Raw genomic sequence first — 104,715 nt, 5'->3', positions numbered from 1 at the left:
CTAAGCCAAGTTGTGCCTGCCGCAGGGCCTTTGCACGGCACGCTTGCTTTTCAGAAGGCTGCTTCCTTGCAGACAATCTGTCTGCCTTCTCATTCTGGTTCAGCTTGAGTTGCTGAGCAAGCTTAGCCCAGGAAGAGCGGCCCTGGCCTGCGCATGCATTCTTCCTAGATGCTGTTTTCTCATTCTAGAGGGCTGGTCTATCCTGGCCACTGCTGTGTCCCCAGCATCTAAACCATTGCCTGGCACATGCTGAAGGAGAGGGAAGGAGGGAGGGAAGGCGGAAGGGAGACAGGGAGCTTTTTAACTCCTATGGGCATTCTGTGAAACAGAGATAGATATCGGGAGAAGATCACCAGTCAAGAAGGGGACAGGAAGGGAGGGAGGAACCCAGGTTTTTTGTTTCTACACTTCCCTTGCCCCTGTATACCCACAGGTAGCAGCAGAGTAGAGAAGGCTGCCAGCCCACAGGCCACCCAGAAAGGGTCAACTTCAGAGGGTCACAAAATGAGCTAGGCAGGCAGTCAGGAAGACTGTTTACAGGGGCTGCTGGCCATTGCCATGACAACCGGTCAGCCCACAGCTTCCTGCGTCACCAAGGACGCAGGTTTGCTGCAAGACTGGGATGTGAGGAACTGGGAGGGGTGCTGGCAGAGGGGGGGACCCCAAGCACCCATTGTGATATAGGATATTCTCATTTTTCAGTTTTTCTAGAGCTGGAAGAACCTAGTGTTGCCACGTGTGTGTGTGTGTGTGTGTGCGCGCGCGCGTGTGCGTGTGTGTGTTGAGGGCAGGTCTGTGTGGAGCCAGGGTACCTTGATGTCAGCTTGACTACTCCTTGAGTGACTTAACCTCTCTGTCCCTTAGTTCCCTCTCACATAAGGCACGGATGGCCAGTAGTGGCACCCTGGGGCTCATGTGGGAACACCATGGCACTGGAATGTAGTTTGCATTGTGTCTCCTGTGTTTATTTTATTTTTATTTTTGGAGACAGAATTTCACTAAGCAACTCAGGCTGACCTTAAACTCTCCATCCTCCTGCCTCAACCTCTGGAGTACTCGATGTTACAGGTCTGTATTGCCATGCCTGACTCAATTGTTCAGTTCTTTATGTAGGGGTGGACATGCGTGTGTATATGTAATTAGGTTTATCTATTTTATGTATATGAATGTTTTTGCCTACATGTATGTGTGCACCACATGCCTGGTACCCACAGAGGCCAGAAGCAGGCATCATTCCCTGGAACCGGAGTTGCAGATGGTGGTGAGCCACCATGTGGGTGCTGGGAGTCAAACCCAGGTCATCTGCAAGAGCAGCCAGTGCTCCTAACCACAGAGCCGCTGTCCTCGGCCTCACCTTTGTGAGGCAGAGCTGCTCACTGGGCTCACTGATCGTCTGGCGTTCAAGCTTCCTTGGGATCGTCTTGTCTGTTTCCCTAGCACTGGACTTACACACAGCTTTCTTATGTAGGTGCTGGAGATTCGAACTCGGGTCCTCATGCTTGTACAGCAGGTACTTTCTAGCTTAGACACCTCCTCTGGTCTTGTTCTTTACTTCTTGAGATGGATTTGCGTTTGCTTTGAGGCTATCTTCCTACTAGGAGTCGAGGGGTGCTCTCACTCCAGTTTCTCTTATTCCTTCAACAACTATCAACTAAACGCCTACAGTGTGCCTGGCAGGGTCCCAGAGCCTGGCATACAATGAGTAAAATAGGCCAGAAGCCCTGTCTAGGTAGGTAGACATTAAAAGTGACCGAAGGAAGAGTCCATATCATACCGTGTTGGACCGCATTCAGTGCTAGTGAGGAAAGGGGCTGGGGTGTTAGCTATGCTTAGGAGTGCTGATGAGTGCGAAGATTTTAGACCGTGGTAGGGATGCCAGTGTGTGAGGGGAGACTCCCCTGGGCAAGTGGGTGTTGAGCCTAGTTTGTAGGAGGTGAAGGAGAAGGTTATTAGTTATTTGGGGCAAGAAATTCCCACCTCCTTCCAGGCAGAGGGAATGGTAAGTGTGAAGGGCTGGAGGCAGGAACATGAGCTTAAAACTGCATTGTTTTTCCCTTAAAGATGAAGATTTTTGGCCCCGCAGTGGTGGCGTACGCCTTTAATTCCAGCCTGGTCTACAAGAGCTAGTTCCAGGACAGGCTTCAAAGCTACAGACTACAGAGAAACCCTGTCTCGAAAAACAAAAACAAACAAACAAAAAAAAGATGAATATTTTTCTTTTTTCTTTCCTTTCCTTTTCTTTCTTTCTTTCTTTCTTTTTTTTTTTTGAGGCAGGGTCTCTCTATGTAGTGCTGACTGTCCTGGAACTGGCTCTGCAGATCAGGCTGGCCTTGAACTCACAGAGATTCACCCGCCTCTACTTCCCAAGTTCTGGGATTAAAGGCAGACAGTGCCACACCCAGTTTAAAGAAGATTTCTTTTATTTTTAATTGTATGTTAGTTAGTGTGTCTCTGTGTGGTTTTGTGCACATGAGTGCAGTGCCCACAGGGACCAGAAGAGGACACCAGATCCCTGGGAACTGTAGTTACAGGTGATTGTGATTCATTCAATAATGTGGCTCCTCTACAAAAGAATGTACTGTTAACTGTGGAAGCATCTCTCAGCTGTTCTATTTCTGTATCTGCATGTGTGACATCATACAACACATGGTGGCTACGGGTTGACACATGGGTAGTAAAATACATATGTCTATACTTGTGACTCAGGGGTGTCACGTAGCTTGCAATGCAGGGGGACTTCCTGAATCCAGACCACACAGTGTCCTGAGTGCATCTGCAAGTGAGCAGTCAGACACGCCTGCGACCCCCACACCTGTGTGTATCCGGGATCTTTTGGATGTTGCTGGTATGCAAATGCATATATATGGATATTTAAACTGTTGGGCACGGAGGAGCATGTCTAATCCTAGTACTCGGATGGCAGAGACAGGGGGATTAGGAACTCAAGGTCATTTTTAACTACATTTTGAGTTTGAAGCCAGCCTGGGCAACTTGAGACCCTGCCACAAACCAACAAATAAAGCACAAATAACAGAACTGGAGAAATTAAGAGCACTGGCTGTTCTTCCAGAGGACCCAGCACTCAACATGGCAGCTCATCTGTAACTCCAGTTCCAGGGGATCTGATGCCCTTCCACAGGCATGCGCAGATATTTATGCAGACAAGCTACCCACGCACCTGAAAATACATAAAATTAAAAACAATATAAAATGATTTTTAATGCTAATGAACTCATTTATTGCAGGCTAGGCAAGCTTCAAATGGTAGCATTTCTATTGGTCCTCTAGGTCCTTCAGTCTTTAATGGCCGACTTCACGGGACAGCGGAAGTGGTGTTGTAGGTCCAGGCCCTGCCAGGCACTGTTTTCATGCAGGGACTGTCATACCGGATGCCAATGGCTCATCTCCATTATCGATTTTTATTTATTTATTTATGTGTGTGTGTGTGTGTTTGTGTGAGTTTATGTGCTCCACATGTGTGCAGGTACCCTCTCAAGCCAGAGAGCACCAGCTGCCCTGGAGCTGGAGTTAGAAGCAGGTGTGAGCCACTTGATGTGGGTACTGAGAATCAAACCCTGATCCTCTAGAGGAGCACTCAGTGTTTCTGATCCATCTCTCCAGCTCCTGAAGACAGGGTCTTCTGAAGCCCTGGCTGGCCTTGAACTTGCTATGTAACTGAGGATGACCCTGAATGTCTGATCGTCCTGTTTCCACCTTCCCCGTGCTGGGATTCCAGACATGCAGGGGATACAAGCCAGAGCTTCATGCATGCTAAATGTTGCTCTCTCCGCTGGTGTTGGTGCCTCACTGCCCAAAGGTTTGCGTGTTAGCACTGATGATTCTGAAAGTGGCATTGACGTCAGTGATCTGGATTCGCTGGGTCTTCGCTGCATTTGTTCGTGGATCTGAGGCAGAAACGCCACTCTCGTTACACTGGCTGAGTACTGGGAGGGAGGGGGGCTGCTTCCAGTGCCTGAGTGCACCAGCATGTGACCACAATCCACACGTCTGAGCATATTCTGGTCCCTTAGACAAGATTTAGCCCAGCCGTGGTGGTGCACGCCTTTAATCCCAGCACTCAGGAGGCAGAGGCAGGAGGATCTCTGTGAGTTCGAGGCCAGCCGGATCTACAAAACTAGTTCTACTATATAGCCAGGGATACACAGAGAAACCCTGTCTCAAAACAAACAAACCTAAAAAGACCAGAAGTAGCGATATTTCATTTGTAGTTTAGTAGATAAAGCTTGCCTGAAGGTCAGTGCAAAGCAGCCACACTAGTCAGCCATACAGGCCAGGCAGTGGTGGCACACACCTTCAATCCCAGCAGCTACTGTTAGCCATAGAGTCCCGGCTGTGGTGACGCACGCCTTCAATCCCAGCACTAGAGAGGAACATAAGGCGGGAAGAGACAGCAACTTTCTGTTTCATTCTGAAGGTTTCAAAGAGGTAAGAGCTCTCTAGAGGCTTGGCTGCTTTACTTTTCTGATTTTCAGATTGAACCCGAATATGTGTCTCTGGATTTTTATTACTCATGCTACAACCAAAACCAAACCAAACCAAACAAAAGACAAGACTTTGGGGAACGTGTTGTTGCTCCTGCCTGGAATCATCACCCTTGGAAGTGGAGGCAGGAGGATCAAGAATTCAAGCTATATGATGAGTTTGAGGTCTGCCTGGCCTACATGGGACCCTGCTTCAAAACAAAACCAGAAATAGGAACCCAAACTAAACCAAACTGAACCCCCAAACCAAACCAATACAACCCAGGGACTGGAATGTGACTTAGGGGCAGAGCATTGCCAACACACATGAAGCCCTGGGTTCCATCTCCAGCACCATGAGCAATAAAGAAACAGACAAGGGTCAGGCTGACCACATGCCAGGACTCTGCCTCCCTCTCTGGTTTCATGTTTTCCTTAAAACCATTCCAGCGGGAGATATCTGCTGTTTCAATCAATGACGTGTGTGTGTGTGTGTGTGTGTGTGTGTGTGTGTGTGTGTGTCTCCATGGTCTTGCTGTGTGACCTCAGCAGGCTCTCCTCCAATACAAGCCTCAGTTTCCCCACCTACAAATGGTGGACATGGTGCTGCCTGCCCACCGGGTGAAATGAGGTAATGGGTAGAAGTGGGGTTCTCAGAACAGGCCTGGTAAGGGGTGATGAATGGGAGCTGTTATCATGGCTCTGTTTCTGAGGGAAGGAGGGGGTCTAGGGCTCCCAGCAGCCCTTGGCAACACCTTCATCCGTCTTCCGCCAGACGCCAGGCCCTGGCGCTCCCATCCAGGCAGCACTTAAGGAGTCGCTCCCAAGTTTCTCTTTTAATTTTCATTATGTAAATTCCACATTTCCTGGAATAGGGATCTTGACTGTCTGCACTCATTCGGAAATTGAGTCAGCAAAGGCCCTCATTTATATTAATGGGGCCTAGAGTCTGCCTCGAGGGGAGCCCAGTCAAGGATGGATGGTGGCGGTTGCCCTCCGAGCCACCCAGGCGGTACTCGTGCGCTGGCAGGGGAGCAGCTGCCTCTGGCTTGAGGCTGCAAGTCAGGATGAAGGGACTCCTCGCCTGGCCTAGTTCCAGCCGTTGCTGCTCACCGTGAGGACAGAGCGGTAGGCAGTTCACCTTGTCAAGAGGTGGCATCACGGGTTCCCCGGCCCCTCCCATCTTCTACCCCCACCCTTTCCTTCATCCATCCCTCCAGTTATCTTGAATCACAGAGTTGAACTGAGATTGGGAATCTCCCCAAAGCCCACCTCTCCCCTTCAACAGCCCCTGGCTGCCTGGCATGGGGGTCATTGCCTGAGAGTCAGACAATGGGATTTGGTCATTTGTTCCTTAACCTCATATCTATATAGTCCAAGTCTTTCCCCACCAGTCTTGGGAGACTTTTCCCATTCCGGGGTTTCTCTCCCAGCGTGTCAGCAGCTGGGCCTGAATGAGAGAACGGCATGCAGGTGCACACAGAAAGAGCATAGGCATGCCTGCCAGGCCCTGCTTCTTCTGGTGTTTCATGGCAGCAGGGGAGCGGGGGACGGGAGGACACTTTCAATCAGCCCCAGGCAGCTCCAGGCTCAGCAAGCTGACTCTGCACAAATGCTCTCCAGATAGCTGCTGGAGGCCACGTCGCTGACAGGAGAACCCGGTCTCTAAACAGGCCCTGAGCTCATGCCCTGGGTATGGGCGTACCCACTCCTGAACTGAGTAGGGAGGTTAGGCAGTTGTGACAATGGGCCCTTTATTATGGAGGACTTAAGTGTGTTCTTGGAAAAATGCAGGAGGAGGGACAGGGGTCACACCCTGGTGGGTCAGAGAGGGGCAAGCTGCTTCCAGATATCTATGGGCTGGCTAGGACTAAATTGGGCCCTTTACCCTCACGCTGTCATTTCTTAGATTTTGCTCTGTTCTGTTTTTGAGACAGGGTTTCCTTGTGTAACCCTGGCTGTCCTGGAACTCTCTCTGTAGACCAGGCTGGCCTCAGACTCAGAGATCCACCTGCCTCTGCTTCCCGAGTGCTGGGACTGAAGGTGTGTGCCGCCATGCCAGACTACATTTCTCAGATACTTTTAACCTTGAGTTGCAGGAAGAGGGATGGTTTCCACCCATTGCCACACACACACACACACACACACACACACACACACACACACACACCCCAATGAGAATTTCATGAGTCTCGCTCCCTAATTCTGAGTGATGTAATGCTGACGTCAATGCCACTCTCTAGTCTGTCTGTTTTATTCCTTATGCTATACTGGACTTTATTCCTAAGAAGGAAGCAGCCAGGGACTGAGCTTAACAGCGAATACTGCTCTCAACAAGGACCTGATTTGATCCCCAGACTCCACATGCATCATAGGGTAGTTTACCAATGTCTGCAAACGTCAGCTCCAGGGGATCTGATTCATGTGCCCATACCCATGCACAGATACACACATCTACATGCAATTAAAAAGTAAAATAAATCCTTGGAAAAAACTGAACGTGTTGGGAGGTGATGGATGTTATACTGAGAAGGCACGGTGTGTGTGCATGTGTGTGTGTGCATGTATGTGTATGCACGTGTTGTCAGATCAAAGGGTTATTGACAAGTTGACACCTGAAAGAAGCCAGGCTTATTGGGGGCGATAAGCCAGTCACATTTTCAGGCCCCCACTCTTCCAAGCAACGTGAAGCTACCAGCATGGACCTTCCAGGTCCAAAGAATCTGAGATTCACATGGCTCGCCTGGAAACATTCTTCCATGCAGAAGGAACAGTCAGAGCAAAGGCCCTGAGGTAGACATGTCCTTCATGTACCAGAAAACTGACAGAGGGCTAGTGTGTTTGGCGATGAAGGAGGGAGAAGACAGGAGACACAGAAGTACCTTCTGGGTGGGAACAGGGTGGCAGCATTTGGTGAGTGAGGTGGGCATGTCTGAGAAGCAGGAAGGAGATGATGACAGAACAGGAGGCTCTTGGTGAGTGCAGGGGCAGGGGATGAGTGCCTGGAAGGACTTACCAAGGACTTCGGCTTTGTGCCACATGTGACTGGGGGCCTTGGGAGCTTTCCGAGGACACGGTGACCTGCCCAGATTGACAGCTTGACAGGAAACCCTCTGGCCACTGTGTTAAGGAGAGCCTGGAAGAGATGCAGGGCAGAACTGAGGAGCCTGGCTGGAGGCGCTGTAGTCAGCAAGCCATGGGCGGTGGGGAGGTGGCGTTGAAGTGGAAAGGCAGATCCCAGCTCGAGGAAAGCTGAGCCCAGAGGAAGTGCCCACCAGCCATTTACTTCAGCATTGCTTGTTACAGGGGAAGGTCAGGGCAACTACAATGCCTGGCCATAGGAGACCAGCCATTACACAGCCTCATGGGAGGACTCGTGAGTCTCTTATGGAATGAGGCCCACGATGCACCCAGTGAGAATGTGAGGGGCAGGGAGGGCTGGTCACAGGTAACTGAGCTGAAACACAGGAAGGCAAAATGAAACACCCCGTATGTTTGTGTATGTGCAAGCACACGTATGTGTGAAGATCCTCTCCACGAAGAACTAGAGCTGTAGACAAGGATTGCATCCGGAAATGGAGGCCTGAGGCAGGAGGGAGATTTTGACTTTGATGTTTGACCCCTTTCTAGTGGGCCTCAGCTGGAGGTAATTTTGCCTTCCCTCCCATTCTTCCCCTCACCCCCACCAAATCCTCAGCTGGACATGTAACTGCAGGAGGGTGCTCTTGGCATCTAGGGTTGGAGCTCCGGCCAAGAGGGAGCCTGAGGCTGCCATGCTCTCTCTGAACTACGTGTAAGTTGAAACTGAAAATGAAATTTATGCTCTGGCAGTGTTGAAGTATGCATATGCACGGGCAGCCCATATATGGTGGTGCTGTTGAACTTGTCCATATTGGGGTTTATGGACTAAGCTGATGAGGATGACTGACCAGGTCTCTTCCTCAAGAGGGTACCAGATCTCATTACAGATGGTTGTGAGTCACCAAGTGGTTGCTGGGAATTGAACTCAGGACCTTTGGAAGAGCAGGCAGCGCTCTTAACCGCTGAGCCATCTCTCCAGCCTAACCTGATGTAAAGTTAGTTGAGTTTTTTTTTTTAAAATATTTATTATGTACACATGGTTCAGCCTCCATGCCTGCAGGCCAGAAGAGGGCACCAGAGCTCATTACAGATGGTTGTGAGCCACCATGTGGTTGCTGGGAATTGAACTCAGGACCTTTGGAAGAGCAGGCAATGCTCTTAACTTCTGAGCCATCTCTCCAGCCCAGGTTAGTTGAGTCTTATTTCTAAAAGATGGCCTCTGTGTTGAGTGTTGAAGCATCCGCTGTCCTACAGGCACCGGTGATGGTATATGGTGCTCACTTCTTTAATATCTTGACTTAGGAAATAAACCACGAGCCAGGTTTATACACTTTTTCAAACCAAACGGAAAACAGTCTGGCCTGTGATATTCAGCCCAGGCTGGCCTCGGGGTTACTGTGTAGCAGAGGGTGACCTTCAACTCCTGACCTTCCTGCCTCCCCATCCTGGATGCTGGGAATGCAGTGTATGTGCCGTCATGCCTAGACTATGTAACGCTGGGGATAGAATCTGCATGCTAGGCAAGCACTCTACCGTTGGAGCTGGATCGCCAGCTAGGAGGAGAGGCTTCCGAGCTCAGCTTCCAGTCCAGGGGAGAAGATGTCTACAGTCGAGGCACTGTGACCTTTGTCACCCCATATAGCTGCTCCTGACTTTCAGTACCATAAAAACCACAGGAAAGCAGGTTCTCCAAGTTGCTAGGCACTGGGGTAATCTGGTTCGTCGTGGCTGGAAACAAATGGATAGTCTCCATCTTGGTACTCAGGGCAGAGAGCCCAACCCTGGTGGCTGTTTCTGGTCCATAGTTCTGTTCAACCTATAAGCTGTGTCTGGACAAAGACTGTGGTCAGTCTGTGGCGGTCTGTGGCTGTGGTCAGCTGTGGTTAGCTTGTGGTTGTGGTCAGCCAGTGGTGTGGCTGGCCTGCACACGTACCTCCACTGGCCAGTACATGTAAAGGGACTAGAATTCATCATCAACACTAAAAGCCGACATCTCTTGTAAAATATACAGCTTTCTGATTCCTTTTCATCATTATTACTTACTTATCTATGTGTGTGTATGTGAGAGAGAGGGGGAAGAAGGGAGAGATGGGGGTCATGCCACAGCATGCCTGTGCAGAGAAGTCAGAAGACAACTTGAGGAGCCGTTTCTCTCCTTCCACCATGTGGGCCTAGTGGTCAAACCCCGGCCACCAGGCTTGGCAGCGTTTTGCCAGCTCCCTATTTCTGGTTCTTGTAAGATGTGGCTTGGCTATCCTACGTCCCTAGGAGATAAGAACCAGCTGGAGATGATAGCACCTGGATGTATCCTCCAGATGACCACGCCCACCGGTTTCCCTTATTCCTGGAATCCAGGTGGCTTTGCACATCTGTCACCCTCTTGGCCCTGGGGGTTAAAGCTGCTACCATCTTTGGCTTTTGCTTTGTTTTGGGTCTGTCTCCTGGGGCGCAGTTGCCTGGAGCTCTGAAACTCTGGCTTCCACTCCCAGGAGTACTGGGTGACAGACACGCACCACCTTGCCTGATCTATGGGAAAGCATTTTTATGGGAAAAAGGTACCTAGGTAGAGCAGATGTGTGAGCCACGTGGCTCTGGGTTTTGATTCACGGGTACAGTCCAAGAGCTTGTGTACTGCGGGTGATAAGCCGGATGCATTTTCGTGCACTTTCTCCCAGGGGAAGTGAAGCTCCCAGCATGGACCTTCCAGGTCCTCAAACCCTCAGTCTTTCTTACACCCAAACCTCCTCCCTCTCCCACGAATAAGCCAAAACACCACCAGGCTTGTTTTCTCCGGATCTTTTATTGAACGCTGCAGACTTCATTAAGGGACCATTTGCTTGGAAATTCTTAAACATGTGAACGTTTTTTTTTTACAAGACAGGACAGCAGCTGGCGGTCACACAAGGGTCACAAGTCCATCTCACCACATGCAGAAGACAACACTGGGGTTTGGTTGGTTTTCTTGTGTGCACACTCATGTGCATGTATGAGCACATGCACACCAATGCGCATTGTCACATGTACAGGAAGGACTAGAGCCTTCCACTGGTGAAGGTTCAACAGGACCCATGAACACAACAGGAAGAAAGGTGGCTGAGGACCCTGGTGGAATATGGCTAATATGATTGGCTTGGCCCCCTTGGAGGGTGGGGCAATCAGAATGGCTTTGCTGGCAGAAGAACCCCAGCCTTACGCTATAGGGTCCTGGGAGGGGCAGAGGGTCTGAGCTGATGGGATTGGCATGCTTGTCAATGTAAGCGAGCCTTTGGGGCTCAGTTAAAAGGAGAGACCATTGGTTCTTGGTTCTTACAACTCAGGAAATGAGATCCGGTTACAGACACTGGCTCCCATCTTCCTGCCCTCGCCAAGTCCCAGACCACCTCTACCTTGGACCCTTGGCTTGAACTACTGGATGTCCACTGTGGTCTCTGTGGGACCTCCCTGTGAACTGAAGTAGAACAAGCAGGAAGGCAGCAGGTGCTGGCCGGCCTCAGGGCAAGAGGCTCTGAGTAGACCAGGTCCCTATCAGTTCGAGGCTACCAACATCAAATGTAAGCATTACTGTGACTCCAGACAGTCATAGAAGACACGGGATCAGCAGGGGCAGTGCAGAGAGAAAGGGACTCCCATTCTTTCCTCCCCAGTTAGCAACCCCCAAGCCAGGTGAGGCTCCTTTTTACTACGCCCCCATCCACTTCCCGCTCCCACGGTCCCCAAAACACAAGCCAGATGATCATTGTGTGCCACAAGCTTCTGGTGTAGAAAGGTGGGCTCCCTGACCTTTAGCTTAGACCCAAACCGAGTGGACCTAGAAAAAGGATAGCTGCCCTGTACTCCCTGAAGTTAAATCTGGCTCGTGAATGCCCGCTGGTCACAGAAGTCTCAAACCCCGGGGAAGCCCAGAGGCTGGGAGCTGTGCAGTTGGGTCTAGCTCTGTCTACCCAGAGCTTTGCTTAGGGAGGCAGGAAGTGTGTGAGCTGTGTGTGGCTTGGAGCACATCTAAGTGGGACAGAATTGGGGATTCCCTACGTTCCCCCCAACTGCACTGTAACTGCAGCTGAGTGTCTTGGGCAACATCTCTGTGGGTTGAGATTTTGGAAACTGGTTTCTGTTCAATTCAGTTTTAGGAGAAAGTGATTCAGCCAACCTCGGTCTACTGGTCTACCTTGCCTTTCAAAACCACTGAGACCAACTGGACTTGGACTCCCTCGGAAGTTCACATGCCACCTCCTCCATACCCATCATGCCCAGCGAGGAAGAGCTCATCAGCTCTGTACTGAGTGAAGGTGAATGGCAGGAGGCAAGTCCTTTGGGGATGGATGTGGGGAGCAGCCTCTCTTCTTGGAAGCAGCTGGAGCTTTGTTTCTTGAAAGCGGAAATTACGGCTACCTCAGTCTTTTTTATTTTTTTCTGAATTTATTTTGTGAGTAGAGATCTTTGAAAATCTTGACTAGGTTCAACATTTTATTTAACAGGGAAACAAAAAGCCCTTTTTGGAATGGCGTCTTTTGGGATTGTCTGGGCAGTGGGTGGCTGGCTTGTGGGGTGATCACTGCGTCTTTTTGGTGGGCACAGGATCTAGGGGAAGAGGCTGAAGCACCATGCGGTGACCAACCGCAGGTAGGACTTTGTGGACTGACGCTCTGCTGGCCAGGGAAAGGGCAGCATGCATCTCATCTCCAAGTGGTCCTTGTTAGGCCACCGGGAAAGGGTTGGGTGAATGATTGACAGGTCAGGCTTGTGAGTTGAGTCCCCTGCTGCAACCTTCTTGTTTTGGTGCCTCCTAGGATGGCCCTGATCCTATAACCTTAGGTCCCACTAGCTGTGCTCCAAGACCTTGTCTATGTGGCCTGAACCTGGGCCCAGAATGTTCAAGACACCTATCAGATACCGATATGTGCATATAAGGCCATGGACAGCAACACACACAACAACCAAGAAAGAATTGCTTTGAGTTTCCAGTTCAATTTTGTGATTATGCCAGGGCCCATTTGTGTATTACCAGACTCCCTGTGAACACCTGCAATACAGTGGGTAGTCAGGAGCTCCTTACCCACCATGCACTGCATTCCATGAGCAGATTAGCTAACTAATGAGAAAGGGTTTACTGGCTTTGAGTGGAAACTGACCAACTCACATTAGGTGGCTACTCTCTTGGGCCAGCTCCCTGCCCAAGCTCTCCTGCTAGCTTTTAGATTTCTTCAGGACCTTGGCTGAGGGGGCAGAGGTAGGGCTAGATGTGGAGAGGAGGGATCACTTGACTAACAGTCCCTTCCAAATTCCATTCAAATTGCCGTTTGGAAATTTCTAGAGAAATTCTACAGCAAGGAAAGAAGATCAGAGCATACCCCCTCTTTCTTGAGAAGACAGCCAATGTTTACTTATCCAGGTAGGAAACCTGGGAAATAACAGGACAGTACTTTTTAATTTTGTTCTTATGCAAAAGTTACACACATACACACACACATGCACACACACACACACACACACACATGCACAAACACAAAATCTTGTCTGTTTTATTTGACTCTGGAACAAATCAGACTACCAGGAATTTTAGGGATGGGGAAACTGATTAGAATCACATTCCAAAATAATACATTCAGGAACTGGATATAGCTCAGGGGTCAGGCGCTTGTGCGACACAGCCCAGGCCCTAGTTAGATTCCAAACACCACAAAACAGAACAAAACCAAAGGGAAGAAAAGAAAATCCAACCACCAGGATAATGAATTGTGTTTGGGTTAGCATCCTCTTGGGGTTCTTTCAGTTGGGGACATCATCACTGTTTGAGATGGAGAAGGTCCTGGCTCGACCCAAATCTCTGATGCTTGTGAAGCTAAGGCAGGCAGGTGACCTGTTGAGCATGGGAGGCAGTCTGGTTGGCTTTCTTTGCTGTCCCATGTAGGTGACTGATGGAAGAACCCCTTGATTCCACGTGGTGTCTGCCCATCACCTGCCCCCAGGCTCAAAATCTCCTCGCATATGAATGTTTGGAACTGACCAAGGACTAGAGGCCTGGAAAAGCGGAAGCTGGAAAAACACTGAGGCCCTTGCCCCAAATTTCACCCTTGGTGCTGCTGAGAAGGACTGGGCAGGACGATCGCAGCGTTGGGCTGTCACGCCTCAGTTTTTGGCTAAAAGGCTGTCTGGTCACTGGTTTTTGGTGAGACTGTGAGAAATGGATCGGAGATGCAGCACATTCCTCTGAGGTTTGCCAGAGCCTGCACAATGCTCTGGTCCCTGGATCCAGCTGGTGGCCCTGGGAAGCAGAATGCTGGACAGGGGGGCAGTCTGGCCAAGAGGGACTCAGGTGTGTTCCTGAGCTCAGCGATTGCTCGGAAGCAAGTTTGCTTGCAGGAGGGTTTTGGTTCCAGTATTTTGGGGAACCAGAAAGCTCGGTCCTTTTAAGATCCTGGGAGGGTAGGGCCTGAGCTCCCGGCAACCCAGGTCCCAACTACACCTCTGCTTCACCTGGCTTGCTCCTGAACACCTGGATTCTTAAGAGTGACAGCCAGGGGGACACAGACCTGATGAAGAAAGACAAAATGGCCACCCCTGGGGGGCCAGGAACTCAGGGGGACACAGACCTGATGAGGAAAAACACAGATTCCCCCCACCCCTCAGGGCCAGGAACTCAGTCTTCTAGGATGTCAAACCCAAGTCTTTCCTCACCTCCAGACAATGAGAATCCAACAGAAGAAAAGAAAAAAACAGCCCAAAGGACAGTGGGAAGGAATAATGGGGAGCAGAAAAGACCAGCTATGCAAATGAGCAACGATAAAACCCCCAAGATATTACTGTTACAAAAGAAATTAGACTAAATTGTCCTATTATAAATATACTAAAAATACATATTATATATATATTTTTTATCTGAACAAAAAAATAGACTATTCTGAGATGTGTGGACGTCCTAGGATATAGATGCGTCTAGAGCCAGAAAAAATGGCAACAGAAAATGCAGAGGTAACTCTTATTTCCAGGTGTGCCCGGGGCTGGTTTGGGTGGCCCTGGCCTGGTGACATGAAAGCATTGGAGTATTGTCATATAAACAATAATAGGTTAGGAAATGCCTGGGGCTGGAGGGTTCTAATGTCCTTCTGGGGACCTGGGAGTCCCCTTCTTTCTTCTGCCAACTTCTCAGCTACACAAGCACAAAGCACATCTCCGAAGGAACATGTTCTAGAAGCTCTCCTGTGCAATCTTTGATTTAGCGTAACCTGCGGTTTCTTTACTTGAGAAAAGTTGGCAGAGAAATAGGGAAAGGAGAGATATTTCTTTATCTATATCTATCTTTCTATCAAGCTATATAGAGAAACCTGGCTTTAGGGACCCTTGTCTGGGATGAATTTTAAATATGCCCTTGCTCATGGACTAGACATTCCAGCCATGACCAGAGTCAGACAAACGCATAATAATTACAAAAGTCGCCAGTACGTTACAGTTGTATAGACGAGGATGCTATTGTGTCTTGTGTGGTTTTTTTCCTTCCTTCTCAGGAGAAGGGGCCGAGATGAGGCTGCAGCTATGGAATACAGAGGAGGTGGACCAGAAGACAAGGCTCAACTGTTGGGGGCGAGCAGAGTGGGTCAAGGATGGCTTCCTCATGATTTGGGTAGTTCCTCTTTCTTCGATGACCAACATCTCCTCTTTCTCTCTTTCTCCTCTCAATGTGCTTAAGATGGAGGAGAGATTTCCGCAGCCTGAGACCTGTTGTTTTGGGGGCATCCAATGATGGAAGGGTGAGAGCACTGATCTGTCCTCCCCTCTCCCATGGGTCAGGCTTTCCCGGCATGATGGATGGGTGCACACAGATGCCCGATGCCTTTTCTGATGATGGAATGGATGCTGGAGCTCGAGTTCGACTGGGTTCTTGACAGTCCTGTTGGTTTCATAACTGAACCATAACTGAATCTCCACCTCCAGCCCTCGATGTTATTCAGGGTATCTCACTTCCTTCTGTTCCGGTTGACTCAGGACAGGCAGAAATGGACCACCAAGCTCAGGGGCCTCGCCTCTGTCTCCACACCTTGGCTTCCCTTTTCATGACTGAGAACCATCTGTCAGATTCAGCTTCATCTTGGTGACCCTTCTCCAGCTTCCCCAGTGCATGTAAACGCAGGTACCCATGTTGGGTGTGTGTGGAATGAAACTCTGTTCCTTTTTAGAAGGTGGAGGGCTGGTAGGAAAATTTACAGTACTAACTCGAGTCACATGTGGAGGAAAAGCTGTATTCCCACGGCACACGCACATATAAGTGGGGAAGAACAGAAACAAAAACAACAACAAAACAAACCAGCAAAACCCAAAACAAAGCAGAAAACGTTTACGCATAGTTTACTCTGAGTTGATGAATTTCTATACGAACTCGGTCGGACTCTGTTTATTCAGCTGGGAAAGGGTACTCTGAATTCGTCCTTCATTGACTCTGTAAAATGCTACTTTAAGGTCAGACAAAAGGCAGGAGGAAGGGACAGCCAGGTCCTGCATGACACAAGGCAGAAGGGGCCTTTGGTTACAAGGAGAAGTCGCACCAAGTATTTCTTAAAAAGAAAGAAGTCATTTCTCTTCTGTACACCTGCCTTCGGCTTAACCAACAAATGAAATGCCTTGATTTGAAGAAGGGGGCGGTAACTTCCTTCTGGCTATATATGGCTATGTTAAGACATGTTTACTTCCTGATATGTAAAATAGACTCTATCATCAGTAGGAGTTTTTACAGATAGCTCTAAAAATATCTGAATCGGAAATCACAACTATTTACTTTTTATCAAAAAGCATTTGTTTTGTTTTCCCTGAATTTTCACATTTGTGCTGCTGGGTGACATCTAGGGCGGTGAAAAAACAAAGGCGTGGGAGATGGTGAGCAGAAAGGACCGTGGTCACAGCAACAGCCCCCCAGCACCAGGCCGAGCTCAGCAGGGGGCTCTGGAGTCCCCCCTGCTTCCTGCCTCCAGGGCACTGCTGGACAGGGTGACCTTCACTGGCTACCCCTTCACAACCATTTTGAGAAAGCTCCGAGGCCTGCGAGACAGCAGATGTCTCAGTCTTCTCCAACCACAGCAAATGCACCCTCCGGAGGGAGAACACCCTGGTCCCCGGAGATGCTGAGAACTGTCACAAACTGTAGAAGACACTTTGTTTAAGGTTGATGTAATAACCCTGGAGCGTTCTACCTGGGACAGGTGGCCTGACCTCAGCCATGGGAACAGGAGGCTGAACATTGGGATGGAAGTGTGCTGATGGGTGGATCATGCCATTGAACTGTTGGGCAGACCAGCCATAAATTATACTGAGGACAGGTGATCAATATCATGTCATTGCTCCATCAGGAAGACACACGCCTGTCACTGCTCTGAGGACAGAAAGGAGGACACTACAGCCTTTGGGACATTATCCACTACCACCATAGTAAGAAAATCACATTGCCCCATGTACTGCCAACAGGCTGGCCAATAACACCACCTTTACTGATAGACAGGCCATAGCTACAGCATCGTGCAGACTGGTGTCACCAAGGAAGGGCCAACAACACCGTGCCACTGGGTTAGAAGCAGGCAGGACAACGCCAGGCCAACACGCTAGGACAGGAAGACTGACACCAGGAAGTACGTCAGAACCTCTAGGGATACACACGGGTACTTATTGCTTTTGGCTGTGCCGTCTGCCTAGATGGCTGCGGGAAGGAGCATCGGGCTTCCAGGACAGACAGGGACACAGAACACACAATGGCTGGTTGACAAGAAAGAACAGTACAATACCCAACCCCCAGTTGCTGCGCCCTTCTGAGACACGTGTGTCTCTTTCACACGGGATTTTAAGAGAGCCCTGCCCTGAGGGCTGAGGACCCCTTCTGACCCATGAGGGATGAGGGGTGATCCTGAGGGGCCATGGAGGAGCCCCGGACTCTAATGCGGTGACAGTGAGACCCAGTGTGGCCAGAAAGGGGCACGAGTAACACCCCAAGTGCAGGGCCACCATGCGGCCCATGGGAAATAGTGCTTGGTTTAAAGTGCAAGATCTTGACACTGTCCCTGGTAGAACCTAGATTAGAAAAACATAAAGTGCTTTTTATTAACTTATTATTATTTTTTTAGTTTGAATACCACAGGAAACAAACAAAAGAACAAAAACAAAACAAAACAAAAAAAGAACTTCTCTCATGGTATGTATGTTCCTATGTTTCCCGCCACAACGAAAAGTCGTCAGAAGCCTGCACAGGGCAGTTCAGGGAGGGCTTTGTTTTTTCTTTTCTTTTTTTCATGTAGAAAATGAAATTTATTATATTTTAATGCGGTTCTTCAGCCACACAGTCTCTTTGAATAATCTATCTTGTTTGCATATTTGACGCTCACCTATCTTTTGAGTTCAGGCTAGTGCTGTCTGGAACGCTCGTTGCTGTGACGGCCCTAAAAGCGGTGGTCTGGTTTATCCCCCTGGCTGCATGCCAACTGTCTGAACCCTTCCTCGGTCGCCAGGTGGGCAGAAAGAATGGCGTCCGGACTGTCAGCTCACCCTGACAGCGTCCTAGAATAAAGCCCTGGGCACCACAGAATACTGACTCATTCAAGCCGCTTGCCTGGTTACGGGTTATGCGCCGGGACCATGGCCGATGGAGCAGAGAATTCCTCATGATCAAAGTGTCCCCTGGACCCTTCTAACAGCACGATCTTGCCACGGAGGGCAGATGTTCTTGGAGGTGGCTGGGCAACACCCAGTACTACTTGGTCAACCCTCTCTTCCGCTAGCAGTCCCTTGCTCCGATGTCCTCATTCAGAGATGGCAATGGCGCACTCAGAGGTTGGGAGAGCCTCAAGAGGGAACTAGGAAGTGGATGGCCCAGGCTAGGTCTTAGTGGCTGTGAGCTCTGCTCATTCCATCTCGGGAAGGTGCTGTTAGGAGGTATGGTCCCCATGGCTTGGCTGGTTATGTGTCCCATAGACCTGTCATGGCTCTCAGGGTCTCTCCTGTTGTTGGAGCTCTGCGGGGGGAGGGGGGGCTTGTGTCTCCGAGGTTATGTAGAACTCAGCGGCAGCAAGCCAAGCATCCCCCTTCCTTGATTTCTCCTGCAAACTCCCCTCTGTGGTGGGCAGCTCAGATGCTCTGATCCCGAGTGCTCCCATGTGCTCCTCCCCCAGGCAGCATGTGCACGTCGGGGGAGGTGTGGTTCTCCAGCTTGCACTTCTCTTGAGCTCCGGGGCCTTTCCCAGTCAACCCTTCTGAGGAGTAGACACAGTTTGGCCTTAGGAACTTAGGGGAGGTGGGCAAGGGGGAGCTTTCAAAATGATTCTTCTCCGTTCTAGCTCCGATGCTGAACTTGGGGCTGGTGCTCCCGTGGATACTCTTGGGAGGACTGGAGTCCACGCTGTAGAGCGGCTGCCCCTCATCATCTGTGTCCGTGTCTATGTACTGGTGGACGCCCGCCTCAAAGTTGAATGCTATTGCTGTGTGTTTCTCGGGGGAGAGAGGGGGTGTCCTGGCACTTGCTGTGGTGTAGATGGAGGACTCTGGGCTCAGCACAGGCTTGTCTAAGAGTGAGGCGCACTCCAGTCCTGCGACCGCAGCCGCTGCACCCCCTCTGTTCCTAAGAGGATCGTGGTACATCCCCAGAGAGGGCAGCAGCGGGCTGGGATCGCCCTCCATGAAGTTGACCTTGAGCGCTCGGAGCTTCATGGGGTTGTTGGTCTTCATAGAACTCCTGGGGCTCTCCACGAAGAAGCCAGAGCGGCCGGCCTCAGGAGTGGGGTTGGCCTCCATGAGTCTCCCACCACTGGCACCCAGAGCCCCCCGCCAGCCTCCCTCTGGAACTGTGCTGCCCCCAGCCTTGCTGGGGAGGGACGCCAGAGGACTGTGGGAGAATCTGGTGGCTTCAGGGAAGTCCGTAGCGCAGCTGATGAAGCTGTCTATGCTGGACATGCTCCGCATGTCGATGACGCCTTCTGTGCGTGTGGGCAGAGGGGCCACGGGGCTGGGCATGCTTTCCATCTCCAGCTCTTCCTTTGGCATACTCTGCGGTGCCATCTCCTTGGTATTGAGGATGGGTTGGGACTGCGTCTTGGCCATCTTATTGTACATGTCTTCCAACTGCTGAACATTGAGGTGCTGAGGACTAGAAGACGACCTGGCCTTCTCAGGGGACCCCTGCTCCTTGGCTTCAAAGGACCTGCTTGAGCTGGTCTCAGACAGTGCCCGCTTGGTCCATTTCCACTTGTTGGGAGACAGATGGTTATCCTGCACTTTATCCTTCTTAGCCATGCTCTCTCCGTTTTTCTCGACCACGATGTCCATCATCTCGATGCTCCGGGCGAAGGCATCCTTCATGTTCATGGACACGATGCTGCCATTCCTCTTGGCCCTCTCCAGAGCCTCTCTCCGCTTGATGGCTTTCTCCTGCCGCTTCTGCTCCTTGTAGAATTCCGAGAAGTTATTGACGATAATGGGAATGGGAAGGGCGATCACCAGGACCCCAGCAATGCAGCAGAGGCCGCCCACGATTTTCCCCAGGAGAGTCTTAGGGTAGATGTCTCCATACCCAACGGTTGTCATGGTGATAGTGGCCCACCAGAAAGAGGCAGGGATGCTTTTGAACTTGGTGTCATCCTCATCCTTCTCGGCAAAAAAGACCAGGCTGGAGAAGATCATGATGCCCATGGCGAGAAAGAGGATGAGCAAGCCCAGCTCGTTGTAGCTCCTGCGCAGTGTGAAACCCAGGGACTGGAGGCCGGTGGAGTGGCGGGCCAGCTTCAGGATGCGAAGGATGCGCATGATGCGGAAGATCTGGACCACACGGCGCACATTCTGGAACTGCAGCACGCTCTTGTTGGATTCCGTGAGGAAGATGGTGACATAGTAGGGCAGGATGGCCAGTAAGTCAATGGCATTGAGAGGGCCCTTAAAAAACTTCCATTTCTTGGGCGAGGACAGGAACCTCAGCAAGTACTCCATGGTGAACCACGCAATGCACACCGCTTCCACGTGCGCCAGCTGTGGGTTATCTGTGCTCTGGCCAAACTCGTCCAGGCTCTGTAGCTCGGGCAGTGTGTTGAGAGACAGGGCAATGGTGGAGAGGACGATGAACATGATGGAGATGATGGCCAGGATCTGCAGGGAGAAGAGAGGGCTTGGTCAGCACCCAGCAACTCCCTGAGAGGAGAGGAGGGGAGGGGAGGGGAGGAGAGGGGAGGGGAAGAGAGAGGAGGGGAGGAGGGGGCTCGGTCAGCACCCAGCAACTCCCAGTAAGGAGAGGGGAGGGCTCAGTCAGTGCCCAGCAAAGCATGACCTTCATACATGGTCACTGCAGCATTCGAGGGCATCTCCATGTCTCGCCAGTTACTTCGTGGTTGACCGACTTTAAAAAGACAAGTTCTGCAAACCCATTTATGACATAGATGTGAAAACTGAGGCTAGAAGATGAAAACAATTTCAAGGTAAAAACTCGGAGAGTCAAAGTGTTGGCTGGCGCACCGTGTTGCAAACCATGCAGCTTTGCAGTGGGAGCAGCCTGGACATGTACGGCTGCCTCTCAATGCCGTGCGATTTACAAGAATGTCAGGGGGCTGAGGGTGACTGTGGGCATAGTTCTGGGGTACAGTGCCGGTGCCCAGGGCTGAGTACTGAGCCAAGCACTTTCTATGTCTTACCTCATTGTTGTTTGTTTTTGCAGACAGGGTCCCACTTGTTACCTTGTTACTGGGGCTTCTCCCTTCCGGCATTCCCGTCTCTGCCTCCCAAGTCCTGGGATGATGGGAATACCAGCAAGCACAGCCCTATCTCACTGCACTAACGTCAGCCCATTAAGTGTTATTCACTCCACTGAACCCAGACATGGAGGCACGCTCTTGTAAGCCCAGCACTTGTGAGGGTCAGGAATTCAGGGCCAGCCTGGGCTTTATGAGACCCCATCCAGCTCTGCTGAACAGTGAGACTTGACACATGAAGGGCTGGAGAGAGATCTCAGTGGTTAAGAGCACTGGCTGCTCTTCTAGAGGATCGGGTTCCATTCCCAGTGTTTCTGTCTGTAACTCCTTTTTTTAATGGGAACCAGTGCCCTCTTCTGGGCTCTGTGAGTACTGAACACATGTGGTGCACAGACACACACGTAGGCAAAACACCCAAACACATAAAATAAATGAATAAAATTACAAAATATAGGATATGGCAGAGCCAGGATTTGGACCCAGGTCCCTTTGATTCCTCAGCACGAGAGTATGTTAAAAGTCACATGGCCGGGGGTGGGTGGATGCCGGGACAGCTCAGTGGTTTAGCATACTTGTTTGTTTTAGAAGATCTGAGTTTGAGTCTTATTATCCTAACCATTTGTAACTCTAGTTCCAGGGGATCTGATGCCCATGGCCTCTGATGGCAATGCCCTCATGCAGATATACCTACCACACACACACACACACACCTGATAGCAATGGCCTCATGCAGATATACCCACCACGCACACAGACACAGACACACACACAGAGACACACACACACACACCTGATAGCAATGCCCTCATGTACATATACCCAACACACACACACACACACACACACACACACAGACACACACACACCTGATAGCAATACCCTCATGTACAAATACCCACAGACTCAGATACACCTACACATAACTAAAAATAAGAAATATAAATGTCAGAAGAATGCTAAGGATCATTTGATAACAACAGAAAACCCAAGATCTTGCAGCTCATTTTCCTATGGGCACAGATGTCCTAGATGTGTCTAAGGATTGGAGGGGAATATGAACTTTGGGGCCGCGGTCCTCTGCTTTACCATACAGTCCCTGGGTCAGGGAGAGAGCTCAAGGACTGTTGACAGGGAAGTGGGTAAAAGTCGCACAAGTCTGGGGACCTGAGTTTGATTCCTGGCGCCCACAGCAAGGTGGAAAGAGAACAGACTCCATAAAGCTGTCCTCTGACCTCCACACACATGCTGTGGCACGCGAGCTCTCTCTCTCTCTCTCTCTCTCTCTCTCTCTCTCTCTCTCACACACACACACACACACACAGTAGAAGAGGGATTGCCCAAGAGAAGAGGCTTGATGAATAATGAATCCATCTGCGAGTAGATATAATGAATGACTTAAGGAGTCTTTCTATAAAAATATAAATCTAGAGACATTAATTTCCACTTAATACATTTCCCAGACTTCTCAGTGCAAAACTGAAACCCTCAGTCTGTCTGTCACAATGCCTGCATCTTCTCATTGGCCACCTGTCCCTCTGCCTGAGGATGGGGTGGCTCACGGGTTTATATTCTTGCCTGTTGCTGACTGGATTTGTGGTGGACAGAAAATGCAGGCTCAGTCAGCTCACCCTGGAGAATCTGTGCTCAGGGATCCAGGAAGAGAATGGCTTGGGGGAGGGGAGAACTAAATGGTCACAGGTACCTCCACTAAGCTGTAGTTGAGAGGCCAGAAAAGATCAGAGAGGAGGTCAGGGTGGGGACTTCGTTGTCAGAGTGTTGGTCTAGCATGAGGGAGGCTGTGGGTTCCAGCCCCAGGACTGCATGAACCAGATGTGGTGGTGAACACCTGGAATCCCAGCATCCCGGAGCTGGGGCAGGAGGAGCAAGAGGGGCAGGAGTTCAAGGTCATTCCTGGCCACATAGTGAATTTGAGGCCAGCCTGGGTTATGTGAGACCCTGCTCTCTCTCTCTCCCCCTCTCTCTCGCACACACGCACGCACGCACACATATCAATACATAAAATAAAACCAACCAACCTCACTCTCCTGAAGCAAAACAGCAAATGGAAACCAGGCCTGTGTGGCCCCCTTCCCTTCTCTGACATCATCTCTGCTTTCCCTAAATACAAGGGCCGCTCCATCTTCAGATCTCTGCACTGTACTGTTGTTCCTTGGGGATACTGACATCTTGTTCCAGTCATGTGTAGGTGTGTGTATGTATGTGTAAGTGTATGTTTATGCATGTGTATGTGTGTCTGAGTGTGTGTGTTTGTGTGCATGTGCCTGTGTGTGCATGTGCGCATGTGCAGATGTGCCCATTGCTGCCCATAATCTGTAAGTGCCGGGGAAGAGGACTGACCCTCAGTCTTCTCTGCGTACCCTGCTGCAGCTCAGGGAGTGGCGTCAACACACGACAAGCTGAGTGCCTGCGACTGGCAGAGGCTCAGCACACACTGGCCAAGTGAGGAGCGAGAGCTCACCCTGCCCCCCTTTGCTGCGCTGTGAACCTGAACAACAGGCCACAGACGGGTGTCACCCTCTTCCCGTGACTTGGCTTTTCTGCAGCTGTCGGCACATCAGGACTCCCAAACAAAGCCTGTTTCTCTCAGCTTGACGCCAAACTCTGCGTATTCCCATTACCTACACTCCTCTGTGAGAAACACACACGGACCTTCTTAATTCCAGCCACATTCTACAAAATGGCATGCAAACCTTCCCGTTTTGTCTGCCTAACGACAGATGTATTAAACAGCCAAGATAAATATGTCACCACTCTCCAAGAGCAGCTGTGCCCAGCTCTGCCACCCTTGGCCTGGAGCGTTGGCAGTGTCCTTGTTTGTACAATATGGCTACTTCCTAGGGGGTCTTTCCCTAGGGGACACTTAGCAATTTTTCGGAAGTATCTGGTTGCTATGGCCCATGAGAGGGGTGTGACTGGCACCAGAGAGGCAGAAGCCAAGACCATTAGTCCACAATGACCCCTAGGAACAGAACATCATCCAGGTCAATAGTACTGAGGGTGTGAAGCTCCGGGACAGGTTCATGGTAGCCCCAGAGTAGGAACCTGTGACATTGCTCGTCCAGGCTACGAACACAGTGGTCTTGAGATTGGGCAGTATAGGCACAGGCCTTAGGCTGAATCCTTCTGGCACCTGCTCCCATCTCTGGAACGGACGTTGGGGGCCTGTCCCTTTAAGAGCTGGGAGATTCTCTTTGCTCAGTGGCTGGCAGGGGAAGCCTGTTCCCATTTCCAACCCCAGAGAGCTCTGGACAGACTCGGTGTAGAGAAGGCCTTTGACAGGGGTGGCTATTGACCTGGCTATTGTGTGTCCACAGTTTGTTGCTCCAAGGCTGAGTCCCTGTGCATCACAGGCAAGGCCTCCGAGCCCTAGTTCCAGATCTTATGGACGAGAGAGGGGCATTTACTCCTGGGGGTTTCTGCTGCTGTGGTGGGAGGAGGAGCATTCACCCCTGGGGGGGTCTGCTGTGGTGGGAGTGGGGAGCCCAGGTCCCAGCCTCCATGTGCCTACACTGATGCCATCAGCACAAGTGTGTCCAGGCAACCCAAGTGTCCCTAATCTCACTGACAAGGTTGGTTTCTTCCACCAAAGCCCTTAGAGTTGGAGCCACTCTCATGCCTGGGGAACTTCCTAATGTTAGTTAAGTCCTCTGTGCCTGGTTTCCTACCTTGGCAGGATGGCCATCACTACAAGGCTGAGGTAGAACCCACCGAAGGCCCCTAGATCAGCGGGTGGCACAGTCGCTCTTAACTGTTACTGCTTTGATTTCTCCACAGCTCTGTATTCATTTATAAGTGGCTGGGGACTTGGGTTCAAGCCTCGGTGATTTTATTCTTCAGCTGTGTGTCCTCGGACAAGTTACTTTCCTTCTCTGAGCCTCCAGTTCCTTGTTTAATGGGGTGGCAGTAACTGAGCCCTCGCCCACGGCAGTCACTAAATCCATCTTGCCATTAGATCATCATCCAGACAACCTCTTACCAACCCCTGCAAGCGACATAGGAACACAGTGTACAGGTCCTGGAGTGCAGGGCCAGCCACCACACAAAGTCCTCCTGGTCCTGGGAACTGAGACCTCACTGGGTCAGAGCCGGACTCCAGGTTCCAGATTTGGAGGAAGGGGCCAACCTGGCGGGGGGGAGGGCTGTGCTCACATTCTTCTCCCACGAGGAAGTCCCGGGCCTTGGGGTGCCCTGGGTGAGCAAGCAGGGATGTAGGGGGACTCAGGGCTGCTTGGATCAGGTTTTCGTCAACTGTTCCAGCCTGGTGACTGCTCCCACTGTTGTTGCCATCTCCCCGCCCTTCCTCTGCCCTTTCAGTATGGTAGATGAGATGGCGTCGAGTGTCCAAACAGCCTAGGGCTCAACCCTTCTCTACGGGGAGACTCAGGAGAGAAAGGAGAGGCCGCATTCACAGTCATTCGGCCACCATGATCAGCAGAGACACAAGTGTCCCCGGCAAATTACTTAGGGCATTTGGGGATCATCAGTTGCTTCCTCTATATGTGTGTGTGCATGCATGTGTATGTGTGTGTGTGTGTGTGTGTGTGTGTGTGTGTGTGTGTGTATCTAATAACTGCTTCTAAGGGCAGTGTCTACAAACTCATGACCACACCAACCAAAGATGTAGTATCCAGCTATTGGAATGGCCCTGAGCAAGCTCCTTAGATCACACCCTCAAAAGGCTCTGGAAACTAAGAAAGAGACACAAGACAGCAGAGGTGCCACACTCAGTACTTCACCCGTCTATGCCTGCCCAAGGCCACACAGGACCAGCCCTAACCAGTCAAAGAAGCAAAAGGGACTCGTGGGGCCCAGCCTTTACCTCTGAACTACTGGACAAGGATAGGTCCTGGGAGAAGGGGAGTCACGGGGAATTGTCTTCAGTTGTGAGCCTGCTGCTGAGCCCAGCCGGCTCCAAGAGACAACTCCAAGCCCACAGTCACACAGACAGCCTTGCTTAATCTTAGTGGGTCCCAGAACTAAATAGACATGAATGTGAGAGAGATGTGTATGGGGGGGAGTGGGGGGTGAGAGGGAGGTGGGGAAGGACAGTGGCCAGTGTTTAAGGTGAGCGTATGTGGAGATATTAACAAGTGATAATTTAAAAAGTTAAAAGCAGGGCTGGAGAGATGGCTCAGAGGTTAAGAGCATTGCCTGCTCTTCCAAAGGTCCTGAGTTCAATTCCCAGCAACCACACGGTGGCTCACAACCATCTGAAATGAGATCTGGTGCCCTCTTCTGGTCTGCAGGCATACACACAGACAGAATATTGTATACATAATAAATAAATAAATATTCAAAAAAAGTTAAAAACAATCATTGAATTGCACACGAGAAGTGGATAAATTGTGATATGTAAAACAAGCTTCAATAAAATAAGACAGTGTCATTTTCTGGCTGGGAGATGGTTGGCGCATGCCTTTAATCCCAGCACTCAGGAGGCAGAAGTAGGCAGATCTCGCTCTGTGAGTTCGAGGCCAGCCTGGTCTACGGAGTGAGTTCCAGGGCGACACAGAGAAACCCTGTCTCAGAAAAACAAAAAGTCATTTTCTGCAAAGGCTATTGCTTTTAGTCCCCATGACCCCAGGAGTGTTAGGGAAGCAGGGCCTCTGTAGTTGTGGTCTCAGGCTGTGGGGTTCCCCAAGAAGTGCTCAAGGACACAGGAAGTGGCTCCTTTTATGGCCCTTCCGCTTCCCTGGCTTTAAGCAGGGGCGAGGGCTGTAGAGGGGGATTACATCAGGGAGTTTTAATTGGAAGGGTCACTGGAGCAAATCCGATTAAAGGGATTGGGAGCAGCCTGAGGGGCTGTCCCCTCCCTGCCTGCTGCCAGGACTGGGGAGGGCTGGAGCAGCAGCAGATGTTGGAGGGCAGGCATGTGGGCCTTGGCAAGAGGAGCAGCCGCAAGGAGACGGGTGCAGGACACTGCCCAGGGCCACCCGTCCAGCCAGAGCTCTAGGGCATGGACATTCATTTTCCTTAGTTGCCAGTGTTTTAAAATTGGGAAGTTGTGTGTGTGTGTGTGTGTGTGTGTGTCTGTCTGTCTGTCTGTCTGTCTGAGGCAGGGTCTTACTGTGTAGCTTTGGCTAGCCTGGAACTCACTACCAGGCTGGCCTTGAACTTGAGATCCTCCCGAGTTCTGGGATCACAGGCATGCACCACCACATCTGGTTAAAAGTGGGAGATTTCACATAAAAATCCAGATAAATATCACATAAAATTCCCTCAGCAAATCAGAGGCACTCCACTGACCCGCACTTCCAGTCACAGGCACCAGGTGGTGCTAAGGAGCAGCCACCCCCTTCTGAGGGGCAGGCTCCCACCCAGTGCCTCAGAACCTTTGCACCTACCTCACTGTAGACCTCTGCAGTCACGAGCTCTTGCATTCCTAGGCCTACCTCGTGCCATGACAATGAGAATAGCTATTAGCAGACCTGCTACTGTGTGCAAAGAATGTTCCAGAGATCTGCATGGATTTACGGACGTAGAAACAGAGCAGTGTGTGTGTGTGTGTGTGTGTGTGTGTGTGTGTGTGTGGTGCGGTGTGTGCTGGTGTCCTACCACCCTGCCTCAGTTTGCCCCATATTCACATCTGATCAATTCCTGTTCACAGACATCTCCAGACTCGAACTCTCCTGGCCACCAGGACCACCCTGCCCCAAACCACCATCCACCCCCATGGGTACCACTGCAGACAGATGATGTCTCTCCTGCCCCCTCAAAGCCACTGTAAAGCTCACACACTCGTGTCTATTCCTTCCTTTTTCCACTGCTGGGCAAGGACCATCTAAGATAAAGACTGCATTTCCCAGCTTCCCTTGCAGACCACGCTTGGGCAGCAAAAGACACTTGGAATTGGTGTGGACCCTTCTCCTTTCTCTCTTGCTGACTGGGAGACAGATGATATTCCGAGAGCAACTGTCCTGGATATGAACTCCAGCACTAGGCTAACCTTTTACAGAGAAGCTTGTCAGCGCTTGGTCTGTGTGGGTTAAGGCACAGTGTCTGGGATCTCACCGTCATAGCAGCGTGGTCTGTAGACCCAGCCGCATCTGTCTGAGATGCCCTCTGCTCTTTCACCTCAGGCCTTCCCGGGCCCCTCATTTTCTCTGTGATCCTCCCTGCCTCAGGGCCTTTGCCCACGCCATTGTTTGTGTCTGGGATATTTTTCTTTCTGTTCCGCTAGCTAATTGCTTCTCATCTGTGATTCAGCTGGAGGTCACCTCCTCAGGGAAGTCACCCTGACTGTCCCCAGAGACACAGGCTTCCCTTCTCTCAGAAGTGTCCACAGGGTATTCCAGCAATGAGATCTTCCATAGACACTTCCCAGTCTTCAGAATCCACGGTAGAGCTCAGCAAGGTCGCAGAGTTCCAGGGCAGCCTGGGCTACACAACATGACCCTGTCTCAATGAATGAACGAATGAATGAGTGAATGAATGAATGAACGAATGGCTTGGGTGTGGCTCAGTGGCGGCATGCACAAATACCAGGTGTGGCAGGCTACTATGTCACCCTAGTACTTGGGAAGTGATAAATCAGAATCAGAAGTTGAAAGTCAGCTGGGTGGTGGTGGTGCACACCTTTAATCCCAACATTCAAGAGGCATCCATGTATAGGTACGCTGCGACACACACATACCCACAATGCACCCTGGCTCGCACACAGGCACATGAACGCACACAATCAAATATAATTTAAAATCTGTAGCATAGATGTACGGAAGGCAGAGGCTGCCCTGTGGAGGTCAGGGCTGGGGACCATCACCCCTCCTGTCTCCTGGGTCACCTTCTGAGAGGACAACAGAGGTCGACTCTGGTCTGCATGGGGTGGGGTGGGGAGGAGGTGTTCCAAAGGTTCCTTTCTGAAAGGGACAGCCAGAGACTCTGCCCTTCCGGTTGGGTGACTGCCAGTCCCCTAGACCTGCTGAGGACATGAGCAGTCAGAGGGAACTATCAGGCAGCATTGACTAATGGCTTGGGCTGTCCCTGCTGGAGAGAGTCGCACTGAGAATAAAATTAAGAGGTATGTGGCTGGCTAGGCAGATATGGCACCCACAGGTTCTAGAGAGCCTCAAACTGGTGCCTTTGTCTCCTGATATGGAGGGACAGGAGACAGAGCATTGTCCCTGAGAGTCCAACCACGGTGACTCACGGCTGGAAGTGAACCCCATGTGTCAGGAGAGATGGTGGAGCGGGGGACTATGTGGCTAGCGAATAAAGCTGCAACCAGGGCTTCAGGAGAGCCAGTCTTCACGGCCATATTGGCTGCAGGAGCAATAGCACTTTCTCACGCTACTGTCCTGTCTCACTACAGAGTCACTGACACAAAACCGAACAGGCAAGCCTTGCATTCTAATCCAATTGGACCACCTCGGTCCAGTGTCTTCATGTCTCTGGCCTAGCTTAGGCAATATCCACCAAGAGCCTTGTGGGCCTCCTGCTCTGCTCCCTTCTCTGGTGACTCTCACACTAGTGTGCAGCTTGTGTACCAATGTCACAGGACGTGACAGGTGACAGGAGATGTCGGTAGACTAAGATGTCCAGGCTGGCCTTGAACTTATGATCCTCCTGCCTCAGTCTCCAGACTGGCTGGGAGACAGGCCTGAGCCTGCCTGACCGTTGTCTTTCTTCAGGCATTGAAAACATGAAGGTGGAGCGAATGGGAACCACTCCCAGTGTTGCTGGGGACCGAATCCAGGGCCTTGTGCTTAGAATGACGACAACATGTGGAATGGATGGTGAGCCACGCCCAGCAGGAGGGAGGCAGTGAGCAGGTTGGTTAAGAACCTGAACTGGGCTGGGATGTGGCTCAGCTGGTGGTACTTGCCTGGCGGTAATCATGATGATGACGTCACCTCAAAGAGTGGCTCAGGTGTCTCTATGATGACCCATTCAGTCTTTCACTCATCACTCACGTCCTCACTCACTCATTCACAGCTCGCTCGCTCACTCACTCATTCACATGCCAGGTCTCTGGGTCCTAGAGACCCACCTATGAGCAGCGGGGAAACTTGAGTGTCAGCGACCAATAAGAAAACAGATTGATGTGGCCTGATAGCTTCTATGGAGGGTAACATATGCCTGTGGGAGAGAGGTGACTACCAGGTGGTTGGCTTTGGCTGGGGTGGCCCAGCGGGGGCAGGGAGGAGGCTGTTCAGGCCTGGGATGAAGAGAAGCTGGGATGAGGAGAAGCTGGCCTGAGGGAAGCATTCCAGGTGAAGGGATGGCAGATGCAAAGGCCCTGGGCTCGGTAGTGGCTGGGCAAGTGTGTCTGAGGTAGGGGGAGGGGAGGAGAGAGAAAGAGGTAAGGAGCAGACAGGAGAGGGTCTCCCCCACACTAAGTGCAGCGCAGGCCCCATAACAAGCAGTCTAAGGAGACATTCCAGAAAGTGCCTCCATATTTGTCCTCTGAGAGATGCTGGCCAGGAGACACTGTGGGCAGCAGAGTGCAAACCTGAACCTTGAAGGAGGGGCGAAGGGCGGGGCTTAGTCAGGAGCCTGGAGTGGCTGCTTTGCTGATCAGGGAAAGGGGAAGAAGCTGTGGGGAATCTGGCCATCGGGCTTTGAGCTTGGGCCTCTGTCCTGGGAACCCTCTTAGGGTCTCCTCTAGTCTCTGATTCACCGAGTCCCAGTGGTGAGCGCCCAGGGCCACTCAAGGAAAGGAGAGTGCTCCCAGGTCCTATTCCTTCATACCAACAGAATCCCGGTTTTCAAGCGCCTAACACATATTCTTGGCTTAAAGATTCCATTTCCCAGCCTTCCTTGCTGCTAGATGGGTGAAGTGTTGTGTGGGCATGCAGACATCTCTTTTAAGCAGAGGATACTGCCTCCTCTTTCTAGATCTTTCCTCATCCTGCTGCCAGGGATGATGATGTGATGGCTGGAACTACAGCAGCCACGTGGAGCCACCATGCTGAAAGCTATACTCTTTCGGAAAGGGTGAGCAGAAAGATGTGGCGAGCTGGGGCCGTGACAACCTTCTAGAGTCACCACCCTACCCCTTGGCTGTTGACGTCCAGATGAGTGAGAAAAATATGCCTTTCTCCCTTGATGTCCCTCAGAAGAATCAACACAGCGACGGTCAGCCCAGCAACACCCCAGTAAATGAAGACTTTGGAGTGCTACTCACGCAGGGGACTGCCCGCCTCTCTGACTGGTGGTACCACTGAGGCAGTAGGTACCCAGTTGTTCAGAGACCTCAGGCAAAGGACTTGGAGCCCGCTGCTGTGAGCACACCCCAGTCCATAGGGTCAAGCAGCGCTGTGGCTTTCACCTGCTCCTCCCTTCCTTTCCCGGGTCCCACTGTCTTTGCTTTTTCCTGTAGCAAAGGGGAAGTAAGGAGGCTTTGGCCCCTCCCTGTCTGCTGTCCCCTGACCTGGCCCTGAAGTTCCTTCCACTGCAGTTCACCCTGGAGGAAATGCCTTTTCTGGAAAGTCTGAAGTGGAATCACAGACTCTTCCTGCAGGAGTCCAGCGCTTACTATCCCACCACGATGGTCCTAGCACGTACAAACCAGGTCTTGGCACTCCTTAGAAGTCTGTGGTGGCTTCCTGCTGCACTCAGATACAGTGCAAAGCCACCGGGGCTCATGTAGCCTGCATGCTGGCTGGCTGGCCTGGCCGGCCTCTCAGATTCCCCACTCACCCACAGCGCCACCTCCTCTGGCCGTACCAGCCATCTTCTCCCCCTCTATACACCAAGCTCACACACACAGGGAACACGAAACAAATAAAATGTCAGGATCCGGGCTCACCTGGCCTGCAATGCTGCTCTGAGGAGACAATTCATGAAAAAGCAAAGGGGTCAGAATATTTCCAGCACTGGGATGGAAGGTGAGGCTGTCAGAGAATGAGGCCTCACACACCTGATGAGGTGCATTTTGAGAACCCAGGAGCCACAGAGGACCCCTTGTTAAGCTAGCAGTGGAGCCTAGCTGACCTTTAGGACCCAACACATACATGCACACACACACACACACACGCTCACACACACGTGCGCACACACATACATGCTCTCTCTCACACACACACACACGCACACTCACACACACACAGGTGCATATGCTCACACACACACATATGCGCGTACACGCACATGTACATACGCTTAAAAACAGCCTGTAGGAAAGCTGGTTTGAAGCAGCAATCTGAGCAAGGAGGCCACGGTGGTGTTTGGGCGGGAGATAGCTGCTGAGAACTCAGAGTCAAACTCAAGGCATAGGATAGAGCCGAGGCCAAGCAGATCACTGATGGGGCAGAACTGTGGGGCGCAGGAGAGAAGAGCCAATCAGTGGCTCCCCAGGCTTTTTCCTGCGCTCGCTCCGTGGGAGAGTAGCAGCATTCCCTGTGACAGGGATGGTGATAAGGAACTTGGGCTGGGTTGAGGACACTGGCTGACCCTGTAGGCCACAGGGAGCTGAGGGGCTTTTGGGCAAAAGTGAAGTTAACTCCATCTCTTGACAGACACTTACGGGGAGGATAGCTCATCTCTCTCTTTCTTCCAGACAGCTAAGCTCCCTGCAAGCAGCGTAAGTCACAGGGCACACACCTGCCACCCATCACCAGGGTGCTCACAGGAAAGGGGCTGCTCCCAGAGGCCCCCCTTCTCCTCCTCAGTGGCTTCACTCACAGAACAGCATTTAAGACGCATTCTTTCTCTCATTTCCGACCTTCCTCTTTACAAGCCTTCTTTGTTCCCATGCGCCCATCACACAGTAGGTGCTTTGTAACTATCAAGGAACCAAAATTTCAAAATAAGTAAATGAGCACCATAGGGTCAGAGCGAAGGACTGAGGGACATGGTAACAAGTCCAGTACACAGCAGGCGTTCAGTAACTACAGACAAAGAATTCAGGACTATGCTCACAGCCCTGGTCCAGTGTCTTGAGGGTGCGAAGGCCACTCCAGGAGAGGAAGAGCCTGGAGTCAGAGTGGGCCTGTCACACATGCTCTGGTCCCTTTTGGGCACGGTGTCTGCATTAATCCCACTAAGGACTCGATGTGTCAGGGAGCATTATCCAGACTGAGCAGACGTCCTGCTGGCTTTAGCCTCACCTTGACTGGAGGTCCTTACCACAGTCGAGACCCTCTCCACCCCTGCACCTCTGCCCACCACAGCCGAGGCCCTCTCCACCCCTGCACCTCTGCCCACCACAACTGAGACCCTCTCCACCCCTGCACCTCTGCCCCAGGGTCCTCCCTGCTGGGCGTCAAGCTGTGCACAGTTTCAGGTCACCCACCCATTCACTCACCCACTCAGTGACCCCTTCAGCAAATAATTATGGAACCCATACCATGTTCGAGGTGCCATCCCACAGACGGACACAACAGTGACCAGAAGCAGACCTGACCTGTCTTTGTGTGTGCGTGTGACATCTTGGACAGAAGCAGGCATGCCACACGGGAGCAACCATTCACATATCACTTCAGGAGCTACAAACGCAAGATGATGGGTGACGGGGGAGAGGGGGAGTTATGACTGAGTGAGCGGGCTGTCCACTGTGTTGGCCAGGGGCTTCTCTGAGGAGCTGGTATGGACTGGGTGCCCTCCACAGACTTCACACGATGAAGACATGGCTCTCAGTGTGGCAGTGTTGAGGGGAAGGTATCTTCAAGTGGGGTGTCTGGTGGAGTCTTAGGTCTTGGGTCTCTTGAATTAGCCCTTGTGAGAGGATTATTTTAGCCCTTGGGTCCCTCCCCAGCCTCCACCTCCCTCTCCCCCACCCTCTGGCCCCCCTAACTTCTAGACCTCAGAGGGCCATTGATCTCCCCTCTTATTCAGACGCCAGTCACCACAGTGGCACCTGCCAGGAAGCCTTGCAGCCAAGAGGCCCCTCACCGGAGCCCGCTCTATGCTGTTCCAACTTCCAACCTGTTTCACGGTGAGCTAAATAAAGCTCCTTGCTTCAGGGATTTCATTACAGTCTTGAAAAACAGACTAATAGCGGAGCAGCTGTCTGAAGTAGGAGCGCAGCGCTGTCTGAAGCCGGGAGAGGAACATCCAGGCAAGGCGGCGGGGTGGGGGGTTCCCAGCACCCGCCACACGTCACATGAGTTGGTGCTGTGACTTCCATTCTGTAGACAGCAGAAATAATAATGTTTACCGAGCGCCCACTCATGTGCGCCACGCTCTGTTCTGAGCATTTTACACACAACAAACTACGTCACATTCTGGTGCCAGGAAAGAGGCTCAGCAGCTCCAGTTCCAAGGGATCCGGTGCCCTCTTCTGCCCTCCCTGCATCACCTTCGATTCTTTCTAGCAATTTCTTACTGATCCTTCGAGCTCTGAGGCCCCGTGTCAGCTGCTGTGAGTAAGATGGTTACCAGTTCCTCTGAGACAGCACATCTGGACCAGTGGAGTGGTCCCCATTTCCTGTCCTCAACCTCTCCGGAACCCTTCAGAGGACCCCAGTCTCATCTGGACATACGTGGTCCAGCTCTGGCTTCAGCAAAGCTCTCTTATATTTTTGGTTGTGAGCCGAGCCTTTAGCGGCTGCGCCATCTTTTTGGCCCCATTAGGACTCTCATATGGGCAACGCCGTTTCTCTCAGCAATCCTTAGCTGGCCCTGGCCTCTGCCTTCAGAAGACACAGTGCTGGGCCGTCCAGGTTAGAGAGAAGGTACACGTCTTGCCTTAAGGATGAAAATGCTGCCCGGCTCTGTGATAGCCAATGGCACAGATCAAGTGCTTATTGTGTGCTGGCCTAAAGGGAGGATGAAAAGAACGATGTTAGGTTTCCGGCCGCAAGGCTCCTTCTCAGTCCACACTTTCTCTATGGCTTTTGCAGCTTGAGGCTGGGAGTCGGCCGAGGGGAAGAACCGTCAAGGAGTTCAAGGGGTCAGGCCCGGAGCTGGGGTCTGAGGACACACATCCTGTCCGGTTCTGGCCTTCTTGGGCAACAGAGAGTTAGGCTGGCCCCTGATTCCTGCAGCCTTCTTCCCAGGCATGTGCGTACTTCCCGGCTCTCACGAGGCTAGGGCTTGCCACACAGGGGTGAGGACCCTGGGTTCCATCCCTAGCCGGATCTCACTGCCAGGGTGGAGACCTCCTGAATCTTCAAGTCCCTTTGCCCTGGACAGGACAGACCCCAGCAGTTTCCTGTCATATTTCTTTCCAGAAGTCAGAGTGGGGACTGTCCTTACTCTTCTTCTGCCAGAGGGCCTGACCTCTCTGCTCTGCTGGGACCAAGAGGGAACTGCACAGGGCTGGGCTACGTTGGGTGTGGAACACCAACAAGGGTGGGCGGCCCTCAGTGGCTCCACAAGGGTGTGGAGGTGTCTCCAGGCTGGCCTGATTTCCATGCTTCTCAATAGAAGTCAACAAAGAAGGCTATTATAAATATAAATAATATAAATATAAGCATATAAAAGTATACATACACATATATATGGTGTGTGTGTGTGTGTGTGTGTGTGTGTGTGTGTGTGTGTGTGTGAGCACTTCAGTAAATTAAATTACATGAACGAAGTCAGGACTGAGGAAGTGACCCCAGCACTGAGGAAGATGAGGCAGGAGGATTGTAAGACGGAGGACAGTTTGAGCAAATGGCATTCAGCGGAAGTCCACATATTTAGGCGTGAAGTCTTTCTCCTTCTCTCACAACACCCTCCAGTTTGCAAGCTGGGTGTCTGTCCCTCCCCCGAATGATGACAAGCAAACTGAAGTCCCCCAAGGGCTCATTGTTTCTGAGCATATAACAATGACGATACCAGCAGTCACCAGAAGCGAGGAGTGGGAGGAGGGTGCCACAGGATGGAAGACGATACTAAAATCACTCCTGCAGATAGATATTAGAAGGAAAACATAGGGCTCAGAGAGGTTAATCAGCTTGCCCAAGGTCACACAGCTAAGTGACAGATTGGTTTTGTGCCCAGGCTGTGTGACTCAAAAAGACTATGGTCCAACTTAGTGATGGTGGCACTGTCTCTGGGAGGCATTTTAGAAACATGGGGAGGGCAGGTTTCTGGTTGCCATGGTACTGATGTTGGGGGGCGGTCATAGTGACTTTCAGAGGTTACAAACCAGAAATAAGACCCATCCTGGGATATACAAGTAGCCCTGAGTCACGAAGTCACATCCTGGTCCCTATGCCAACAGCGCACCAGGTTTCTCCCTTTCCCACAGTGGTATCCACAACTGAGTACTGGCTGAATCCTAGTGAGGTGGGTGCCACCAGCACCCAATCTTACAGATGGGGACACTGCAGATCAAAGAGAGGAGGGGGCACGGCAAGCTGGCAAGTGGCAGCTGGGCTGAGACTGGAGTTAAGGGCACAGATTCTGGGGGAATGTCCCCACCCTCAGTTCAGGATGGAGTGATGCCCTGAGAGGCTGTAATGTCGGAAGTCACAACTCCGTTGATACAACTACCAGACTTCCCAGCAGAGCCCAGCTGCTCGTGCACCCATGGTGATGTGGAGCATCCCGCCAGAGCATCCTCATCTTCTCTCACCCCTTCCTTCCTTGGGATTCAATAACCCAGATCCTCGCACACGCCAGGCAAGCTTGCTACCAGTGACAGGCACCTCCAGTTCTCGAGAAAAGGCTTCTTTAACGGCCTCACTAAACCACGTCTGTCTCCCACCTCCAAACAGCTGGGGTCATGGGCCTCTGTCACTAGGACCGGCCCAGTCCAGATCATTGACTGCCAAGCCACATCACACATCAGTAGCCCGGAGTGCGGGGCAGGGATGGGAAATAATCAAGATTCAAAACTCTAAGTGCGGTGTCTGCTGAATGAGTCACGGTCACCCACCGTCAACCATCACACCAATTCAAAATGTCTTAAGTCAAGTCATTCCCAACCGAGAAATGCTCGAAATAGTTTAATGGCGATTTATTTGTTTTGGAGATAAGGTCTCAGTTCTTAGCTCAGGTTGACTTAAACTTTCAAGTTTCCTGATTCAGCCTCCCAAGTGCTGGGATTTCAGGCGTATTCCATGGTGCTTGATGCAATATTAAAAGAGAAAAAAGTAAAGGTTCTTGGGTCACACAGCTCAGATGTTGGACTATGTTAAGTCCTGGGCTCAGTTTCCAGTGCCACATACATTGGGTGTGGCATCCTGTGCCTGAAATCCCAGCACTTGGGAGATGGAGGCAAAAGAACCAGCCTTGGCTGCATAGCAAATTCCAGGCCAGCTTAGGTTACATGAGGCCCTGTCTTCAAATAAGACTTAACACTGAATACAGGGGGTTTGGATCAGTTGTACAAGGCCCACCTAGCATGTGAGAGGCCTTGGGTTTGGTCTCCACACATTACACACACACACACACACACACACACACACACACACACACACACGTGTGTGTGTGTCATTAGAACAATCTACAATGAATAAAATACCCTAATTAAAAACCAGAGTCTGAGAAAAGTGGGAAATGAACACTGATCTTGTGTACAGGGTGAGTCCCTCCGTCTATGCATGAGCAGCAGGCTCTCTCTCTCTCTTTTATTTTTTTTTTCATTTATTTATATGGTATTTTGTATTTTATTTTATTTATTTATTTTTTTAGTAAATTTTATTAAATTATAAAAGTTTCCATTTCCGCCCTCCCTCCCAACACCCTCCCACTCCCCCCACTCCCCCCCTCCTTCCCCTCCGTCCCCCAGGGCAGTCAGGGTTTCCTGCCCTGTGGGAAGCTCCAGCTCCCTCCCCCTCCCTCCAGGTCCAGGAAGGCGAGTGTCCAAACAGACTGGATCCCCAAAATCCAGCATATGCAGAGGAAACAGGTCCCAGTGTCATAGTCAATGGCTTTTCAGAAAGACCCCGGGCCAGCCACAGTCAGAGAATCCGGCCAAATTCCGAGAATCTGGCTAGATCACGTCCTCGTTCAGTCCCAGTCCGACTGGCCCTGGTAAATTCTCATCAGATCCGTTCCCTTGTATCAGTGGGTGATAGCATCCCTCGCAGTACTGATTTCGTCTTTCATGTTCCTCCTCCTTCCGCTCCCCCTCCGGACCTCGGGGGGCTCAATCCGTTGCTCCAATGTGGGCCTCCGACTGCATAGCCGTCCTTCGCCAGACGAAGGATCACTCCGAAGGCCCTCTGGATCTCTCTCTCTCTTTTAATAGAAAGTTTTTTATTTTTTAAAAAAGATTCTGTTTCCTACTGGAATCTGTGTGGGTACATTGTCCCTGCATTTTATTGAAACTAGGGATGGAATAGGTAACAGATATAGTTTGTTTAGTCCTTAGACGGTAATAATGACGCTTCTTTGGGGAGAATGTGTATTGTTTTATAGGTTGTCATAAAACAGACTGCTGAATGTGATGGATAAATAGAAAATCTGAAACAGATATTAAAGAATTATGCAGCTGAGTTCTCCCCTGACCATGTGTCACCAGAGCAAGCTGCCGGCCTGCCTTCATTACAGGTATGTCTCGTTCATTCCCAGACTCTTGCTTTACCCCTGGGGCCGAGAATCTTTTGTAGTATGTCAGTGTTGTGCCTGACACCCACTTTCCAACTGAAGCTATTTCCTTTCCATTTTTATTTCATGAAATAGTGTTCCGTGGAGACATCAATATATCATTAAGACCCTGGCCAGTACTCTCTTCTGGACCAGCACCTGCTCCCTTCCCCAGGCCTGGTAAGACGTGGGGAGTCCAGTCCCCTTTCAGATCTTGGTTAAATACAGGTTGCTGCCAGCATTGGTCTGTAAGACTGAGGCAGACAGGTCTGGTGTCAGTGTGGGGCAGCCGGGTGGCTGGCTGATATGAAGCTCCACACCCCGAGTTTCAAACAAACGCTGCTGTTTCCACTGTGCTGGCTCTATGCCTTGCTTTCCAGAAGCCTTTTTTGAAAAGTCCCTGGTAGAAAATGGCAGAGACAGCTATTTCTCTTGCCCCAAGAGCGAGAAAATGAGTTTGTGACAGGGTGCCAAACCCCAGCCCTGGCCCTCACTGCTGTGTGGCCTTCGGCAGTCATAGCCCTCTCTGAGCCTGCTTTCATATCCCAGTGGCAGAGGAGGTTAGAAACAGTACATAGCCACATCGTCATCGGTTTAGTTTCATAAACAAATAATACAAGGAAAAAAATTAAGAATATCTCTCTCAGTGTGCCCTGTGAGGCCAGAAGGAGGCCGGGGTAGATCCCTAGTACCTGGATACAGTTATGAGCTGCCATATGGGTACTGGGAACCAAACCTGGGTCCTCTGGAAGAGCAGGCAGAGCTCGTAACCACTGAGCCATCTCTCCAGCCCCAGAAGGAAGGTCTGTTACTCAGTTTTGAAAGTGAAATCCTGAGGACACAGGACCCAGATGAAAATTGTCAAAAGCCAATAATTCTGTTTCTTTTTTTTTCTTCTTCTTGACACATGGTCTTACCATTTAGCCCATGCTGACCCTGAACTAATTATGTAGCCCAGACTGACCTTGAACTAATAATGTGACCCAAGCTGGTCTTGAATTATTTTGTAGCCCAGGCTTTCCATCCTTTTGCATTAGCTGCCCAGGTGCTGAGCACACCCTATTTCAAAGCCAGTAATAATGAGCTTCCTTTGCCATGTGGCCTCCCTCCCTGAGGCAGGAGAGCAAAAGGCTCCTCCAGGGGCAGAGGGTGGATCACGGAGGAAGGAAGAAAGAGAAGGGGTTTTAGTGTCTTTTCCTTTTCCAGCGTGAGGAAATCGGTTCTCAGAAGCTAGATGCTCGATGACACAGTGCTCCCAAGAACGGCCCTTGTCACCTGCCGCTGCCGTCACCACACACACCTGGGAGCAGCCATGTCCCCTACCTGGCTAGTGCACACAGTGCTGCTGAGACATCCACAGTGGGTTGTGACAGGGCTGCTGATCTCTCTGGAGTCTTCTCTGGTGCCTTCGAGACCTCTGGACTTCTGGGACTAATTAACCGAGGATATTCGGGGATGGAAAAGGGACCCTGACAGTGGTTCTATAGAAAAACTATCAGTCAGCTACCAGCTGCTAACAGCCAAGAGATCCTCACAGGGCTGGCTGTCACTCGGGTTGGGGAAGTCTGCGAGGATGTTCCATGATGGCAGAGGATGTCATGGGCAGGAGGGAGCAAGCAGATGCTGGGGCTCCAGGTGATCTGGGAGATACCAGATGGACCTGATCCTCAGAGAAAGCCTATTCCCTTGTATTGATGGTGACAGGTCCTCTAGGCGGTGACAATTTAGGTCACATTTATCAAGTCTAGATTCTGAAATTTTACGTTAGTGAAATTTCTCTTTTTGAGACAGGGTCTCACGTAGCCCAGGCTGTCTTTGAATTCCCTCTATAGCTGAGGATAGTCCTAAATTTCTGACCCTCTTGCCTCCCCGGTGCTGGGATTACAAGTGTGCCGGTGTGAGACCCAGGTGCTCTATCCATTGAGCCATACCTCCAGCCCCGCTGGGGTTTTAATCTACGTTGAACTTCCCAGAAAAGGCATTGACCAGAGGAAGAAGGGGATCAGAACTGCTTTTCCCTCGGTTCAGACTTCACACGTTGGAACTGTGGTGTCTCTGTGTTTCTGTCCCTGTCACACTCTCTCTGTGGAGTGTGAGCACCTGGCAGCTCAGCGGCCTTTCCTGGTGTCACACACACACACACACACACACACACACACACACACACATGGTTACACGTGTAGAAAATACATTTTGCTTTTTTTGTTTTTTTTTTAGACAGTCTCCTTATCCGTGATCATCCTCCCTCTGCCTCTGGAGTACCAGGATTACAGGTATAGTAGATTACAAGTATTACAAGATTATAGGTATAGCAGACCTATTATATATAGCTTCATTGTCTGATGACCACTGAGCCACAGATGGAGGGACCTGGGACTGGGTGTGGGGAGCCACTGGATCTCTGTGTCCTGGTCCCTCCAGGCTTCAACCCCACCCGTGGCTAGGTGACACCTCGTCTGAATTTTCACAGTATCTGTCCTTGCTCTTTGCGGTGCACCAGATACTATAGGCTGCTTCCGCCTCTCTTCCAGCCTGCAGCCCAGTGACTTCTGAAATCAGCAAACTTGCGTGCACACACACATGCACACAAAAGAATATGCACATACAAGAACACATGCACACACACAGACACAAGAACACACATACATGTACACATGCACATGCACATAAGAGCATGCGTGTGCACACACGTGCATACACAAGAACACACATACACACATACAAATAAATGCTCTTTTCTGTCTTGCTCAGGGTTGAGACTTCACAGCATCATTTTGACATAACATTCCAGAAAACACATTCTGCTAAAGCACATTTTTCTGTGAGAGACATGTCACCTTCCCAGCATTGCAGCATGTTCGATGACAACCAATGTTGTCACTCAGAGATGAACTGAGAGTGAGCGAGCAAGAGAGAGAGAGAGAGAGAGAGAGAGAGAGAGAGAGAGAGAGAGAGAGAGAATTAGCAGGAAAGAAAGCAGTGCTCAAATTGCCTATGATCCCTTGTTGATTTTCATTCCCTTACATTGCTGAGTGGATGGCCGTGGACAGCTGTCCTCAGCAATATCAACAAATAAAGTAACTTCACTGAGAGAAAAGCCAGTGCTGGAGGGGGGCAGCAAATGGGGCAGGGCATGGCCCCTGTGATTCGCCCACTCCTTTAATCAACATTTAGGGAGACAATGGCTTCCCAGAGTAAGGATGCTTCCTGCCTCTCTTGCAGCTAGAAACAGCACGTGGCTCTGTTCTGCCTGTAGAACAGGAGTAGAAGTGACTAGATGGGTGGGGTTGCAGTTTGTTCTTAATATTGTGCTGTCCAGTTTCCTATCTTCCTCCCAGCAGGAGATTCTCTTTAAGACTTCTGCATATTTTGTTTGTTTGGTTTTAGTCTTTGAGACAGGGCTCATATCGCCCAGGCTAGCCTCAAACTTGCTACAGAGCCAAGGGTGACCTTGAACTTCGGATCTTCCTGCTTCTACTTCCCAGGTGCTGTGATTATAGGTGTGTACCACTATGCTCAGTTCAATGGGGTCCTGGGGATTGACCTCAGGGCTTTTCGTATGCTATGTAAGCATTCTACGAACTGAGTTATTCCTCAGTTCTTCTTATCCCTCTTTTCTTGATTGATCCATTTATCTGTTTATCCACTCACCCACCTATTCACCAGTCCCATCCACCAGGCAAGCATTTACAGTGAGCCTGTGCCAGGTTCTGAGAATGCAGAAATTGAACAAACTCTACCTATCCCTCAAGGAGTCCTGAGTCTTTTATGGAGAGAGAGAGAGAGAGAAAAAGAAGAAGAAGAAGAAGAAGAAGAAGAAGGAGGAGGAGGAGGGAGGGAGGGAGGGAGGGAGAGAGGGAGGGAGGGAGAGAGAGAGAGAGAGAGAGAGAGAGAGAGAGAGAGAGAGAACCCAAGTGGCTTTATACAACAGCACAGGAGACAAAGTCTGAAACTGTCACTTTTCTTAAATGACTTCGAGGCGGTGACTTTATGATTATATTAATAAGAAATAAATAAAGGCATGTGCCACCAAAACAAAACAAAACAGAAACCTAAAAAAAAAGACAAAGATAACAAAAATCAAAAGCCAGGAAGAAAAAGCACTCTTGGGAGTGCAGGGGCAGCTGAGACTCGCAATCCACTTGCAGCTATTCTAAGTGGACACTGGGAAGTTGCTCAGAGGGTCCAAGGCCTGATACAGGAGCTGAGGAAGCTAGGTTTGTGTGAGCAGAAGTGTGGACAGCAGGGAGAGCATGGGTGAGTGCACACATGGACACAGCTGTCACTGTAGGGCCAAGGCTGAGGTGTGGGGAAGCAGGGCTCCACCGCCTCCTCAGAGCACCTGCCCAGAGCCTCCCAGACAGCCACAGCAGAAAGAACTGCTCCATGAGAGTTAATATTGGTTTCAGGTGCAGTCTTGGGAATTCTCTTGAGCCAAATGGAGCCCCTGACTCCTGTCCCCAGCACACCACGCTGGCTGCTCTCATGGACCTCTGTTCTTTGGTCGTCCAGGCATACTGCACAAATCCTGCCTCAGAGCACCAATGTCCTGACTACTTTCCCACAACTAAGCCACCCATGTGTCCCACAGAGACTGTCTCTCACTGGTGTCCCTGTATCCACTTCCTCTCCATAGGCCACACTCTCTTCAGACCCATGTTAGATACATGTTATATAACTAACATAAACCCTAACCTGTTCAAAAGTCCCCAGTGCTGCCTTCCACTCCCATTTTCCTGGGACAAAAGCCCCTGGCCTCTTCACAGCCTTCAAGACCTTGGCACTGAGACCTCTGCCCACCCTCATGCTATTTTACCCACCTGGACTCTTCCTCAGCCTCCCATGCTCTACCTGGCCCCTGCCCCAGGGCCTTTGCACTGGAATTCTATCCATCAAGGCTCAGTCTCACCTCAGAAGTCTCTTTTCCTCCCTAGCCTCAGGTTTCAGCTCAATGACACCCTTGTGGAGGACTCCGCAGTGCCACTCCTAGAGAGGACTCCTGGCTACATCCTGGGTGCTGGGGATGTGATCCAGTTGGCAGAGTGCTGCTTAGATGCAGGACATTCCGGGTTTCATCCCAAGCATTGCATAAACACTCCCCACCCATTCCGGCACCCAGGAGATGGAGACGGGTGCATCAGATGTTTAGGGTCAAGCTTGGCTACATGGAGAATTCAAAGACAGCCTGGGTTATGAAACCCTGTCTCAATAATAAATAAACAATAAAGCCACGTAACCCTCATATATCCTGGGAGTCTCTAAGGTTGTCAAAGCCCTTGCTCAATTCTTCGACGACAAACTCACTGCCTCTCATACTTGCATGTGGGGTTCCTGAGAGATAGGGGTGCTCTACAAACCCACCAAGCAGTCCCAGCACACTGGTAGTGAGCACATGCTCACTGGGTGAGTGAATACACAAGACTTGCCCCCGTGGTAAAGGTGAAATGCCTCAGACTTGACTTGGGGACATTTTCAGGATGTGTGAATGGAGCAATTGACTGCTAAGGATACTCAGAGGGGCTACACCCATTGCACAGCGGTGAAGCTGAGACCCAGAAGGGGAGGAATAGATACAGCCATGGAACCCAGTCAGCAGCCAAAGCCCTGCCACGGTGGCCCTGCCATAGCAGTCCCCAGGTGGGACCTAGGCCTCCCACCTCTCCTATGGACACTTGTCCTTCTTCAGAAATGACACTCCCAGTCTTCCAACAGTCCCTCTCAGGGCCCTGCTCAGTCTCTGACCCTCCCCCCGCCACTGATACACTTCTAGAGGAAGGGGAGGAAAATCCTCCATCTTCCCCTCTGGGCTTCAGGAGTGTCATGTCAAGAGCTGAGTCTCCTGCTGTTCCAGGTCAGGGTGACTCAGTCCAGAGGTCCCTCTGTCCCAGCTTCCCCCAGGTGACCCCTGGTAGCTGGATGAGTCCCAAGGGATAGGCTCCCTATGAGAATGGCTCCCTGGTTAAAATGGGATTGTCTTAGGGTTTTTATTGCTGTGAACAGACACCATGACCACGGCAACTCTTATAAGGGAAAAACATTTCATTGAGGCAGCCTGCTTACAGTTTCAGAAGTTCAGTTCCTTATCATCATGGTGGTGTGCAAGCAAACATGGTAACTGAGAGTCCTACATCCTGCAGGAAGTCGACTGAGACCCCGGGCAGTATCCTGAGCATAGGAAACCTCAAAGCCCGCCCCCACAGTGACACACTTCCTCCAACAAGGCCATACCCACTCCAATATCTCCTAATAGTTCCAGTCCTTATGAGATCATGGGGGCCAGTTACATTCAAACTACCCCAGGGATGGGAGCCGCGGCACCACCATAGGGATGGGATGCCACCACAGATGGCACCCCCAGGAAACAGGAAATCTCTTCCTTGCTGCTGCTAACTGCAGTCACAGCTTAAGCACCTACTGTATGCATTTTCCAAAGTGCTTCTGTGTTTTCTGAACCAGAGAGCAGGGTGTGAAATACATGTTCTGTCCAGCAGAATCTGTTCTTGCCAATGGCTGGGACCCACTGAATCGATTTATGACCTTCATTGTTAGCTCACTCCGTCTCTGCAAACCCTACCAGAGAAACTCTCCACAAAGCGGGTGGAGGTCACAGGCTAGCCAGCTTCGAGGGGAGGCGGTGGCACCTGTGCGTTTGTGCATACGGAGGAGAGGTTCTTCTTGGGGCACAGTGATGGAATCTCTCTATCACTGTGCCCCTCCGGCTGCTTCCTGTTCTAGGCCCTGGCAGCTCCTCTTCTGGTTTCTCTAAGCAAGATGTCAGGTTAAGGAAACAGACTCTGGCCTCTAATGGAAATCACGAGCTGTGTCAGAGCAAGGGCGCCGGCGCCAGCACGGCAGAGGATGAATTATGGCTGGGCCTGGGGTCGGGGGAGACAGCAGGGTGGACACGGGTGACAGAGGCTGTGGGAGGCAACCCAGGGCAAGAGAGAAAGGCAAAGCCAGACAGAGAAGAAAGATGGAGGGAAGGAGAAGGGGAAAGGGAAAAAAAGAAGTGAGGAGGGGGAAGAAGAAGGAGGAGGAAAGAGAAGAAAGATAAAAAGGAGAAAGGGGGGGGGAGACGAAGGGGAGGAAGAGGTGGGTAGAAGAGATGGGCCAGTCAGTACTGTTTCCACTAGGCCTTGTTCTGGCCTCCTCTGACCTCTCTTTCCAGAGAGCCCTAGCAATCTTTCTCCAACATTTAACCCTGCCAGGGTCTGTCTGCTATGGAGCCTTCGAAGGCTCCGGAGCTTCAGGATAAATGAAATGCACCTCCTTCTTGTGACAGGGTCAGGGAGAATCTGACTCCTGTGAGCCCCTCCTCTTTCCCATCCTCCTCCACCTCTTCCCTGAGCTGTGCCCAGCCAGCTCTTCCTGCTGAGTGAACCTCACCCCTGCCTGCCTCCAGTATCTGGAGTAGGGGGCAGGACACTGGCTAGTAAGACCCAGAGGCTAGGATGGGAAAGTAGGGAGACCATCTCAGGTGATTCCCCAGCTAATGTAGAAAAGCAAGATAAAGACACCAACCCCTGGGTCTCTGGAGTCCCCAGTGCTGGGAAGCACTGAGCACTGGCCCAGGGCTTCTAGGGAACAGCTACTGCCCCTACGCTCAGGCTAGAAACCACCAGGACTAGAGATGGGGTGGGGTTGGGGGTGGGCGGCAGAAGAGAAGACAACTCAATAGTTGGCCATCTAAAGCGATCCTCCAGCATCCGCGTAAAGATAAACAGAAAGAGGCAGCATCCTTGGGAGAAAAGAACAGGGACAGAGCAGCATGAGAGGATTCTGGGTCCCATGAGTCTCTACTCTTCCTGGTTCAGGTTAACAGGGTAGGCCAGAGCCAAGAGCACTGAAACCTGGGGGACCGGGCTGGGGGAATGAGGGTGCATCTGAGGTCTGTAGCGGGGCAGAGTCGCTTCCTCTTTGGGCAGGCACTGAATAAAGATCTAGAAAAGCGGCAGGAGAAGGCCTCCAGTGTTCCTAGCAACAAGAAGCGAGGCACGGACTGCAAGTGCCTCTAGAAATACCACAGCATCATGCATCATACGGGTGGCTTCTGTGCCCCCCCCCCCGGTCTCCAGCCGGCTACCAGAGCCCCTCCCCCGCTGTTGGCCCACTCCCTGTTCCATGGCAGCCTTGGTGGCCTTTGGCATTGGAGTTCCCTCTACCGAGAATTATCCCCCTCCATTCTTTGATGGCATCAAGCAAGCCTCTGTTTCCAGAAAGGAGCAGAGATACATGGAAGGGTACACCACACTTTCCAGCCAGACCAGAATCCATGAGGGTATTAAACAAGGGTTTTCCTGACAGGTTGTTCACTTCAGCATTATATATCTGGTCAAAGAGTTTGGAAATAGGCTCTCTGATCACTCATGATGGGTGAAGTTCAAGCTCACAATGGAATACGATGAAGCTGGAAAAGAGAAGGGTCTCTTGCATGAACAGGGGGCACGTTCCCAGCTGGCTGGCTAGCACACACAATCAGGTGAGCATTATACAAACACAGGCTCCTATCTCAGCAAAAACAGAAGAAAAATAAGCGTGTATGTGTGCTTGCTAACACATGAATGTCCTATTTCTGAAAGGATTCCTAAACTGGTGCCAGTGTCTGCGTCTAAGGAGGACTGGGTGCCCGGAGTTGGGGTGAAAGAGCATTTCCCCATGAGCTCTTAAAACACCCTGACTTTCCGACATGGAACTATATTCGCCATTCAAAACCCAACACTGTAATATTTTTAGAATTTTGACCTTATCTCTAAATGGGCCGCGGCTGTGTATACAAACAGTGGCAGAGCGATGGCGCGTAAAAAAATGCTCCTGTATCCATCACCGAGTCACTCCCAGAGACCAGTGCGGGGCAGAGGGAGCAGAGGCCTTCAGACCCAGAATCCTCACAGTCTGTCTTGTGATCTCCTCTCCCACGGCCTGACGTTTGTGCAGATGGGTTCGACCTGGCATTTCAAATGCACCAACCTGAGGGGTGTTTTCTTGTTTCTACGTTGGCCAATATTCCAGGGGCTACAGAAAATAGAAGCGTCCCAGGCCTCTGTCCCGAGGGACCCCGTCTCTGTGTTCCTCAGGGAGGTGGAAGGCCTAGTTCTCAGGAGGCATGGCAACGACATGCCCACATTTAGCCTCCCCCAGGGGGACAGTGATAAATTTGTCAAGGGCACAGGGCTGCGGCGCCTGCCCCTGGGAATGCGGTTCTGACTGAACGTGGGGGAAAGGGCATGCTGGGGGCATCTGTGGCGCCTGCTACCTCTTCTGGAAAAGGTCCCCATCTCCAGCACTCAGCCAGGGGCTCCATCTGGCCCTGAGTCCAGAGTCCAGGTATTTCATCCTCCGTGTCAAAGTGAGAGACACTGACCTGACGGTGACTTTGGGCTGACTGAGCCAAGGTGAAACTTTCCGCTAGCCAGAATGATGGCAGAGGTGTCAGAATGACACGTTGAAAACAAATGTGTTGCACACTTGACAGCATTGCCAACCCCTCTGTCTGTCTCCACTAAACCTACCTAAACCTAAACTTGACCTTCAACGCTCCCAACCCACCAGGGGAAGCGGTGGCGGCAGGCTGGCTTCTTAATGTCCAGACACCCTGCTTAGGGACGGGACTCATTTGGGCTCCCTGAGCTGAAGAATGGCTTCTGCAGTGTTTCCAAAGAGCCTTTCCTAGGCAAGCGGTGGGCCCTGGCAGAAGCTGCTGGTCCAGGCCATGGAGGCAGAAGCCAGACACAGGCTGCAGCATGAAACTGCAGACATGAGGAGTCTAGAGCCTCAGGGTATCCAGCAGGCCACGAAGACCCACCAGCCTGGCTTCCAGAAGCATCCAGAGGTGCCCACCTCTTACTATTTTCTGACACAGTGGGGCCACAGCCCTGCACATCACAGCTGCTTCCTCTCTAGTCCCTCTGGCAGCTGGCTCCTTCTCCACAGCCACCCAGAGGGACCCATGGGAACCCCCAGAAGATCTGATGCCCTTCTCTGCTCAAATGCTCACCCGTCTCCCACTCCTGTGGAGCCTTAGGACCTTTGCCCTTGCTGGCCTCTCTCCTACGACCTTTGCCCTTAGACGTGCCTGTCTCCTCTCCTCGCTTTCAGTTCTCTGCCAAAGAGTCATCGTCTCAGGACAGCTTCCCCAGGGAGCTGTTATTCATCCTACTGTTCCCTTACTCCCCAATGTCACATCTTCCGGCAGGAATTATATATCAAGCTGGAACTTACTACCTGTCTTCCAGTTGTCTCTTCATTTTAGGATGGACCTTCAAGAGCCTGGGTCTCCCTCAAAAGCCCAGCAGCAGTTCAGTGAAGAGCAGCCTGGTGAAGAGCAATTGTTGAAAGGTTTCTAGGAAGAGCTGCAGATATGGCTTGGATGGTAAAGGGCTCACCGTGCAAGTGTGAGGACCTGAGTTCAAATCCCAGAACCCACAGAGGCTTGTGCCTGGAATCCCAGCACCAAGGAGGCAGAAATGTAATTCTTCAGGGCTCTCTCGCCCAGCAGCCTAGCTGAATGGCTGAGTTCTGGGCTCAGAGACAGACTGTCTCAAAAACTAAGTTGGCATGTGCCTGGGAAAGTTATCTGACATGGACCTCTGGCCTTCACACACACATGTCCATGCATGTGCACAAGCACACACACACATCTGTATGTAAACAGACTCTGGGCTCAATGTCTTGTGGCTCTGTGGTTTCTCTCTCTCCCTCTGTCCCTTTCCCCTCCACCCTCCCTCTCTGGGTGGACCCCACGGATCTGTTATCCACGTGTCTGGGTTACTTCAGGGTGACACTCCTTAATTAGAGTATTTCATGGCTGGAGATAAAGTCCACCATTTTCTCAAGGATGTCAATCAAAGTGAGAGCTTCTGGGACACAGGGCTTTCAGGGAAGCAGGAGAAAGGCACAGGCTATGTCTCTGTAAATCACAAGGGAGGCTTCCCTGAGGCTGGATCCCCCTTCCAGGAAAATCTCAACATTCCATCACATGGAAAACAACCATCCACAGCAATAATGGTGGTGATCAGCAGGGCAGTTATGACAGGCATGGTGCTGGGTGGAGGACACTATGTACCTTCTTACTTAAACCTCAAATATCTCCAAATACTATCCCTGCATGCCAGGAAAGGACACTGAGGCTCAGAGAGGGAAGTGCCTTCTCCAATGTTCCACAGACTCAAAAGGAGACCTCAGTTTGGAAACATCCTCACCTTCACGATTTGGTTAAAGCCAGAGCCCTGGGGCAGCCGCGTGCATAGTGTCCCAGGATTCATGTGGTCCTCACTAAGTAGACACAGTTGAGGATGGCAAGAAGGGTTTGGATTCTACATGTTCAGCCTCCTGGGGGACATGGCAAGGAAGATGACCAGTGGCCGAGAGCAGACAACCTTGAGTTGCATTCTCCTCGGCCCACCAGGCAAAGTGGACTTAGTTCTAGCCATCTTTAGCCACCATAGAGTGTTGAGGCTTGTCCAGTTCCTGGACAGCCTGTGGTTTCTCTCAGTTCTATGCAGGGTGGTCCTTCCAAACCTGAATCCTTCCTTGACATGAACTTGGAATCACAAGAGTCTCAGAATGTCACCCCTACTGTCTCTGAGGTGATGTTCTCTCTTCCCTTTGATTCTGGCTCAGAAACTGAGGCTTACACAGGCAGCGACCATAGGATGCTGCTAACATGAACTTTCCAGGAATATCGCTGTAAAGATCCAGGATAGACCAGTGGTCACTTGTCCAGGGGCAGGGAAGCAGGACAGAAGGCATACGGACATGAGGTTCCTTCAGGAATGTTCTCAAGTTAGATTGTGGCAGTGGCTGCTCAGATCTATAAACTTACCAAAATTCACTGATGTATAGACTAAAAATGAATGAATCGTGCACATATGAGTTATACTCTAGCTGGGCGTGGTGGTGCACACCTGTAATCCCAGCTGCTTGGCCTGGATGACTGCAAGTTCAAAGCCCATTTGGGCTAGAATGGGTTCAAGGTTTTAGTGAGACCCTGTCTCAAAATAAAAGGTAAAGAGAGATGCTCGGTGGAAGAACACTTGCCTAGCACACACAAAGTCCTAAGTTCAACATTCAGTAGTAACCTTCTGAAAGAACCAAGGGATGCAAAAAGGAAGGATGAAGGATGGAGACTGGGGCTATGCATGCCTCGTTGGGACATGTTAGGCTGACAGGTGTATGCTGGCTGGAAAGGATTAGGGCTATGACATACAAGCCATCCAAGAGGGGAGGAATAAGGATGATGGTGATGGCTAGTAAAGGGTTGATCCAGCCCCCAGCATCCTGCAGAAGTGGCTTATATCCAAGATGCATGTGCCTGCCCAGAGCCCTTGTCCAGGAGGTGATGGGGGACAGCCTTTGTGGATTTCCCAAAGTCTGTGTGTCTACTGAGCCTCCGCTGGGATGTCTGGTTACCAAGCAGCCAGAGAAGACAGTGCCAGCATTTCCTCTGGGACCACAGACAGGGCATCGTTGCTCCTGCCAGCAGCATGAAGGTAACGTCTACCAAGGCAAAGGCTAGCCAAGTTTGCAAGAGACATCCTGAAAGGGGTGTTCTTAAGCCTGGGGATCCACAGCTGTGTGTGCTGTGGCGATGTGGCCCACTTTGACTGGAATGCAAGGACAAAGAAAATCAATACGAAGATCCTGCGCCTTGCAGACTGTGCTCAGAGAAGTCCTTTATCTCTCACCCAGAAGGCTCCGGTCTTCCACCAGTCAGCGGAAGCCTGCCACAGGTCAACTCAGCAGCTCTGTGTAAGCTGAGTTCTCAAGGTCTGTGCCTGTCAGTCCACACCAAAGGCCCACCCTGCAGATGATTGCTCCGAAACCCAGGAAGTTCAAGCTTCTTATCCAAGATCACATCTTACCTATGTGGCTGGAGGAAACTCTCAGTTGGTAAAGTGTTTGCTTTGGGAACATGAGGACCCTAGTTTGGATCCCCAGAGCCACTGTGAAAAGCTGAGGGTGGTGGCATATGTCTATAATCCCAGTACTGGGGAGGCAGAGACACATAGATCATTAGAGCTCTCTGACCAGCTAGTGACTCCAACTTGTGAGCTCTGGGTTTGGCTAGAAACCCTGTATCAAAATATAAAGTGAAGGGCCTGGTAAGAAGGCTTACTGGGTAAAGTGGCTTGCTGCCAGGGCGGTGACTTGAGTTCAATTATCAGGACCCACGTGGTAGACAGAGTGGACTCCTGCAAGTTGGCCTTTGTCTCCCACACTCGTGCCACGGCACACGTGACCCTCTGCCCACACAATAAATAAATATGAAATAAAACATCTGTTAAAAACAAGGTGGAGAGTGACTGAGGAATACACTCGACATCCATGTCTGGTCTTCACTCAAACATGCACACATGAGCTCGTTCACTTGATGTATTTGAACACACACACACACACACACACACACACACACACACACACACACAATCACAGAAAGCAGTAGCAGATTTGGGGCCAAGCCTCAGGCAGACTGGGAGAGGCAAGAACTCCAAGCAGGGATGGGAGCAGCTAAGAACAGCAGCATCTTAAAGGCCTTAGTGGTACCCAGAAGGTCTCACCTCAGCCTCCCAACTCCTGCCCCCATCCCAGAGGCCACCTGTCCCCACATCCGGCTGCTGGGTTTGAGCAGCCAATTTGGGATGACCGTGATATATTTAACGGTGAGTCATGCTCTCCCCCGGCAATCAGCAGTGGTTGGGGAGGATGCAAGAGCATCTCTGGGAATCCGTGCCCGAGGGTCGCCATGGCAACCCCACCCGAGTTGCTTGCCAGCAGCTGGGATGCCAGTACCTAACGAAGGCAGAAATAGTCTCCGAGGCTGAGTGCGGCCAAGGATAGGCGCCACCCGCTGCAGCATCCTATGGGGGGCACAGGAGTTGACTGGGAGTGGAGGGACTGGGTGGTTAGAAGTCTCATAGACACCCTGTCCAGTCCAGTCCAGGGTCTTGATGGTACCTTGGAGTGCCTGGTTTGCTGGGATGGACACAGGGCTGTGAGGGCTATTGAGTGAGCACCATTGCTTCTGCCCTTGGTACCCAGAGTATTGGCTTGCTCATCACCGCCTGACTAGCACAGAGACCCCTCTCCACATGTGGGCTCAAAACAAGTACCACCCCCCCCCCCTAAAGACTGGCAGTCATCTTCTAGAAGCCTTCAGAACCTAGGAGGCATCAGGCACACCCACATACCCCACTGCATATGAATGTTCCTGTAAAAGCAGTTTGGAGTCCATCCACCCTTCGTCCATCCGTCCGTCTGTCCGTCCGTCCATCCGTCCATCCACCCACCCACCCACCCACCCATCCACTCACTAACCATTACAGTTGTCCATTCTAAATTCAAAGCAGGCTCTACGGGTCTGTAACTTTACCCTCATTTCCATCCACTCTCCCTGCACTAGAACCCGACAGCCTAATTAATTGCTGGTCCTCAGACAGACAGGTACCGGACTGCCTCGGGTCCTTGGCATAGTCTCAACTATCTGGAAAGCTCTCTCTTCGGATAATCACAACCCGACTCTCTTACTTTAGGTCCACATTCCACTTCCACCCTCTAGAGATACCACCAAGACTACCATAGAAAGCAGTTACCCATCCAGCCTCAGGGGGAATAGCCAATATACATACAAAACACAATACATACGTGTGCCACAGTTTCCCCATCTGTAGCATGGTGGCCTGGGATCTGAGTCTGTTCCCACAGGTTCGCTCTGCTTTATCTAAGCAGTGTCTCAAAAACCTCAGACTAGCACTCGCTGCTACCATAACTAAGATTCTTACGTTAACGTAATTAACACAACGAACATCCATAGCTGCTAACATTCACATATTTAGGAGATTACATTTTTATATTCCTAGTTTTTCTACTTTAAATTCTGAAAGAGTGAGCTATGGGTAGATTTCCTGCCGGTGTGCCAAAGGCCCCATGTGGTCTTCCTCCTTCATTCATAGGACCCGTCCAGCCTCCAGGAGAGACTATTTGCCACCCGATTCTTGGGTCTGAGTGGGTGGAGTGTCCTGGCTGGAGATGATGGAGAATACGGTGGCTCAGGACTGAGGGATGGGGGCGCGACCTTGCCCACTTGCAGCACACAGCCTGTGGCTTCCAATCCCAAGGACTAACTTTCAAATTGAGTGCCATCTGAATGGTAAGGTATGCTGCAGGAGTCTAGCGAGCGGGGCATAGCAGTCACAAACTAGGAAAGTGGTGAACTTTCTGGCCTCGAGGATGGTGCGTCACTTGGCTTGGCTCACCAAGGAGGAAGGAAGGGCTCTTTACTGAGGCAGGAAAGACTTCGCACCAACCTTGCAGTTCACATTTCTGAATCTCAGGAAAGACAACTGATCCTGAAGACAGGCTCCACCCAAGGGAGGATCTCCACCCTTCCCTAAGACCTCCACCCCAATGACGCATCTCAGTGCAGCCCCAGCTACAGGCACTGTGTGGACTCCTAGTGTTTTCAAGCATTTCTTCACCCTTTGCGGTTGGTGTCTCCAGGAAACGGCTCCAGATTATGAGGACTCCACCTTCCCGGTCAGAACCTTCATGGGGTTGACTTAGAGGTTCATGCTGCCTCCAGTCCCAGGTAGTGCTGTGGCAGAGTCACTGGCACCCACTGAGGCCGCCACAGTAGTTGGACACTAGCCTAGGACTGCAGAGAGCTGTCTCATTGGCCTTTGACGGTGAAGCCAGTGCAAAGGAGACAAGAGACAAAAGTCGGGGACATGGAAACACCACAGTGGAATTGGAAAGCCTGAACTTCAACCATGTTCATGGGCTTTTAGTTCTTTAAGCCAACCATTCTTCTTGCCCCTCCCCCTTTCCTTCAATGTGTTAGAAGTAATTTTATAGATAAAGGTAGATTTTTAGGTGGCGGTCTTGGATGACAGTGGTCCAGAGGCATGAGCAGGAGGGAAGCATTCTAAGAGTGTTAATGAGCAGTTAAGTGGAAAGGTGCTGGTTACGTCACATGACATTAGGACCCACAGGGGCTTGAGTGGCTTGCTGGATCGTCTCAACTCGATCCAGGGGTATTCCACAGAAGATTCTGGAAGTGAGGGGACAGAACCAGAATTGGAAGTGGTGTGAAATCTGGCTCAGGGTTCTCTCAGGGTCACCCTCTCCCGTCCCCACCCCGGCAGGGGTGCACATAGTGTGGGGGGTGCTGTCTTCCACCAGCACTCAGCTCCCAGAGCCCCACCCTAGTTGGTTCATAATAACAGTGTTTGCAGTAGAGACGTCCTAGGTCCCCTGCCGTGGAGCACTCAGCTACCCTCCCAGGGAGAAAACAGAAAGCCGTGGGTTTCATGCACTATTTTGGGATCTGCCCACGTCTTTGTTCTTTGTGAGTACACTCCCAGGGTGCCCTGCTCAGCTGCGGCCCAACCCAGGTGTAGATCACCAGCCTAGTTTCATTGTAGACCGACTAGCAGACGTCAGATGGCTGCCACGAACCCCACAAGGGTGAGGATGCTGTCAGAAGTTGCCAAAGCAGGCGGTGGGGACTGGGTATAACCAGGTATCTTATCCTAGGTCGCGGGCCCACCTGTCCCCCATCTGCCTGATCCATCCGCTCTGGAAGCACCACCTACATCCGAGGATGCCACATGGAAGGGGGTGGCCTGCCCTGTGTTTGACCCCTCTGCCCTGTCAACCAGCAGGCTGGGAGAAGGGAGGATTCCCCTGTGTCTTCATGGGTCTAGCCCAGACTTACAGGTGGTACAGCTGAGGCAGGAAGAGAACACCAGTTTGCTCAGGATAACAGAGCACTGGTCACAGCTATATCTGAAAAGACCAGAGCGTAAGTCAGACCTCAGACGTATTTCTTCATCTGCATTGGCTGCCTCATCCCGGCAAATAAACATGGCTGTGTTGAATGCATAGGAGACAAATGAACAAGATCTCCACTGCTCTGTCTGGCTTCTGTCTTCATGGAAACACTCAGAGAGGGCTAGTAGCCCACTTAGGATCACACTGCCTGACAAAGTTAGAGAGAAACAGGATTTGACGCTATGCTGAAGGCTTGGGTCATTTCTTAGAGGCTTTGGCTAGAAGAGGAGAGTCTGGAAATGCCTACCTGTGAGGCAGGAGTCCCGATTCACAAGGATCACTCAGAACTCAATCATACTGCAAAGTTTGAGGACTGAGGAGACCCAAACCAGCAGGTTTATAAAATGGCACAGAGTTTCCGTACAGTCCAGTGATCCACTGCTAAGTATAGATGCAGGAGAATGGAGACACCAAGAGACGTATCACTGAATCAGGAGGTCCATCCACACACCCACCCACTCACCTATTCACCACCCATCAGTCTATCCACCGATCCACCCACTTATCTAACCTATCCCCTCTTCTATCTACCCACCCACCCATTCATCTACCTATCATCCACACATTCGAGCATCCATTCAACCACCAATCTATCCACACACATCCATCCATCATCTACCCACCCACCCACACATCCACCCACGCGTCCACCCATCCACCTATTTACCATCATCCAGTCATATATTCACTTACTCTTCCATCCACCCATACCATCCATTCATTCATGCATTTCTCATTTGATCCATGTACTGAACGACAATCATTAATGAAAGCCTGCTCTGCACCGGTGTTCATTGCCTCTGGGAAGAAAGGATAAAGAAGGTCTTCGTCACCAGATGCTCACAACCTACATACAGGTATATCTGTGAACTGAGACAGATGTCACCAGAGAAAAGTATAGAATAACATGAGGACCAAACGTCCTGTGAGTATGGGGAGGGCTTGGTGAGGAAGGTGACACAAGATAAAATTGGAAATATGACTTATGACATATCAGGAAAGATTATGACCTACAGGTCAGACAACAGTGAGGGAAAGGCTGGTCTACAGGGGATCTGTTAGCCCACACATCAGAGTCCTGTTTCTGAGTTCTCTGCTCTGACTCTGCTCCAGGCTGCCTTACCTCATAGACCCAGCATGGCCACCACTGACATCATGGGAAAAGATGCTTTGCTTGAGGGAATGAAACAAGGAGTCTCTTCTTCTCCCTCCCCAGAACCCCTCAACAGCCCTGACTGTGGTATCACAGGGTCACACACAGATCACAGCCGGCTGTCACACACCCTCTGGTAGTTCTCACTCATAGTGGATGTACCCTTCAGGCACATTTGAAGGGATTTTTTTTTTAACCCATGTGTTTGTGTGTGTATATATGTGTATGTGTGTGTATATGTATACGTATGTGTTTCTGTGTGTCTGTGTGTGTATATATGTGTATGTGTGTTTACATGTGTGTGTATGCATGTCTGTGTGTTTATATGTGTATGTGTGTGTATATGTGTCTGTGTGAGTATGTGTATCTTTGCGTGTGTTGCTGTTGGCATCTGGTGGGAGGAGTTAGGCTGTGACGACACATCCTTTAACACAGAGCTATTCTCCGCAGAGAATGTCCAGCCGTAGACAATAGGAAGATTGAGATTTTTGCTTTACATTGGTTACAGTTAGATCCTGGGTGTGAGGTGCCAGGAGAGGCATGGGGGAGGCGACCGTAGTTACGCCCCCCCCAGCCCATGAGGCATGAGTCATGACTGAAGATATGGACAAGCCTACCACCTTCTCTGTCTCTTCTAGGGCAATGAGCCCCAACAGAGGCAGGAACCTTCCAAGATATTCTTCTATCCCCATTCCCACCTGGTGATAGTCACCAAAGTTCCTCAACACATTGTCAAAGGGATCGAGATGGGACCCACTCTTGATGAGGTACCAACTCCAAAGCTTCACAGGGAATGCTGGGGACAAAGATGCTGAACAAACTGACAAGAATGACAGTTGCTGGGTAGTGGTGGTGAATGCTTCTAATCCCAGCATTCAGGAGGCAGAGGCAGACAGATCTCTGAGTTCGAGGCCAGCCTGGTCTACAGAGTGAGTTACAGGACGGCCAAAGCTACACAGAGAAACCCTGTCTCAAAAAACAAACAAACAAAAACCAAGAGATAGACACACACACACACGGGGTGGGGAAGAGAGACTATGACAGTTATGAGAAAGATCCCACCCAGAAATCACTGTACAGATGGGGAAACTGAGGCACAGAGGGGATTCTAACTCAGGGTCACTCAACAAGCAGAGGCAGGTACAGGTTGGATCCAAGTAGTCCCTTCCTAACCTATGGTCAGGATTTGCTGTTACATCTGTTTGTGTGCATGCACGTGGTGTGTGTGTGTGTGTGTGTGTGTGTGTGTGTGTGTGTGTGCATGCAGACGCCAGAAGACAAACCTCCTTGGGTGTCATTTCTCAGGTACCAGGTGCCATCCATCTTGGTGAGGCTGTTTTTGTTTTTGTTTTTGAGACAGGACCTCCCCGCACAGTGATCTGGGGTTCACTGATTAGCTTGGCTGCCAGCAAACCCCAGGGATCCTCCTGTCTCTGCCTCTCCAGTGTTAGAATTACAGGGGTGCCCTACAACACACCGCTTTTCACCTGGGTTCTGGAGATGAAATTCAGATCCTTGTACTTGCAACGGAAGCACCTCACTGGCTGAAGCTTTCTGCTTTATCTTGTTTTTCCTTCAGACACTGTCTCATACTGTAGCCCAGGCTGGCTAGAACCCACCGAGGAACCTGGGCGGGCTGTAAATGCCACCCGTGGGTGGGGCTCCAGGCATGTGCCACCACACCTGCTCCAATGGCAGATCCCCAGGGATCTCCGAGACCCTGGATGCAGTGGGCCAGGTTCTTTTCTGATCCCAAGTCTTTTGGGGAACGGGGCCACTTCCCACCTCCCCTCCCCGCACAAAGTCATCTTCTCATTCATTTACTCTGAGACCCCTGGGATGCAGGGGTGGCCATCTGTGAATGCCACACCCTGATGAACTTACAGAATGGTGACTGAACTGACCAGCCCCAAGTGCCAACCCACAGCCACACTCTGTGTGGCCACATGGCTCTTAGAACAATTCTTGTCTGGGTTCTTTGGAAGCAGTGTTGTGCCCATAACCACACTGCCCATCTCTTTGAGGCAGTCAGGGGTTGGCAGCACGGAGTCCAATTTTCTTCATGTCACTAGCTGACTGGAGCCAGACAGCAGTCAGACGCAAGCACCTAGCCGCCCCCGGCTCATCTCTCATGTCCGGCTCTTCCGGGACCCAGGAGGCCCCACAGCTGACAGGAATGGCATGGGTGGGTGAGGCCACTCCAGGACCCCAGGCAGGACATTCTCTTCTCTAGGGAGGAAGGAAGCACCGCAGTTGCTGTGGCAACCGATGCTGTTTATACAACATCTACCTGAAGCCCATTCCTCAGTCAGGCAGTGGCTGTTCCTGGCACCCCAAACCCAGAGAGCACGAAGGAGGAGTGTGATATGTATTCTCCAATCTGGGCCTCCAAAGCAGACACCCCACACACCTCCGTTTGTTCGGTAGACCCAGGGCTGGGGTGTTGGGGTGGCTGGCTTAGATTCCACCTTATATAAAAACACTAGAACATTTTTGACTAGAGATGGAGGAAGGCGTGGGTGTCTGAGATGGGGCTCTGTTTTTGGGGCACATACGCACTCCTGACGCCTCCCTTCCCTCCTCTTCCCCAGACAGACCCTAGGGCACCCCAGTAGTTTCACTTCTCTCCGCAGGTTTCCAGCCTGCCTGACACTATGGACCCCCTCAGTTCAGGGGGTGGGGGACGCTTTTAGGTTGCCGTCAGAAGGGGATGGAAGTGAAAGAAGGATGGGTAGGTGCAACGCTTTCCTTTGAAGCTCAGAGGCAGAAGCAGAGGCAGCAGCCACCAGCAGCCTCATTGAGAAAGGAGGCACAAGAAAAGGATGCCAATTAACACCCAGGTCCCCTCCGGAGTGCCAGCCATAAATATTAATGACCCTAATCACCCAGCATTAGAACTAATGCCTTGTAAATTAAGGGCATTTTCTTAGGAGTAAATAGTCACATTAGTGGCAGAAAAGGGTGACAGCAGGTGACAGCATCCTTACCAACAGCGGACTGGGCAGAGTCTGCCCAGGATGGATGAGTCATCAGGGCAGGACCAAGGTGAGGTGAGGCGTGGCTAATGGATGCAGGGGTAGGGATGGTGGGATGCATGGCTGTAATAGCATCCCCTTTGAGGAGTCTGGGGAGGAGGAAGTGCAGGTTGCAGGGGAAGGACAGGCCATAGTAGGGACAGATTTTGGGGGCAGCAACAAAAAGCTCAAGCACTGGGGCACAACCTATGGGGCGCTGCTTTGAGAGAGGGTCTCATTCTGTATCCAAGGTTAATCTCAAGCTTATTCGTAGCCAGACCTGTGGTAAGCCTCCTGCCTCAGCCTCCCAAGAGCTGTGAATTCATAGGTACACCACCAGGTCTGGTATCATCATCATTTTGTCTTTTTTATATAAGTGTGTTGCATACGTTCATGTGTGAGAGGGTGGTGTATGTGTGTTTGTCCTCGGTTTCCAGCCTTATTTGAGACAGGGTCTCTTGTTCATTGCTTTGTACCCCAGACTACCTGACCTTAGAGTTTCTAGAGATTCTCCTGCCTTTGCCTCCAGTGTCAGCATTGGGATGCTGGGATTATGGACACATGCTACTGAGTCTGACTTTAAATTAGTTCTGGGGATTTGAACTCAGGTTCTTAAGTTTGCATGACAAGTGCTTTACCCACTAAGTTGTCTCCTGGTCCCTGTTTTTTGTTTGTTTGTTTGTTTGTTCATTTGTTTGTTTGAGACAAGGTCTCTCATTATGTACTTCAGGATGGCCTCAAATCGCCATCTTCCTGACTCAGCTCCCCAGTGCTGGCATGTATCACCCTGCCTGGCTCCTCCCATTGTCACGACGGGACCAGCCTCTCCCTCCTCTTCTCCTGCCTCCTCCAAGGCTGACTTCACCATGGTGCACAGCACTAACGCTGGGGCTCAAACGACTTCCTGGTTTTAACTACAAATTTTAGGCTGAAGAAAATGCTGCCATCTGTCACATGGTTTGATCCTGACACCTAAGCAGCCACAGGCAGCAGGGTTGATCATTGTTATGAAAGAAGTCAAGAGTGCAGAGTGCTCACACATTCACCTCCGGCCCTTCTGCCCATCCCCTCTTCAATCTTTCCCTTCCCTCCTCACCCATGGAAGCTTCAGCAATTAGCTTTGCTACCATTCCCAGCAAAGACATTTTATTTCTTGCGACATGTGTTGACCAGGGGACACCACTGAGCATTTGCAAATGACCTCGGGGACCCTAAGCAGGGAGCCGCTGGGTGGCTCACACCCTCCCCTTCCAGGATGCAGGCCTAGCAACCTCTCTAAATGAACCACCTGGCCCCATCCCTTCACCAGGCTCTCCTGGGAAGGATGACCTTCGAGGTGGCACTCCAGAACTGCCTGGATTAAATCAGACAGTCCCTCTAAATTTCCTCTGAAAGACAGCGGCTATAGGACCTACTAGTGGGGCCGCCTGCGCCCTGTCGGCCAGGGTAGACTGTACACAAGAAGATGGGTCCTTGTTCAAGCTGAGGACTTCAGGATGACAGCAGAGATTCAAACAAAATGCAGGGCTTTCCCCAGAGTGAGGCCAGTGTCAGCTTAAGGTGAGGGTGAGCGTTCCCCTCCCTGCTCTTTCTCCCTCTCTCCCTCCCTCCAAGTTCAACCAGAAAGAAGACCCCACCTCAAATTTATGCTGGGCAAGAGCACACTCACCCAACTTCAAAAAGCAGACCAAAGGTAAAAATAAAATAAAAAAGAGTTAACAGGCACTTGGGGGTGCTGACCTCCACCTTAACTCTCAGGTGAGTGCTAACATTGTCTTCATAGGGAAGATGGGGAAACAGAGGCACAGAGCCTGGCCAACGATGAGGAAGTAGGTAGAGTTGGGACTCTGTGGGGCTGGAGTGGGGCCACAACAGGAAAAGGTTTGGGGGCGTCAAGCCACCTTGGTAGTTCAAGTTTCCAGGGAGGAGCTTCTGGACCAACAAGAGCCATTTCTCCTGGGGCAGGACAGGTTGATCAGAACATACAGGGACATGGATATAACCTGAGACTCCAGGGGTTGGCCTAAACTCTGGGCTCTGCCTCCACCTGCTCCCATTACCCCAGCACCATCTCCTGCAGCCCCCATGAGCACCGTGGTCCTAGACCCTTCCCTGGGCATTCCCACCCCAGGGCCTTATACTGTTGCGCTCACCTCTACTCGCAAGGGAAGCGGAAACTTCTCAATTGCATTTACATGTTGGGGCAGGGGCACGTGTGTGCTACTGCATGTGTAGAGGTCAGATGACAACTTGCAGAGGTCAGTACTCTCTTTCCACCATGTGGGTTCTGCCATCAAGCTCAGGTTGCCAGGCTTGCAGGAGCCGTATTTACCGGCGGAGCCATCTTGTCCTCCTGATTCGGATTTATCTGTATCATTTTCCTTTAGATTCAAAGAGCAAGATAAGGAGGGAGGGAGGGCGAGATCCTGGAGGGAGGCCTCAGACAATCCTGCCTACCGGGGTACACCAAGTTCAAGAACTGACTGCCACTCAGATGCGTGTCCTCAGCTGTCACTCTGAACCCCTCCTCTTCCTGAGACTTTAGGGAGCCTTAGGCTGTGGCCAGTGTCCGCCCTGCAGGCACAGCTCTGACAGGAAAGACATTGAGTCTCAGACTGGTGTCGCAGGGTAAACACTGGGTCTCTGCAAGGAGATGTCACTGATGGGTGCTTGGGACCAGGGAGCAACTCTGACATCCCTTTTCCTCTTGTGCCCAAAGGAGGTACGGGCAGCCCCTGCAATGGCTGAAGGGCAATTGGGAGAGGGGCATGGAGCAAACCTCTGCCAGGCTGGGAGTGAGGGCAAAGCCTGGGCCACAAAGCCGGCAGCAGCTGCAGATCAACTACCAGGCTTGGCTGAGGGTGGTGTGGTGTAGAGGCCACGGCGGCTTTCCACACACATCCTGAGCAGAGAGGGCTTACCATGTGGCCTGACCCAGGACACTGACCAGCCTCAGAGGCCTCCTAAGACTTCCAAAGCTTCAGTCACACTGACCCTGAGTGGGCCTTCCAGTCAGCACAGCGTTCACCCCACTCTTGCAGGGCATAGTCATGACTAGCCAGCAGGAGAACATGCAAATCAAAACTACAGTGAACAGTGCTGGGTGGTGGCGCATACCTTTAATCCCAGCACTCAGGAGGCAGAGGCAGGCGGATCTCTGTGAGTTCGAGGCCAGCCTGGTCTATACAATGAGTTCCAGGACAACCAGAAATACATAGTCAATCCTGTCTCAAAACAAACAGACAGACAAACAAACAACAAAAACAATGAACAGCCGCAGTGAACGAGCTTCCGAAGGAGGGAAGCAACCAAGAGTCCTACCAAGCTGTGACTTCTGGGAGCCACAACAGTGAGCAGCGTGGTACTGTAACCCCAAGGGTGCAGCAGTGCCATACATGGTTTAGTATCAACAGCCTTCTAATCGGACTGAAGACTCACTTAACAAGAGGGAAAATCACATCCGGTCCTGGAAACCTAAGCAGCTACCTAGGACTACTGAAGTCATGAATCTTGGAGGAAAACCCAGAGCCACCACTTTACCAAACCAGCATAGGCACTAACTATATTCTAAGTCTTTGTCCTGTACCCACGGATAAGAATAGTTCTCACACCTCATCAAATAAACAGACAGAGAACGTTACAGAAAACCACAACCAATCAAAATGAAGAGAACAAGGGACCGTATGGTTCCTAGTCCCTGCTGAAGCATCTACAACACAACTCCTGCACCTAAGGCTGAGGGATCATAGCAAATGAGGGGGTGGAAAGATTGTCAGAGCCAGGGGAACAGGAAGTTTGCTGGGAGATTGTGTCTCTTAGAAATGTCAGAGAAGATCCACCCATTAGGTCTCATCAACATGGCTGCCTAAACATGGACTGAACAAGGATCACACCAATGGGAATGCTAACATAGAAGCCAAATGAACCCTTTCCTCCTCAAGTTGCTTTTAGTTAGTGTTTTCCACAGCAATAGAGAAGCAAATGAGGAAAAGAGATGGCTGCTAAGGGGGATACAGACATGAATGGGGGAGGGGACTGCTTTAGACGGTGGGTAGAGGCCCTGGGGTCTAAGGAGGTCACTCTGAAGATGTGACATTTGGAGAGGGACGTCAGAATGGAAAGAGGGAGCTACAGGTACCCAGAAGAACGTGTGTGTGTGTGTGTGTGTGTGTGTGTGTGTGTGTGTGTGTGTGCATGCAATAGCCCTGTGGTAGCAGTGATGGGTTGACCAGGATGAAACATGAAGAGTCAGAAGGAGTTGAGGCTGGGGAATAATGGGGCTGTAGACCCTAGTGAGAACAGTAGTCATTCTGAGTGAAGTGGGAGCCACGGGAGGGTTTTGGCTCTGACTTATGTTTTCAGAGTCTTGCTGGGAGGTGGAGCTGGGCAGATGGAAACCAGACACCATTAAGAAGCCTCTTGAAGTAGACCAGGGGAGAGATGCTAGGGCTCACAGCAGATGGGGTACCCAGGTCTGAGGTGCTCACGGCTGGGCCCGATGGAGCCATTTGTACATGTTCGCACCCAGACTCCCACACCCCTGAGGATGACAGCGATTTTTGTCATCATTGAACTTGAACCAGATGTCAGCTGGGGTTCCCCAGGCAGCAGACGGTCTGTGAGCCCCCCCTCTCATCCCACAGATCATTTCTGGGTCCACAGTCCCTCCACGGAGCTCCAGAAGCACCCGTAGGGTCGCAGATTCATGATTCCTGCTGCTATTGTCTCCCGTGTCGCGTCTTGACCGCAGCTAGGTGGTGTCTTAGTCTCTACCCACCCACAGTGACATCCTGATGGCTCCTTCCTCCAGATGGAGGACACACACTGAGGATCACTCATGAAAGCATCGTCAGGAGTAGAGAGAGAACCAAGGCAGAAACATCCCAGCTCTTGTCACAGCGCAGCCATGCTTAGTGCCCAGGGATACGTGGGAGGCCACACCCTTTCTGGAAAGCTTCAGCTCACCCACCCCATCCCACAGACGTTCTCATTTTATGAGCCATGGAGAAGCCATCTTCCCAGCACCACTGGGGCTGGGGAAGAATTCTGCAGTTGGGAAGAGAGCCTGCTCCCATTTCATCCTCTCCCAGGGAATCTGAAAACCCTGGAAGATAAAAGATCCAGCCCAGGTCATGAGATCCAAATGTAGTCTGGAGCACTGTGTCCACATCTTGGCAAGAAGCCCCGTGCCAACTTAAGGAGAGCCCATGTCATTGGGCGTCTGCTGTGCTTTAGACAGAGTCTGCACCACCTCTTTAAAGGCTGCATTTATATATGAATAAATAGTGCTTTTAAAAAATTCTTTGGATGCTTTTTAAATGGAATTTATTTATTTTATACATGACTGTTTGTCTGTACATATGTACCACGTGCATGCAACACCCACAGAGGTCAGAAAAGGACACTGGATCCCTTGAAACTGGAGTTACAAATGGTTGTGAGGCAACATGTGGGTGCTAGGAACCGAACCCAGGTTCTCTTCAGGAGCAGATGCTGCTCTTAACCACTGAGCCATCTCTCTGGCCTTTGTTATGTTTTGAAGGGGAATACACACATAGGCTTGACACGAATAAAACCAGGTGTAGAGCTAGAAGGGCTGTCCTTCCTCACCCCACCCAATCTGAAGCTGCCACTGTCCCTCCTCTGCTCTGCAGAACTCTGAAGCAAAGGGCTATGAATACCAAACTCTTTCTTACTGAATCCCACTTTTATTCAGATGGCGAGATGTCCAGATAGAAAATGTTCGTGCTCCCAGACTCCCTTGCAGCTAGAGCAGTCATGTGACTCGGGGAGAACATTCCCTCCCACTATCTGCCAAAGCCAAAGTGCTTAGGAAAAAGGTAATCTGTGTTTTCCTTTCGCCTTTGCCTTGCCCCACACGTCCCCTTTCTTTACGAATGTGGTCTTGGGCCACTGAGAACAGAGCAGCAGGAAGGCCTGGAGCTAGGTTCCCCGATCTGTACAGCCACCCATCTTCCTGAGAGATAGGTTGTGGTCGAGCATACATGTGCATTTTCCCCACAGACACTGCATGCAGTGTGTCCCTCACTGGCCCTTGAGGATCGTTCATCTTTGCTTAATGAAAGATGCTGAAGGTTTTCAGGCATCAGCACACATAGCTCTCCCAGCTGTGTGTGTGTGTGTGTGTGTGTGTGTGTGTGTGTGTGTGTGCCTGCATGTCTGAGTGCGCATGTGTACTTGCAGGCGTGTGTGCATATGGAGGCCAGAGACCCAAGGGTGGCCTCCTCTTTCTCCACCTTCTTCTTTGAGGCAGAGTCTCTCTTTCTTAGCCAAGAGCTAAGATTCAGCCAGGCCAACTAGTCAGTGAGCCCCAGGGGTCTTCCTGTCTCCTCCTCCCCAGCTGGGGCCACACCAGCTGACTACCTCAAGTTTTAATGATTGTGTCACAGGCCTGAGCTGATGTCTCACTGAGTCTTCAGCTGGTTCCTCCTGGGAAGTTGTTCCCAACCCCACACTATCTCAAACACCGCCACTAGCCAGATATATAATCTTCCATCTGCCCCAAAGCGCATGTGGCCAGAAGAGCAGCTGTGTCAAAGGGCAGGTACCCCTTTAACGTTCTAAGGTTCTGTACCCGCTCCCAGGCCAGAGATGTGTGACCTGTTTGCATTGTACCAGCTATGTGCAGGTGTCACCACACAGTGTCTCTGACCCCTTTACTTTGCTGAGACCCAGGAACTTGGATGTGAACTGTCCAAGGCTATTGAGTGGGGAGGGTGGCATGGGTTTTGATCTGGGGCTAAGGTGATGTCCAGATGAGCCTGCAAAGGCTCAGTTTTCCAGCAGGCTAGGATGTGAGGCTCTCATATTCCAGACAAGTCTGACCTGAGGGAAGCAGATGGGGTAGCCTCTGAGGACTGGGTTTATTCAGGGCAGGATGGTGATCCTGCTCCATTTGGAGGGGGCTTGTGCTCAGCTTCCCCTTCTGTCAAGTGTAGGGCTTGGAGCTCTTAATCTCTAACTTCCCTAAATGCTCAGCATCTTCATAACCCACGTCCCAGGGTCTCCTGGGAACTGCTTTTTAGACCCCAAAATGGAAACAATCTTTGAAGGGAAACTTCCTCCATTCCCAACAGAGCGAGTTTGGCGGCGGTGTCTGGGGTTCTATTTCCATCTCTGTGCTGAGGTCACACTCCCTAGGGGAGGATGGGCTATGGGAGGGGAGTCTGGGGCCACCTCTGACTGCTCCCTCCACTCTCCAACGCTGACTCCAAGCCCAGTTCTGCAGCCAATCACAGCTCCAGCGATCCCTCACCTCACTTGCAAGAGGGACAACCCCTACTTCACAGACAAGAAAATGGGCACAGAGAGGTGACAAGCTGGTGCTTGGCCCCAGGAAGTCTAGAGCCAGGGTTCTGCACCAGTCATCCAACAACCTCTCTTTTGTCACAAGGACATTTGGGGGGAGGGACCGTTTGGTTTTAGGGTCATCCTAGGCAATATGGGGGCATTGGGTGACATCCGTGGCTCCTCCTGGGTATTCTCCAACTCAGGTATGATAACATCTCAGACCTTACTAAAAGTCCTCTGTAATCAAAATCACCCCCTCCTCCCCATGGAGAACCACTATCTTAACACAGCTCTCAGGGGGATTCTGGATCCATCTGGGGACCACGATCCTCTTGAGCTCTGGGCTCCGAGGTGACACTAACCAAGGCCATGACAGCAAAGTCACAGGACCCTTCTGTGAAGTTGGCAATGGAGGTGCTTCAGCGAGGCACAACGGTGGGCAGTTGGAAAGGACTCAGGTTGCCTGTGTGATGTCACACAAACATCTTAAGCCCTCTGAGATGTGATCTCCTCAGCCAAATGAGCAACAACTCCTGGAGAATTGAAATGAGATGCGTATCAAAGGGGTCACACTCATGGATGAAAGAAACTCAAGCTGGAAACAGCCCTACCGAAGTGTCTAGCAAAGTCAGTAGAAGCATGGAGTCTCCCCAGCAGGGAAGGTATGACTTTTGGTTAAAGCTGGATCCCTGAAGTGGATTTACTAGTGAGCAGTTAAACCAAAGCACACAATGTTATAATGACGACATTCCACGAGTATTCAGAATGAGGGGGGGCGGGGAGATGAACCTTCAACATCTTCTTACTTAGGACCTACTACGAGCCGGATGCTATTCTAAGCAGCCAGTGACAGATTAAACAAACAAAAGTCACCATTTCTGCAGGCTGGTGGGACGTGACCATGAACAGGTCTATAAAGGAGCACAAGGAGATGCTGGGCTGGGGGAGTATCCTCACAGCTCAAGTTGGTCTTGCGGGAAGTGTGGGGCGGGGGAGTTCACTGGAAGTGTCAGACTCTAAAAGACTTATAAGCATCAGAAGGAAGGCAGAGAGCAGGGCTTGGCTCAGAGGGGCAGCTGCTGGTATAGCTGTTACCTGTCTGTTGATTTTCTGAGCACTTACCCTGTGCTGGGTGCCGTGCTGAGCAGGAGAGACAGTTATGGAGTGGCAGAGATGTTGGAGAAATCGCCAGCATTGTTGTGATGACTGAAATATACCAGAAAGGAGGCCTGCAGCTCTGGGGGACTGGCCAGCAGTCAGACCTTGGCTCCACTCTGCCCCTATGACTTCTGCCTGTTTACAAGGTATGACCTCCACAGCAAGGAACAGCTGATGTTCCTTGAACACTTACAATGAGGCAGCCACACAGCCAGCACTTCTCACATACGAGCTCTGGTCACCCTTCCTATGCCTCTACAGGAGTTCTTCTTAGCCTTTTTGTTTGTTTGTTTTTGTTTTTCGAGGTAGGGTTTCTCTGCAGCTTTGGAGCCTGTCCTGGAACTAGCTCTTGTAGACCAGGCTGGCCTCGAACTCACAAAGATCCACCTGCCTCTGTCTCCTGAGTGCTGGGATTAAAGGTGTGTGCCACCACCGCCTGGCATAGCCTATCTCTTGTTGATGAGAAAGCTGAGGCCCAGAGAGTTTGGGTAACCTGTCCCAGGTCACACAGCTAGCAAGTAGCAGATCCCAAATTCAAATCCAGGCCTCCTGCATGAACACCCCCCACTCTTGGCAGATCTTCCTGGCTCCTGGGCTCAGAGGGTGTCTGGCTTTTCTCTGGAGCCCAGGAGGTGGAGAAACAAGGTGAAGAGGAGCCAGCTAAGAGCACATAAGTGCACATAAGTGCAAGCACTTTTCTGCCCACGGTCCACAGGGAGGCATCGTGGGATTTCTCTCAGAACTTAGATAGCCCCATGGAACCCAAAAAAGGGACACAAGCCTCTGCTCAGTAATCCCCAGAACCCTGACTCTGGTCACACAGTCAGTCAAAAACTGAGTTTGAACGCAGACTGAGCCATGATCCCTGTCAAGAGTCAGCCTTACCACCCTGAGTCCTGATCGTAGTTGTACCCAAGTCCCTAGCCTTGGTCACTGATGATCCACAACAGGGGCAGCCAGATCTGATGACCCACTTACTTCCAGCTCCCCAAACACAGGGAGACAGACCAATAGTCTATCAGCCAGAAGGACGGACATGGGGATAGGTGACTTACTTTTTCACATACACCAGGCAGACAGACCCAGGCACCCATCTGGCTTGTCAGTTAGACCCATTGCTGCTTGGCTTGTGCCAAAGCTGGTCATTGAGATAGCATGGACAGAGCCAATAACCAGACACTGGAGGATGTTAGAAAATAGGACACATGGTCTCGTACCCACAGATGACCAGGGGAGGTCTGGAAAACCATGGCAGCCCTTATGCCCTCAGAGGAGCTTCTTAGACGAGGAGGAGGAAAATGGGGGAAGAGAGAGGAAGACAGGGAAGAAGAAGAGGAGGGGGCAGGAGAGAAGGAAGAAGGAAGCACAGCAGTCTGGGGTGCTCAGTTGCTTTTCTGTAACTCTGCCCTCTATTAGCTGGGGAATGGTGCCCACACATCTGACCCAACTTCTGTGTCGTCACTAGGTCCCCCCGCCCACAAGGAGGCACCCTCTCATTCTTGGATGCATCCAGCCTCCTTCCACAGACCACAGAAAAGCTGAGGGGCAGCCAGCTCTGTGGGTACGCGTGCATGCATGCGAATGTGTGTACCCGTGTGCCCATGTGCACAAGAATTTGGAGGTGGTGGGCAGAGTTCTTGCTTAGCCTTTCCTGTCCCCAGCTCTGCCAAGCCCACCCCCCTGCTTCATGCTATGGGGGTGGGGAGCCATCCCTCCCAGCTGTAGGTGTGGGGGGTATGCAGCCCTCCCTCCAGGCTGCGTGGTATGGGGTGGGCAGCCCTCCCTCCTTGCTGCATGGTGTGGGGATGGGCAACCCTTCCTTCTTGCTGTATACTTTGGGGAGTGGGGAGCCCTCCCTCTATGCTGAATGGTGTGGGGGTGGAGAGCTCTCCCTCCCTGCTACATGGGGTGGGGGTGGGGAGCCCTCCCTTCCTGTTACATGGTGTGGGGGGGGAGAGTCATCCTTCCCTGCTGTGTGCTGTGGGGGTGGGGAGCCCTCCCGCCACTTCCCGTTTTGGGAATCAGGCTAAGAACTATGCATGAGACAGAAATAATTCCTTTTTCGAGCCTGGCCAGGGCTGCAGCAGCTCAAACACTGGCTGGCACAAGCCCAGTGCTGGGGAAGGGCCCAAGAGGGGGTAGCGGGGTAGGACTGAGCCCTGGGTCCCTGAGAGACAAAGGCCTGGTACGTGTAGTGCACCTCCTCATCCCGGGGCCAGGAAGATTCCAGGCTCCTAGAGTGAGGCTGCCAGGCTAGAAAGGGCTGGAGGTGGGGAGAGGCGGGGAAGAAGCAAATTACAGAGAACGCGAGAGACAAATCTGCTCAAGATAATATGAGGAATAGACCATGTCTGAAGGCCAGGAGGGGTCCTTGGGTCCCCCTAGAGAATGTACCCCACGATCTATGTGTGCCTCCACAGAAATGGGATTGGGAAGCACCCACATATAGTAGTTGCACACTAAACCCAGGTGTCCCGGGAGGTGCGCAGAGGCAAGCTCACAGCCTCCTGGGTCAGTCACCTTAGCACTGCAAGACAGAGTCAACAATAGAAGCCTCTTTGCAGGCGGCCAAAGGATTAACTGGTTAAGCAGCAGGTGTGTTAAACATGCTAGTCTTTCCTTCCTTGTCAATCATTAGTAGCCCCTCCACCTCAAGGGTCCCAGCCACCCAAAGGCAGCCTAGTCCTTACTCTCTGGGTGACACCATGTGCTTCGTCTCTGAGCTTTGGCATCCAAAATGACTGTCCCAAATAGGAGCAATCCTGAGAACACAGCCTCCCGGACTCCCCTGTAATGTTGACTGCTGTCACTCGTGGGCACTAGTCTCCTTCTCGGCCCTCCCCTATACTACCGGGGTCCCTAAGGACTCCGAGGAACAAGCACCAGGCCTGTTCAGAGTTGGTGACCTCAAAGGCTGGCTAGGGATGCCGGAAGTGAGTCCTCGGTCCCTCTGACCCCGTGTAGTGCAAGAAGGGCTGCAGTCTTTGGGCCCCAAAGCGAAACTGACAGGCCAGAGCAGCACAAAACAGAGACACCTGGGGACACCTCCCCAGTCCAGCCAACTGCCCTATGGGGTGGTGAGGAGGGGCACGGCTGTAGTCACCTGCATCATGTGGCTTCTTGCTTCTAGAATGCAAATGTATCCACACAAGCCACTCTGCACCAGCTGAAGTACCCACCCTGACCCTCACAGAGCTGTTGTTTCTCCTTTTTATGAATAAGGAGATAGACGATTTGTCCCCAAAGCATAGAGCCCCAAAGCGTCCACACCAGGATTTGAACTTGGTGCTCTAAGCTTGTCTAATGGTGCGACATCACCCTCTCCATCTCTGGGCAAGTGAGTGAGAGAAGAGTAGTGAGAAACCACCAAACCCCAGCAACCGCCAGCCTGAGGGCGGCGGATCAAACAAGCCTAGAGATACTTAGAAATGATGGGGGTGGGGTGGGGAGAAGCCCTGAGGATCTGGGGCTGGGGCCACTGTGGGGTAGTTCTCCCCTTTCTGGGGGCTTCCTTCTGGTGACACACCCTTCTACACGTCTGGAGAATGAGCTCTACTTGTCATCCCTTCTCCAAGATCTGGTCATGAGGCACAGGTGAGAGCCAGGTCCACCTCCCTTTCCACGCTTGGCCAATCAGAACTCTGCATTTAGAGAATGTGCCAACAGTGATTGGCTCAGTTTGGACATGTGATAGGGAAGCCAGATTGGCTTCCAGATTAGGGCAAAGCTGGCCATGGTGGGCAGATACAGTTCAGGAACCTGCTTGGTTCTCATGGGCTTCATCTTCTTTTGTCTCGGGTGGCCAGCCCTGCCTGGTTTGCCTGGATCACCCAGATTTTAAATTCAAAGGTCACAGCCAAGAGTCACTGTAGTCCCTGGTACTCAAGGCAGGGATAGTTGGTTGCTATGAGCATCGATGGTTGGGTGCAGGCTTTAGTAATAGCAGTTCCTTCTTAAATCAATGTGGACATTTAAAAAGTGAGTTGGGACCAGGATATGAGTCAGTAGTTAAAACACCTGCCCCGCAAGCCCTAGGACCTGTATCCACAGACATGCTGGGTGGACACGGTGGTAGGCCTGGAATCCCACTCTCTGAAAGTGGAGGTCAGGACAAGGTCGCCTGAGCAAGCTGGCAAGCAGGACTAACTACATCAGTGAGTTCTGGGCTCAGCTGAGAGCCCCTGCCTCAGTGAATAGGGAAGAAAAATGAATGATGACTCCACACATTAACATCAGGCCTCAACGTGAACCCACATGTGTCCACACACATGCAAAGCATGCACATATACCACACACACACACACACACACACACAGGAAAAGGGGGGGAAAGAGCTAACTTACAACCTTGGTGACAGAAAATGGCTCTGGAATCATTGAAGTTGCACTTGAGTGTGTATGTGTGTGTGTGAGAGAGAGAGTGTGTGTGTGTGTCTATGTGTGTATGTGTGTGAGTGTGTGTCTGTGTGTGCGTAAGCAACGGGAAACACACAATGGCCTGAAATCTACGCCCTGTATCTGAGTCACTGGCTGTTTTGAGCCTGAACATGACCACTTTCTTCAAGGCTCCGCATCCTTCCTGGATCACTGGCCAATCAAAGAAGTCAGAAGCAGGAGGACTCTGCTCACATTCCCTACCAGACTGTCTCTTCAAAGTGTAACCCGAGGTTGGAGGGTTGAGTCAGCTGTTAAGGGCATTGTTCTTCCTGAGGACCTGGGTTCAATTCCCAACACCCACATGGTGGCTCACAACCATCTGTAACTCCACTCCCAGGGAATCCAGTGCTCAATTCTGGCATTCCCGGGCACCAGGCAAGCATATGGTGCGCATATGCACAGGTACGCAAACACTCATAACACAGAAAATCATTTTTAAAAATTATCAAAGTGTTTGCTTTAAAAAGTAGCGGAAAAAAAAGAAAAAAAATAAAAATTATCAAAGTGTAACCTCTCCTCTGGGGCAAACCCCAGAGCCAACAGCAGTGATAGTTTTCCCGGCTCCTGGGGAAGGCTGTCATTCCCTACCCTTAACTGCTGTGTGCGTGCCCAGTGGGGCCTTGTCTGCCCATTAGCCACCATTCAGTAGAGACACCCTTTAGAGATGCTAATTGCCTGGTACCCAGGCTTCCTCAACCCTCCTGGCACAGGCGGCTGGCTGCCGATCCCCTGCCATTATCTTCTGATACCAGTATTTGAGTTGTCTGCAGAGACCAGAGGCCCTGCCTGGAGCTGCTGGGGCCTCACTACTGGGCAGGGCCACACAGAGTGCAGCTGTTAACCCTCACTAGCGGAGTACTAGGTGCCAGCAGACATCTGTGCAGTGTCTGTGGCTACACACACTCCCAACTGCAAGCCGGCCCAGGCCTCTGAGGGTGTATGTGTAAACCATTCACATATCCACTTAGAGGCAGTCTCTGACACTCAAATGTAAGATCTCGTGCACACTTGTGCACACTGGTCTGGTACGTGAGTGACTCTTTAGTGGGTGCAGTCTCACCTTTTGAGTAAGGTTTGGTATATATGCATAATAGAATGGGCATGTTTATGAGTTCTTTGCAATGCCTCACCCCGTGTGTGTGTGTGTGTGTGTGTTGGTCTATTCCATTCCAGCACTGGGATTACCATTGTGCTACCACACCCGGCCTTTTACACAGACTCTGAGGACTTGAGTCCTCATGCTTGGCCAGCCAGCACTTTGCAGCGTCGCCTCAGTCCTGGGAATGCTCCTACATAAACAAACATGCCTGGGCCTCCTCAGCCCCTAGTGAGGGAGCAGAAGGTTCCCAACGAAGGTCCCACTGCTCCAGGCTCTCGCCAGGTTCAATTCTGCCTCCTTGAACCTCATGTGCATGGAATCACATGGTGCATCCTTCTCTGGGGTGATGAGGCATGCTCAGGTACAAACATGTATGACCACACGCTTGCACACACATGTACAACCATCGACCAAGCTTGGGATGGGACATACTTGCACTACAAATCCCTTTGCTTTGTGTCTCAGGGAGTCTCACAATGAGGCAGGGACTGTCCTAAGGGTTGTTTAAGTCCTAATTTACTCAGTGTCCCTAGCAACCCCAAAGATGTTAACAGGCCAAGGAGCCTGAAGCACAAAGACGTCCAGTGGCTTGTCCAAGGTCACACAGTTAGGAGATGACATGGCTGGGATTCAAACCCAGTACAGCTCAATGTTCTCCTCATGGATAGACTATGAAGTTATTGACAATGTTTATGTCCTGGAAGACAGGAGGTGCTTAATAAATGCCAGAAGTAGCTACTTCCAAAACCACTTATGCCTACTGCCTCACAGATGTCTCCTAGTAACCCCATTTACATATGAAGAGACGAACCTCAGTTTAAGTGACTGAGGCCACTGAGTGGGTCTGAGCGAAAGGACAGGCTAAGAAGTGCTGGTGAGGGGTCAGGAGATGGGAGCATGTGCTACTGTCACTGGGAATGCCAACTAGTCCAGTCTCCATAAAGAACAGTACTGAGGTCTCTTGACTTAAAAAACAGAAGAACTATGTTGGGCGATGGTGGTGGCGCACACCTTTAATCCCAGCACTTGGCAGGCAAAGACAGGAGGATCTCTGTGAGTTCAAGGCCAGCTTGGTCTACAAAGCAAGTTCCAGGACAGCCAGAGGTATTACACAGAGAAACCCTCTCTCAAAAATCCAAAAATAAATAAATAAATAAGCCCTGAGGGTTGGTGAGATAGCTCAGGGCTAATAGCACTGACTGCCCGCTCAGGGGACCTGGGTTCGATTCCCAGCACCCTCAGGGCAGCTTACAACCTGCTATAACTCCAGTTCCACGGAACCTAACATGCTCTTCTGGCCTCTCCAGCCACCAGACACCCACCGTACACAGACATACATGCAAGCAAGCAAAACACACATACCCATAAAATAAAAATAATAAAATAAAAAATAGAACATTGAACACTATAGCAATCCCGCTGCTGCAAATGTTTTCAAAGGGAATGGACTCAGTTTGGCCAAGAAACGTCTGTACCAGCATGCTTATCACAGCCCTGTCCACAAGAGTTGAGCTACGGCATCAGTTCCAGTGCCCATTAATGAATGAATGAATAAAAAAAAGTGTATATGCACAGTGTACGATTATCTAGCCACAGAAAGGTGAGAGCTTGCTGTTTGCAACATGGAGGAACCAGGAAAACCTACATCATTCCAAGTAAAACAAGCCAGACACAGAAGGGCAAGCATTTAATAGTCCACTCTGATGCAGAATCCGAAACAGCCATTCTCTCAGAAGCAGAGACTGAAAGGGAGAGACTGGGGACTGCTGGGGCTGGACGACTGCTACAGAGCTACAATTAGGGGGAATAATAAGCCTTGGTGTTCTTTGGTACAGTGGGGTCACTAGAATTAATAACATAATGTGTCTTTCAAATTTGGGGGAAGGGAGGAGATGACAGAGCTAACTGCCAATGTGTCAGAATCACCCGGGATGTAGGTCTCTGGGCACGCCTGCGGGGGTTATCGTGAGTGTGTTAACTGAGCCCAAGTGCCATTCCCTGGTTGGGGTCCTGCCTTGTATAAGTAGAAAACGGTAACTGGGCGGCATACGTTCATCACTCTGCTCCCTGGTTGTGGATACCATGTACCCAGCTGCCTCCAGCTCCTGTGCCTCGATTTCCCTGCTGTGATGGACTGCTGTTACATCCGAGCTGTAAGCCAGAATAAACTCTTTCTCCTTTGAGTTGATTTTTTAGAGTGGTCTATCCCGGCAACAGCAAGGAAGTGAAGGTTTCAACAGAGGGTTTCAAATGCTCTCACCACAAAGAGACAATAAATGTTTGAGGCTGCACACTTGTGTGTGTGTGTGTGTGTTCACGCGTGCGCGTGTGCACGCACGCTGCTCCACCTGCTTGGATCAACATTCCATACTCAACCCCATGACTGTGTGTGACTGTTATGTGAATAACATTTGAAAAATAAGTTAAAGACTCGGCCTGTGGATCAAAGAGATGGCTCGGTTTACCTTGCAAGCACCAGAAACCAGTTTGAGCCCCAGAATCTGCATTTTAAAAGCCTGGCTTTTTAAAATCCCAGTGCTGAGGAGGTGGAGAGGATCCCCAGAGGATCCCCTAGCCTGATTGGTGAGCTCCTGGCCAGTGAGAGATCCTGCCTCAAAGGGGGTGGAAGGCTGCTGAAGAAGGACACCCAAGGTTGCCCTTTGACCTCCAGATGCATGCACCTATGTGCACACACACACACACACACAGAAACACACATGTATATATACATATGGTTAAAAAAATAAATGTAAGTCAAAAAGTTAAAGTTAGTGTCAAACCCCCAGGCTTTCTGATTCTAAAGCCTACCCTTTTCCCATCCGCATTAGGGACTTTTAGTAAACAAGGTAGGGCTCTGTCTTTGTTCGTCCCCAGAACCTAGCAGAGTGCCAGGCACACACGAGGTGGTCAATGGATGTATTTCCAATGATTGGGTATAGCAGGGAACTGGGGAGGGGTCCCTCGCCTCTGGATTTCCTTTCATAGCTGAGGGACCCAGAAAGTGGTGTGTGTGACTTGTTGAAGGTCCCATAGTGTCTCCGAACCACTGACCTCTCGCTTCCTTTCTGCTTTCCTTCTCTGCCTCCCAGCCTGGGTGGGCGGGAAGGTTCTGGAACACTGAGGGACTTTAAAAGCTGAGCTAATGTAGAGCTGGCACAAGGCCCCTCCCAGCTTCATTAAGTCGTCCAAGGTCGGCAACGCTGCCAAGTCAAATCTCAGGAACGCCACCAGCAAAGGAAACAAGGCCCAACTGGCCAGAGCACTTGCTGGAGACAGGGGAGGCTGCGTTCCTGGCAGACAAGGTGGAAAGGGGACCAGGCCAGCCTTTAAAAGCCCTTCGCAAACAAGCGCTTGGCCTGCGGCCCCTCTGGCCAGGGTCGACACCAACTCAGCAGAAAAGACCAATCCTCTCAGGCCAGTGGGGACAACGAGCCAGCCCTCAAAACAAAGGCAGGGAGATGCTAGGGAGGGTACATGCTCCTCACCCTTCAGGTTGTACCAGGGGCCTGAGGCAGAGTCAGCCAGGAACAGGGTTCTGTTGTTCATGATTGATTGAAGAATCAGAGCAAGGTAGGGGTTCTGCTGAGGCCAGGCCTCAGTTGAAACCTGGTCTTGACTTTGACCTGACCACACAGGAGCTCTGGACACCCTGGAAGCATAGTGCAGTCCACCTGGAAGAAGATCAAGCTTTCCTGTACCTGACTCAGGGCTGCTGGGTATGATGGGAGTGCCAGGGTACATGGGAACCCCCCAAGGAGTCAAGAGCAAGCATGCAGTACTGCCTGCAGTGTGGCTGGACCATCTGCCCGTGGGATGCTAGGGGATCCCTCCAGCATCCCACCCCCGCTGCCCATTCTTTGTCCAAGTGCCTTGGGCCACCTCAGAAGTAGTTGCATCCAGCCCCCAGAAGAGGTCACTGAACATAGCCTAGGACCTCAGAGGGCACCGTTCACATACTCGGGTTGGCAGCACACCAATGTACTAATAATGTCCATCTAATGTATGCGACTCCAGAATCCATGTGTCAGAGAGGGTTTCGGGATGGAGCTTCCAGGCTGGGAACCTGTGTGCCTGCTCAGGACCAGCCAGATAACACACTGGGCAAATGAAGCCACATTGATGAAAAAAAAAAAAAAAAAGACAAGGGAGCTGGGCTGGATCTAGAACGGCCCAGACCACAGAGGACGGAAGACATGCGCTTGACACCAGAGGACAGACAGAGAGGGACCAGGCAGGCCAATAATAGCAAGGACAGCCTGTGCCAAGGTCCTGAGGCAGCTTCACGATGGAGGTGGGGGCAGAGGTCAGAAGGGACATATGGAGGAATGGTCCTTCAGGCACTGTAAACAACTGGCTTTTACTTGGAGCCATGAGGTTTTGAGTGACAGGTCCGATGGTGTGATGTGAGTTCTCTCAGGTCGGCTTTGGCTGCCGTGGGGAGAACACACTCGGGAAAGCAGGTGTCCAGGGAGGAGTGGTCCAGGTGAAAGGTGACAGTAAGTGTGTCTCCAGGCTCTACCCCGGCACATTCGGCATTCAGGACTAGAACATTCAGGTGGGAGCAAGGGCCAGCCTAGGAGCTTCCTGGCTGCCGTTGCTCAGTGGTGTCCCGGTTCTTTCTCTGCCCAGGAAATACTGTGTGTGGATTCACCTCACTGGGCACCAGAACTATGTCCAGACATCAGCAAGTGACCCCGGGGTTAAGGGTCAGCCAGTTACAGCTGTTAGAGGAAATACAGCTGGATGCCAGTTTCCCACAAAATGACTTCAGTGCTGAGTGCCACTGTACACCCCGGAATGGCAGCACTTGGGAGGCTGACGCGGGAGAATCTCCAGTTTCAGCCTGGGCTAAACAAGAACTGGACCCAAAGTCCAAACTAACAACAAAGACTTGAAAAGAAATACGTAATGGAGACAGCCCTCCTAGATTTAAACGGTTCCGTTTTAAGCGGTTTTATAACAGCCCTGACTTTGCCCCTTGGCCCACAGGCTGGAAGCGTTTACTGTGAGGTTCCTTAAGAAGCTGCCACCGATGCCGGCCAGAGATGTTAACGGGGTGGTGAAAAGGCTGCAGACAGCTTGGGGAGCTGGGCCCTGGCATCAGTGCAGAGACCAGCACTGCACAAGTGGAAGGCATATGGCACGGCCCTTGGCTTCCAACTTCTGTACCTGAATTAAATGCTAAGATGTGGGAAGCCCCTCGGAGGTAGAAGTGGAGAGGTAGGGGTTTCGCTTAGGGCATGTTAGCATTGACGCCTGTCTTGTACAAAGACGGGAAAAGCCCTGGCCTCAGAGTTAGCGGCTCCAGCTCAGGCCTGGCCGCACTCCTTGCAGACCCTGGGCAAAAGATGAGGGTTCTCTGGGCCCTGGTGTCTACCGGGAAAGGCTGTTGCAACAGGGCTTCTGCACAGGGGATTTTATAAAGAGCCCAAGGCATTGACAATGTGCTCAGGTGTCCTGAGAACTACATAAGGACTGTAGCGAGATCTGGGGACACTGACCTGTGGTCTGGGGAGAGACTCAGCCACCCCAGCTGTCTGGGGTTTGGGAACTGCCCAGCCCTAGGAATAGAAATTCAGTTAAGGGGCCTGTGGGTTTCCCCTGCTCAATGATTCTCAAAGACCCCAGAGTAAAGATAACCTGAAGGTCTCCTAGGTCAGCAATGTGTCCCTGGTCATGATGCTAATCTTGGTTGTCAACTTGACCACATCTGGAATCAACTAAAACTCATGCAGCTGGGGACACCTGTGAGGGATTTTCTTGATTGGGTCGTTTGAGGTAGGACGACCCACCCTAAATCTGGGCCACTCCTTCTGGTGGCAGCCACATAAAAGGGTTTGAAAGGAGGAAGCTTTTGCTCTTCCCCTGCTTGGCCTCACTCTCAGTGGCGAGTTCATCTGTCCTGCTGGCGAGACATGCGTTCGCTGGTGTTAGAACCCACCTATTCTGGATCCCAGTGCAGACCGAAAATCAGTGTGCCTTACGAGTCTGGGACTTCAGCACCAGATTGAGACTGATGAGACATCCAGCCTCATGGGACAGCGGAACAGCTACCGGATTCCTGGCCTTTCTGAACATGAATATGAATATACCATCAACCACACTTTGGCATTCCTGCCAGACACAGGAACCTGGTGCCTCCTCTTTGGGATAAAGGGGCCATCTGTGTGTGAGCGAGGCATCCAAATCCCAGTTGCCTCCTTTTGGGCTGTTTCCAGCAGGGAGGCGGACACTCTGATGAGAAAGAGAGGGTGGTCCCCTCTTTGGGGGACCCGCTGACCAGTGTTTGTTTCTGGGCAGCTAACTTGATCTGGCCCACATGGGAGACTCCTCTGAGAATGCCTGTTAGAATCATTTAATCTGAAGCTCAAGAGGTAAGGACCCAGGCACTGGTAAAGTGGTTCCCAAGGTGACCTTTTCAGGCAGCAAGGCTGGTGAGGGTCAGGACTAAGGAGCCCACTGCAGGTGGCTGGTGTATGTCCCAGGTTGGCACAGGGTATGACAAACCCCAGGGCTGAAGGAAGGGATTGCCCTGGGTTGGTCAGCGTGGTGTTTTACACACACACACACACACACACACACACACGGGGGGGGGGGGGGAGAACCTGTGTCGGTTCCAGTCCCAGAAGGGTTCAGTTCCCAGGATGAAATTCAACTCTCACCTCCTTCCTCCCCAACTGTCCAGACCCAACTCCTATTACCCGAGCCAGCTGGTGGCTATGTGTCTACCCACGAGGGGCTCTAGCCATTAGTCTGCAGCGTGGCCTCTGGCAAGCGGCTGGTCAAGTCAATTCCCCCATCATCCACTTGATTTCCTTAACATAAACGAGCTGGAGAAGAAACTGAAGCGAGTCCCACGCTGGGCACCTCCAGATTTCACAGTGGCCTGAGACCTAAGCTGATCCTCGGTCCCCTTTGTCCCCAGCAGACTGTGTCTCCAGAATGTCCAACAGGAGGCAGTCCTGGGCTTTTGCTGAGAACGCCAGGAAACCAGACTCCTTGCTAGACTCCATGCTGGGACATTGGAAGTTTGGAAAAGAATCCGAGGGGAAATGACCGGTAGGCTGGAGGCTCCGGCAGTGACCCTGTGAGTACAGCCTGGCCATCATCTTCCACACCTGTGCGCATAAGTGACCAGAACAGAGCTAGGCTCTGTGAGAAACCATCAGGGGACACCTGAAGGAGCAACATTCATTCAACCATTCATTTACTCACAAATATTTATTTAGGGACTATTTTACATTGGACAAAGTTTGGGCAGTTTAGGGGAAACTGAGTAAAGTCTGTTAGGGCCCTTTATAATGGAAGGATGAGACAGACAGGAGACAGAGAGACCTCAAAGACTGGCCTATGAGAAAAACCAGAGTTGGGCGTGCAGCACAGCGGGTGTGGTATGGTGAGCTTAAACGATGGACCTGGAGCGTGCCAGCCAGTGTTCCTACCAGCCCCTTCCAGCAGCACCTGCAACTTTTATGCTGTAAATAGACTTTCAAGATGGTCTCTCAGTGATCCTCACTCCACCACAGGCGAAGCGCTCTCAGTTGGCACCACGGGGCATTCACAGTGACCACAGCAAAACAGCAAACGATTCCACGTTCCCATCTGCCTCTGCCTGTCACGCCTCCCCACACTGCGTCGCCACAAGCCTTTGGCATACCCTGTAACCCTTGTCTGACACCAGTCTCCCTTCTCTGGATGACAGCACGGTGAGGTCGTCCAGGGCCCCCGAAAGGCCCCAGCATTGCACGGAGATGACAACATTCCTCCAGGGACCGTGGTGGGTTGGCCAGGAGCGCTAGGCTTCCATGGCTCGCTGAGGGACGGAAGAGCCTGCTGGCTAAGTGGAGGCTTGGGAACCTTCTGTGGTTTCCATTTCTTCAGGACTGCTGCCAGGAGGATGTGATGGAGTCTTAGAGGCACGCAGAGGGGGAGTAGGGGCACGCTGGGATGGGCAGAGCTCATCTGCGCGTACCTGCCAGAGTTCTGACCTTGAGCCTCAGAATTCCAACCCAGAACATCAGCCGTCTGACCTTGCCTGCTGGTTTCTATCACACAGAACGATACTCTGGCAATACTTCCCGGGTCCAGTTATGGATCTGAGGGTTCTGACCAAGGGTGACAGTGACCTTGAATTTGAATGCAATACGGGACACACGATCTTTTAGCCTGAGTGCCTGGATTCCAATGCGGAAACTCAAACCCCAGGCACCCTAATCCCCCCCGGAAAATCTCTGAACGCCCAGATCCCTCTGCCTGAAACAGAGCTGGTGTTTCTCCATAAGGATGCAACAGTGGATGCCTCCTTTCAAGGACTGGGATGTGGATCAGTGGGTCAAATCTTACCCAGAATGCAAAGCTCGGGGCCCCATCTCTAAATACCTCATAAGTCAGATATGGTGGCGCACACCCGTAATCCCACGACTCACGACTCGAGAAGTGGAGACAGGAGGATCAGAAGTTCAAGGTCAAGTCTGCCTGCTGGAAAGCCACCAAGTGTTCAGGTGATGAGCAAAGATGGAGGAAGAAGTGGCTTGCACTGCTACATGCCACGCTGCCCTGTGCTTTTTCTCCTTCTGGCCTCTTGACGGCCCTGAGGACTTTATTACCCCCATGCTACAGATGAAGGACCTGAGCTTGGATCCAGTTCAACTGACAGCCCCAACATCTGGGGTTTGCCTGCTGTGGCCTCTGCTGCACCCTTCTTTTGGATCTGGTCAGAGGCACGGTGAAGGGCTCAGAAGTTACTGCTTTGTGGGTTTAAGATATTTTCCCATGAATTGCCCTGACTGGTGCTGGCGTCTGCCAGGTCTGGGAAGCCAAGGCCCACCTGGGTAAAAGTCATTCATTTACTAAATCCTTGCCACCTTGGGCTGTGTTGATGACAAGAATAGAAAGATGGAGCAGAGGACTGCGGTTGTGGCTGAGGCTGTGGTTAAGACTGTGGCTGAGGCTGAGGCTGTGGTTGTGGCTGAGGCTGAGGCTGTGGTAGTGGCTGAGGCTGTGGTTGTGGCTGAGGCTGAGGCTGAGGTTGTGGCTGAGGCTGAGGCTGTGGTTGAGACTGTGGCTGAGGCTGTGGTTGTGGCTGAGGCTGAGGCTGTGGTTGTGGCTGAGGCTGAGGTTGTGGCTGAGGCTGAGGTTGTGGCTGAGGCTGTGGTAGTGGCTGAGGCTGTGGTTGTGGCTGAGGCTGAGGCTGTGGTTGTGGCTGAGGCTGAGGTTGTGGCTGAGGCTGAGGCTGTGGTTGTGGCTGAGGCTAAGGCTGTGGTTGTGGCTGAGGCTGAGGTTGTGGCTGAGGCTGAGGTTGTGGCTGAGGCTGTGGTAGTGGCTGAGGCTGTGGTTGTGGCTGAGGCTGTGGTTGTGGCTGAGGCTGTGGTTGTGGCTGAGGCTGTGGTAGTGGCTGAGGCTGTGGTTGTGGCTGAGGCTGTGGTTGTGGCTGAGACTGAGGCTAAGGCTGTGGTTGTGGCTGAGGCTGAGGCTGTGGCTGAGGCTGTGGCTGTGGTTGTGGTTGTGGCTGTGCAGTATAGTGTCTGCTTGGAACATACACAAAATAAGGGGCTAGGACCCTGGCTCAACATTACAGCGCTTGCCTAGAAACCCCAGGAAGGATTTTGGTTCTGGTCAGCAGTAGAACACTGGCCTAGACTCCACCAATGAGAAGTTGCACCATAGCTCAGCAGTAATGTATATTCTCCTAAAATCCCCTAGGGAGGGGCTGGGGGTGTGGCTCAGAGGCAGGGCACTTATCTAGCATGTGCAAGGCCCTGGGTTCCATCTTTAGCACCACAAGAAATAAAGGATGGTTAGCATGGCATATGCCAGGCAAGTGTGCCACAGGGTGGTCAGAGGAAGCATTCTGGGTGGTGTCTACCAGCCTGTTTCAGGGTGAGGTTGGCATTTGAGCTGGGAATTCCTCAGGCTTGAGCATAACAAGAGGCCAGGAAGGCTCTGGTACGGCAGCTCAGAGGGTGAAGTTTTATCTAGCATACATGAGGCCAGACCACAGAAACCAGGGCATCATGGCACATGCCTGCAATCTCAGCACTTGGGGTGGGGACGGGTACAGGAGGATAAGGGGTTCAAGGTCATCCTTGGTTGCACAGAGTTGGAAGCTAGCCTGGGCTACATGAGACCCTGTCTCAAAACACCCTCCACATAAAATTGTAGGCTGAAAGGTGTCTGTGGCACTTGCACACGTGTGTAACAGGCCCACGGTCTCTATACCTCACTGTTTCTTTTTCATGTAGCACTTAGCATGGCTCATGTGACATGTTACTTTCCCTGCTGAACAGGGCCTAGCTCATCTGTCAAGTGCAGCGGCCAACCTCCACAGCCCGTACCCAGGTCTGCTGCAGCCCACACTTGGCCCTCCCACCCACCTCTGGAGAAGGCGGGCTGACAGGCAGCTACCTGGGACCTGGCCCTGCAGTCCTGCCTTCCAGCTGCTTCCTGTCGGTGCCGCCCTCCCTGGTAGCCTTCCCATCCCCAAACAAAGGGCTTGAGTGGACAGTTCCAAGGAGTCTCAGGTCATTCCGCACGATGAGAGGCACCGGCTTTAGAGGCACCTTAGGGACTTCCCAGCCACGCAGGGCCCAGTGTTTCCAAAACTCTACTCTAGGGCTGGGGCGTTGGTAAAGGGTTTGCTGCTCAAACACGAGGACTCAAGTTCAATCCCCAGAGCCCACACAAAAGCCAGACATGATGTGGGCCTCAACATAGACCATGTGTGACCACACTATGCCAACACATACAAAATAGGAAGAAAATCTCTCTTCTTGAAACAAATTCAGGTGCCCAAGGATGGTTAGAGGTCTTTTTTGTTTTTTTGTTTTTGTTTTATTTTGGTTTTGAGGGTTTCTCTGTGTAGCCCTAGTTGTCCTGGAACTCACTCTATAGACCTAGCTGGCCTTAAACTCAGAGATCCATCTGCCTCTGCCTCCGGAGTGCTGGGATTAAAAGCATGCACCACCACTGTCCATTATGTTTTGAGGTCTTTGTTCCCACCTGACAGCATTTTGAAGAAGGATACCCCCATTTTCATCTTGGCCGCACCTCATAAATGTGTAGCTGGCCTTACCAATGTGTGTCTCAGGATTTAGGGGTTCCCAACCCCCACCTGCTTGTTCCCAGGGCTGTTCACTCAACTGGCACGCCAGAGTGTAAGGAGCATTTTCCCAGCCCAGAGCCAACAAGAGCTCAAATGCTTACACTTCTGGGGGTGCCCCTTGCTGAAGACGGGACAGGGGGACCTTCCATGAGACATGCTTTCAGAACTTTGTGAAGTGGAGAAGCTATCCGTATCCATCAAGAATGGGGGCAGCTGTGGGGGCCTCTCCCTTCCCACTCCTCTCACTCCTTGCAGTCACTGCGTGTGGTAAAGCAGGTCATGAGATGACTGGCGCGGCTAGGCAGGGTTGGGCACAAAGTGGCACCATGCCTGAAATGCTTGACTCCCAACTCTGGGGGCCACCATGTCCAACTGGGGATACAGGCTGAGAAAAGCAGAGGTGAGCAAGGGTCAGATACTTCACACAGCACACATGGAGACTAAGAAGGCCCTCCAGCTCCTCCCAGCTTACATGGGTCCTCTTCTCGTGGTCAGAGTATTTCTGGTTCCCTCTGGGGAACCTCCTCCTTCCCGTTCTCAGGCCATCTCGGCACCAGCCATTGATGACCCAGACACAGCTAAGTGATTGGCTCAGACATAGGCCAATGAAAAATCAGCTTTGAGTTTTTGCTGACAGTTGACACACAGGAAGGAAGCCTGAGGTGCCAGAGGCTGTGGTGGTGCTTCTCACTGAGAAGGCCAAGGTAAGAACTGAGCTTAGAGATGGAGAAAGCGGAGTCCTGAGGACACCTGTAAGCTCTAGGTTCCGACATACCTGAAGGCTCACCTAACTCAAAACTCTCTAGCTACAGTTTTGCTTGCGATATTCTGAGCTGCATTTCTGCCACCTGTAACCAAAGGGTCCTGATACTTGCCTCCTCAGCACCCAGCACAATGCCCAGCATATGGTAGCACACACCAAATGGCATCCAGGAATGTGCGCACACACACACACACATCCACTTAACCCCAGGACCGGCAGCTCTGTAGCTGACGGGACTAACCACAGGCCGGGAGGGAAGACTAAGACAAATTGCAGCCACTACTTTAAGGTTCCCCCCAAGGATGAAGAGGCACATTTACTGCGGGGACAGGTAAGAGATTCCATGCAGATGCAGGCCCGTGTGCGGGTCAGCAGTGGGAGGCTTGCTGCTCGCCTTACTGCCTTGGACTGTCTTCTCAGGTGCCTCTGCCAATCAAGCCTACCTCTGTGAACAGGCAGGTCTACGTAGGCTCTGAGGGATAGGGCCAGCCTGGCCAAGTCAGGCTGGATCCTGGTGGCTATTGTTGAGTACGACTGTCTACTTTTAGAAGCTTCGTGATCCACGCACACCTAGCAGGTGTGAATGACAGCATGGGCTGACAATAAAGCCGGCTCTCGCAAAGCCTGCTCCTGCCTGCCAGGCCGCAGGGGCCAATGATGGCGGAAGCAGTGGGGATGTCAGGAGACCTCAAGGGTCCCACGATGTCTCGGCTCTATAAATGCAGGTCGAAGACCACTTTTTTCTGCCTATTCCACAGCCCTCACAACGTCCAAGACTGGTGTGAAAGCCAGGCATAGCATGGCATCATGTGATCATGCCTGGCATCCAGCACGTAGCAGGAGGAGGTCAGAAGATCAGGAGTTTAAAGTCATCTTTAGCTATATTGTGAGTTTTAGGCCAGCCTAAGATACATGAGACTTTGCCAAAAAAAACAAAAACAAAACAAAACAAAACAAAAAACAAAACAAAAAAGCCAGAAAGGGGCATGTATCATGTATTCCATCCTGGCATTTTTTTTGAGTGTGTCCTGAACAGGTAAAGACACTAACAATGGTCACAGTGGCATTTCTCACTAGAGGCAGTGGTTCCCTCCGCACTGACATCACCAGTCCAGTGAGCATCCATCTCTGCTGACTGTCTCCCAATTGCTGTGTGGTTGCCATGGCCCCAGCAGTGTCTGTATTTGTCTCACCCTCCCTTCCTCTGGAAGGCCAGGGCTAAGGGACCAGTGTCTTTGTTTTCCCCTCTGCGGGGCCCCAACACCCAGCACAGTGCTAGGCATACAGCAAGAGCCCAATAAAACCTGACTGGATGGGCATGACCAGGGCTCATAGCAACAACCTACCAGGGCCCATAGCAACAACCTAGGACTTTGTTTATGGTTTAGGTTCATTACAGCCTTCCCATCCTGCCCTTACAGCTTACTTACAAGTCAGGGCTGCAGTTAACTCCACTGTACAGTGGGGGAAACTGAGGCAATCCACCCCTGACTAACACTGACCAGGGCCCAAGACTCCCACAGACAGACTGGATATCTGCGCCCACTAGGCAGTGGCTCCCTGGAGCTGCCTCCCAATCTCACAGACACTCTGAATCCAGGATCCAGCCACACCGCTCACCCAGCGCTAGGCCTCCATCTTCTTACACTCCACCATCACCTCCTGTGAGCAGGATTTACCCTTATCTTGACGATGCCCACTCTCCATAGGACATTCAGCACTCCGCAATGCACCATGGGTACACAGTCAACTATGCATCCCAGGTCCGTTCCTGAAGAGGAGCAAGGCTGAGGGCAAGGAGCTGGGTGTGCGAGGCTCCAGACAGGCTCTTTAGGGAAAGGCAGCAGATGTGACTGACGGTCATACTTCTAGCCACGTGTCAGTAAGGACAGTGACGGTCTCCTATACATCAACAATTCCCTCTTTTCCAATTAGTAGGAATTCTCAGCCAGCCCTCTGACAGCCTCATCCACCCATTCATTCATTCACTCCTCACTCATTCATTCACTATACAGGTCTTGAGGTTTTATTCTGTGGCAACCATTGCTTCAGGCATTGAGCAGGCAGCCTTAACTTAGCCAGATGAAGTCCTGTCCTTTAAAACCACATCCAAGGGGCCGGGTGAGGAACCCACAATTCAGGGTAGCACACTGTGTGTGTGTGTGTTTGAAAGAAGTCAGCAGGAGAAGGGCATGGACAGAGCTGGGGACAGCCCCAAATACAGAGAGGCCCCAACCACAGACTGCCTGAACCGCTGGCACCTGAGCAGATATCTGAACACAGTGAGGTTGGGGGTGAATCATGTGGTGGTCTCCAGGAGGACTGACCCCCGCCCCCGCCCCCGCCAAGTCAAGAGCTAGTGTAAAGGCCTGAGGTGAGAAAGTGCCTGGTTTGTAAGATAGAGAGATGTATAAGGAGAACTGAGTGGTACAGGGGAGGACTGGTGGGGGAGGAGGGTGCAGGGCATAGAGAGAGGAGAGCTGGGCCCTGTCAGATTTATTGCTGTTTTGAGTCTCATATACCAGGTTGACCTAGGACTCACTGGATAGTGGAGGATGATCTTAAACTTCTGATCCCTCTGCCCCCAGCGTCTGGGCGCTGGGTTATCAGTGCACCACTACGCTCAGTCTAGGCAGCACTGGTTGCAGAATGCAGAGCTTCCTACATGCTAGGCCAGCTCGCTATGGATAGCTGCAGCCTCCGTCCGCATGAGGATTCTGAACAAAGGAGCCAGTTGCTGGGTGTCCGTTATCCCACAGCAAGGACAGTTGCCCCTGACCCAGATGGCCACACTAGACCTTTCTAGAGCTCGTGGGGGCCCAACGAGCATCAGCACTTTCCTCCCAAACCATCCACTGCACCTGCATGTCACTTCCTGTCACTCAAGAGTCACCTAGGCAAACAGACAGCATATCCACAGGATAGAACAACACTCCTCAGATTACATCACCACAGCAAATGGTCAAATGTGAGACCTGAGCCACAAGACCAAGAGGAGAACCTGGGGCTGGACCACACGCAAGCACAGGGAATGGTAGCAAAAACTAATGGCGGTGGGGCTAAGGATATGGCTCAGTTAGCAGACGCTTGCCTAGCATGCTCAAGTCCTGGGTTTGATCCCCAGTGCAGTACTTGGGAGGTGGAGGCAGGAGGATCAGAAGGTCAGGGTCATCCTAAGCTGCATGGTGAGCTCAAAGCCAACCTGGGAGACACAAGACCTTGCCTGAGAAGCAGATGAACTGGACTTCATCAGAGTTAAAAGGAGCTGTGCTGTGAACGTCAGCGTCAGCCGAGCGAGCACACCCACGGGACGGGGGAAGGCAGCTGCAAACGACACAGCTGATAAAAAATGGATGTCCTGAATATATAAAGGGTTTTAAAGGCTGGGAGATGCTCACTCCGTGGGTCACCTGTTTCCTGCGCAAGCATTAGGACCGGAATCCAACCACCAGAACTCATGCGAAAAAGCGGGTGTGGGGGTGCTAGGGGTCAGAGACGGGGGGGTATACTCCGGGTGTGGGGGTGCTAGAGGTCGAAGACAGGGGATCCCCCCTGTGTGGTGGGCTGGAGGTCGGAGACAGGGGGATTCCCCTGAGTATGGTGGGCTGAGAATTGGAGATAGGGGGATCCCTCAGGCTCTCTGGCTAGCCAGACTAGCCTAAAATAATAGATAAGCTGGAGCTCCCAGTGAGAGAGCCTGTCTCATAAAACAAGGTAGATGTCTCCTGAGGAGTGTTATTTGAGGCTGACTTTTGACCTCCAAAAACACAGGTGTAACCTTCTCCCCCCCACACACACACACTAAAGGACTTTTATAACTCAATCACGCTAAGTCAAGGAGCTTGATTTTAAAACTGAAAAAAGGGAGCTGGTAAAAACATTTGCTGCCAAGCCTGGCGACCTGAGTGAGCTCCCTGGGGCCCACCTGGTGGAGGAAGAGCGCCAACTCAGGGAAGTTGTCCTCTGCCACTACACAAGGATCATGTCACACACACACCCCACATACACGCATAAAGTTTGTTAAATAAAAGAATAGGATAATTTTACCTGAGCAGAGGGTCCAAGTGTGACAGACTCCGCCTCCCCAGTGTTAGGGAGGTGCGAAGCCACAGACAGAGGTGGGCTCATCTGGATGGCAACTGCACACAAGCAAAAAGAGCCAGTGCACAGATGGTCCGGGGGTGTACACCTGGAACCCCAGCGCTGGAGAGGCTGAGGCAGGAGACTATCTAGCTTGAAACTTTTTGTTTTTTAAAGTGGGATAGTCCTGGTGGCATACATCTGTGATTGCAGCACTCGGGAGGCAGAGGCAGCCAGATCTCCGAGTCTGAGGCCAGCCTGGTCTAAGAGTGAGTTCCAGTTCCAGGACAGCCAGGGCTACACAGAGAGAGCCTGTCTCAAGAAACAAAAGTGGAAAGTTGGTATGGGTGTCATGAAGATGAAGTTAGAATCCTTTCGCTTTGTTGGCGGGATGGAGAAGGAGTGATAGAGCGGGCACAGAAACAGCTTCTTAAAAACTTCACCATGAATAAGCCAGACCCAAAAAGAGGAACACGGTATGTATTCACTCATAAGTGGATTCTAGCCATAATTAAAGGTCTTTGAGCCTATTATTCGTGATCCTAGAGAAGCTGGATAGGGGGGGTAACCTGAAGAAAATCCAGGTAGTTTTCCTCCTGGAGATTGGAAATAGACAAGAGTCCCAGGTAACCTCGGGTGCTTGGGGGGGGGGTGGGAGGGTTGCTGGAAGGGGAGAGGGTTAGAGAGAAGGGAGCAGGGGAGGAATGGGGAATGCTCAGGGGACTGGGAGGGGGGGAGGGAGGAAGGATAGATATGGGATCAGGGAAGAATATATCTCAACTAAGAAAGTCAGTTTAGGGTTTACTAGAGACTTGATTATAAATGGGATCCCAGGTCCAAGGAGAGATCCCCAGATTGTTCTCTGGATAGAGGAGAGGGTGCCTGAACTGGCCTTGGCCCATAACCATACTGATGAATATTTTACTTATCACCATAGATCCTTCAGCTGGCGATGGATGGAGATGGAGACGGAGACCCACATTGGATCACTGGACTTAACTCCCTAAGTCCAAACGAGAAGCAGAAGGAAAGAGAATGTGAGCAAGGAAGGCAAGATCAGAGGGAACCTTCATCCGACGATGGATGGCGATACAGACGGAGACCCACATTGGACCGGACTGAGTCCCCAAAGGTCCAAACGAGGAGCAGAAGGAGGAAAAACATGAAAAAGAAAATCAGGACCGCGAGGGGTGCAATCACCCACTGATACAAGGGGACTGATCTAATGAGAGTTCACCAAGGCCAGTTGTCTGGGACTGAGCGAGCACGTAATCCAGCCAAATTCTCTGATTGAGGTCGGATTCTCTGAATGTGGCTGGCCCGGAGTCTTTCTGAAAAGCCATTGACAATGACACTGGGACTTGTTTCCTCTGCATATACTGGATTTTTGGGATCCAGTCTGTTTGGATGCTCACCTTCCTGGACCTGGAGGGAGGGGGGAGGAGCTTGAACTACCCACAGGGCGGGAGACCCTGACTGCTATTGGGGATGGAGAGGGAGGAGGGGAGGGAGTGGGGGGAATGGGAGGGTGTTGGGAGGAGGGGCAGAAATGGAGACTTTTGTATTTTAATAAACTTTGATGAAAAAAAAAATAAATGAACTGAAAGAAAAAAAAAAACTTCACCATGAAGCTAGGGAGCCGGCGCCATGGGGAAAACCACACAAACAACGGTTAGCACCCACGTGAATGCAACAACGGTTAGCACCCACGTGAATGCCGGGCGTCGGGGCACACCCATGATCCCAGTGACTGGGAAGCAGGGAGACACCCATAGCTCACAGGCTGTCTGGCTTGATCCAGAGACTAGGAGGACCACCACACGTGTGCTGTCACACCCAAACTCACACATGCAAGTATGCCTGTGCACACACACACGTGAAGGCGGGGCAATAACGGATCCTCTTCTGGGTACAGACTGGAAAGAACTGAAAGTCAGATTCACAGCTTTGCACCTTCATTCCCAGCAGCCAAGGGGTGAGGGCACCGATGTGTCCATCAACAGAGGATGCTGGAAATGGAGTGCAGGCTATCCACAGGGAGGAACAGCATTCAGTCTTAAAAGGAAAGAAGCCACGACAGGCTACGGTGCAGATAAACCCTGAGGACATTATGCTACACAAAAGAAGTCAGGCGCCAAGGACAAGCGATGTATGAAGCCTGTATATAGCTTCCTGTAAGAATCAAATTCACAGACAAGAAGTCCAGGTGTGTTACCAGGGGTGGGGGTGGGGTGGGAGCTGTCTCAACTGGACGGTGGCTCAGTTGTGGTAATGGACATTTCTGAGGCTGGCTGCATCGCAACTGGAGTGCACCAAACTGCACACTAGAAAACGGAGAAGGTGGAAAACATTCTATTACGTGAATTTTACAAAATATTATTTTGAAAAATAAAATTTTGGCAAATTTTAAAAATCACCTCGGGCATATTCCCATCATGGGCCCTGGTCACCAGAGCTCCAAAGACCCCAGGATCCCGTCATTTTCCAATCCCAGGAAGGCGAGGAGCTTCTAGGGCACCCATAACCTGGAAGTCCAGAGTGTGGGACTGAATCCAGAACACACCCCAGCCTGGAGGAGACGCTCACATGACAACATTTATGTCACTAACAGAAACACATGAGAACTGGCATTTTGGACATTCATCTGTGGATTCTGGCTCCTGCCCTTCCCCCAACTTGGAACTGGAGTGGCCTTCCTATTTATTACAAGTCCTACCTCATCACACCTAAGTCTACCAGAGACATCCAAAGCAAGAACGCCCACCTAGGGAGAAGACAGGAATTCCTCTGTGTAGATTATTTTATAGATAACAGTTAATGCCCCTCTTGTGTTTCTGGGACCATGTGGTCTACCAAGTGCCCTTTGGGGACAGAGCCAGGACCACTCCCTAGTGGGGCAGAAAATGTTGGACACCTTTCTTCTCTCCTAGCACTTCCCAGCAAGAAAAGTGGCTTGGGGCGGGCATCCCTGGGACTCCTCGGTACTACTGAAAGTCATTCCCACTGCCCAAGACAGAATCAGCTGTTAGAGTGTCCTGGGTGGGCTCTGTCTAAGCCTCCCATTTGCTGTGCGGCTCTGGGCCAGCCACTCCACCTCACTGGACTTCAGTTTCCACAGCTGTAAGAGAAGAACAGATCAATGAGGCTGTTGGGGCCCCCTTGGTGTGTTTGTACAGGGGTACGTGTGTGCTGCCGTGTGTGTGTATGTGTGTGTGTGTAGGTCAGAGGGTGACCTCGGGTGCCGTTTCACCTTGCTTGACATCAGATCTCTCTGTTATTTACCACCATGCACGCCAGGCTGGCTGCCCACCAGCTTCTGGTAATTTTCCTGCCCCCCCCATCCCATCTTGCCTTTGAAGCAGTGGGGTACAGTTGTGTGGTCTGGGCCTGGCTTTATGTAGGTTCTAATGATTTGTACTTGGGTCTTTACACTTGCACCTCACCCACAGAGACCTCTTCCTCAGCCCCATGTAATGCCCTTAGCACTGGGTCAGCACCAACAGGGATGACCACCACCGGCACTGCTATTCCTATTTTAACCCAAGACATGAAGGCAAAACTCAGCGTGTGCAGCCAGCCTGGGATCGTGCTGCCGAGACCACCTCAGCAAGGGGGTCTGTTGTGAGATGTCCATCTAACCCACAGCACAACCCAGGACATCCCAAGTGAGATTCCCAGTGACCAAGCTTTGGGTAGTTCTTCCCGAATTGAATCTTAGGCACAAGTGGTGAGATGTGGAAGGTGACCACCTCCCGAAAAGTGGCGAGCAAGCAAAACACCCCCTGGGACCCAGGGCCTTGGTTCCATCCTGAAGAGGAGCCGAGAACCAGCCTGGAGCAAGACAGCTGCAATAGCATTGTTCTGCCCTTCCAACAGTCAGTGGCTGAGGGTAGTTGTTGCTGGGGTGCTGTGTCCCTGACTTTGTCGGGCCAGTGGCCAGAGGACAAAAGCTTGCAGACTTGCAGCATGCATGTGGCATTCACTCAGAATTATTTTGAAAGGGGTTTATTTATCCCACAGTAAGACCTTAAACCCTCCAGGCCCTAGGGCTCCCTGTGTGCCCCTTATGTAGGTGAACTTTGACTTCTGGGGTCAATTATGTTGTGGATCTCACATGGCTATCACCTGAAGGAACCATAAAACTTTGCCCCAAATCACATAGCTAAGAGGGTGAGGAGTCAGGCAGCCCAGCTCCGCAAACAGGTTTCCGTCCAAGTCACAGGTCTACTGAGTATGGGGAGGAGCAGCGGGGGCCACGGAGCTGGGCTTGGAGTAAGTGCCTAAGCGTGAGTGTTTTTCCCCTACTCCCGCGCTCCCTTGACCAGCACTCTGACTTCCTAAGGGCCCTTCTTCCAATTTCCAGGCCTGTCACCCCTCCCCTGGAGTGAGGACCAGAGATCCTGGATCACAGATGAGGCAGCAAAGACCTGGGAATGGCCCCAATCTTGGTGTGCCAAAGGAGCATTCCAGCCCCTGGGCACCTCTTTCCCCAGTGAGGAGCCTGGACTCGTCAAGCACGACTTCAGTGCTGTTCACGTATGATCATATTTCACCGTCCGATGGCCCCAAGGGGCGGGTTTATAGCCCTCTCATTTACACAGTGGGAAGCAAGGCTAGGAAAGGTCCAGAGTCCACAGCCAGGAGAAGGCAGGACTCACATCCAGTTCTAGAACAGAACCTCCGGCTGGGATTCTGGGTCTCTGGGGAAGCGATCCCTGTAAGTCAAACAGGCCTCTGGCATGCCACCTGGCTCAGCTGGGCTGCACAGAGCACAGAGGCCCTGGGCTCCTAGTGGCTCCTCACACAAATCCTTCCAGCTCAAGTGGGGAGCTGCAACCTCATCAAGATACCTCCAGCACCACAACAGGACATGTAGCTAGAAAGGGGGACTCTGAGGGACTGCCAGTAACTGGTGTGGCCATTCGCCAAGTGCTGCCTCACACATAGACCGATCCCATTCTGGACCTGCATGGCAACCTCCTCCTAATTCCCATTTCCTCCACAGGACTCCTGGAGCAAAGGGGTTCACCCACAAATTAGTCCTCAGACATGATGAAAAAGAAACCCACGTGTACTGCACCCCAGTCAGCAGGGACAAAATTCTAGCCTGTCCCCAGCTAAAGGCCAGTCCCCTATTTGATATAATAGAATCGCATTTATCTCTCTTATGTTATGTGTGTGTATATATGTGCAGGTGAATGTGGGGTGTGTGTGTGTGTGGAGGACAGAAGACAGACAAGCCATTCCTCAATCACTCACCACTTTGGGTTTTGAAACAGGGTCTCTCACTAGGACCTACGGCTGGCCAGTTAAGAGGGATCCTCCTGTCTCCACTTCCTAGGTACTGAAATTACAACCATGAGTCACCATGCTTGACTTTTTTACATGGGTGCTGGGATCGAACTCAGGTCCTCATGCTGGTGAGCCAAACACTTCACCAATTAACATATCTTCCGGCCTCCGGATTTTACCCTTATAATTACTTTCTTTTTCGTTTTTTCTTTTTGGTTTTTCATCACAGAGTTTCTCTGTGTAACAGTCCTGGCTATCCTGGAACTTGCTCTGTAGACCAGGCTGGCCTCGAACTCACAGAGATCACCTGCCTCTGCCTCCTGAGTGCTGGGATTAAAGACTTCTGCCACCAATCACTCCCAGCTTTACCCTTATAATTTCTATTCTCAAACGACACTCACATCTGAAATCCCTTGACTCATTAGAATATACCCAAGGGTAGATGTGGCCACTGTCCCCATTGGGTAGACAAAACCGACTCAGATGGTATAACTGGTTCATCCAAGCTTGAGAAGAATCTGGGTCTAGACCTTGATGTCATTTGAATGAGAGTGGCCCCCATAGGCTCAAACATTCAAATGTTTGGCCCCCAGTTGGTGGAAGTATTTGGGAAGGATTAGGAGGCGTGGCCTTCTTGGAGGAGGTGTGTCACTGGGGGAGGGGTTAGAGGTTTCCAAAGCTCAGGCCAAGCCCAGTCTGCTCGCAGATCTCAGCTATGCCTACCTGCTGCCACGCTCCCTGCTATGATGGTCACGGCCTAACCTTCTGAAGCTGGAAACAAACCCCAAATTAAATGCTTTCTTTTAAAATTAGCTACAGCAATTAAGACATGACTCCACCATTTCCACTCCTTTAACACACGGTTACCAATCCTTTTAGCCTAGGTGAAGCAAGTCACTCCACAGAGTCTGTTTCCTATACTGGGAAAATCTTGTTTTCACTTGTCAAACACACGCCCTGAACCATCTGAAAACCCCAGCCACTTGCTTTCCCAGATTCCCTTACCCTAAAATATAAGTATATGACCAATGGCCAACACTGTTAAAACCATCTGCTAGGGTACTCCTGGGAGAGGCTGTCCTCAAAGGAAAACACAATTGAGCAGAGTTTGGTGCACAGGAGAAAATCCCCCTCTTTGCAGGGTAGACAGCACTGTGCCTACATTTGAGGGCTGAGACGTGACAGTCACCTTCTGATATGAGGCGTCAAGCGTAAGTACCAAGTCCTTTGCGGGGTCTAGAGAAGCAGAGAGACGGACAGAATCTTGAATCCTGGGCTGGCGAGAAGGTGCAGTGGAGGACTGCGCTTACCACCAGGCCGGATGACCAGAGTTCAATTCCCAGGACCCACATGGTAGAAGGAGAGAACCAATGTCCACCTCCCACAGTGGTTCCCTCCACAACAGTATTATTGCATGCACACACAGACACACACAAAATAAATAATAAATAAATAAATGTAACAAAGTACACATAGTTCAAAGCAACAACATTTAGAATCAGCAAGATGGCTCAGCAGGTAAGGACTCTTTGCACCAAGCCTGAGTCACATGGTGGAAGGAGAGAACTGAACTCCCCCCCCACCACCACCAAACTGGCCTCCATACATGCTCTCACACACATACAAAGCAACAAATAAATGTAATTAAACACACACACACACACGCACACACATGCCCACACACAATCTAGAATCCTGGCAGGATTACCGAACCATCAACTCAATCCAAACCTCTGCTGTCCTGGAGTGGCAAGAGACAACGTGACGTGACACATCTTCCTCCTTACTGAAGCTGCTTGGAGTTTTCTGCTTTGTCACTTACAACCCAGAGAAGCCCTAGTGGGCACCCCACTGCCCAGGAAGGCTGCAGAAGAAATGTCTGGATCACACCAGCTACAGAGACCACTGATCTGTGCCCAGCGCAATAAACACTCTGGCAATTTGGACGCTGTCTTGGAGCTGTAATCCAGAGACTCTGGCCTCACACATTAGCTCGCCTCACACCCCACGGAGAAGCCTGAGACTGTTCCAGGAGAGCAGAGCCTCAGAGGAGGCCATGCCAGTGCCGCCTCCCTGACAGGGCTGACCCTACCTCCCAAACAGACTAATGGGTTTGTTCTTCATTCCCCTGATGGAGCATCCGGGTCCCTTACTTGGCAGGACAGCCCATCAATTATTCACTGCATCGGCTCAGTCTCCCCAGGACGCTATCAAGAGGAAAGTGATTGCTACCCACCCTGCCCAGAGAAAGGACACAGCAGCTCAGCATGGATAACAACAGTGCCCTCCCACTAGTGCTGAGCAGTGAGGACCTGGCTGGTCCTACAGCCTGGGTCGGTCCTTTCTCCGGACTATGGGGAGGCGTCCATTCTGCACCTCACAGACGCCTTGAGATGACCACACATTTGACCCTCAGCCTCTGTGTTTTCTGAGGGTCCTCCCCTCCCCCAAGCCTCGTGGTGCTGACAGGCTTAGCTTTGGAGCTTGTCAGATGGAGCGGGCCAGGTGCAGGTGATAGAGAGAGCAGAGATGCTGGAAACTGAGCCACAGGGAGGCTGTGAGAAAGAACTGGCTGACAGGACCCAGGACCCTGAGATAGTCAGTGTCTGATTGCTTGTTTGATATATCCACCCATCCATCCACCAATCCATCCATCCACCTCTCCATTCACCAATCTATCCATCCACTAATCTATAAATCCATCCACCCATCCATCATCTATCCACCCATTCACATACCCATCTACCTGTCCACCATCCACACATCCATCTACCTATCTATCCACCAATCCATCCATTACCCACCCATCCATCCACCTATCCATTCATTCACTTACCCATCCATCTACCAATCCATGCACCCATTCATCCACCCACCAATTCATCGAATTATCCACCCACCAATCCACCAATCCATCCATCCATCCATCCATCCATCCATCCATCCATCCATCCATCCACACACCCCCTGAAGCTCTCTGAACCAGGCATTGTGATGCATGCTGGGAACACAGCAGTGCGTATGATACATCCTTATGGGTGTGGAACAGAAACATGTGGACCAAATACCATTTCAAATAGTATTTAAAGCTCATGCAGGAAGGATACTGCATGAGTACGGGGAGGAGACAGGAGTCAAGGGGGTCTCCTGGGGAAAACAGTGGGGTAGAGACCATGGACATGGAGAGAAGGGGCCTGTGGAACAATCTGGGCAAATGGCAGCCGCCAGAAAAGTAAGTGCAAAAGGTCCTGGGGCAGAACAGTAAGGAAGTCAGCGGGACTGGGACCACACGAACCAGAAGAGAACAGGGAGGTGAGCCCAAAGAGCTCCAAGGGCCAGAATCTAGACCTCAGGCGCATGGTGGCATGTGGATTTCATGCTGAATGTGACAGAAACCTCCGTGGGTTTCAATAGATGAATAATGCAATCTGACTTGCACCTTGGGCTGCTGGGGAAAAGATTGTGGGAAGCAAAGCGAGAGAAGGCTCCAGGGAGGCATTTGTGGCCCCCAGTCAGCACAGAAAGAATGGGGTGTTCCAAATGTCACTAGGGGACACATTTCTGGCTACTTCTAGATGTGTGCTTTGTGACCTTAGGCAAATGACTTCACCTCTCTGGGCCTTGTATTTGTCAGGTATTGGATCCGTGGCTGTCTAGGGTTTCTATACTGACAGCCAGTGAACCTTCTCATTTCATCTCTGGCTGCAGAAACTGCCAGAGTGTGAGCTGACAGCCCAGCCTGGGATTGCAGTGAGGTCTTGATGCTGTCCGGGTAAGCCGACCAAGGGGAGAAAGAGGAGAGACTGCTCATTCCCGCACGTTGCCTCTTGCGAGACTTCGCCTGTGCCCTGCAGCCAGAGGCCAATTCAAACACGGTCCTTTGCCTGTTTCTTCTCAGGGAGGGCAAATCCCCACTTCCTGTCCCTGGATCTAGGGTCTTAAGGATGGAGTAGGTGAGGAAGGAGGGGCCTGCCGGGGCCTCAATGGGCTGAGCAGTGGGGGAACCTGTGTCAGGCCTAGAAATAGCAAAATAAGTCTGTTGATCCTAAGCCGGCTAAGGCTTCCATCTTAGAGGGAGGCTTTCCGGACACGGAAACTGGGGGAGGATTATGGTCAGAATCTTCCAGGAGGAAGACCAGGGGCCTCTACATCCTCAGAGCCCAGTAGGGAAAGAAAATGATTGTGGGCTCTTCCTCTCATCCCAGCAGACAGCCCTTCCTGTGTCTACTGCAGCCTTCTGGAGCAAGTCAGTTCTCTGGAAATAACCCCAGAGTTCCCTCAGAGAAGGGACCAGTGAGGGGCCGGACAGCTGAGTTACCAAGACTCTACACTGAGAGGCCAGGCTGGCCAAGAGCCAGGCCTTGCTACTAAACTATGGCTGGCCGAACAGACAATTTCAGCCGCTTGCCTCTGGTCCTCTTGCCTAGGCTCGGCTCTCAGAGACATTCTAGTCTCTTTCTGAACTTGATCTCTCTGGATTCCCACACATCTCTTTTCTGGGCCCCTTCCCAACCTCCCTTGCAGCCCTGAACACACTGCGCTGTCATTTACTCCTGGCACCCAACACGCAGGCCACGTGAGGCAGCCCTCACCCTCCAGACACTCCCTGGTGCCTGCCTGACTCAGAGGAATAGCACCTGCCCAGCTCCTCACCCCAAGCCCCTCCTGGCCCCCCAAGGCTTTGCCCAGCAGCCCACCCTGAGTGATCTCATTCACTCCTGCCTCATTCTCTCGGCTTATACTCTGCTTTGATTCGGAAATCCATATCCTCCAACAGCCACCGAAACTGCACCACACTGCAAGTCCATAAACAAGAAACCAGGAAGGGCCGCTCACACACAGTCTGAGCCTTTGGGCAGGCCTGTCCTCGCCACTAGCCTTCCCCGTCTTCTGTCATCTCTTAAAATACCCACGTGTGCCTCAGCCTCCACCAAGCATGCCTGTGGGATGCATTTATACCCTTCCTTAATGGCGGAGTGGGGTTATAGTACGACTGGATACCACAGTGGCAGGGCTAACTGCTCTGGCCTGGACTTAGGGCCTACAGGCAGGACACCAGACTCTACTCAGCAAAGCCAGCCAGTGCTCTCACTGCAGTTGTAGCATCTTAGAGTCTTATAAACCCATCTCCATCCAACAAAGTGGGGGTACACAGCACTGAATCATCCAAGGGGGGTGTCTTATGACACATGGGAAGGGTACAAGAGTGGTGGCCCTCGGAGAACTTGCTTGGAGTCCCTGCCTTTTACTAGTTCTCATCGTGAGGAGTCGGGAGCCGCGACGTAGGCCTCCAGCAGGGGAGCAGATCCCAGACTCACCTTGGCGGCCACCGAGGAGTTGGGCTTCTCCAGGAGGTCCCAGAGTTTCTTCCTCTTCTCGGCGCAGCACGTGTTGTCGAATTCCTCGCCCTCCCGCTCCCGCAGAGTCTCAGCCTCGCGCTTCAGCTCCTCGTTCATCTGCTCCTTCTTCTGGTGGTAGCGGGCCTGACAGCAGGACTCCAGGTAGATCTCATCGATGCCCCAGTAGTCCAGCTCCTGGCTGAAGCTCAGCGCGCACATCTCCTCCATCATGTGCAGGCGGCCCGTGCGGTAGAAATTGAGAATGGAGGTAAAGGCGCCCGGGTGGCGGTCGAAGAAGTACTCATTGTCCTCAAGGCTGTAGTCGTCGCACACCTGGAGCAGAGAGTCGTGCGTGTTGCAGTCCCGGAGCTTGCCCAGCCGCGTGCGGGGCAGGCGGTCCAGAGTGCGCCACAGCACCTCGTGCGCCAGGCCCCCGACGTTGAGGCGCACCCGGCGTGAGCACGCCTTGCTGCGTACGATCTCCATGGGCTCGGGCGGCAGCGAGCTGGTGGAGCGCGAGCCATGCTTCGTCATGCCCGCCGGCATCGCTGGTCCGGCCGTCCCCGCCCCCCCTGCCCCCCCAGGCCGCTGTCACTCGACGGCAAGGCCCGCTGCCGCGGGGGCGGGGGGCGGGGAGCGCTGCGGGCCGCTGCGGTGCAGGGGTACGCGAGGGCGGGCGTCACGGCTGCCGTCTCACCTCCATCCCGACGGCTGCGAGGCAGAAAGCGAAAGCGGACACAGGTCAGCGAACGTGCTGCGAGGTTCCTCCCCCAGGGTCCCTACCGGCCTTGACCTTCCCGAGACTTAAGCGGCTCAGAGGGGGGTGCGGGGGGGGGGAGGGCTGATGGCCGCTGTCCCTCCCGCCGGTGCTGAAGTCAGCCCCACCCCAGGACGGAAGGAGGGGTGGCTCTCCCGGTGGGAGAGGCCCCCAGGAGGCGCCCAGGAAGCCCCACCCCCGCCCTGGCGCAATCCGGCCGCCCGGGGCGCTGTCCGCCCCGTCGAGTGCTGAAACTCCCTGCTCTGCGGGTCTTGGGATGGAAAGCCCCAACCTGGCCCCGCAATGGGGAGGCAGGAAGAGGCAGGGAGAACTTTCTTTCTCTTTTTAGTGAGTTCTCATCTCCTCCCACCCCAAGATAGTCAGGATTTGGGGTGGGAGCATAACGATGGCATTGGGCTTGCTTTTTCTAAATCTTAAAAGATTTTGTGTCTTTTAAGTGGGGATTGTGGAGTCTAAACAGATGCCCACCTGTCGGAGGTCACCAGGCAACCCTGACCTGGGGCGACCCCACTCCTTACAACATCAGGACCTGAGGTCGCTCCCGAGACTAGGTGAGGGTCAAAGGAACCAAGCCAGCGGGGTCTGCACCTCCCTGTGCGCCCCCCACCTTAGCGCAGGAGGGTGCGGAGTCCTCCGGATCCGCCTGCTCGATGCTCCCCTCTCGCCCCCCTCTCCCTTCTTCTCCTCCTCCCCCTCCTCCCGCTCCTCCTCCTCCTCCTCCTCGCTCCTCCCGGCGATGGCTTTTTATAACTCCGGGTTCTGCGCCTTTGCCCGGGCTCGGGAGGGAAGGGGTGGGGGAGGTGGGAGGCGGGGAAACCAGCGGAATCTTCTGGCCTTTCGGAGCATGCCCTCCTCCCGCCACGCACCGGTGATTTCGGGGGGTTCCCGGGGCCCACAGCACGCCGGGCGCACGCCCCGCCCCCCGCCCCGGGGTGGGCCCGTGCCGCCCCCGCCACACTCACCCCCAGGGCGGCCGCCTCCCGGGGCCGCGCCGCGCGCATCTCGCCGGCCGCCCGCGCCCCCGCCCGCGGCAGCGGCGGTCCCGGGGCCGGGCTGGGCCTACCCCGGCCGGGCGGGCGGGCGGGCGGCACCGGCACCGGGGCTGCGGGGCGCGGGCGGGGCGCTCTGCGGGGCGCGGAGACTGCGCGGCCCGGGCGATCGGCGGCGCCTCCGCCTCCACCTCGGGCTCCGGCTCGGCTCGGCGGCGGCCGCGGCTGCCTGCGCGAGATCAACAAGTCGGGCTGAGCTTCGGCTCTGCGCTCGCTGCGATTCTGTCCCGCACTTCGGAGCGCGGCGAGTGGCACCGAGGCGGGACGGCGCCACCTGCGGGTCGGAAGCGCGCGCGGCTTAACCCCTCCGTGCCCGGCCCTGGCCCAGGCCCAGGCTGCGGGGCCCACCCGGGAGGGCTGTCTGCGTTCCGGCCACCACGAGGCTGAGCGCCTACTGCATGCAGGATCTCCACGTAGATACAACTGCGAAGACAAGTCTCCTGGCCGCGGGGCTCCCGGGCGGGCGACTGTAAACAGAAGTAGGGGACTATGTCAGACAGGCGAGATGCTGGGAGGATGGGAGAGCTGGAGAAGGCAGGTGGCAATTTTAAATAGCCCTTGCCTCGATTCCATTCCAGATTCTAAAATCAAATTCTAGGTTCTAGAGGAAGGTGGACAGTCTACCTACTAACAAATCTGCAAAACGAGCGGGCAGGTGGGTGGTTGCTGCTGAGGAGAGACATAAGGCCAGGGCAGCCAAGACTCAGAGCTTGCATGGCCCATTCACCCATTCACGCTAGCTTGGACTGCTGCATCTGTGGAGCTGTGGAGCTAAGTGTTATACTCAACCAAGGGATCCACTGCCCCTGCCTCACTCTGCAGTGGGGCGGGCAGGCTGTATCAGACAATTTCGAATGACTGTGGGGTGGGAAGGTTTGCATGCAGAAGAGTCCAGGCTTCCCTCCAATCGGCCATACTTGGGCCCTGCCTGGTCTTTGCTGGTTTGTTCTCTCATATCCATTTCTGTGGTGTGGTATGAAGGTGGCAGAGATGCAGAAGAGAGAGAACCTTGTCCCTGACGGGGAGTGGTGGCAGAAGTGCAGAAAAGAGCCTTCTCCCGGAGTGGGGAAATCTAATGAGACTTAGTGCCCTGAGATAAGTCCCTTCCCCTCTCCACTCTTGGTCTCATTGCCTTTGCATCGCACAGAGTTGTTTGGAAAGATCTATCGCATCGGTTCCCTCATCATGACGCAGCCTAAGCTGCTTCTGCCTTTTCTCCCTGCGACCTCTGCTCTGAGCTCCCCGCCCCTTCTCTGCCTCCCACAGGTCACGATGATAGCCACATGATAGCCACAACTGTCAGAGTGAATGTTCCATTGCCTGAACTGAATGCTGCTGTCACAGTAGTAAAGCCTACCCTAGGTTTTCCTTGCTCTGGCCTGATAGATCTGGTTCAGCCCCTCCCTCTTCTTCTCTGCTTGCCCATCGTTGAAGCAAGACAAGCAACTAAACATATTTTTATTTTTTAATGAGAGGGTTTCAGCCAATTATGAGTGCTAACAGGAAATCAGGAGTGTGATGGGGAGGGATGGGTCAGGGAGGGCCTCTCAGAGGAGGAAGACAGACTCCACAGGTAAGAAGGGAGTCAGCTACGGGGAACTAGGAAGCGTTCCAGGTGGTGTGTCCAGGTTAGAGGTCAAGGGCAAATGAGGAACAAGTGCCTCCCTGGCTACAACAAAATCAGCATAGAAAACACAAGACTTGCTTCCCTTCCCTATTGTGCCTGGTGCGTGTGAACTTACCACAAATTAAAATCACCTGAGCAGGGAGTCGCATCTAAGGAATTGTCTTAATTGATGTACAAGAACCTACCCAGATGTGGGCAGCACCTACTGGTAGGAGCCCAGATTAAAGGGCGTGGAAAAAGGAAGATGGCTCCCTTTTGTTGGCTTGGCCTTGCCTCTTGCTGCGGAGTTGATTGCTGCTGCTGCTGCTGACGATGACGATGATGATGTGATGGCGATGACGATGATGATGATGAAGTGATGGCGACGATGCTGCTGCTGCTAATAGCAGTGATGATGCTCGCTCCTTCACTGATATCAGAACCAGCAATTTTAGGCTTCCAGTTTTAGACTAAGGACCTTCAAGTAGTCTCCAGGAACTTACAGATTTTCAGGACCGACTTGGGACAGCTGAGGCACCTCAAGGACCAAGAAACTACCAGATTCTTGGCCTCATGGTGCTGGGACCATTTCAGAGTAAGCTGACTAAATACATTCTTTAACATATTTGATATATAAAATTTCTTCTATTTTAACATACAAAATGTGCATCCTATTGGTCCCGTTTCTCTAGAAAACCCCAGCTCATACAGGGTGCATGTGCATGTGTGTGCGTGTCCGTGTGTGTGTGTGTGTGTGTGTGTGCATGTGTGCATATGGAGGCCAGAGGTCAACTTTGGGTATGCTCCTTAGGCGGCGTTCATCTTTTAAATTTTATTTATTTATTTAGAGATAGCTTCTCTCATTGGCTGGGAACTCGCCAGCTAGACAGGCTTACTGGTCAGTGAGCCCGGGGATCGCTTGTCTCTGCCAACCCCGCCTTGGGATTGTAAACACACACTGCAATGCCTGGTTTCTGTTTTTGTTTTTTTTGCTTTGCTTTGTTTGTTTGTTTACATGGGTTC

At 51.8% G+C, this 104,715-nt stretch overlaps 1 protein-coding gene and 1 long non-coding RNA gene across 2 annotated transcripts; one reads left to right on the top strand and one right to left on the bottom strand.

Annotated features, from left to right (window-relative positions):
* Window positions 1-10,343: 10,343 nt before the first annotated feature.
* Kcnb1 (potassium voltage-gated channel subfamily B member 1) lies at window positions 10,344-100,910 on the bottom strand. Its single transcript, XM_085696999.2, has 2 exons — window positions 100,239-100,910; window positions 10,344-20,666 (listed from the first exon to the last, which is right to left on the bottom strand). The coding sequence occupies exons 1-2, from the start codon at window positions 100,803-100,805 to the stop codon at window positions 18,660-18,662; spliced, it is 2,574 nt and encodes an 857-aa protein (XP_085553125.2). The 5' UTR covers window positions 100,806-100,910; the 3' UTR covers window positions 10,344-18,659.
* On the top strand, window positions 29,192-32,029 carry LOC146892737 (uncharacterized). The gene is made up of 3 exons (XR_015004245.2): window positions 29,192-29,300; window positions 29,911-30,051; window positions 31,118-32,029. It is a non-coding gene; the product is annotated as an uncharacterized LOC146892737 (long non-coding RNA).
* Window positions 100,911-104,715: the final 3,805 nt, after the last annotated feature.

The sequence above is a fragment of the Myodes glareolus genome, chromosome 10, assembly GCF_982192425.1.
Source record: "Myodes glareolus chromosome 10, mMyoGla1.1, whole genome shotgun sequence".
In the NCBI taxonomy this organism is placed as follows: Eukaryota; Metazoa; Chordata; class Mammalia; order Rodentia; family Cricetidae; genus Myodes; species Myodes glareolus.
Note: the sequence above shows the minus strand (reverse complement) of the source record. Positions and strands in the feature narration are given on the sequence as shown.

Bases quoted from the DNA above. Each gene is read 5' to 3' on its own strand.
- Kcnb1 (XM_085696999.2), bottom strand. From the start codon at position 100,805: ATGCCGGCGGGCATGACGAAGCATGGCTCGCGCTCCACCAGCTCGCTG. The intron at 20,667-100,238 runs GTGAGTCTGGGA...TTCTCCCTGCAG, and splicing joins ACTCCTCGGTGGCCGCCAAG to ATCCTGGCCATCATCTCCAT.